General features: G+C 39.6%; 2 protein-coding genes, 1 long non-coding RNA gene, 1 other non-coding gene and 2 pseudogenes across 11 annotated transcripts; 3 read left to right on the forward strand and 3 right to left on the reverse strand.

Annotated features, from left to right (window-relative positions):
* Positions 1–5,215: 5,215 nt before the first annotated feature.
* Trnaa-ggc (transfer RNA alanine (anticodon GGC)) lies at positions 5,216–5,287 on the reverse strand. Its single transcript has one exon. It is a non-coding gene; the product is annotated as a tRNA-Ala (tRNA).
* A 28,957-nt stretch (positions 5,288–34,244) lies between these two features.
* Positions 34,245–59,605, forward strand: LOC106010071 (aldo-keto reductase family 1 member B10 pseudogene; annotated as a pseudogene). The gene is made up of 4 exons (XR_002397856.2): positions 34,245–34,374; positions 51,260–51,323; positions 52,742–53,935; positions 57,078–59,605. The product of XR_002397856.2 is annotated as an aldo-keto reductase family 1 member B10 pseudogene (transcript).
* On the reverse strand, positions 34,907–95,953 carry LOC110350913 (uncharacterized). The gene is made up of 4 exons (XR_002397858.2): positions 95,854–95,953; positions 60,542–60,597; positions 59,366–59,401; positions 34,907–38,546 (listed from the first exon to the last, which is right to left on the reverse strand). It is a non-coding gene; the product is annotated as an uncharacterized LOC110350913 (long non-coding RNA).
* Positions 63,190–67,907, reverse strand: LOC101701737 (DNA excision repair protein ERCC-6-like pseudogene; annotated as a pseudogene).
* LOC101710958 (testis-specific serine/threonine-protein kinase 1) lies at positions 83,378–84,786 on the forward strand. The gene has a single exon (XM_004853455.3). The coding sequence runs from the start codon at positions 83,489–83,491 to the stop codon at positions 84,641–84,643; it is 1,155 nt and encodes a 384-aa protein (XP_004853512.1). The 5' UTR covers positions 83,378–83,488; the 3' UTR covers positions 84,644–84,786.
* On the forward strand, positions 86,692–112,394 carry LOC101711325 (flavin-containing monooxygenase 3). Of its 7 annotated transcripts, XM_087194310.1 has the most exons (10): positions 93,442–93,513; positions 93,767–93,833; positions 97,317–97,456; positions 101,071–101,259; positions 103,994–104,156; positions 104,501–104,643; positions 104,944–105,143; positions 108,112–108,467; positions 110,550–110,622; positions 111,925–112,394. In XM_087194310.1, exons 3-10 carry the CDS (start codon positions 97,325–97,327, stop codon positions 112,265–112,267), a joined length of 1,599 nt encoding a protein of 532 aa, XP_087050436.1. In that variant the 5' UTR covers positions 93,442–93,513; positions 93,767–93,833; positions 97,317–97,324; the 3' UTR covers positions 112,268–112,394. The 7 variants fall into 7 exon arrangements, with proteins under 7 accessions (XP_004853515.1, XP_004853514.1, XP_021121119.1 ...); XM_004853458.4 differs by lacking the exons at positions 93,442–93,513; positions 93,767–93,833 and adding an exon at positions 86,692–86,869; XM_004853457.4 differs by lacking the exon at positions 93,767–93,833 and having other exon boundaries at positions 93,383–93,513.
* The last annotated feature ends 8,296 nt before the right edge of the window (positions 112,395–120,690 follow it).

Genomic DNA, 120,690 nt, shown 5'->3' on the forward strand with positions numbered 1-120,690 from the left:
CGTTTGCAAATAAATGAAACAGAAGGATTGTTTTTCATGGCCTTAACAAATTAGAAGAGATTGAAGGAATTAGAATAGAAAACTCAACTTTTTTAGAAGAGAAAAAGAATTTTGTTTTGCATTGATAAACAGCAGGACTATGGTCCCATATGGTATATAGCAATTTGGGGTGTTTTTATTTGTCTGGTGCTGGGAAGAAAACCCAAGTCTTCTCATATGAATGCACTTTACCGATTAGCACCAACCTAGCCCTGCCATGCGATGACTTTTCAAAACATAAAATGTATTGATTAAATGAAAACAAATTTATTTCTCATATCAGCACAGTTTTAGATTTTAAAAATACAGCATTACGTGTAGCTCAGTGGCAGAGCATGTGCTTAACATGCATGAGGCCCTGAGTTCCATCCCCAGGGCACCAGTACACACGTATGTACCTATGTAATTATGCACACACAACACACACACACAAGATTATATAGCATGGGAATATTGCGTCTACTTTGGAACCAAAGTAAAAAAGAGCCCACTATGGTTCATTGATGTCCTCCTGTAAGGTATGGCATAGATAAGCATTCTTATATCCTGGACCAGAGGACATGCAGATCATTCATATTCAAAATCTCACATGCAGACACTTGAGTAGATAAGGGGAGAATAAATATTAGCTTCTTCCTTTAATTTATTTACTTATAAGGAACAAGGCTTAAAATATTGAACAAGTTTACATTTTCTACCATGCTTTATGAGTTTAAGAACCTAAGGGATTGAAAAGCAAAAATAAAATGAAACAAAAAACCAAACTACTTCCCTGAGAAATGCATGTATAATTGGTAAATGAAGTATATGGGATTTTTTTAAAGTGTGGTGAAAGTTTACATTCAGCTGATAGTGTTTAGCTGTCATTGTCAAGTGTTCTGGTATGCCAAGGACTTAGGCAAAATTCATTAAGAACAGATCAAATGCGGCAAACTTTAAAAATGCAGCCAGGTTAGTGTGATTTTGCGAATCACATTTTTAGGAGCCAAGGAGCTAAATGTTTCAAATCCCAGTTAGCTCTTCTCACAACAGTTAGCTTAGCAGTTGCTGTCTTCGTCACAGTCACAGACTCAGATGCTGAAGCAAACTCACTGCTGCTGACCTTACTGAAGGTCACTGGGTAAATCAGTTTCCATTCTAGGTCTAGACTCCTAGCCACAAAGTTATTATGTGCAGCCTGTCACCTGAGCTTCTGTTGCCACACACAGGCCATTCATTTCAACTTCGGGTTTTCAAATCCAGTTTAAAAATTTAATGTGATGAAACTTCAAAAATGGAATCACACACACACATGCACACACGCACACACAAGCATGCACACTGTATTTAGTTTGCAGTACTGACTGCTGGGTAAAATTCTGGAAGCCTTCAGCTTGAGAAAAATCCAGCTTGTTGAAAGACATTGTTTGGCCAACAGTGTTGGAGGGTTGAAAACTTTGGTTTTAAATCAGTTGTCAACATTTAGAGATTAGGAGTTTCATGTAGTTCACTTTCTGGCTTCTTTTTCAAATAGTAAAGCTATGAGGAAACTGGCCTATTTTCTCAAATAGTAAAAGTCCCTTGGAGTGTGGGCTGGGGTGTAGCTCACTGGTAGAGAGATTGCTGAGCCCATGATAGACCCTGGTTCCATCCCAGCACCGAAACTAACATAAATAAAATAAAATCTCTTGAAGCTGGGTAGCAAAGTCCCCCTTCTCTCTCTCCCCCATCAAGTAGGCACAGCTCCTTCACTATCTCCATTTGGCTCCTTTATCATCTATAGTAAGTGCCTGGTCTCTGTCGGCAAGTGAGTTAGAGAACAGTCCTGTGGGGGGATTTAACATGTCACCAGATTAGAAATCCTCCATCATTTCTAGGCTATTTTCCAGAGCACACCATTCAAAGCTTCCACAGTGGATCTTCAAGTCATCTGTTTTATCTTTCTCTATGCCCACCCATCATCTTCCAGTTTCCATTCCAAAATGGGAAACTTTCCATGAATATAAACTACCCTATTTCCTCTCTGAAGTCCTCATCGTGTCCCTGGTTTTCATGATTTCATATGTACTCTTGTACTTGCTTGAAGGCAATGTATACTTCCTTTTTTACCATTAGAGATTGATCCTAGGGGCTCCCACGTATCAGGCAAGTGCTCTACCACTTAGATACACCCTAACCTCTACAAACATCTTGATTTATGATTTTCTTTTTTTGGTAATGGGGATCAAACTCGGAACCTTGCACTCCCAAGGCAAGTGGTGGCTCCACTGAGCTAAATCCCCAGCTCTGATTTATGATTTTCTATATTGCAGCCACATAGAATTAAAAGGGTGTAGTAGGGTTGCTTGGTATAAGACTCTGTCACTTTACAGAAGGCCAAGACCACCAGGCAGCACAACTCTGTCACCTTAATTTCAAAAGGGACACAGATTTCTGGTTCAAGAGTCAACAAAACAACTTCTGGGAAATGTCACAATGGTATTGATCACAGGGAGTTTGGGGCCCTGCTTCTAGTGTTAGCTGAACCAAAAACTAATCAAAATGATTTTGATTTCCTGCCAAGGCCTGCCTTTAAATCTTTCCTGAAGTGGATTATAGGAAATTAAAATGTTGTATACACGAGGTCCTGGTCACTGCACCCAGATTTAACTCAACCTCAAGCACTACTGACAAAAGCCCGGTGTATAACACAAGGTGTGGCTGGGTATGTAGCTCAGTGGTAGAGCATCTACCTAGTATGTGTGAAGCCCAGCACTACACACACACACACACACACACACACACACTCCACCTCTTTCCTTATACCCACTCCTCAACTTAAAGGAACCAATACATTGCATGATACCCTTCCCCTTTTGGGCACTGTATCTTGGTATTTCTAAGATTTGACAGTTTCTGAGAAGTGCTGCACACCAAGTGAAACTGCAAGTACTGCCCTCTGTTCTTAGTGTCTCCTATTCCACCACACCATCCTCAGATCTTCAGATATTTATCAAATATGGACCCATCGGGAGGATTTTCCTGACCAGAAATCCAAGGAGTTAACATTACACTGGACATACAGCTGCATACTTGTTCTTTCATAACAAAGGTTCCTGTGAAAGTAGTATGCTAGTTCTAGCATATAATTGAGAATACCTCCTATAAAAAGTGTCAGAATACCCAGTTAAAAGTAGTTAAAGCTCACGTTTAAAAAGCATAGAAAGTACTAAGATTATAGCTCGGTGACTAAATGCTTGCCTAGCATGCATGAGGCCCTGAATTTGACCCCCAGAACCACATTTAAAATTTTTTCTAAAGAAGGAACTCTAGGTTTGGTTAAATCAGAAATGTGACATTGATATCAAGGACTTGGATGTATTTTACATTCCCATTTTATTATGCCTTGTCTTATTCCTTCACAATTTCAGAATAGTTGTTACACCCCCAAGGATCAAGTGAAGACAATGTCTTGCCAAAGCAAATGTTAAATTTTTTCCCAGACTTTTTTTTAATTATGGAGGAAATCTATTCCAATAAGTCTCCCAGTAGTTTCGCACCAGGCTACAGAGGCTGTGATTAGATCTCGCATTTAGCCTCACCTAGAAAAAGGAACCAGAATATATAATATTTTGGATTTTCAGACCTATACTTACCCCAAGTAAAGGAGGGGGTATGGGTGTATTGTAGTGAGGTGAGCCAGAAATGGTTAGTTTGAAGGCAACCAACAATGTGTACCCATCCCCCAAGAACACAAATTCAATACCCCAAGAACACTTAACTCAACAGCAGAGAATTATTGGTCCTTCAGTTTTTCCCAATAGGCCACCTGTGTTCTTGATTAAGAACATTAAGGTGGAACTAAGCATGGTGAAGATCATGATTTCAGGGCAAAGTCAGCCTGGGCAACATAGTGAGACCTCATCACACACACACACACACACACACACGAATATTAGACACCATAGGGGGATTCAGGCAGGGCCCTGGGTTCAATCTCCAACACTGTAAAAAGACAAAAATAAAATAAAGAACAATAAAGGCCTTCCCCTAAAGTTGTATACATGAATTACTTGTTTATTACCTACTCTTATTCTGATCTGATTTCTGTCCAGTTTTAAGCACCAAGGGCCACACCTTGACTCCCTCCTGCTTTTGTATACTTGTACTTGATGTCTGAGCTACGGTCATGCATTGCCTCATGATGGGGAAATATTCTGAGAAAAGCAAGGTTAGGTGACTTAATGATTATATGAATATCACAGAGGACACTTAAATTAAGACAGCTGCACTTCACTAAACAGCATGATCTTATGGGCCTCCTCAGGTGTGTGCTCTGTCATTGACAGAAGACTGATGCCTGGCACGTGACTGCAAATACTCTGATGTTTGACTCTCAGCTCTTTCTCACAGACTCCCATGTGGACTTTCATATCTGGCTTCCCATTACCTTAACAGGGTTTTGAGGTACTGGGGACCACACAGGCTCTCTGACAAGATGAGTTTGGGTGCTCCACAGTGTCAGCGCAGAGAAGGCATTTTTCTTTGCTGCTGCTGGGGATTGAACCAGAACCTCACACATGCTAGCAAGTGCTCTACCAACTTAGCTACACTCCCAACCTGGAGCAAGAGCTTGGTCTAGCAAGACACCAGCTGGGAAGCACCATAGAGAACAAGCAAAGAAACCATCCTCCTTCTGCTATCACCTATGATGGGAATTAGGAAAATGCTATTTACATACAGGAAGATTCCAAGTGTTAAGAGAAGGAAATCATAGTAGAAAAGCAGAACATTGCTCTTTCTCTACATTTTCCCCAAAATAAGATGATCCCACATATTGTATGATTCCATTTATATAATATATGAAGAATAGAAAAATCCATAGGGCAGAAGATAGATTAGTGGTTGGGGAGACAGCGATAGGTCGGGGGTAAATAGAGAGTGACTTCTAATGTCTACAAATATCTTTTTGGGGTGATGGGTATATTCTAAAATTGATGGTGATGATTGTGCAACTCACTGAACATATGAAAAGCCAGTGAATTGTATGCATTTTTTTGGTCACATAGTGGGGATTGAACCCAGGACCTTGTGCACGATAAGCACACATTGCACCACTGAGCTATAGTCCAGCCCTGAATTACATACTTACATGGGTGAATTATATAGCATATTAATTATAACTCAATAAGCGTTGGTTTTTTAAAAAGAATATTTTTGGTGATACTGGGGATTGAACCTAGGGCCTCATGCATGCCAGGCAAGTGCTCTACCATTGAGCTACATTCCCAGCCCAAGATTTTTTTAAAATGATTATTTAGTGGATTTTAATTGTGTATTTGCAGCCTCATGACCCACTTCAGCAGCTTGCCAATTTCTGACAAGTAATGATCAAAAAACGAATAAGAATTTGACAATACTCTGGTGTCATACTGGTTTTTCTTTCTGTTCCTCAATGTTCAAACCAAGAACTCCTATCATTTTCCTGAGTAAGAAAAGGAGAAAACATAAAATTCTTTAATTAGATGCTTTGTTGAGCAGAACTGCACACACTATCATCCCACTGACCTTTGCTCATTATTGATGTGATTGTTAGGATAAAACATCATTCTTTCAATTAACCCTCTGTTCACGGACTTAATCAGAGGTTTTATATCATTATCACTGAAACACAATCCATTAAGTGCTTAATGCATGTCATATTAACAAGCTCTGTACACAAGGAGTTCCAGTTCATGATAGGTCAGGGAAATGTCATACTGGTAAAAGCCTGGGAAACATTATTCCTCGTACAGAAATGACTGCTACAGTTGAGATTTTGTTTGTGAACATCATGGTAACCAAACTTCTGGCAAAGTTTCCACCTGTATTTTCTAGCAGGCACTGCTATCTTCAGTATATAAAGGGAGCATGTTATTGCTGCGAATACTTTATAATATTCCCCGAGGCTTCCCAGAGTCTTTTCTACACTTGCATTTGGTGAGGACCATTGAACATTCACCCTGAAACCTTCAAGCATTGGAGCCTGAATGCTTCTAATAGTTGTAACACCCTCTGCAATACAACAATGACACAATTTCACTGCATATAGCAGCTCTTTAACTTTTTATGTTCTCTATTGAAAAATAATAATTCCAAATCAAATACTTATTTCATGTATTGACCCTACATTTGAGGAGGGTAGACTATGAAGAACAGCACTGAATATTTTGCTTCATTTTATCTTCCATAGAAACTCTTTTTTTGTTGTTGTTTTTGGTACCAGGGATCAAACTCAGGACCTTGCGCTTTCAAGGCAGGTGCTGGAACTACTGAGCTAAATCCCCAACCCTAGAAACTCTTCAAAACACTAAAAAAGTAGAAACCAAGTGCAGTGGCACCCACCTGTATTCCCAGCACTTGAGAGGCTGAGGGAGGAGGATTGCTTGAGCCCAGGAGTTTGAGGGCTCAAAAAAGTCTTTATATATTTAGCACTGTCTATAAATCTTGAGAGGAAGATCACATTTTAAAAAGTGGCCATTCTCAAATAATTGTAGCAATATCTATGATATTGTCTCAGTCGCAACTGGGGCTGCTATAGCAGGACACACTGAGTGGTGTATAACAGCAGACATTACTTTCTCATGGTTCTGGAGGATGGAAAGTCCAAGATCAAGGCACTGGGAAATTCAGTGTCTGATGTGGACTCATTTCCTGGTTTAGAGATGTCACCCTCTTGCTATGTTCTCAAGTGGCAGAGAGATCAAGAGAGCTCTTTGGGGTCTCCTTCATAGGGCCACTAATCCCATTCATGAGGTCTCTACCCTCATGTCTGTACTTTTGAAGGGGGGTGGCACGAATACAAACATTCACAGCCTAGCAAATATTGACATTGTTTATTTTCCCTGCATTCTAGATAATCAAATCTAATGTGTGAGTGACAGAAGTTATTTAGATCTTTTCAGCCAAGCTCTCCATATTCATCCTTAATTTTCTTTATTTTTAAAATAATGCCTTGCACTGGAGCTCCAGCCCACACACAAATCAAATCTCCATCTCTCAATCGAGGGACACTTGGAGGATGATGGAAAAATCAGAACTAGTGGACCTTCTTCTAGTGGCCTACAGATCTGAGAAGACTTACAGGAAAAGGTGTAGGTAGATATCTTCAGCAAATGGGTTCTGTATCTCCAGCAAATTTAGGTGAAATGGGCCTTGATGAATCTGTAATTTCTAAAGCTTTGCAAGTCCTTGGTGACATTCTGTCATCACCCTCTGGAGTAACAGAGCAGGATTTTAACAGCTAAAGGTCTATCGCACCTGTGTCAGTGATGCAATGCTGAGTCAGTCTGTTTCCTAGAACAGTTGCTTCAGCTCTAGAGCAGCTGTGGAAGATCTAAGGACTTAGAATGGCGCTCTCTCTCTCGCTCTCTCTCTCTCTCTCTCTCTCTCTCTCTCTCTCTCTCTCTCTCTGTCTCTCTGTCTCTCTCTCTCTCTCTCTCTGCCCCCCCCCCTTTCCCTCTTTCCCTCACTTGCCCTGTACTTTCCTCTACTGCTAAGATTAGGGATCAGAAGAGTTTTCCCTCAAAGGGTGAGATAGTAAATTAGGCTTTGTGGCCACGTCTTTTCTGTCTGAACTGCTCAGCTCTGCCATTGTAGTGCAATCGCAGCCACAGACAGTATGCAAATGAATGGCAGCGCTGTGGGGATGAAGACACTTTATTTACAGAAGCACCAGAGCTTGGGGACCCCTGGCTTAGAAGAACTAGAAAGTCTGGGCTGGGTTGCCTGTTTTTTCCAATAATGTTCATGTATTTTATGCACGTAAAGATCAGGATGGGGTCATTTGAGGTGCAGGGTACATTCTGTTTCTTGCTCTGGGTGTTGCTTATACATGGATTTTAACTTTGTTACAATGCAAAAGACTACAGGGATAATTTGTACATTTTTCTATATGTGTGCTATATTTTATGTTATTTACTTTTAGTGTTGCAAGTGCTGGGGATTTAACCTCTGGCCTCCTGCACCCTAGGCAAGCACTCCACTCCTGAGCCACATTCCCAGGCTGTGTACACTAGATTTTAACACAGTTTGTACACTCTTAATAACGCTCTACCTCTCTGCTTCTAAAATCTTTTATATGGCTGTAACCACACACCCAAGGTCATTTTCTTGATATAGTGTGTGTGTGTGTGTGTGTGTGTGCCTGTGCACACTGCAGATGGAACCAGTGTCTTTTGCTTGTACTCTGCCATTGAGCTGCACCTCTGGCCTTAGGCATGGGTCTTAAGCCTGTTTTATTTCTTAGCTCATTTGCTTTGGGGGTGAATTTGAAACCCCACAAAATTCTCACCGTTATCCATTGAAGGAGATGAACAGCTGCCTTCATTCTGGCTATTTTACCAGAAGTTTTATAACCAGTCACCTTCCCACCTTTCTCTCCTAGGATTTATGCAACAATGTTTCCACCAAGCCAAATTCTCACTTGTATGTATTCTGTATTGTATTTTGTTTAGTTTTAGTTTTTGCAGTGCTGGGGATTTAATGCCCTCCAACCCCTTCAAGCATAAATTATGTGCCATGAAAACCCATGTTGTAGCTTTTGAGGAATTTCAAAGTGGCCAGTGGGATATAGTATGGAATTTTGGAAGAAAATGATTCATCAGACTTTTATTTTGAGAGGAAGAAAGAAGCTTTTTAATGCCATGCCTTGGGCAAAGTCCTAAGATTGTTTGCAATTTTTAACCTTCTTAGATTTGGACCTGAGAGCTTTTATATCTACTAATTAGATATAAGAGCAATGTTTGTGTGCATTACTTTTCAAACAAAGCTGTAAATGTTTTTATAACTTGGAACAGATTTTAGTGCTTTTGCCTTAGTCGCCTTTAAGAAAACACAAAACAACATGTATCAAAATTCTAAAGTATGTATATTGCTTGTTTCCAAACTTCATTTCTAGGAGTTTATTCTAAGAGAACCAAAGAATTGTTCAAAGATGTATATGAAATGATATCCATCAATAATTGTTACAGTATAGGTGGTTACAAATAACATAAATATCCAAATTTATTTATTTGAGGATGGGGCCTTCCTATATTGTCTAGGCTGGACCCACACTCCTGGGATCAAGCAATCTTCCTGCCTCTGCCTCCTGAGTGTCTGGAACTTTAGGCTTGTACCACTGTGCCTGGCTAAATTATGGCTTATTTAAATAAATTTGGGCTCATTTCTAAGTGACTATAGAAGCTACTCAAAAGGGTGGTGTGGCTCTGTGTCTATTGATGGAAAAATACACTGGTGTTATATCTTCTCATCAGTCAAGACTCTAGATTTCCAGTCACTGGAACCCAAATCAAATGGGTTTCATCTAAACAGATTCTCTCAGGCTTGGAGTACAGATCAGTGATAGAGGTTGTGCTTAGGATATGGGAGGCACTGGGTTCAATTCCAGCATCAAAAATAATCTTCTTTTTTTCTTTTAGTAGCTGAAAAGTGTTGGAGTAAATCTGGCCCCAGAGATGGAGCTCGTGCTCTGGATTTGATTTTGCTGCTTATCGCTCCATCTTGGTGAAATATGTCGTCTGCTTTAGGGCCATCTCACTACACAAGGATGTGCTTCCCTTCTGGGTATTCATCCCCCTCAGAAGGCCAGAGGGAGAGAGCATCTTTTCAACTGTGCTGCCAAAAGCACCGAGCCTCACCTCACAGCTTGCAACTTGGATTGTGTTCCCCTTGCTGAAATCACTGCTCATTGCTGTGGCTGGAGGGTGAGCTAGGCAAGGCTTCCATGCCCAGTGTGACTGGGGCCAGGGTCTGGACTCGCAGGCACAGGAACTGAGTCTGGAGGCATAGCTCCCAGTGGGAAAATTGGGGTGCTGTTAGCAAAAGAGGGGGTGATGTTTGGACAGGCAAAAACAGGCAGACAGGATGACGATACTCACCTGGAGCAGTTTATCGGTCTAGGATTCACCCTTTCCCCTGTGGAGGCATAACCTTTCGGAGTTCTCTGCCCAATGACTCATGAATTATGTTTCTCACTTTGGCTGTGGCACCAGGCACTGTTTGTGAGCCCTCCATAAACCCTAACCCTTGTTTCTCCTCATTCTTTTTGGTTATTGTTTCTATAGCCTCGGGCTGTTTTTTCACTTTCACTTTCACATATTCAATGCTCAACTGAAGATGTGAGACAGCTCTTTTCAGATTTCTGGGTTCTCTGTCGATCCTCTCCTCACTAGTGGGACACTGTTTTAGGAATATGGTGCCTGGTCCTCTGATCATCATCCCCAGGCGCAGCTTCCCAACTTGGCAAGATTGCTGGGCCCTGCCTGGGTGCCCCCTCCATCTGCATTGCAGTCTGAAAATTTTCTCTAGGCAGGAACTTGGAAAAACCACAGGGTTTAATGTGATTGTTTCTTATCTCTGAGGGATCACTGTTCCTTGTTGCTCTACATTCAATGTCTTATAAACTATTGTTTCGTATATTCTGTTTTTAATTGGTTAGAAAGGAGAACAGATCTGATTCTTTTTAGTCCAGCTTGTCTCTACGAAGAAGCGCATCCTAACGAACTCTTGCCCCTAGAAATGAAAATACAAGAAAATCCCCAGCGGGATCACCTGGGTTTGTTCCATACTCCTCTCATCTCCTGCTAGGTAGCATCTCTATTTTCCTTGGTACTCAACACCAACCCCTTCAATAGAACCATAACCCTCTACCTTATTTCCCTATCATAGGGTAGGTAGCATGAAATTCAAATCAATGGGATTACTTTGTCTTTGGTTTTAAAGATTCCCTCACTAGTATCTAAATCACTCGTGTAAGTAGTGCTTGGAGTTAGAAGAATGAGAAGTACAACCCTTGAATAAAAGTTCACTATATGTGGTTTTTAGAGGTATCTCTTGGTTTTTAGACTCATGTATCCTCTTACTTCTAGACCATGTGACATATCATCTAATAATCATTTATTTAATATATATGTGGCATCATGGAGGATAATACCTCAACCTTGCTAGGCATTATTTTTTGTTTTATTTTGCTTTGTTTTTGCAGTGCTGGGGACCAAACCCAAGGTTTCATGCATGCTAGGCTAGAACTCTACCACTGAGCTATATCTTCAGCCCAGCCACAGTGTTTGTTGGTTGACCTATAAGTGAGTGTTAGGGTTTGAGTATGCTAGAAGCTTGGTCTCTCCGTGTGGCGATATTAAGAGCTTGTGAAACCTTTAAGAAATGGACCTAGTGGAAGGTAATCCGAGGGCATGACTCTCAGCAGGGATGGATGTAGGTGTTTTGGTTTATTTTTTTGTACCTGGAATTGAACTCGGGACCTTGTGCTTTCGAGGCAGGCACGGGAACCACTGAGCTTAATCCCCAGCCTGGGATGGACGTAGTTTTCATGGAGTGATTTGGGTCTTGCGGGAGTGATCTCATGAGAGTAGGTTATTATAATGTGAGGCATCTCTACACATCTGGTCCTTCTACATGTGACTCAGCCATACTGAGACACAGCCAGAGAGCCCTCACCAGGATGCTGGAGTCATTTGGATTGGACTCTACACCCACTGGAATCATGAGCCAAATAAACTTTTTTTTCTTTTTTGCAGTACTGGGAATCAAATTCAGGACCTTGAGCTTGCAAAGCAGGCACGGTGCCAGTGAGCTAAATCCCTGGCACCAAACAAACTTTTAAACAGAGTTCAGCCTCAAGTGTTTTGTTATAAACTAATATATTGAGTCTTCTTTCATAAAGATCTTTGTTCAGGATGACAATGTACATAATGACTCCAGTGAATCTTTTGAGTCCCCATTTACTACTCTGTTTTTGTCAATAGCAGCAGCAGTGTTTCTGGAAAAACATAGATTATCTAAGATACTAGTAATCTGTTGATGGTAAGTAACATGGGGAGAGAGGTAAATAAAGATAATCCCATGATAAAGATACTCCATAAAAATAGATTTTTCTTTCTTTTATGAAAATAGTCATCATTCCACCAGATAGCTAATATGCCCTGAAGACTTGATAGTATATTAATATTCAGGATTGATTAATTTAATAGTCCATGAATAGCAGCTTTCAGGTTAGCTTTAAAGTTTGTAAGTTGTTGCTGTAGTTATAGTGTATATTTGATATATCCTTGTTTATGAGCCTATTAACTAAGCAAGCACTAGTTTGACAGATTAGTCATAAAGTCATATTATATATCTTATTATAATAATTATTATTATGGGGATGCTGAGGATCAAAACAAGGTCTTTGTGCATGCTAGACAACTGCTTTACCACTGAGCCATATCCTCCATTCACATAGCTAATTACTGTAGCCACTTCTGCATGATAGTTCTTTGGTGAGTATTCATGTGCAACACAGATTTTTTTATAGTCTGTTCTCATTCTGAGAGTCCTTTCAAATATCTCTTCTCCAAAACTTATTATTACCAATCCTTTAAATTTCTTCCTTACATTCAAACCATTAATTACTCCCCACACCAATTTAGAGTCTTCTCTGAGGCTGTTTGAATGAGGGGTATTGTTTAAATTCCACCATCTGCATAGGTATGAACTTTCAGAACTCCAATTGCACAAGTAATAACACAAAGTCTCAATGAATGGGATTATGTCAAATTAAAAACCTTCTGCACAACAAAGGAAACAATCAACAGAGTGAAGAGACAACCTACAGAAAGGGGAAAAAAGTTTGCAAACTATTCCTAGAAAATACAAAGAACTCAAAAAAATTAGGTCCCCCACGTTGAATGTGAAAAAGCAGCAATTGAAAAAGGTAGAGGCTTCCCAAAAGAAGAAGTACAAATAGCATCATAAGCATATGAAAAATGTTCAGTATTTTTGGCCATTAGAGAAATGCAAATCAAGCAACACTGAGATTCTGTGTCACTCCAGAATGAATGGCTATCATCAAGAACTCAAAAAATAACAAATGCTGGTGAGACTGTGGGGGAAAAGGAGCCCTACTACATCAGGGTAGGAATGTAAACTAGCACAAACACTAGTTGTATGGAGATCCTAAAAACTAAAAATAGAAATTTCATTTGACCCAGCCATACCTCTTGTGAGAATCTTCCCAACATTCCCAAAAGAATAAAATCTCATATGACATATCTATGTTTATAGCAGTACAACTCACAATAGTTAAATCTTGAAAGCAGCCTATATATCCTTCAACAGATGAATAGATTAAAAAAAAAAGTAGGCCTTATTTACACTTTCAGTTTCTCACACTAGAGAAACTACTAGGTATTTAAACATGTGTGTTCTATTTATTTCATTTAAGAGTATGGGCTCAATATGCATCCATATGGAAGTTCCCCCACCGTCATTCCACGCTCCTAGGGCAGAGAAGCTGAGCCAGTCCCAGCACCCAGAAGGAAGCTCCCCTGCTTCCATTCCATGCTCCTAGGGCAGAGAAGTGAGCCACATGGGCACCAGAAGCATCCCCCTGCCCCATGGAAATGAGAAGACACATAAACAAGCCTCAAAAACAGAGTTCCAGATCACCTAAAGAAACCCCAAAGGGAAACGAGATGGAACACTCTGATACTCAATCACTTGAACTCTCTGAACTGGGAACAAAAGAGGATCTGGGAAAAATGAAATCAGAAATAATTACTCAGATAACAGCAAAGATTGTGCTTATAGTGCAAGACATGATTAATAAATCTAGAGAGGACACAGATAAAAAATAGAGGATTTGAGGAACATGATGGAATCCCAACATAGGAAACAAATGGAATCCATAAAACAGATGCAAACAGATTTCCAGGAGATTAAAAACTCCTTCAAAAGTCTGCATAGCAGAATGAACCAATGTGAGGATAGAATTTCACATATAGAAGTTAAGATTACAATTAGGGACCAGGAAAAGAAAAATTGCTTTAAAATTGTAAGGGAACATGAGAGATCAATCCAGCAGCTGCTAGACGATGCAAAGAAGAATAACATAAGATGGACTGGAGTCCAGGAAGAAACAGGAGAGAGTGCAAGTGACACAAAAAAAACTGTTCACAGAAGTGATGGCAGAAAACTTCCCAAGGAGGGGAAAAGAACTTGACATACAGATAAGTGAGGCATATAGGACTCCAGCTAGCCTTGATCAAAAAAAATATACACATAGGCATATAATAATTAAGATTCCAGAAATCCAACAGAAGAACAAAGTTCTACAAGCAGTTAGAGAAAAAAAACAAATCACATACAAAGGAAAGCCCATCAGAATCACAGCAGACTTCTCAACACAAACCCTCAAGACAAGAAGAGTTTGGAGTGATGTATTTCCAGCCCTAAGGGAAAACAGCCTCCAACCCAGATTGATGCACCCTGCAAAACTATCTTTCAAAATTGATGGAGAAATAAGATACTTTCATGATAAAGAGCACCTCAGGAACTTCATGAATACCAAACCAGCACTCCAAAAAATTTTAGACAATACCCTAGGAAAAGACAATGAGGATCACAACCCCAGGAAGCCCAGCAGAATGAATCCATTGGATGTGACAAATTAAATGAAAAGGGAGAGAATACAACAAAAAGAAAAAGTCATGACAAGGCTTTTAAAACTTTTAACTTCATCTCCCTAATGAGTGTAAAAATCAATCTTGTTATTGTACTGATTAGTATTTTTCTGATTCTAGGGTTGCACATCTTTCCTTGTGCTGTACTAGCTATTTATCATCTTCTTGTGTCTACTTTTTAATTGGGTTGTCTATTAATGAGCTGTAAGAGTTCTTTATATATTCTGGTCAAGGTTATATGCATTGTAAATATGGTCTGTTTAAGGACTACTTTTCATTTTAATGATGTCATTTAAAGTTCTAAATTTTGATGGAATCTCATTTATCAATTTTTTGTTTTATACATCATGTATTTTGTATCCCAGGAAGTTCTTGCCTACCCTAAATTCATAAATATTTTCCCTTATAATTTCTTCTTAAAATTTTATAGTTTTAGTCTTTCATATTTAGGTTCATAGATCCTTTCAAGTTATTTTTATGTATGGAAGTAAAAGGTTGAAGTTAATTTTTTATATATGGATGCCAGGTGTTCTAGGGCCATTTGCTGAAAACACTATCTTTCCCTCGGCTCTTGAAATGAGTTTATATTCGATAAAATGCTAATGTTAAATAATCTTTCAAAACTCAGTGGACCATATATGTGTGGTTCTATTTCTAGAGTCTCTGTTTTATTCCAATGATCTATATGTCTTTCCTTACACCAACACTGCCTTGATTACTGTAGCTTTAGAAGAAGTCTTAAAATTAGGTACTAAACATCTTCCAACACTGTTTGTTTTTTGTTTTTTTGTTTTTAACTTTTCTAGGTCCCTTGTACTCCTACATAACATTTAAATTTCAATATCAAATTCTTCATTTATTGCAAGTATACATGGACCTGAATTTTTATATATACCTTGTGTTTTCTAATCCTGCTAAATTCAAATACAAGTTCTAGGGGCTCCTAGAGATTTCTTAGTATTTTCTCTGGAGATGATCATTTCATCTACATATAAAGATTTTGCTTCTACCTTGCCAATTCTATCCTAATTGTGTCATTTTATTGCCAGACTATTTTGGTTGGGTCTAGGTTTCAAAGTTTAATGGACAGATAAAGAGTAAGCATATCTGCCCTTGTTCCCCACCTTAGGGAGAAAGCATTGTATCTTCTCCATTCATACAAGGCATTCTCACTGGAAGTATGAAGTACATGTCTTTAATCTGTTGAGAAAGTTCCGTTCTACTTCTAGCCTCCTGATAGCTTTTACCATGATCAGCTGTGGAATTTAGTCCAATACTTTTTCTGCAACTAGTGACAGGATCATATGGCTTTTTCCTTTCCTCTGTTAAAATGATGACTCTTGGGGACGGATTTTTCCAATGCTGAACCAACACTGCCATCCCTATAACAAAACCACTTTCTACATCCTGCCAGATCTGACTTCTAATAGTTTGTTTTGTTAAACAAATTTCTATCTATGTTCATACTTTTTTCTTCTATTATCTTTATCCACTTTTAGGATTGGCACAATGTTGATTTCTTAAAATGAGGGGAGAAGTGTTCCCTTTTTTTGCTGCTTTAAATGTTTGATATAATGTATCAGTTAAAATGTGTATGAGACTATTGTTGTCATACAGGTAGGTTTTCGAGCTAGGAATATACTTTCTTTAATAGGTGCTATTCAAATTTTATATTTCCTCCAGAGTTAGTTTCATTAATTTGTCTTCCAAGGTACTTCTTAGAAATTGTCAAATTTATTTCAAAAAAGATTTCTGTAATATGTTTTATATATCCTTTTAAATTCTGTAAAATCTGTGGTAATGTCTCCTAGATCTTGATATTGTAATTTTAAAAATGTATAATTGATATTGTGTAATAGGAAGAAAAGGTCTAAAGGAGTAGGGGAAGTGGGAGGGGTAGGGGAAAGGAAAGAAGGGAAAAGAAAAAATATGAGAAAAGGAAAAAAATGGAAACAAAGTCTTTGCAAATAGGGTGGGGTGGAGGGGGTGAAGGGAGGGCAGGGGAAGGGGAAAAAAATAAGAACCAAGATACTCCTGTAATGGTACAAGATCCCAATGACGAATGTAACTGTATTTTGTACCTAAAATGTACCAATAAACTTAATGGGAAAAAATTTTTTAAAAATAGAAATGTAATCCCCAACTATCAGTAAACTCTGTTGTTCTGGGTGTTGCTTAAATATGGAAGCCTTGGGTTGAGGTGTAGCTCAGTGGAACAGCATTTTCCCAGTATGCATAAGGTCCTGGATTTGACTCCTAGCACTGCAAAAAACAAAAAAAACCCCCCAAAAACAGCCTTTCAGAAACATGGGTGAATGATTTATAGCTGCATACTCAAATATGCTATCTATTGCTTCCAAAAATTGAAGGGACTCAGCATCAGAACTTGCTGTATGGTGGGGGAAAAAAATGGAAGGGCTATTCTAACATGTACCAGACCACCAAACTCCCAGAAATTTTCCTGAAGTGCTGTTTCCAGTGTTTTCGATGTATTTATCTTCCTCTAGCAAACATGATCCTACAGTGGTAACAAGAATATTTATTTATTCTTGCTTTTCAAGTCTTGGTTGTACGTCATCAGCAATGAAGTAAAACTGCTAATATAACTCTTGTATGAACGTTAGTTTGCTCGTGTAAGAAAGGGAGAGTGGCTTCAATTAAAACATAAATTATCTCATTATGCATGGATAGGAGACTGATTTGATTGAAGAGGGGAGTTTAGGAAGATGAGACATCGAGGTCCTGAGAGTCCCTCACATCTCCCAATAAATCCATATATTTGAAATTATTCTTTTTTTTTCCAGGTCATAACTTACACAGGAGTTACCAGGAGGACACGAAAATTCAATTAATGTAATTAAGGACCATGAGGATCTATATTGGACTTTTGTTTTTACCTAACCCTCACTTTTCCTTACTGTGACAAAACTCCTGAGATAATAGGAGAAAAGGTTTATTTTGGATCATGGTGTCAGAGGTTTCAGTCCATGGTTGCTTGGCCTTGCTCTGTGCCTGTGGTGGCTCAGTACACCACATGGTGGACAAGGCCAGTTCATCCCATGGTCACCGGGAAGCAAAAGACAGAACAGGAAGGGGCCAGGGGCCCAACATCCACTTCAAGGCCACAGCCCCAGTGAGGTCACTTCCTTCTAGCGGCTCCCACCTCGGAAAGGTTGCATCACCTCCCAACAGTGCCAAGGTCAAGGACCAAGCCTTTAACACACAGGCCTTTCAGGGACACTTCATAGCTAAACAATAGCAGCAGGGGTATCAGAAATAAATACTACAAGGGCAATGATAGAAAATTGCTACCTTTTGTCTGTCTTGAGAGAGAATTTAAGGGTTCGAGTTTGCTGCTCTTTTTGTTTAAGCCTCCCAATTCTGTTACATTTGCACAGTCCCCAACCTTCCACTTCGCACCCTTCCTCCTTGTTGTATGTGGAGTTCAGCATGGTCCCCCGAAGCACTGTCATTAGAGAGCATATTATTGCAGGAGACAGGAAGATATGATTTAATTAGTTGCTTTGCCACTTCATACACCGTGAACCATCAGAATCTCATGCTTGGTGTTTACTGCCTTCAGCCTCTAACAATCAGCAAGACACAGATTCCCCATAATTTTCCTGAGGGCTATTGCCTACTGCTTAGGCCACAGGCACAATTTTTTTTTAAAAGGGGAAATGACTCTAGATAATTTAAATACTTTTTTTTTAAATTAGAAGGCTACGAGGAACCCACATAATTGCCACGGGGCTTACTCTATGGCCCAGGCTGTCCTGGGATTCCTTGGCTCAAACAATCCTCTTGCTTCAGCCTTCTGAGAAGTTGCAACTGCCACTGACGCAGCCACACTCCTAGCCCTTTACAATTTTTATTTTGTGTGTGCTTCTTATATACTATAAATATATTATATGAAGAAAGCATATATAGTATGCAAATATACAAATAAAGAAAATATTTTGGGCCATGGTGTCTTTGGAGGCTGCCATTTCCTAAAGTTATAAGAATAAAATATTCAAGTTTGTTTCTGATGTCTAATAGTTTCAGCAATTGAAACTGATGTAGTCATAATAAACAAATCTATAAGCAACTGTATAATGAATCATACATTCTACTATATGGTGTTATCCAATATTTAAGCTTCACACTGCAGAATATGGTAGCAGTACCCTTCAGAATATTCTTCACTGAACATGGAAAAAGACACAAGCGGAGAGTATTTATCCAATTTTCAAGTTGGCTGGAAAAGAACCTGGAAGAATCTAAGAAAGGAATGTAGAATTTATCTTAATGAGTTTTACAGGTAATATTGTTGCATAATGATGAGGAGAGCTTTATCACTTTAGAAATTCTAAAATATATATATCTAACTCTGATTTTTTAGTGGGTCACACAGTTGTACGGTGGTGACTACTGCCACCTAGGGACCAGATATGTGAAGTGGCTCGGCTCTTCCATCTCCAGTCCCTTGGAAGACTGTCTGCACTGTATGAAAAGAAATTCTCTGAGCGGAAGTTGAAAGAATTTCAGATGAAATAGTAAAGGTCTTAGAAGACTATAAAAGTGACTACATTTTCCCCAGACATCAGTCTTTAATGGAATATAGTATATGCATTTGAAGATCAATGCCTAATTTGCATTTCAAATTGGACACATGCTGCATTGACCAGCCCAGCCAAGTTTTGCTTTACTCACAACTTCACTGCAAACTACTTCCTGTACCTACAGCAGAGATGTGAGGAGAGGGCTATATTCTGAAACAGAAATTTGCACGCACATTGAAATTTAGACTACACACACGTATATGTGTGAGGGGATAAGGAGATAGACTCTTAGATGGACGTGTGATAGGTAGAGACATGTACATATGCAAGAGGTGGTGTATGGATAGAGCCCAAAATATTTATATTTGTTATATTTGGGTTTTAGGATCATGGATTGTTTATAGTACTTTGATTCCTTTTGATTTTATTTTTTAAAATTCTACCATGAATATATACTTCTGGTATAGAAATTTCTTCGAGCTTGAAAACAAAAGTTTGAGTATCAATATCCCCATAATGTAAAGATTTTCAAGTCTTGCTTTGTTAAAGAAAATCATGAATACATCACACACTTCCAGAATAAATTCACTATTTCAATTTAGTACATTTTAAAGACAGTGAATTATACTTTTTCAAAAAGTTTTGTAAAAGTATACACAATGCTGTTGTACTCCATTAGCAATAAAAATTTCATTCCTGATAGTAATAATACTGAAACATAATCTAGTATATCATGGCATTAAAATGTTGTATTTGTAGAGGTCAATAATCAGCTTATCAACTTTGACTGATCTTTATTCATTCCCTTAACAAATATTCACTGAGCACCCACCATGGCAATGCAATTCACTTAGTGGACACTCAAAATGCAAAGGTGAGCTGGGTGGATCTCTGCCATGAGGAGCTCTGGAGGGCAGCTAGCTGGTCAATGACTGAAGCAGAGTAATACTGCATCCTTACCGCTGTTGATGCTGTAGGCTGGGGTAAAGATAGAGGGTGGGAAAGACCTAGACATCAACTAACTATGCTGAATTATATCTTTTAGGACATCAGCCTTCAGCGGTTGAATGGCTCATTCAACTATTGATCAAGATATGTAACAGAAGTTGCTTAAGACATTTCTGTACCTAGGAACTCATTGTTATTCAATAATAAATTCTCAGAATAAAGCCAAGACTAAAGAGTAAATTTATGATGGTGTATTATTCACTTTCTTGTTGCTGAGACAAAAATACTTGACATGTGCAATTTAAAAAGGAGAGGTTTAATTTGGCTCACAGTTTCAGAGGATTCAGTCCACGGTTGCCTGGCTGGCTCTGAGGCAGAAAAGGTATAGTGGAAGGGCCTGGCATAGGAATTCTGCTCATCCCATAGCTAAAAACAGAGAGAGGAACAAGGGATGAGCCAGGGACAAGAACACACCATTCCAGGTCATGTCCTCAGTAGCACCTCTTCCATCCAGACCCTACTTTCTAATAACACATTCAGCTATGAACTCATTAGTGGCTTAATCCACTGATGAACATAGTGCTTCATGATCTGACCACCTTCCAAAAGCCTCACTTCTGAGCACATGAAACCTCAGGAGGATATTTTAGATTTAAACCACAATAGATGGTAATTGCTATTTGTTGTATAGAATAAAATTTTATTAACAGTGAAGAATTTTATTAGGCACCTACAGAAATGTTACTTAAGGAATTATTTTAAATCGCCTAGAATTTGAGCTATATTTCTGCAAATATATATTATATATAGGCACTTTATATATTCTGGGCAATTTATATTCTAGGCAATTTGTGTATGTATGTGTGTCAGGTGCTTAAGTATCAACTAAGGTGCTACCTTGGGGACACAGCAAGCAGCATCTTTAGAGTTCTCCCATTCTGGCTACAAATGCTCACATCCCAATCCTTGTCAGCTGATATTAAGGAGGAGACATTTAATGATACCAAATGGACTTGGTTCTTACATGGGTTGGAATTGTTAACAATCACTCATTTGAAGGGTCTTACCCCCTTTAAAACTTCTTATCCATGATGATTTTTCTGGGCTACTTTTTTTTCTGGGTGATCAGATCTCTCTCAGCTTGGATTCAGAGCCCTACTAATGAGGGATAATATTTAAAATATTCCCAATAATATTAAAAATATTCAGTTGGGTCCTGACAGTGTATCAGGCTCAGGCACTGATTGATCGGTCCCGGGGCACTGATCCATCAGATTGGACCAGGTGGCCACCAGCCAAGTCACTAGTCCTGTTAGTGATCTATCACCTCCAGTCCTGAGGCTTCCACCCCAATCTGTTAATTCCGCTCACTGATCTATGCAGATGTCAGATTCTTGGGCCTTCACGTCTTCCTTGGCTCTCCTCGATGTTGCTGAGACCCAGAATTCTTTCTCCAGCCTCCTATGCTTGATATTATGCTGCTGCACACTTTTTGTGGCCTGCTGTGCCAGACTCAGATTCTAGAATCTTTCTACCAGTCTTGTACTCTGATATCTGATTTTCCATCATAAATCCTTGCCACCTTGAAAATCATGTGCCACAAATCACTCTGGTTTATCCAGAATTGGAGAAAAATGACCGTCTTAGGCAAGGTCAGAATCTGAAATGGACGAATCATAATTCTAATGTAGGTGAGTGTGAATCCAATGTTCTTGTTTTTAAGGAATCAAGCCTACTACTATCTCACAGCCCTGGCCTGCTATCTCTTCCACAGTTCATTTCTTCTATTTCAACTAAAATGTCCTAATCATCCTCAAACACATTAGCTGTTGCTATACCAAGTCAGAGCAAAGTACAAATTTCTGACAATTGTTTAATCTGGAAAGGTGATTATTCACTAGATGGCAGACTTTATTGCTCCTAATTCTAACACAGTTACTAGTTTTATGAACCATATGAATTTAACATCTAAGTCTGAGTTTTCTCATCTGTAAAATGGAGATACATATCTATTCAAAAAAATGCCTTTCTGTGCCTAGATTACTTCATTTCAAACAATACTACTCATTCTCACTCACTTGTGGGAGCTAAAACGGCTGATCACATAACAATAGAGACTAGAATAGAGGTCTCTAGAGGACAGCAAGGGTGGTGGGGAGGGGTGATGTGAGAAGGCAGACAATGGATAGAGTTGGGGGTTACTTCCAATGGTCTCTAGCATGACAGGATAACCATAGTCTACAATGGTTACATATACATTTCAAAATAATTACAGGAGAAAAGCTAATATTTGAGGGATAATGCTAATTGCCCTGATTTGATCGCTATACATTATATACATGCATTGAATTATAATACTGCACCCCACAAATAAGTGCCAATATTCAATTTGTTAAATGTCTCACATGTAGAAGGTGCTCGAAAGAATAGTAGTAATTTTATTAAGTTACTCAGAAGTATTTTTATTTAAACAAAGCTTCTGGGAAACATAATGCATTAACACAAAAAAATGAATCTTTGATGGGGCAGCAGACCTGGATATTTGAACTACGTTTTGTGTCCTAATTGTAGAGCTCTTCTACGTTGACCTGGGGACCTTTCCATTCAAATCCTTGTGCGCAAACAAAAATCTGCCCATGAATTAGCACAATAAATGCAAAATCCAGTAAGAAGAACAGATTAAAAAAGCAAAAGAAAATCGACTGAAACGTATCTGAGATTACCTGATCATTGTTTTTCTTTTCCCTCCCTCCCTCCCTTTCTACCTAACTCCCTCCCTTCTTTTTTCTCTCCTCTCGCTCCCTTCCCTTCCTCTCATATTCTCTCTCTCTCTCTCTCTCTCTCTCTCTCTCTCTCTCTCTCTCTCTCTCTCTCTCTCGATGGAACCCAGGGCAAGATCCACAGGACTAAAGTCAATACACAGTGAATCTGGGATTTGACATGTCTCTGAAAACCTGAGGGATTCTTTCTGGGCCACAGAATAAAAAGTAACATAAGGGCCAGCGGAACCTGGGGCTTCCTTTGGCCTCTGCCTGTTCCACTGCCCAACTCTAGCTGCAGGTTCCTCTATAAACCTGTGATCTGTGTCCAGATGGTTGCACTATCCCCTGATAACTGCTTTATCTTTTCACCTTCATAGACATCCCAGCTCCGTGGTTATTTGATGGTGATCTTAGCTCCAAAGCTGCCTTCTGCTCCTCTCCAGCAGGCTGGTCCCTTCTCCCTCTTCTTTGGTCTACGCCTCCTGCAACATGAACTTTCTTGGAATCTAAAGAAACCCATCCATCATACATGGCCAGTGTCAGGGATTGCTCCCTCAGACCTTAAAGCTCCAACCACCTCTGAAAACGATGCTTTTGCTGGCCTGCCCTATGTTCTGTACCCCCAGGGCTTTGGCATTAGGATTACTGCTCCTTACTGGGGAGCAGATTGACCATCAGATTAATCACCTCATTTCCAACCCTACTATAAGCTTAACCTGTGTTCCTTAACCAGGAGATGCCTACAGAGTTTCCCTTGTGCTCCCATTCTCCTTTGGAACAAGGACTATTTTTTCCCTATTTATGTTCTTATTCCCTTGGCCTCATCTTTTATTAAAACTTTCATCCAGTTGGTGTGATGTATAAAGCTCCATCATGCCACTCATAAGAAAACCTGAGCCCCGCCCCCCTTTTGAGATGGTGGTCTCACTATGTTGCCTATGTTGGCCTCTAACTCCTGGACTTAAGCAAACCTCTGGAGTAGCTGGACTACAGGTGCACAGCACTACGACTGGCATCTTGAGGCTCTCTTGATGCTTCACATTGCAAAACCACTTCAGCACATCACAGGAATTATGATGAGGACAAGAGAAAATGGAAATAATAATAACAGTGGGTTGAGAGCAGATATTAGGCATCTGGCTAGGTTTTTTAACTAAGGCAATCCCTACACACCAATTTGAGTCTTCAGACTCCAAAACTGTGCAAACAAAAATTTATCATAGGATTTTCTGAAACCTTCAGACTATCAGAAAATTCTGAAATCAAAAATTGTCCACTTTGACTGTTTCATATGCAACATGAGGAAACTGAGCTCATTTTCACAAGTTGCTTACTGTTATGACTTGAACACTGAGCAATGAAGTGTCAGAGGCATTGACGTACAATTATTGTGTTCTAAGCTTGCTCAGAGTTTCCCCAGAGCAAATAACATTTTTATGTTTTAGAAAGGTCTCATGGGTATTGATAATTTGCATTCTTTACACATGAAATTATCATGGAACTACTGAGCTAAATCCCCAGCTATCATTGAAGAACCAAAGTGAGCCACATCTGATATCGTAAAGATACAGTAGTTTTATCAAGCTGACAAAGGAGGCCACTGCAGAATCAACAAGGCTGACTAGTAATTATTCTTATTCTGAATTCCAGGGTGCCCAGGGCTTATCATCATCCCAGGGGCTTTTTCTCATTTTCCATGTCCTGAATTCTCATTTTATCTTTAAGTGTATATTCTTTACAATTCATAAGTAATTTTGAATTTCATTTAGAAGATGATAATCTTTCTGTCTTATTAAATGTTTTAATGTTGGAAATAATTATATCTTTTTTTATATTCTCACTTAGTTTTTTGGGGGGTACCAGCGATTGAACTCGGAACCTTGCACTTGCGAGGCAGGAGCCGGAACCACTGAGTTAAATCCCTGGCCCTTTATCTTTTTTTTCTTTTGCATTGGAGATTGAACTGAGGGATACTGCTAGGCTATACCTTTAGGTCCAGAAAATCTATTTTTTAAAATCCAGTTTTTCTGGTGTGTGTTATAATAACTTATTAAATATAGAAATAAGTCTAGATGATTTTCTTTCTCCAAATGACATACAGTTTCTAGATAGGCCTGAGGGTATAGCTTATTGGTAAAGCACTTGCCTGGCATGGCTGAAGCCCTGGGTTCAATCCCCTGCACCAGAAAAAATTTTTTCTATGTAAAAATCGTCTGTAGGTGGTTTCTGAGTCTGAACACAAAATGATTAACTTTGGTCAGAGACATACAAATAAATTAGACTGAACTTAACACAAAATATCTTTTATTCTGTTAGTATGCCTATGGTAGTATAGAAGGTGGCTTGGGATAAAAATATAAGCCTTGATTTACTCACTCAATGTGTTCGTCGATTCCCTACATACCAGGCACACTATTGTCTGCTCCTAAACACAATGAATGCCTACTTCTTAGAGGATGTGGTCAAATGAATTTTTAAAATCCTAGGGCTGACTAGGGATGTAACCTAGTAGCTCAGTGTTAGAGCACTTGCCTAGTATGTGCAAGGCCCTAGGCTCAATCCCCAGAACCTAAAAAACCCCACAAAATAACAAAAACACCGAAATTACTATTTACTATGTATGCACACTATGATTAGAACTTTTTGTGGCTTATTATTTAATCCCCAAGCCATTATTATCCCTATCTTATATGGAACCTGCAAGGAGAGGTTGGTAGCCCATGAGTTACACAGCAAGTGATGAAGATGATGGAACTCCAGTGCTGTTTGGTAAAGAAGGCAAGACCATTCTTCCCTTCCCCTAGCCAAACAATAGATAAAATAAGGCACGTACAGGTCAATATTGAAGGTGTCCCCTGAGGTACCAAGAGATTCCCGTGGATTTGTGTGTGATAACAAGGACACTGCAGGTAAGGAGAGCAGGAAGTAGCAGAAGCAGAGATTTTTGGAACCAGTACAGGACCACTTGGCTCCTTTATGCTGCATGCACTCACACAAACTGTTCTCAGCATGAGTTTCAACCCATTTCCACACCCCAGCATATTGCATTCCAGCATTCAGATATGCTTGGGGAGTAAAATTTCTGTGGACCCCCTAAAGATAATAAGAGAATCCAGCTGCGGACACTTAGGTTGACCACTGGAGAACTTTATAAAACTGTGAATTCAAGCAAGGAGGGGCCATTTCTTTTTATGATTATGATTACAATTATGATTATTTGAAATTCTGAGGCTAAAAACCAAATTGATGTATGGAGGAACTTACTGTGGTTCATTTTGAGAGACACTCTCACAGAGCAGGAGAAACCCTCCCTTTTACTTCGATAATCCCTCAGATGTGAAAAAGGACTCGGGAGGAGACTTCATTTAAGTGTCTTACATGGAGACATCCCCTCATCCTACATTCCAGCTACCAGGATTCCTCAGAAGATAGCACTGTCTTGCCCTACAGGGCAGTTGGCCTTTCCATTATTTCTTGTAATGGGAGCAGAAGTTTCTCTTTTAAATCAAAGTGTTCCTAGCACTTGACTTTTGTAGTGGCCTATGAACTTCAGAGCATAAGCCACTTGACACTAAAAGGAAACTACATATTCTACATGGTTCAATTAACCAGATGGTAAATAAACTAAATTCAGAGCTTTCTGTTATTACTTAATAATTCATAAAAATAAGCAGAGTAAAACAAGAGGCAAACATGAATAAACAAAATCGGGATTAAGATGCAATTTAGGTTGATTATTTCAGATAAACAGATAAATTGAGAAATTTCTTTCTGATATTTTTATTGTCCTGCCTGGTAGCCTACTGTCTATATAAGTGACTTCTAAGCCTTTGTGAAATAATTAAGCAGCTCCAGGAGAGAATTAATGGTTAAAAGCATCCATGGTCCACAATAGTTCTAGAAATGTACCATCCTAGGAGACAAGAATCTTCTGTATTTGATGATTTAAGTAACTTTTGTTTGAAAGATATTCACTACTTTTGAGATATTCTATGAATACTAATTTTTCTAAAACAGCTGGTATTTCTGTTATGCAATATAACAATACCTGTATAAGACATAGAATTAAGATCAGAACAGTCTTCTCTCTCAATTTTAAATCTAAGCACTAGAAACTGTGAAAGGCCAACATTAAATTCACTTTTTAAGTAACTCTAGAAAATAATCAAATAATAGCAATTTTTGGAATTGTCATGCAATCCCTTTTTTCTTCCTATGCTGATGTGATTTATTCCTGCCCTTCATCTAGAAGATTTTTTTCAAGAACATAATCAGAGAAAGGGTAAAATTCACCAAGCATGTTCTTTTCTTATAAAAATGTATTTGTTTTAGGCCACCTTACTTAAAAATTAATTATTCAACACCTTTAAGGTATAGCCACATTAAGCCTCATTTGTCCATATGGTTACTGTTTTGTAAATAGAATCCTGCCATTAAGCTTTAGTTCTATAGAATCCAATATTCTGGAATACTTACCTTCTAACAGCGACGTGTAGCTCTTTAATATTCATAAAGCTCATGCTTGGAATTGACCAGGAGGAAACTGAGCCTCAGACACTGTCTGGGTTCAGCCACCCTGGCAGTAGACAAAGCTCTCTGAAGTCTCTACTTATGTATGAGTGCAGCAGAAAGTTGGCTTCCTGCCTTCAATTAATGGGCAAATAGTATTACAGTCTGGGCAGCTCCAAGCTTAGCCAAGATGATTTTAGAGAGCTGCTTCTCAGAGAGGAAACAGAAATCTGATCAAAACTGTCAGCATAATTCCTCTCTGCTCAGTGTCAGAAAGGGAAACTTGTTTATTTCAAATTACTCTGCTCAAGAAATTTTACAATGACATGGTTCACCAGAAGCAAAGGTGAACCTACAATCAGAAGTAAGGAAATCTCAAAACATTATTTTAAATGCTAAATAGAGTTCGTTTCTTCTTCATGAGGTTAATAAAGCTCTTTATATTTAAAAAGAACTAGTCTGGCATCTGGTGATTGAGTAGAAAAAGATACCTTTCATACTCTTAGAGCAGGGCAAGAACTGATGACTGTGAAAATAAAACTGGGGAGTGACACCCTTTTGCTGAGACTTAGCTGTCTCACCTGTAAATGGGTAGATTTTCCTAGGTTAAAAAGCAGTTTATTGCTGTTGCTGCTGTGCTAGGGATTGAAACAAGGGTGTCACACGTGTGAGGCAAGTGATTTACCTCTTAGTAATATCTCCAGTCCCAGTGTCAATTCTTCATTGCAGAATCCTAGAGTTTCTCTTCATTTCCTATCATTTGGGTAACCACCTAGTCGATCTGTGACTTATGTATGCCAAGTGAAACGCCATCCAACTCTCAGATCTTGGTCTTTTTGTCCCTGCACTTGACTGTGTCTCAGACTTCCCATCGAAAGAAATAGTCTCGCTGTTCACCTAAGGGCTCTGAAAAAGTCCTTTCCACTGGGAAAGGGTGGAGTCAAAATGATGCCTGCATGTTTTCTAGGAAGCCTTACATGTTTTCTGTTTTGAAAGCCAAGCCTGCTCAACACCCTGCAGTGGTATTCTAGTCTGCCAAGGAGACAAGGAATGGTTTGTGTCCCTGTGAGAAACTTGTTCATGGTGATATGGCCTATGGGCATCTCAAGTTGGTTTTTCTAAATCCCCTCTGGAGCTGGGAATCAGGGATCTACCTGGATGTCACTTTGATGTATTGGTCTTGTTCAATGGGAGCAGGCAAGGGAAGGGATTTGAGTTAGGGTTCAATGCAGGGTTCAGGAGATCAATGCAGGGGCTGAGCAGGAGCATCGTGGTGGTGCTGGGGGATGGGGTGGCATTTGTTTAAGAGAAATTAGACCTCTGGGCAGGTATGTTGGGGGTCTGTCACTGCTTTCCAGGACTTGGGTTTCTTGGCCAGCCACTGGGTAAGTCAACTAGCCCACTCGTTGGCCCTGTGGGCCTTTGGCCATGGCCACACACTGGGGTTGGTTGCAGGTTAAAAGTAAGAGGGTCCAGCATGGCTTTTCCTACTTATGATCCTGCATGCTGCTGTGGTGGTATGGCCATCCTGGAACACATAAGGAGGCCATGGAGGTGCCAGTTGGCACTTTCTCAATGTGCCTGTGAGGTAGGAGGCACCAGCCTGAGCCATCCCGGCAGGGAGGGAGGGGCCATATCTGTCTATACCATCCTCTTCAGGGCTGGTCTGGATTTCTTAGTAACCCTGTGAAAATATTGGGTGGGTTCCTAAGCATAAGGATCTCAGCAATTTCCTCCCAGTCCACTCTGGCTCCCATGCGGCCATGACTCTCCTGCCAACCTGCTGCTAGGGTGGAGGATGGTCTGGGAGTTTGAGGTCTGTCAACTGTGGGGTCACAGGAAAGCAGTAGTGGGCAGAGCTCGGTGTGGTCTGGTAGACCGTTCCTGCCAACAAGCGCGGTATGATTTTATGCCTGCAGTGGGTGATTTGGGCCATCAGGAGGGTGTAGATGCAGTGTCTACATTTTCACAGATGTAGTCAAATAGGTTGAGCCCCTGGATGGGTGCATAAACGCTGCCTTGCTGATCATTCAGCTCCTGCTCCAGCTCCTGCTTTTGCTTGGCCGCCTGTGCTGAGAAATGGCTCTCTGGACCTGTGTCCCAACCAGGCTAGGGTGTCACCTCCAGTCTGCAGACTCTGAGGACAGTGGGGGAGAACATGGCATGGGGTTCTTGGAGTTTTCTCCCTGCTATGTAGGGGCACAAGCAGGGATAATCTGAACAAAATCCAGCCTGTTGTCTCTTCTGCGTGCGGAAGGGGTCCTCCTCCTGGACTGGTCACTACTCTCACTCAAAGTGGGTCCACTGAGACAAAGCAGGCTCCTTCGATGACTGTCCTTGCCCAGGCCCCAGTTACCCATTTCTTTCTCAGGTGACTATTGTGTGGACTTTGTGTTCTCACAAGACCTGAGCTGCTGCTGCAGGAGAGGCCAACATTCCAGTGAACCTGACTGCTCTTTTCCACCTCTGGACCCTCGCTTCTCCTTCAAACCTGTAGGGAGAACATGGAGGGTAACTGTGCAGGGTCCAGCAGACCTGGCTGCCCCGCCCTCTGCTTGGGGTTGGGGTCTCTGATGCAGCAGGCTGCGCCTGGTCTTTCACTCTCTGTGAGTGGAAGTCCCTGTGGTGGAGCCTCATCTAGCGATGGAAGAGGGGTGTGTTTTTCTCTGGGCACCTTTTTCTCAGCTGCTGCCCCTGCTCTACATGGGACAATGCTGATGTCCTGAGATTATGTAGGTGCAGAGCAGTGGACAGCAGTCTGTTAGTCCCCTCGGTGGCTGCAGCTCCCTGCCCTGAGTCATGGAAAGTGGATGCCCCCGTATGCCTGTGGCCCATGAGGTGTGTGCCCTGAGGCCTGGCCTATCCTCCCACTCATGGCAGGTCCCCAGTGCCTCCAGTCTGGAGCCAGAACTGGGAGTTCTGGGCATGGGTTGGGCTGCCTCACTCTGGGAGCATTCCCCAGGGACCCATTCCCTGGAGCAAGTAGGTGAAGTGGCAGGGGGCCCCAGCTAGGTGTTGGGGCTTTTGGGAGGTTCTAGGTGCCAAAGGCCAGCTTGGTGTCCCAAAGTCCCTGGGTTCAATCTCTACTGCCCAAAACCAGAATGTAACCAATGGTCCTGTACAAAGTCCACTCTTCCACATATCAGTTCTTCAGTCTCTCCCTTTATAATTAGGATGGCATTCCATTTCTATTATCTCCTGAACCTATACATATTTAAACATTAAACCCATGACTTATAAGTGTAGGATAAAAATATCCTCTTTACTCTTGGCCCCAAATCTGCCATATTTTAACAATTTGGTAAACAGTTGTTTATAGGACTATGAAATTGAACTCTGCTGTATACTATATCATTTTATTGTGACTAATATAAAGTAATTGATACATACTTTTGAAAGTAGAGTTAGAGGCTAGAGAGAATTCTATTTCTGATCCATGTCAGTGGGTTAAAAATTAGAATAACTATTGTATTCTTCTCCAGTCCTGTTTGACAAAGACAATAAAAACATATATGGGAGTGTGCCGTGGGCCTGACTGTGGCAGTCTTCTTCACAGGATTGGGAAATAAAGATGTCATCCTTAGCAAACTTTCAGTTGTGACCAATGTTTTCTTGTTTAGACAACTCAATTCCTAAGATATGTGTCTAAATGTCAAACTTTATTATTGATTTATTTATTTTTGGTAGTACTGGGGCTTGAACCCTGGGGCCTAATATGTGCTAAATGCATGTTCTACCACTGAGCTATACCCCCAGACCTTAAATGTCAGATTTTAGAGTTAAATGGAAGAAATGTCAACCAAATTCATTTGTAGTCACTTGAAACATAGCATGCATTTTGCCATGGAGAGAAACAATGTTATACATGATAAGTGGTTGGTGACCTATGCGTGTATGTGTACCAAAACACATTGTGCTATAACAAATGATTTTAGTTGTGGATGTCTGAAACAAGTCCTTTGCTGCAGTTAGAACAGGGTCCCTCCCAAACCCTAACTTGGTGATTCCAGACAGTCTATTTCTATTTCAAATTGGGGTCCAGGATGAACTGTGGTGTAGGTAGCAGTGAGGGAACTGGTAAGCAGATAGAATGTAGGCTGGGAACACTGCATGGCCCCAAAGAGAAGAGTGAGGAGTTCCCATGGGTTTATAAACTATTCCCCTCCCCTTTGTTCTGAACAGAGCTGATATGAGATATGAAAGAGGGATTAGGTGTAAACTTGGGGTCCCATCTTAGGAAGCAGTTGCTCCAGTCAAATGGAAAGTACCAAGGTAATGTTACCAATTGGGCCAGAGTTCTTCTGCTCAATTCAAGGCAGAAATCACAAGATGCAGATAAAAACCAAAATGAGGCTTTATTGGGGCTTCTGATGGAAAATAAGACAGACAGGACATAGAGCAGAGTTCCTGGTATGGCTGGCTCCTTCAGGCAGGGAGGAAGAAAGCTTATAGCCTGAAGTGCTCCCTGTCACCACCCTAGGAGTGGTCAGAGATGGGCATTCTGTGCTGCGAGCTTCAAAGGAAGCAGCTATGCTGCAATATTGTAAGTAATCCAGTCACCTGAAAGCCAGATACTGCCTGTCCAGTGTTGCCACTGGCTCTAGTGTCTCACTGCTCACCTTGGGTCTTCACTATTCAGAGAATGACACAGTATTGCTCCCACAAAGCCTCTCCATCTTCGTTTGCCCTTCCCTTCCTGAACTAACTGTGGGTATCATTTTATTTCAGTTCACAAGGTCACTTCAGTGCTATGTAGTGGAGGAAGATGTAGAAAGAGTAAACAGAGCCAAAGGATACAGGCATATCAAGACATTTTAGGTTGCTTAAAAAGTAGAGCTGATCATTGAGCATGCTCCCTGAATTTTGAACAGTTTAAATTCCTGAAGAGATGTGTGGAAGCAATGTATGTGCAGTGGCACAGGAGTTGAATTAGTGAGATGAAAGAGAAAAGGCAAGAAAGTTAGAAATAAACTTTAAGCTCAGAAGCAGTCCAGACAATAGAAATCAACCCAAATGGCTTATGAGAGGATTAGTTTTAACCAGTATGATGTAAAGATGTATGTTGCTGAGAGAGGTGCATGTGTGATTTCCACAAATAACATAGCATGTCACTGTTTCCAACGCATTATTTACTTTATGTCATACAATAAGTCCCCAACTTACAAAAGAGTTCCATTCTTGGAGAATATTCATAAATTGGATTCGTTTGTAATCCGACAAAGTGAGTTGTATACAGTACACCTGTGAATCTCATACAGTACACCTGAAAAATTTCTCAGCTCTAATGTTCACAAGTCGGGGACTTAATGTACTGATGATTGAACCGAGGTCTTTGCACAGAGTTAGACTCCCAACTTTTTTTTTTTTTTTTGGTACCAGGGATTGAACACAGGACCTTGCGCTTACAAGGCAGACATGGCCCACTCAACTTTTTTGTTTTTTATTCTAAGACAGCATCTTGCTAAATTGCCAAGGCTAGGCTTGAACTTGCAATCCTCCTCCCTCAGCCTCCCAGGTGGTTGGGATTACGGTGGGCACCACCACCCCTGGCTATTTTTCCAGTGCATTTATAATCCCTGCATTCCTCTCTACTCCATTGAGTAGGAATGGAAGAACATTTCCGGCGGACTCTACCAGCAGGTGAAATGAATGGTCAATGAGGCAAAGCAAGGAAGAGGTGGTGTGTTGAGTTGATGGTGCTTTCCATTTATGGCTAGAAAACTTCATTTTAATCACTGATGTGCCTAATTTCAGCAAGATGCAGCATTAGTTGTTTTGTTAGGGGGCAGTGAAGAGCAACAAATCACTGTTTTAGCTGTGTCTCTGCAGGGTTTTCTAAGCACTCATTTGAATGTTCACCCGCACACTGGCACTTCGTCCCCTCACCAGGAGCGCCTACTTAAAGGCTGGCAGCCTCTTAAAGCCAGGTTCTAGACTTGAAACAAAAGAATCCTGCAGAGTATGAAATTAACCTTTGCACCGTGTTCTTAAACCTCCCGAAGCAGTCACATTTTCACCAGGAAGTGAATGCCAGGAAGCGATGACAGATGCTTCGAGTTCCTCTGGAATGTGTTACACAAATATCGGGGGTAATTACTGTAGGGTGAGGTGGCCAATCACTTGATAAAACATATAACCCTCCCAAACTAAGCAAGGGGCTAATTGCTTACATTTCGGTGTTTAGAAGGAAAACCTCAAGTGACAGCTTGCAGATGGGGAACAGGTGCGTCTGCCCTTTAGCATGGAACGATCTGAAATGGCCTCTGGAAAAATACACAGCTAAATTTCTTGCTGCCTAAAATGCTGTTCTAATGACACCGCTCCTCTGCTGAAAAACCCTCATTGGAATTCCGTGGGAACTCTTCAATACTCAAAGCCCCATCCTGCTTTTCCATCCTCCTCCAAGCCCCCTTAGATCTATTTTGCCAGCCTGGATTTCTTGCTCTTTCAAGAATCTTGAATCACCTGAATGCGAGCAGTCGCCCCAGTGAGGCGGGAGGTAAAATTCGTCTACCGCACCCTTTCCCACGCCTGCCGCCACTGCTCCCCTCACCCCAGCTGGGCCTCGCCCCACTGTAGAAGCAGCACCTGGTTTTCATTACAGCAGATTTCCTTCTCTATGGTTTCTGAGCTCAATTCGACCCCATCCTGTCAGGTTAATGGAGGTTTCGAGCCAGGTCCACGGTGCTAAATGCAAAGTGCTAAATCCTAAGGCCCAAACAAGAAAGGTACGTCCCCAAAGTTTCAATCTCTCAGATCCAGCACACTCCAACAGAGGGGAAAGGGTCAAACTGGTGGGGAGAAAGTAAACTCTCCAGGCTTTACCTCCCTTTGGCTTTGTGACTCGCAATGACCAGCGGCTCCAGCAGGGAGAGTTTCCAGCAGCTTGCTAGAGCCGAGAGAGGGGCGGGGCTAGGCGGAGTTGGCCCAATGACAGGCGCGGGGCGGGGGCTGTGGACCAATGGGAGCCCAGCTGGGTGCAGGGCCCGCGGCTCCACCAGGATATAAAAGCCCCCGCGCGCCCTCTGACTCCTGGATTTGTGGGGGCAGCTGGAGACTTCTCCTTCTGCAGCCAGCCCTTCTGAGGCACCCTCACCTGACGGCGCAACCATGGTGAGGGGGAGCTGGGAGCGCTGAGGAGTCCAGGAGGAGGGGAGCTGCTTGGGGAAGGAAGCCGGGGGTCCGGAAAGGGCGGGCTGAGCTGGAAGAGGGGCGCCCAGGCAGTCCAGGGTGTGGGTGGTTTGCGCTGTGATACCAGGGGTGTTTGGGGATCCCGGTGAGGGTGGGGTGCAGGAGAAGGCCAAGGACCCCCGGGAAGTCCAAGCACAGCGTTTCTAGCGCCTTCCCTATGCGAAGCAGATGACGCTAGAAACGTCCTGCTCGCTCCAGAGCCCTGAGGGCCTCTTGGTCCTCTACTTAGGTGCCGAGCTCTCTTGAAGGCTCTGAGGCTGTCTTGGAAGATGGTTCCCATCAGGGATGGCGAACCTTTTAGAGCTTTCAATGATACAAACAGCCTGCTGTGGCACACGTGCCACAGGTTCCCCACCTCTGGATCGTAAGATGATACATGGCTGCTCCTGTCCTGGTACCCAGTCCTTCCTGCATGGGAGGTGCTCCGTCCTCTGGACTGCAAATTGAGGCTGAAGGATGAGAAGATGGGAAGGCCTGTCCACCAAGGGATCGACCTCAGTTAGGAGGACCGAAGGGTGGGTGGGTTTTGAGTGATATTTGTTGGGATTAAACTGTCTCTGCCTCAGTCAACAGTGACAAGGGTCTAGGGTAGGTAAATGTCTCCCCAAAAAAGGGAGTGTGGTTGATCTTTGAAAAGAACTGGCAGTAACTTCCGCAGGTAATCCACCAGCCTGAACATGGTCTCCTGCCTGTCACAGTGTGAAGGAAACAGAGCCACTGCCAAGGGCAACCTGTGCACCGAGGCCCCCATGCCTGAGCCTGGAAGCTCCAGGGCGCCTTGTCTTGGAATACAGGACCCTGAGCCTTCCCAAGCCACCACAGCCGGCAGGAAGGGCACTGCGGTGGGATCCGGCTGCTTAGTGTCAGCTTTCGCTAGTTCCTACCCTAGAAGACACAGGCACTTTCTTCTTTGGGGTTTTTTAAAAATTAAGTTTATTGGTACATCGTAGATAAACATAATGATCACAGTCATCATAGGGAATTTGTACCTGTACATGATATACCTTGATTCTTCTTTTTTCCCATTCCCCTACCCTCCTTTCAACCCCTCTTCCCCTCCTTATTTACAAAAACTTTGTTTCCATTTTTTCCTTCTTTTCTCATTTTTTTCCTTTCCCTTTCTTCCTTTCTCCCACCCCCCTCACAGGTTCCCCCACCCATTTGAACATTTTCTTCCTATTTCACAATATCTGTTATACATTTTGGTTCTTATTTACACTTTTCCTTTCTCCCACCAGGAATCAATGTAGTATTTATATGTGTGTGTCCAATTTATTTTACATAAGAGTATTATCTCTAGGTGCATCCATTTAGCTAGAAATGTCTTGTTTCTCTTTCTTCATGGATGAGTAGTACTCCATTGTATTAAAAAAAAACACATCTTCTTTATCCATTTCATTGGTTGATGGTCATTTGGGATATATCCAGGATTTATCTATTACAAACTCTGCCATGATAAACATGGGTGTGCATATATCCCTGCGGTATCATGCTCTTAATTCCTTTGGGAAGATACTGAGAATGGGAATAGCTGGGTCAAGTGGAACTTCTAGTTTTAGTTGTTTGAGGAATCTCCACACTGATTTCCACAGTGGTTGCACCAGTCTACACTCCCACCAGCAGTGGAGCAGGGTTCCTCTTTCCCCACAGCCCCACCAGCATTTGTTATTGGTTGATTTCTTGATAATAGCCATCCTTTCTGGAGTGAGATGGAATCTCAGTGTTGTTGTTGTTTTTTTCATTGTTAGAGATTCTGCTTTATTCTTTTTTTATCCTTAAATTCTTTTATTGGTACATTTTAGGTATACAATACGTTTACATTTATCATTGGGTGTTTGTACCTGTATATGATGTATCTCAGTTCTTATTTTTTTCCCCATTACCTGTGCACCGTTCACCCCCTCCGCCCTTCTCTATTTACATAGACTGTTTCCATCTTTTTTCTTTTCTCATAATTTTTCCTTTCCCTTCTTTTTTCCTTTCCTCTTCCCCTCCCACCACCCCTACCCCTTTGGACCTTTTCCTACTTCAAATTATCAATTATTCATTTTAATCCTTATTTACACTTTCAGTTTCTCACACTAGAGAAACTATTTGGTATTTATACATGTGTGTCCTGTTTTTTTCACTTAAGAGTATGGCCTCAATATGTATCCATTTAGCTATAAATGTCTCTAGTTTCTCATTCTTTATGGCTGAGTAGTACTCCATTTTATTTAAAAAAAAAAAAAAACACACACACACATCTTCTTTATCCAGTTTCCAATTGATGGATACTTGGGCTGTTTCCAAGCTTTAGCTATTACAAACTGTGCCACTATAAACATGGCTACACATATATCCCTGTGGTATGATTCTTTTAATTATTTGGGGAAGATATCCAGCAGGGGAGTGGGTTGATCAAATGGGACCTCTAGCCCTAGTTCTTTGAGGTACCTCCATACTGATTTCCACAGTGGTTGCACCAGTCTGCACTCCCACCAACAATGGAGAAGGGTTCCTTTCTCCCCACAGCCCCGCCAGCATTTGTTATTGGTTGATTTCTTGACAGCAGCCATTCTTTCTAGGGTTGTTTTAATTTGCATCTTTGGAATGATCAGTGATTTGAACACTTTTTATATATTTATTTGCCATTTATATTTCTTCCTCTGAGAAGTGTCTATTCATTTCAGATCCCCATTTTTTAATTAGGTCTTTAAATTTGAGGGGGGTTGATCTTTTTTTAGTTCTTTATATAGTCTAGGAAGTAGTCTTTTCTCTGAGGAACAGTTGACAAAAAAATTTTTCCCACACTTTGGATTGTCTCTTCACTCTTGGTGGTTTCTCTTGCTGTGAAAAATCTTTTTAATAAGATGAGATCCCAGTTGTTGATTCTTTGTGATAGTTCCTGTGTGATTGGGGTTTTGTCTATAAAGTCTTTGCCTATACCAGTGCCTTCAAAAGTTCTACCTAATCTATCTTCCAGCAGATTAAGTGTTTCTGTTTTAATATTTAGATCTTTAATATTTAATATTTAGATCTTTGATGAATTTTAATTTTAGTTTAGTGCATGGTGAAAGATATGGGTCTAGTTTTAATCTTCAGTAAGTGGAAACCCAGTTTTTCCAGCACCATTTATTAAAGAGGCTATCTATCCCTCCTGTGAGGGTGTTTGGCTCCTTTGTCAAAGATGAGGTGGCTGAGTATGTCTGAAGTTCTTTCTGCATCTTCTAATCTGTTTCATTGATCCTCAGGTCTGTTTTTGTATCAGTACCATGCTGTTTTTATCACAGTAGCTTTGTAGTATAATTTCAAGTAGGATTGTGATGCCCCTTGCCTTGCCTTTGTTGCTTAGGTCTTTTTGTTTTTTTGTTGTTGTTGCTATTCTAGGTCTTTTCTGGTTTCAAGTGAATTTTAGGATTCATTTTTCTACTTCTATGAGATATGCTGTTGGAATTTTGATTGGGATTGTATTAACAGCCACTTTCTTCTTAAATCCTGAGCAACTGAAAGGAAATGAAGCCCTGGGGTGGCTTGGCTTCAGGTGTAAGGAGACTTGGCCAGTCTTTTGGGTTTCAGACCAGATAATACAGCAACTTCAGGCTTCTGGAAGGAAAGATAGGCTGCTCCAAGGCAAGGCTTTTCAGGCCTCGCCCCCCTCCCCCTCCCCCCATTGCTCACTGCCACCACCATCATGAGTGCACTTCCATTCACGTAAGCCAGGCTGGGGTGCAGATGGGCAACACCTTCAGGAAGCTCTTCTGCCTGGGGCACCACATCCAGCCTGATGGCACCATGCACAGCAGTGAGACCCTGGGGAACAATGATGACTCTTTCAACACCACCTCTAATGAAGCAGGGGCTGGCAAGCACGTGTCCTGGGTTATCTTTGTGGACCTGGAGCCTGCAGCCATGGGTGAGTGGGCAGCCCATATTTCTTGCCAACCCCAAAGTCGGCAGGAAGCTCTGCTAAGGGGGAAAGCACTGGGGGTGCATGCAGTCCTTTGCCAAGCACAATGCGAGTCCGAAGTGTGTTGCTTTTGTCGAGATGCTGTCTTCAGAAGGGGTCCTGGGGGCTTCCTATGCTAGAAGGGAAATCAGTGGCACAGTTTTGCCTGGAAAATAAAAGATGTTTGAGTCCAGGGTCAGACCTAGAGTGGAATGGACACAAGCAGAAACTTCAAAATTTCTTGTCCCTACCCTCAGGCTCTTGAGGATAGCTTTGCCTAAGGAACTGGAAGCTCCTCACCTAACAGAAATAGGCCACCTGAGAGGATTGGGCCTGGGTGAACTTGGCTGTTGCTTGCTCCCATGAGCTTTTCTGCTTCCTCCCTTCTGCACCTGGAGCTCCTCAGTTCCTGTTTGTGAAGATTCTACCCTCCCCCATCTTTCCAAAAATATTATTTACAAGGTTAAACTGTGGACTTGGTTTTCTGCTTTAATCTATATTCTTAGTCTAAACAAAAGTGAGATTCCTTTACATAGTGATTCCTCCTCGCTAAGCAAAATGAAGTGGCTGTAATCAGTGAAAAAGACCTGTTCAAGGAACACTCATTTCCTCCTCAGGACCAGGTGGCCTCTGGAGCTCCGAGTGTCCATTACTCTGTTGTGCAGTTACACCTAGGGGAGCTCAACAACAAAGGTCCTAGGACCTTGTGTCCCTTGGGGAATGAGACCAGACTCTCTTACCTTTGTCCTCTCTCTTCCCCCTCAAGATGGGGTAAGAACTGGCACTTATAGGCAGTTCTTCCACCCTGAGCAGCTGCTATCTACTGTGGCCACTACATCACGGGGAAGGAAATCATCGTTTTGTCGATACAGCAAATCTGAAAAGGGCTGAGCAGGACCAGGTATGCCTGGCACCTGCAGGAAGGCACTGCATCCTTAGCCTCCCTCTCTGGCCTACGATGCCAGAGAACCACAGCCTCAGGCACCTGACATCATTCCTCTGTCCACTTAGCTTCCCCTAGGGGGCGCTCTGTGTCACATCCTGGGTGGGATCTAGAAGTGAAAGCCTGAAGAACCTGCTCTGCCCTGAATTTGTGAGCTCAGACTTTTTGTCCTGCTGCTTACTTACCAGGTCTGTCTGGTCCAAGACTTCTTTGAACTTTAATCCATCTCTAACAGCTGCTCAGTTTTTCTTTCTTAGACTCCTACACAGATCTTTCCAGCCAAGAGAGACTCTGCTTAGCTCTCAACCACTCTTGGCTCTGCCTATTCCCTGTCCAAGGCACTGAGAGTCACACTAGGTGGGAGCTAGTACTTTGGCTCTGTTGCTCTACAGGGATTGTCTAGACATTCTGTCTGCTGCTCAGTAGAGACTGGGGACTGTATACATTGAGGGGGTAACCTGGGACATGGAATTCTGTGTTTCCCCCAAGAATGCAAATAAAACTAAGCACCTTCTAGCGTTAGACCTTTCTTAGACTGTCATTTCTTGTATATCTGGTAGAAGTTAATGCTTTTCTAGTTTAAGAAACAGCTGCATCAGAATTATCTAGTGTAGTTGGCAATCCTTCCCTGACTTCCAGTCTATGGTAGGACCAGGGAATTTGTGTATATACAACCACTATCCCCACCCTCCTGCACATACGTGTCAAAGCAACACATCTGAGCAAGCCCAGTTTCAGGAATCTTGGGGTCCACAACTTAAGGTGCCATACTCCTTAGTGACAGAACTTGAAAAAAATTATAACCTTTAGTGTAAAACATTTGATGGCTCACCTGGTCACTAACAGGAAAATGCCACCTTCAGAAAGTGGACTTAACAGAATCAAGAACAGGTCACTTCTGCCATCTACAAAGTAATCCATGCTCAGAGCAAGTTAGTGTCACTGGTAGAAATGAAGGTGCGTCCCAGAAATCCATCCAGGTGACCTGTGCTTGTGAAGCTAAAAAAGATTGCAGGTTGTACCTGAGGAAGATGTAGCCTTAGATAAAGCTGTTAACCTGGGAGGCCTCCCCAGAGAAAAATGGAATGGTGGCTAAATGGTGTTTTCAAATTTGGGCTCAGTAGTTTTTGATGCATGTTGAATTAATCTCTAGCATTAAAAAAATTGGGACGTCTAATCTAAAAAATGAGATTTCCAGCTTCTCTCAAAATTTGACCATTCTAATCATCCTGGACCCACCTTCCCATGGGGAACCTATCCATTAAAGTTGGGCAGCTTCTGTGCCTTTAGGTAGGGTGTCCAGATTTAAGACTATTACAGGCTCCCATTGCACTATCTTCCAGACAAGGAGGCTCAGCGTCACTTGTCAGTTATGATAACACTTGACTAGTTCTCATACCAGACTTGCTTTTCCCACCTATGTAGCCTCACAGCTCTGACTCACATGTAAACAGGGCCTTAGCCACCATCCTGATACCACCTCAATCCCTGAAGAAAGAAAAGGGAAGTGGGTTAATCAGCTTTTTGTTGCTATAACAAAATATCTGAGAGAATCAGCTTAGAGGAGGAAAAATTTATTTTGGCTCACTGATTCGGAGGTTCAGTCTATGGTCAGCTGGCCCCATTTTTTTGGTACCAGGGATCAAACTCCAGACCTTGTGCTTTCAAGGCAGGCAGCGGAACAACTGAGCTAAATCCCCAGCTGTCCCCATTATTTAGGACGGTGGCAAGGCACAAATGTGACGAAAGGGCATGTTACCTCCTAATGGTCAAGAAGCAGAGTGAAAGACCCCATACCAGAAAGAAACTGAGGACAAGAAATGCCCTCCAAAGTCACACTCCCAGTGACCTGCTTACTCCCAACAGTGCATTTAACCCATGAAATCATGAATGGTATAACCCAATGGTGTAAGCACCCTCATGATCCAGTCACCTCTCCAGGGCCACCTCTGGACAGTGTTGTATAGGAATTGAGCTCTCAGCACTGAGATATATCCACAGCCCTTATTTTATTTTAATTTTTATTTTGAGATAGCATCTCACTAATTTGCTAGGTTCCCTAGGCAAGGATTGAACTTATTATTCTCCTGTCTCAGCCTCCCAGAATGCTGACATTACAGGTGTGGGACATGATAACTCGTTAGCATAAGGTTCTGGGCCCAGTTTTGTTACAGACTGTGTAATATTGAGGAAGTCCCTTAACTTCTGGGTTTAGTTCTAAATATATAAAATCAAGGGACTTGGACTATGTGACTGTAAGATCCTTCTCTTCCAAAGGTTCTCTAATATGGGGTGGCATTTGTGATATGGCAGGTAGCACAGCTGGCTTCTGAGTGTGTTCTAATCCAGTGCTCTACCTTACAACAATTTTCCCCTCCAGTGATTTTACTATTTTCATAGTTATTCATTTTATTTACTTAATCTTTGAATTCCTCTGCGTAAACATACATGTAGACAACCTTAACCTTGACTCTTTCTTTTTATTACTTATTTTCTTTTTCCTTTCCATTCAAATGCCACAAAGCTACATAGTTCTCCATTCCTAGGGTGTCAATCCCAATGGCAGATCCAAATATAAAGTTACATAAAGGAGAGTATGTTCCTTTTTTTAACCCCATATGAATATGTACAATTTTTGCAAATGAGAAAGGGAAGTAGAGATGGAGGGAGAGGGAGAGGGAGAGGGAATATGAAAAAGAATTAAGGTATGTTATAATGTTATATACATGTACGAACTCCTCTCAATGAATATAATCACTATATACTGCAAACATATACTTAAAAAGAGGCAAAAAGTCTTGCAGTTGAAAATAAATACAATGGTTCAATAATCTTTTATAATATGTAATGAACATATTGATTCCACCTTCTTATAACAACTTCATCTTAGAAACAAATCACATACAAAAAGCCCATCAGAGTCACAATACAAACCCTCAAGGCAAGAAGAGCTTGGAGTGATGTACTTCAAGCCCTAAAGGAAAACAACTTCCAACCCAGATTGATGTACCCCGCAAAACTATCTTTCAAAATTGATGGAGAAATAAGATATTTTCATAACAATGAGCACTTGAGGAACTTCATTAATACCAAACCAGCACTCCAAAAAATTTTAAACAAGATCCTAGGAACAGACAATGAGGATCACAACCCCAGGAAGCCCAGCAGAATGAATCCATCAGGCCCAACAAGAAATTAAATGCAAAGGGGGAGACTCCAACAAAAAGAAAAAGTCATGACAAGGATAAACCAATACATATCAGTTATAATTATCAAAAAAGAGAACTACAGGCCAATTTCCTAATGGATATAGATGCAAAAATCCTCAAAATACTGGCAAACAGAATACAGAGGGTCATCAAGAAGATCATACACCCTGACCAAGTCAGATTTATCCCAGGAATGCGAGGATGCTTCAACATATGTAAATCAGTAAATGTAATACACTATATTAACGGAGTCAAGGAAAAAAAACCATATGATCATTTCAATAGATGCAGAAAAAGCATTCAACAAAATTCAACACCCATTCATGATAAAAAAAAAACAAACCTGCAGAAAATTGGAATAGATGGCCTTTATCTCAACTTGATAAAGGCTATCTATGAAAAACCAACAGCCAACATACTATATGGTCAAAAACTGAAAACCTTCATGCTAAAATCAGGAACAAGACAAGGATGTCCACTGTCACCACTCCTGTTCAATACTGTTCTGGAAACATTAGCCACAGCAATTAGACAAGAGAAAGAAATAAAAGCAATAGGGGCAACCCACTTTCTAATCCCCTTTCTGTCTCTCTTAGACAGAAGCTATCTTTCACTCAATAATTTTTTTTCTTCTCGTAACCTCTGCTGTTCCTAGAATTCATTCTTTGCTTTTAAAGAACACAAACTCATGCTTTGGATATCAAGAAAGTTTCAGAGTTGCATCTATACCTCCTATATCATTTTAGAGGTCTTCCATCAAGATTACTAGATGGTGGAATACCTTTTTGGATGCTGGCCTGAGGCTAATAACCCCTAGCCATTTGACATCTATAGAAGGCTTCTGACAAGAGATCAAATGTGTTTCCTCTGAGCATGTCAATCAAGAGAGATCAGGAACTAAGGAGGGAGCTTACAAATCAGCAACTTCGGTTGTTATAGTGTACTCTCAGAAGTGACCTACTGTGACCACTGGTATGCATTGTTTGCATACTTAATCACACCAGCCAATCCTGACAGCACATGGAGTGGTGGGAATACCATGAGGTAATGATTGGAGCCACTTTGGAAGAAGCTGAAAGTCACAAAGATGTGAAGAAAAGGACTGAATTTGCCATTGTTTTCTGGATACCTGTAAGCCTTGGAGCTTCAAAGAATGATCACCCAGTTGATTCCTTTGGGATCACACCACTGCAAGGTTCAAATGATGTCAGCAACTCATCCACAAACAGGAGCTTTTGACAATAGCCCCTGATTGCCAACCAGTAGTGATGGTGGACATTATGAGAAAACTAATTTCTACATATCATTGTCATATGATGTCTCTAACTTTGGGGGGAAGATACCTAGAAGAAGCATAGCTGGATTTAATGGAATTTCTAGTTTTAGTTTCTCAGGTAATTTCCAAACTGATTTCCATAATGGCTTCACTAGTTTATATTCCTACCAACAATGTAGAAGTGGTCCTCTTCCTCTATAGCCTCACAGTATTTGATATTATTTGATTTCTCAATGATAATCATTTTTTCTGGAGCAAGATGAAATCTCAGAATTGTTTTAATTTACATTTCTGAAAGGGCCAGCAATGTTGAATATTTCTTCATAAATACACATGTTTATAGTAGCACAAGTCATAATAGCTAAATCTTAGAAGCAGTCTCTATGTCCATCAACAGATAAATAAAGAAAACATTGTAATTACAGTGCAGTACCACTCTGCCATAAGGAGTAAGATACTTGAGTCATCTTTAGGAAAATAGCATCTGTTTAGGATCATCTTGCAATCAGTATTAAATGAAATAAATCAAACCCATGAGCTTAAATATTACATGATTTCTCTTATACAAGAAACCCAGAATATAAATAAACAGCAAAATAAAAAACAGATAAATAGGAATTAATGAGTTAGGTTTTTTTCAAATGGGAAGGTGGTTAAGTGAATGGAGGAAGGGGGAAGGGAGAGGAGAGGTAGAGGATGAAAAAATAATTAAGTTGTGTTATGTACATGTACCCACTCTCCACAAGGAATGTGATCATATATTTCACACATGTACTAATCAAAAAAGAACAAACATTTAACATTAAAAAAAGAAATAAAAGCAATAAAGATAGGAAAGAAAGAAGTTAAACTGTCATTATTTGCTGATGATATGATACTCTACATAGAAGACCCCAAAAAATTCTGCCAAAAGACTTCTAGACTTAATTGGCAGATTCAGTAGAGTAGCTGGATACAAGGTAAACCACACAAAAACCAATAGCCTTCTTGTACACAAATAGACTCACTGAGAGAGAAATTAGGAAAACAATCACTTTCACAATAGCATCCAAAAAAATGAAATATCTAGGAATCAATCTAATGAAGGAAGAAAAAGCCCTCTACATTGAGAACTACAACACTCTGAAAAAAAGAGATGGAAGAGGATATAAGAAAATAGAAAGACATCCCTTGCTCCTTGGGTAGGAAAAAATCAATATAGTGAAAATGGCCATACTTCCAAAACTGCTATACAGATTCAATGCAATCCTGATTGAAATCCCAGCAGTATATTTCACAGAACTAGAGAAAACTATCCAAACATTCATTCAGAGCCAGAAGAGACCTAGAATAGCACAAGCAATTCTAGACAACTGAGACATGGCAAAGGATATCACAATCCCCAACTTGAAACTATACTACAAAGCTACTGTGAGAAAAGCAGCATGGCACTGGCAGAGAAACAGACCTGAGGATCAGTGGAATAGATTAGAAGATGAAGAAACAACTCCAGACATACTCAGGTACCTCATCTTTGACAAAGGAGCCAACCATCCTCACTGGAGGAAAGATAGCCTATTTAATAAATGGTGTTGGAAAAATTGGATTTTAACTTGCTAAAGATTAAAACTAGACACCTATCTTTCACCATGCACTAAACTAAAATCCAACTGGATTGAAGATCTAAATATTAAAACAGAAACACTAAACTGGCTGGAAGATAAGTTAGGTAGAACTCTTTAAGACAATGCCAAAGGAAAAGGCTTTATGAACAAATTCTCAGTAGCATGGGAACTAGCACAAAGAATCAACAACTAGGATCTCATCTTTTAAAAAAGCTTCTGCACTGCAAGAGAAACCACCAACAGAGATAAGAGACAACCTACAATGTGGGAAAAAATTTTTGCCACCTGTTCCTCAGACAAAGGTCTACTATCTAGAATATATAAAGAACTCAAAAAAATCAGACACCCCCAAATATAAAAACCCAATTCAAAAATGGACATCTGAAATGAACAGACATTTCTCAGACAAAGAAGTAAAAGCAGCAAATAACATATGAAAAAAATGTTCAACATAACTGGTTATTCGATAGATGCAGATGAAAAAAAAATGAGATTCCACCTCACCCCAGAAAGAATTGCTGCTATCAAGAGATCAACCAATAGCAAATGCTGCTGGGATTGTGAGGACAAAGGAATCCTTCTTCATTGTTGGTGGAAGTGTAGACTGGTGCAACCACTGTGGAAATCAATATGGAGATACCTCAAACTACTAGGATTAGAAGTCCCATTTGACCCAGCTAGTCCTTTGCTGAGTATCTTCCCAAAAGAATTAAAAGACTCATATCACAATAATATATGCTCACCCATGTTTATAACAGCACAGGTTTTAATAGCTAAAATTTGGAAACAGCCCAAGTACCCATCAACTGGAAACTGGATAAAGAAGATGTGTTTTTTTTAATATAATATGGAATACTACTCAGCCATAAAGAACAAGAAACTAGAAACATTTATAGCTAAGTGGATGCACATTGAGGACATACTCTTAAGAGAAATAAATAGGACACACATGTGTAAATACCAAATAGTTTCTCTGGTGTGAAAAACTAAAAGTTTAAATCAGGATCAAAATGTATAATTGATATTGTGAAATAGGAAGAAAAGGTCTAAAGGAGTAGGGCAAGTTGGAGGGGTAGGGGAAAGGAAAGAACGGAAAAGAAAAAATATGAGAAAAGGAAAAAAATGGAAGCAAAGTCTTTGTAAATAGGGAAGGGTGGAGGTGTTGAAGGGACAGCAGGGGAATGGGGAAAAAATAAGAACCAAGATATGTCAAGTAAAGGTACAAGATCCCAATGATGAATGTAACTGTATTATATACCTAAAACTTAATGGAAAAGAAAACAATGTTAATGGTCTCAATTCACCAATCAAAAGAAATAGACTGGCAGAATGAGTCAAGAAGCAAGATCCAACAATATGCTGCATATAAGAAACATACTTAATTCAAAAAGAAACTCATAGACTGAAAGTTAAAGGGTGGAAAACAATACTCCTTGTGACAGGAACCAAAAAAAAGCCAGGAGTAGCTATCTTCTTTGCAGATCAAATGGATTTCAAACCAATACTGATTAAGAGAGACAAAGAAGGACACTGCATCCTTGTAAAGGGAACAATCCAAGAGGAAGAGGTGACAATCATAAATATATATGCACCAAACACTAGTGCCCCAACTATATAAAACAAATACTAAGGGACATGAAAAATCAAATAAGCACTAATGCAATAGTAGTGGCAGACCTTAATACCCCACTGTCACAAATAGATCAGCTAGACAAAAAATAATGACATAACTAGAACTCAATCAAATTCTTGAAGAAACGAATTTAACAGATTTTTACAGAGTGTTCCACCCCACAAAATCAGAATACACATTATTCTCAGCTGCACGAGTCATTCTCCAAAACAGACCACATGCTCACTCATACAACATGTTTAAGTGCAAAGGAATTGAAGTTATCCCTTGTATATTATTAGACCATAGTGTGATGAAATTGGAGATCAATAGCAAAAGAAACCTCAAGAATTTCACAAACACATGGAAATTGAACAACATACTTCTGAATAACCAGTGGATCACAGAGGAAATTAAAGACAAAATCACACCATTTCTACAATTAAATGACAATGCCAGTACAATGAATCGCAATCTATGGGACACAATGAAAGCAGTCTTATGAGGGAAATTCATAGCAGTAAATACTCATATTAGGAAAACAGAGTGAGCTCAATTAAACAACCTGATGCTGAACCTCAAGCTTCTAAAAAAAGAAGAGGGCTGGGGATTTAGCTCAGTGGTTCTGCCGCCTGCCTTGCAAGCACAAGGAACCGAGTTCAATCCCCGATACCGATACCAAAAAAAAAAAAAAAAAAATTAGGGCTGGGGATTTAGCTCAGTGGTGCCACCGCCTACCTCAAAAGCACAAGGTCCTGAGTTTGATCCCCAGTACCAAAAAATAAATAAATGAAATAAAAATTAAAAAATAAAAAAAGAAGAACAGGACAAACCCAAAGCTCATACAAGGGAGGAAATTATAAAGATCAGAACAGCAATCAATGCAATGGAGCCTAAAAGAATGATATAAAAAAACAATGAATCTCCTGAGACCACGTTGGAGATGGGTTTTTCTCTTGGCATTATGCCCAGGCCATGTGTTAGTACCCATACCACCATTTTATCTTCGCAGCACTATGTTAGCAATAAAATCTTGAGTTCTCAAAACAAAAAAATCAATGAAACAAAGAGTTGATTCTTCAAAAGAATAAACAAAATTGACAAACCCTTAGCCAACCTTATCAAAAAAAAGTAAAGAAAAGGCCCAAATCCATGCAATTAAGAATGAAAAGGGTGAAATTGCAATGGACCCAGCAGAAATCCAGAGGATCGTCAATACCTACTTTGAGAAGCTATACACCAATAAGATGGAAAACAAAGAAGAAATGGACAGATTCCTAGATACGTATGAATTACCAAAGGTGAATGAAGAAGACCTAAAAATTCTAAACAACCCAATATCCATCAATGAAATTGAAAATGTAATTAAAAACTTATCAACTAAGAAAAGCCTGGGTCCCAGAGCTTCACTGCTGAATTCTACAAGACATTTAGAGAGGAATTATTCCCACTACTGTTTAAACTCTTCAATGAAATTGAAAGGGAAGCAATACTTCTGAATTCATTCCTGGAAGCAAGCATCACCTTGATCCCCAAAGCAGAGAAAGACCCAACCGAAAAAGAGAAATATAGGCCAATCTCACTAATGAACACAGGTGCAAAAATCCTTAATAAGATACCAGCAAATAGAATGCAGAAGATCATGAAGAAGATCATATACCCTGACCAAGTGGGATTTATGCCAGGGATGCAGGAATGGTTCAACATATGCAAATCAATCAGTGTAATGCACTATATCAATAGAGCCAAGAACAAAAACCATACGATCATCTCAATAGATGCAGAAAAAGCATTTGACAAAATCCAACATGCATTCGTGATAAAAACCTTACAAAAAATTGGAATAGATGGTCTCTACCTCAATCTGATAAAAGCCACCTATGAAAAACCAACAGCCAATATCATACTAAATGATTGAAACCTGAAATCCTTCACACTAAAATCAGGAACAAAACAAGGATGTCCACTATCAACACTCCTGTTGGAATGGAAACAACCACAGCAATTAGGCGAGAGAAAGAAAAGGAATAAGGTTAGGAAATGAAGAAGTCAATTTGTCATTATTTGCACATGACATGATACTCTATTTAGAAGACCCCGAGAATGCCACCAAAACTCTTCTAGACTTAATATCCAAGTTCAGTAAAGTAGCTGGATACAAGGTCAACACACAAAAATCAACAGCTTTCCTCTACAGGAACAACAGACTCACTGAGAGAGAAATGGGGCAAATAATTCCTTTCACAGTAGCATCCAAGAAATTGAAATACTTGGGAATCAACCTAATAAAAGAAAGCAAAGACCTCTACTCTGAAAACTACAGCACTCTTTAAAAAGAGATCAAAGATGATATCAGAAAATGGAAAGACATCCCTTGCTCCTGGGTAGGAAGAACCAACATAGTGAAAATGGCCATACTTCCAAAACTGCTATATAGATTCAATGCAATTCCAATTGAAATTCCAGCAGCATACTTCACAGACCTTGAGAAAACAATCCAAAAATTAATTTCGAACAAGAAGAGACCTAGAATAGCAAAAGCAATTCTAGGCAATAAAGACAAGGTGGGGGGTTTCACAATCCAACTTGAAACTTTAGTACAAAGCTACTGTGAAAAAAAAAAACCTCCACGGTACTGGCAAAGAAACAGACCTGAGGACCAGTGGAACAGATTAGAAGATGCAGAAACAACTGCAGACATCCTCAGCCACCTCATCTTCAACAAAGGACCCAATACCCTCACTGGAGGAAAGATAGCCTCTTTAATAAATAGTGCTGAAAAAACTGGGTTTCAACTTGCCAAAGATTAAACTGGACCTATATCTCTCACCATGCACTAAACTAAAATTGAAATGGATTAAAGATCTAAATATTAAAAGAGAAACACTAAACCAGCTAGAAGAGAAGTTAGGTAGAATTCTTGACATTGGCATAGGAAAAGATTTTATGAACAAAACCTCAGTTGCACGTGAACTAGCACAAACAACAAGTAGCATCTGTTCTTATTAAAAAGCTTCTGCACAGCAAGAGAAAACAACAGTGTGAAGAGACAACTCACAATCTGGGAAAAAATCTTCACCTGCTCTTTCTCAGACAAAGGCCTACTATCTAGAATATATAGAGAACTTTAAAAAATCAGACCTACCTAATTTAAAGACCCAATTCAAAAATGGGCACCTGAAATGAACAGACATTTCTCAGACAAAAAAGTAGAAGTAGCAAATAAACATATGAAAAAATGTTCAACTTCATTGATCATTTGAAAGATGCAAACGAAAAGAACAGTGAGATTCCACCTTACCCCAGAAAGAATGGCTGCTATCATGAAATCAACCAATAAAAAATGCTGGTGGGGCTTTGGGGAAAAAGGAACTCTGCTCCACTGCTGGTGGGAGTGTAGACTGGTGCAACCACTGTGGAAATCAGTATGGAGATGCCTCAAAGAACTAGGATTGGAAGTCCCATTTGACCCAGCTATTCCCCTGCTGGGTTTCTTCGCAAAAGAATTAAAAGGATCAGCACAGAGATATATGTGCACCCATGTTCATAGCAGCACAGTTTGTAATAGCTAAAACTTGGAAGCAGCCCAAATGCCCATCAACTGGAGACTGGATAAAGAAGATGTGTGTGTGTTTTTTTAATGGAGTACTACTCAGCCATGAAGAATGAGAAATTAGAGACATTTATAGCTAAATGGATGCATATTGAGGCATTACTCTTAAGTGAAATAAATAGGACACACATGTGTAAATACTGAATAGTTTCTCTGGTGTGAGAGACTGAAAGTGCACATAAGGACTAAAAGGTATAACAGATAATGTGAAATAGGAAGAAAAGGTGCAAAGGGGAAGGGGAAGTTGGAGGGATAGGGGAAAGGAAAGAAAGAAATGGAATTAATACGAAAAAATTGACACATAGTCTTTGTAAATAGGGATAGATGGAGGGGTTAAAGGTAGGTCACAGGAAAGGGGAAAAAATAAGAACCAAGAGAGATCATGTAAAGGCACAAATTTCCAATGATGAATGTCATTATATTGTATTCCTAAAATGTACCAATAAAATTAACAATAAAAAAACTTCATCCTTTCCCTCCTTTTTCCTCATACCCCAATATGTAAATATCTTGGAGAGGGGGTGGTTGTCAAAATTGAAATGATCCTGGGTGACGTTCTGCCCTTTCCTTTAATTTTTGTTTTAAATTTTTTTTCTTTGGTCTCTTGGCTGGTTTGAGATAGGGTCTTGCTATGTAGCCTAGGCTACTTGATGCTCACCACCCTCCTGCCTCAGCTGGGATTACAGGTATGTGCCACCAAGCTCCGTTCATTTCTGCCTTTTCTCCTCCCCCTAACTACCTTACTCCCAACCCCCATCTCCCCCCTTTCTTCCAGTACTGAAGATGGAACCCAGGGCTTCTCTACCATTCAGCCACATTACCACCCCTTTTTATTTTATTTTGAGACAAGGTCTCACTAAATTTCCCAGCCTGGCCTTGAACTTGCTATCTTTCTGCCTCAGCCTCCCATGTACTTGGGACTACAGGTGTGCACCTCTACCTGTGGCTACTTTACCTCTCTTGATGTCCTGATTTCTCCTGGGATACCTCATCCTTCCCTCTCCTTGGAACTCACTGTTTCTTCTTTTCTGGATTTTCCATATATTTAAAATGATGATTATCTGCCAGTCTTCTAGTGGTCTCAGGTCCTTCTTACTGTCACAACTGGCCTCCTGAGATGTATACGAATTGTGAATATTATTTAACTGAAGGGAACAGGAGGAACAAGCCTAAAAAAGTCTTACCTAATTCTCAGCTGTGTGCTGGGACCCCCTCTCTATCCCAGCTCCCCAGGTCCCCCAGTCCTTCTACCTCATCTCCAACAGTGACTCTAAGCCAGTGATGTTGAATCTATGGCACTAGGGCTGCAGTGGGCTCTTAGAGCCCTGTCTGTTGGCATGTGAGCCAAGTTGCCCCAGCATCGCCCCACCAGCTGACCATCTGATAATGGCACACACAGGGGCCATGCGCGTGCTTGGAAAGAAGTAGCAGTGCCAGGGGATGACATCAGGAGCTGCAAGTCATTAGCTCTGACTCCTCTAAAGTTTTACATGGCTGGTCAGTGCACTGCCAAGGAGAGATAGATAGATAGAAAGATAGATGATAGATAGATAGATAGATAGATAGATAGATAGATAGATTGATTGATTTTTTTTGGTGTGGATTACCTGTGAGATCTAATCCATTTTTATTAACACAAGATTTTAGCTTTGAGTTTTCTTATAAAAAAAGTTGAAATTGAATATCTAAGGTTTAGCAAAGATATGTTCTAATTAAGAGACTGAGATTCTTTTAATGTTGTGCTGTCCTCCTGGCATATTGAAATCTGCAGCATCCTATTTAGTTGTTAGTGAAGAATTTATGAAAACAAGAGGAAAGATATATACCTGCTTAGACTGGCTGTGATTTTAGCAGAAGTCCCCACAAATTAGGAAATGCACGCCAATGCCTTTTTCAGAGCAGGCCAAAAGCTGATCAGTGGAACATTGCCCCCTTGGACTGGTGATCAGCAAATTGAATAGGATCCCTAGCTGAGAATCATGGCCATAGATTGTTGATTAAGGGAATATCCAATCATTAATGTTAACTAACAATATTAGCTATTTTTGGTACAGGGATAGATTTGTATTGGGTGCTTCATTTTTTTAAAATTTTGTTTTTGTAGACCCCGAGTCTTAAACACCAAGAAGTGACTACAGGAAAAGAAGCAAAACAAACAGATAATGGAAGATCATTTCAAGAGGCCTGGACAGAGTCATTTGGAGTGACTGAATGCAGTGGGAAAGGATTATGTATTCTATGTAGTAAAAGTGTTGTATGTCCCACTTCAAGGATCAGATGACACGTTTTTGGGTTTTTTTGTTTTATTTTGTTTGGGGTTTTTTGGTACCAGGGATCGAACTTGGGACCTTGCACTTGGGAGACAGGTGCTGGAACCACTGAGCTAAATCCCTGGCCATTCAAGGATCAGATGACACTTTGACACAAACCACAAGAGTGTTGTTGAACTTCATGAAACTGAGTTTCTTGAAGGGAAATTGAGGAAATATCATTCCCAGTATCTTAGTTTTTGCAACTCTCTTTCTAAAACAAATCATCTGACAGCTGACAGCTTTCAAATTTCATTGTGCATAACAAAACATGGTAAGCTCCTCTCTGATGGGGATTTTATCAAAATGTTAATGTTGTCTGAAAGTAATTCCCTTTTTCATGATTTCCCAAACAAGGGTAAGATTAACCCAATGCATCTCTGAGATGCCACTTAGCAGAAACACTTAAAGATTGAGTCCTGTGCATGGCAAGTGATGTTAGTCAGCAGCTAACCACTGATCTACAAAAGGCAGCCTGTTGCTCAAGTGCTTGGATGAAAGCACAGATATAATCCTGCAAGGCTAGTAGGAATTGTGTTATGCTCTCAGCGACATCATGAGAGAATTGCTGGTGAAACTGGTGTTTTGCCTAGAAGAGCACCAGGGATAGATTATCTGCAGTGCTGTGATGGAGGCTTTTTTTGTCACAAGACATAAGACCAGAAAAAGTGGTTTCAATTACTTGTGACAGGGCACCTTGCAAGGTAGTGGCAACATCTGGTTTCATACTGTTCTTTGTTAAAGAAGCAAAACATACCACCATTCAGTTTCATTGTATTATTAGAAGCTCTTTGTGCCAGGAAAAGCAGCAAAAAATTACACAACAGAAATGGTGAATTACATCATGGCTCATGCTCTTAATTTTTGACAGTTTCAAGCACTTCTTACTGACGTTCAGGCACTGATGTCCAGTGCCTGAGCCAAGGACAAGTCCTGGAGAGATCTGTAGCCTGCTTGGATGAAACTGGACTCTTTATGAATGAAAAAAGGTAGGAACATCCATAGCCCACTGATTGGCCTGGCTTAACAACCCTGTTTTGTTGTTGTTGTTGTTGTTGTTTGGGGGTTTTTTGTACAAATTTTTACACTACACTTCAATGTACTGAATAAAACAAAAAACTACTGTACAAGAGGTAGGGAAAACAGCAGAAAGGATATTTTGTGATATAAAAAAATTTGAGAGAAAACTGCAGGTGTTTGAAAGAAACCTTGAAAGTGAGCAGCTGAAATATTTTCCAAATCTAAAACTGCATTTAGATAATTCTACATTTGCAGACAAGCCATCAGGAAATGTACCAAGACTTTTATAGCATTGTAGCAGCTGCAAAAGGAATTTTAGTAACAGATTTTTACAATTCTGTAAGATGGAGAAACTTGTTTTCTCTTACTTCTCCGGATAAAGTCAAATTTTGAAGAACTTGATCTTTCCTGCTTACACTGGTTAGATTTTGGAAATCTGGAAATAGAGCTATCGAAATGTCAAGAAAGCTCTATCTGGAAAAATTCTGTTACCTGCATGTCACACTTGAGAAGAAAGAGTGAAGGGATGACAAAGGACCATACAGTTGGTAGTTCTGAAAATGAAATCCTTAAAATGTGGAATTCTCTGCCAAATAATTTTAAGTCAATGAAATCACTTGCTGTTGAGTACAACAGCAAAGATCACATTAATTGTGCAAAAGCACGACAAATGCAAACTTTTACCTCTAAGTAAAAAGCTGTATCATTGAAAGCTGTTACTGCGTTTTTCTTTTTAAGATAAAAGACAGTAATGTATGAGTTTTTTCTAAACCAAAACCTCAGTATTCGGGTTGAATTGCAGATTTGGCACTTTGGGATAAATAAGTGGGTTTGGGATTGCAGATTGGGCACTCGGTCTCTAAAAGGTTCACCATCACTACAAGCCGTTGAGCTACTATTGCTCCAAGATCAGGCAGCTGCTGTTGGGCACCACAGAGATGGGTGTGCCGTCTAGAGAGTGGTTGCCAGATCAGTGAGGAGAACCTAGGGACCTAGCTGCCTCCCCGGGAAGGCGACAGCTCCTTCCTCTTGCCCTTTTTGAAGTGCATCTATATAGGTGAATGGCTCTCTTCACCTGACAGACTCGCCACAGCCTGCCCTTTTTCTTTTAAAGAGCCACGCCCCAGGCGGTGATTGGCCAAGGCCCGGACCAGACCCACGCCTCATTGGCTGTGAGGGCCCTGGTGGTACCTAATTGGCTCCCGGAGAGCAAGGGGCGAGGCCTGGGCGGAGCCCCCAGGGCTCTGAGGGAAATTCAGGGGTAATTCAACCCCCCAGGGCTCTCCAGGAATTCCTCCTTTTTCCTGAACTACACTCCCCACCCCCACCCCCAACCTGGGCCCTGGTCACACAAGCAACTCTCATTCCAGCTCCAGACTCTTTGAACACATTTCTAGGGCTCAGCATCCTCATCGGGCCCTCTCAGACCTCAAGTTCCCATCCCACCCTGTGCCCAAAGATCTGCACCCTCTGCCCCTAGATCCTCCCGCCCGCAGAGCAGGCGCCCCGGTGGGAAAGACCACAGTCCTGGCCGAGAACTGGGGAACCCAGGACGGGGCCACAGGATGAGGGGAGCATCTTCCTCCAGCGGTGTAAAAAAGCACTCATTTCTCTGAACCCTTACTAACACTATTTTTAATCATGAAAAACTATTTTGCTACTTCAATGAAAAAAAAGTATCTCGTCTTTATTTGCATTTATTTTATTTCTCTTTTTTTGCATTTATTTTATTTCTAATGAAATTTTTTGTATACTGATTTGTGTTTCTTTTTGAGAGTCATCAAACATTGTCCCAGTAAACCAAAATATCGTATTACTAATCTGCCTTTTCAGTTTTATTTGAAAGAAATAACGGCATTTAAACACTGGAAATTAGAGTCCTACATATCTTTGGGAAGAGTAAATTGAAAAAGCAGAGGAGAGCTGAAATTTGAATCTTGAGGTTTAGCTTGAGGTCAACTGATCCACTAATCACTTAGTATCTACTGTAAAATGTGAATGCCATCTCCATTCCTATCATATATAACAGGTTTTGTAATAAATGCTCGTGAATTGCTTTTCCCATGGTTAGACATCAGGACTACAACTTTGGAATATGGCTTCTAAAAGACAACCTCAACAGTAAGATGGTAGGCCACCACCTACAGCACAGATAAATTATGAACTGACTTTGAGTCCTAATGCTATTTTCAAAATTTCTTCTCTAAGGATCAGAACATTTCTTGGTGGTAAATTTGAAGAGTTCTAGGATAGAATGACATTTAAGAATCACATAAGATTTCAACTCTTTTAAAGGTGAAAATGAAGATTCTATGATCTTTTTAAAAAGAGAATATATACTTGGGAAAAGAGAAGATAAAGCAGCTGATTATCACATCATATTCTCATTAAGATTTTTTTCTGATACTCAACAAAGTACCATATTAGTAAGATGTTGAATAGAATAAAATAGTGAGTGCAGATGTAGTTTCTATCATAATAAGTAGTATACTAGTTGCTTCTTCTCTGTATTTTTGAGATAAAATTAGATAAGTGTGGATTAATCAAGAAATCATAGAGACCCTTGAATTGGTGTAGTGGGAGGCCAGGAGGGGACCTTGGAAAATGAAAATACCATGGTCCAACAGGACTCTGCTGTTTCCAACAGGAAATGAGTATATGGATGAGTGAAGGTAGTTTGTACCTGCAAGAGACAGTAATGGTGATCATCAGCCAGGTGTTAAGTACTGCAACCAGGACATTCAGGGAATGTGCATGTCACAGAATTCAGTGATGCCACCTGATTTTGAAGACTGCAATTCTAGAGTCCCTCTTGCCATGTCATAGACCTTAAGAGTGCTAGATGCCTGCTCTTATTGGCCTGGTAGTTTGGGACATCTGGAAATGAGTCAATGCCCTGCGCTACTTTGAGTCAAACAGCAGAGCTTTTTAAACAGCTGATTAAGATCCCTTGTACTTAATAGAAACAGCAGGAATACATCAAAGCTAGGTTTTTGCTGACTCTTCTGGACCCTCCTCAATGGGCCCCAATCAATGTTATTTGTAACCTTATAAATTTTTCCATCCTTCTTTTTCCCAAAATATTTTAAACTTGATTTACATTTATACAAGTAATTCTAAAGATCTTGGCCACAGCCAGCCTCTCAACTAGGACACAAGACATCTCTCTTGTGCTGCCTCACAATCGTTCCAGCACCAACTATGGCCACCTTCGTGGAGCTCAGCACCAAAGCCCAGATGCCCATTGTGGCCCTGAGCACTTGGAAGACTCCTCCAGGTAAAGTCAAAGAAGCTGTGATGGCAGCCATCGATGCAGGATATTGCCACATTGACTGTGCCTACACCTATCAGAATGAGAATGAGGTGGGAGAACCATCCATGAGAAGATCCGAGAGAAGACTGTGAGGGGGGAGGATTTCTCCATTGTTAGCAAGTTGTGGTGCACATTCTTTGAGAGAAGCCTAGTGAAGGAGGTCTGCTGGAAGACCCTGGAGGACCTGAAACTGGACTACCTGAACATCTACCTCATTCACTTTCCACAGGGGCTTCAGGATAGAAAGGAACTCATCCCCAGATATGATAAAGGCAATATCCTCCCCAGTAAAGCAACATTCTTGGATGCCTGGGAGGTCATGGGCAAGCTGGTGGACGAGGGGTTGGTGAAAGCCCTTGGTGTCTCCAACTTCAACCACTTACAGAATGAAAAGCTCTTGAACAAGCCTGGACTGAAATATAAACCAGTGACTAACCAGGTGGAGTGTCACCCATACCTCACCCAGGACAAACTGATCCAGTACTGCCACTCCAAGGGCAGTCACTGCCTACAGCCCTCTGGGCACTCCAGATAGACCTTGGCCCAAGCCAGAGAACCTTTCACTGCTGGAAGATCCTAAGATTCAGGAGACTGCTGCGAAGCACAAAAAAACCACAGCCCAGGTTCTGATCCAGTCCCATACCCAGGAATGTGGCAGTGATTCCCAAGTCTGCAACCCCTACGCACATTATTGAGAGCTTTCAGGTCTTTGACTTCAAGTTGAGTGATGAGGAGATGGCGGCCATCCTCAGCTTCAACAGAAACTGGAGGTCCTGCATCATACCTGGCATGTCTCATTTGGAGGAGTATCCTTTCAACACTGAATATTGAAGCTGAATCACATGATGAGATCACCAGAAGGATGCTACTTTCTGACTGATGTGGAACTCACTTCCTGTGAGCCCTGTTTCAGCTAAGCTTTTCTGAACCCATGCTTTACCTGGCCTCGTTGCAGGCAGGCAATATTGTATTTAGAGCCTTATTCAATCAGGAGCAGACATCACTGCAAAGTGTGATTCAAATGCCAACTTTTTTTCCACTTATTTGATCCGTCCAGATGTTTGTTAAATGTCACAAACTCTGCTAACATTGAGGATACAATGATTAAAAAATAATAAAAAACAATAATAGTAAAAAAAAGATCTTTCCTTGTAAAACATGTTACAGACAGAGGATAAATCTTTTCCTTTCCTCTCTACTCCACCCATCCCTAGCTACATCAGTGTGGTGTGTGTCCAGCCAAGCCACCGTCTATATACACACCCCTATGTACATGTGCACTTTGAGATGCATAGCTTTGTTACTTTGTGTTTATTTACTAAAATTGTATCATATTTACATATGGTTCTGCAACTTGCTTTTTTTCACTGAACAGTATATGTCTACTGGTAGTTTCAAAAACATATGTACATATTTTTTATTTCAGTCTTTTAAACACAGTATATAGCTCATAATTTTGATGTATTATGATTTATTTAAGTACTTTTCAGGTGATAAATATTGAGTTATACCTTATTTTTTTCTACTTCAAACAGTACAGAATGGTCATCTTTATGCAAGCATGTGAGTATGTTCTTGGAAATTCGTAGAAAAATAATCACCAAAAAGCCAGGGATCAAAATGGTCATAAAATGTGGGCCATAAACATTTAGTTGTCCTCCAGTTTGTATTCTTGTGACTATCGGAGTGTCCATTTTCCCACAGCTTCACAAATACTAGAATATTATATTTTAAATTGTTGATTTTTATATGGAAAACTAACAGGTGTGTACTGAAGGCTTCTGTACTTTGATGACCTTATCACCTGCCTTCTCAGAAACTTCAAAAAATGAGAATTTCTCTCTTATGATTACTAAATATTTAGCCTCTATTTCCCAACTCATCTTTCATGTGATATTAAAACATACTCTATTGAAATTGCTTATCTGGTTACTTGAGTCACTTCAGAAGTAGTTAATGACAAAGAAGACTGGAAATAAGCATTTCTGATGTTATCTTCATGTATCCATTTACCACCACTACTACAGATTCCAAACATTTTGACTCCAAAAATAAATCTAGATCAGAGGGCTAAGAGTGTACTTACCTAGCACATGTGAGGCCCTGAGTTCAATTCCTAGCACTGCAAAAACAAAATCCAGATAAGCCTTTAAAACACTTACATTTTGGACCAGGGATGTAGCTCAGTGGCACAGCGCCTGCCTGACAAGCACAAGGTCCTGAGTTTGATCCCTGGTCCTCCCCTCACCCCCATCTAAATTTTAACTATCATATCTAAAATCAGGTTGGAACATACCATAGCTTACTAACATAGGGGAACAGAGTTTATGATGTTCTTCGGATGGTGCTGATTCCCTAGTTCAGTACCTAAAAGAGAGACTGAGTGGCTTGTTTAAACCTTCTGAGTCTTACATTCTATATACATCTAGAAGGTTCACCAGAAAACTTCCCAAGTGAGGCTTGGAATTAAGCGTTGTTCACCGCTGAAGTCTGTTTTCTGTAGAGTTTCTAACACATGTTATGTACGCAGCAATTATTTGATCCCAATGGTGTATATATTCGCACATGGCCCACCCTTCAAGAGTGAAAGAATAAATATGTAAATGTAAGGGTGGCCAAGGGCCTCCGTACATTGTCCTAACAGGTTGGAGAAACCAAGGGGAGAACCTACGACTGTTCTGCAATGTTCACCAAGTGCCCCCAGGTGGCAGTGCATCTGCATTTTTGAAAACATTGACACCGAAAGCTACAAGCACAAGTTTCACTAGGTTAAACTTATTTTTTAATGATGTCTTCCAAAAATGATTAAATAAGTTAAATTAGTGGGAGTAAGTATAAAATAAAACAATCAAAAATTGTTAATAAACCGAAAGCTGAGCTTCTCACGGGCCTAGTTTGTGTATTGGATGTGAAGGAGGTAATCCTTGAGTATTTGTTCCTCCTCTAATGAAGTGTAACTACCTAGTCTGCCCTCCCATTCTGTCACTACACTGGGGAAAGACTGTTTTCTTCACAAATCATTCTAGCCTAGGTCTTTCAGAGCCGCAGCGGCTGTCGTCCTATGGAAGAATCCTATCATTTACATTGTATCAGGAATACTTTTGAATGCCCATCATGTGACCCATGTGTCTATTAGGGTAGAGAAATGGTCTGCAGAGAATATTTGTTCCTTCAGTTACACTATCTAATTTTCAACAAGTGAGGAAGTGTAAGTTAAACATGCCATTTTATAACATTAATAAAAAGAGAAATTTTTTCTTACCTTTGTTCCTGTGGCACATCCACATCTAAAGATGGATGGAGGATTTCAAGCTAAAGCTAAAGCAAACAGATCATCCATAAGTATTTATCACTTCTCCCTCTGAGGCTCACAACATGAGAATAATAAAGTTTAAGGTATAAATACACAGGAACAGAGAACTAGTGAAGGGGATTCAATGATTTAGAGATACTGAAAAACTTCGGGAAGACAAAATAGAAGAAAGAAGGTAACTGATAAAGGCTGGCAGAGCAACCGAATGGCAGGACCCGTGACCCCTAGGATGGGGCACAGCTGTGAAAAGGAGATGGAGGAGACTGCAGCTCTGAAAACCCACGTGATGATGATGCCTGGGAGCCCAAGAAAGGCTGAAACCGTGTGCACTGACTGAAAGGATTAACTGAAAGTATGCACAGAAGACTCCATGTTGCCTGGCCATTGACACAAGCTGAGCCATTGGCAGATGAAGTGTGAAGACTTCCTTCTGTTTTTTCCTCCTAACCTCCTAAACACTATAGCACAGGACAACAGGTAACAAGTCCTACTTATGTAGGGAACCCCATCAAGGGGTATCACATTCTTAAATACAAATTTACAACACAGACTTGCCAAACATTTGAGGAAACCCCCCAATGAAAAGAGGCAAAATTTGGGCCAGGATTTAGCTCAGTGGTTCCACTGCCTGCCTCTCAAGCACAAGGTTGATCCCCAGTGCCAAAAGAAAGAAAGAAAGAAAGAAAGAAAGAAAGAAAGAAAGAAAGAAAGAAAGAAAGAAAGAAAGAAAGAAAGAAAAAGAAAGAAGAGGCAAAAGTAAATACTGGAAAAAAATGACTGTCAAAAAAGATAATTCAAGATAGAGATGAGAATTTCTCTCAATAGGAGTAGAGAAGGCAAAGTAATAAAGTGAGCATGGTCCATGCATTGAACAATTCAACTTAGTTGCAATGAGACCCACCTTATTGGTTTTCAACTTTTTTTTTTTTTTTTGGTAGCAGGGATCGAACTTGGGACCTTGCATTTTCGAGGCAGGCAGCAGAACCACTGAGCTAAATCCCTGGCCCTGGTTTTCAACTTTTAAAATCAATCTATAAACCAACACTAAAAACTCTTAAATGGTTACTGAATATGATGTAAATGCTGTAAACTAAAAAATGCAAAAATAATTGCACAGAATAGTTTGGTGGTTCCTCGAGTTTAAGACTGTTACCATATGACCAAATGATCTGAGGTATACATCTCCCCAAAATTTAAACGTGTGTGCAAACAAAAACTTGTACACAAGTGTGTTTGTTGCACCAAAATTCACCATAGCCAAGTGGAAACAATTCAAATGTCCATCAACATATGAATGGACAGACAAGATGTGACAGTCATACAATGACTTATGACTCAGCCAACAAAAGGAATGAAGACTGATGCATGCTACAACATGAATGAACCTTAAAAGCAGTACAGTCAGTAAAAGAAGCCAAACCCAAAGCTACATATTATATGATTTCCTGTATGTGAAATAACACAATAAGAAAATCCTCAGAGTCTGAGAACAGATGTGTGGTTGGCAGGACCTGGAAAGGGGGGAAAATGAGCGACTCCTTTATAAGCAAATGGAAGTGAATTTAAAAATACAAATACAGTGCAGATAACAAAAGCAAGAAAGTAGATGTGTAAGAAGGAAGTTGAGGAGAAAGCAGAGCGCTCCAGACTGCTTATCGTATACAGTGCACAAGAAGTATCTCTATTTTATGAATCAAGAAATGAGATCTGATAGAAAAATACAGTGGATGTTTACATTTTTTAACTATTACAGTGAAAGATACACTGTCATTAACCCTTCTTAAAATATGTCCCCTGGCTTGGAACAGACTTATCCCATCATTCTTTCTACTTTCTAAAGTAGTTGTGGAGGTCTACTTTTCATGTCTTTAGCTGTGCTATCTTGGCTGCCTCGATGTTCTGAATCCCTTCAAAATGTCTGCCTATCATGACCATTTGGACTTTAGGGAAGAGCCAGAAGCTGCATGGAGCCATATCCGGTGAATCGGGTGGATCAGAACATACTGTAATGGTTTTATAAGCCGGCCTTTCCACTGGGTGGCACTCAGAAGTGGCATTCACTTAGTTTTTATCACATTTTATAAAGACACAAGAGGGCTTCCAGGACTGCTTCAGAAAATGGCAAGGATGATGTTCAACTGATCCACCAATTGCCTATTCCTCTCTTAGCCTATCGTAGACCATGTCCCATGAGCCATCTAGACGTGGCCACTCCTACACTGCTGAAGATGTGCACCTATCAGATCCTGTCCACTGAACAGAAGGAAACCACTAACAGCTGTGGCTACAAATCCAACTGCTTAGACTTATAAATCCAAAAAGTCATGAGAAGGTATAATCATCATCGAGAGGACATTCAAGGCAGTAACCATTGAGTCCTCAGGACCAGTTCCCTGCAAATGGTCCCCAGCCTCAGTAAGCTAATCTGTGAGAAGTACTTTTCTTTCATTGTGCCTAACAGAATTCCTCACCTTTATTTTCTTCTGCCTATAACTCAGAAGTGGTCCTTAAAATCTTTTTTTCTTTCACACTTGAGAAAAGTAATTTCAATTTTCTTATCCGAATTGATATTCAAAGGAAATACCTTTGTAAATACCCAGAATAATTTTAAAACAAACTTCAGGCGAGGTATGGTAGGGTAGTAGACACATAATCCTAGCACTCAGGGAGGATGAGGGAGAAGGTTAAGGCAGGTACATTGCAAGTTTGAGCCCAACCAGGACAACATAGGGACTTAGTGAGACCCTACTTCAACATAAAAACTACGTTCAAGCCCTAGTACCACAAAAACCCCCAAAACTGTCATAAAAAAACAACACCCACACACACACACAGTTTCTTAAATTTATAGAATATGTCTAAATGAAAAAATTAAGAACATTCAAGGGAAGAAAAACTAACCTAACATTCAGAAAACAATATGTTGGGAAGGGAAGACTAGGAGCTAGGAGGTAGAGGCAGAAATTGCTTTATGAGATCTTTCTTACCTTAAGCACAAACCCTCCATGCTGCCAAAGACCACAATTATGGAAACAAAAATCACCTTATAATCAGCTGCATTTTAAAAATGCAATAAACAGATGGGCACGGTGGTGCACACTTGTAATCCCGGCACTCAGGAGACTAAATCTGGTTTGTGAATTTGTGGCCAGTCTGGGTTACACAGCGGGACTTATCTCTAAAAACAAAAAATATTACCCCCCTCCAAAAAAAACCCATAATACATAAGTTATAACATTTTCAAGTGTTCCTAAATTGCTTATACAAACTCAAAGTCATGAGCATGACTTCAGGATCAGAACTTTTTATGTCAAGGGCTTTAACTAAGCAGTTTAAGGCCTCCTGTATTTTTCCACACTCTTTCAGTTCTTTTCCATGAGTTATAAGAATTTCATAGTCATTTGCAGCCTCCTCTGCCTCACTCTGGGGAGACTCAACCAAGGGCTCAGCAGACAGAGGCTCAGGGGCTCCAAGTGGGGTCTGTAGATTACAGCCTAGTGGCTTAGCCATGGTTAGCCTGCCAGACTTATTTCCTGCAGACAGCCTTTCTCCAGAAGGACCTTCTGCACCCTCGGAGGCTTTGTCACTCTCTTCTTTGGCTCCTTCCTCCATATCATCCTCAGTGGGCTCTGCTTTACTGCTGTTGTCAACCCTTTCCTCCATATCCTCCACACAGTCTAAAGCCACATCAATCAGAGAACTTCTAGAAGCCAGAGATCTCCTAGAGTTCATAGATTTATTTACACTACTAGGCATTGTAGGTGAAGAGAATCGTCCAGGTACACTGTTATCTTTGGGAGTAGAAGCAACAAATTGTTTCACAGATGAGAAATGAAAGAGAGATGTGCTGAATGGACTTGGGTTTGAAGTACCCTTTAAAGAATCATCCTCATCTTCATCATCTGAAATGATCCTTCTAGCTTTGCTTCTGGTTTTAACATTAACTACCACTTCTTCTGGTTCACTGTCTTTCTTGGGAAAATCCGAATGGAGACATAGATTGCTGTGCACAGACTCTGCACTAGAATTAGCAGCAGAGACACACAGGCTGTTTTTTTTCTCAACATGCTCGAAAGACTGAGTGGAAAGATTTTGAATATTGTCTGCAGAGTCTTCCAGGAAAAGATTGAAATCATACGCATACTGTGGTGAAGATGCTAAAGGTTCCCCTTCTGACTTGGCCTCACTTGCTTGGACATCCTGCAGTGCATCATGGGATGCTGATGATTCATCAGATATTTCAATAATAGACACACTCCACTTTGTGTTTTGATTTTCATTTGTAATAGGATTTCTGGGCCAGGGATTGCAATGATGTAAAATCTCATCATCCTGTAGATCCAGAGTTGGTGCAGTATCAGCTTTGATTGCTTGGAGAGCTAAATAATTAAAACCTCCCAGGGTATTCTCTTGCAGTGCCTCTTGCTCAGGCTCTTCTTGTAATGCCTTTTTTTTTGCAGAGATTCATTTTCAACTACAAAGCTTTTTGAGGTTCCCAGTAGTGAGGCAGTCCAAATTTCTTCTACACTTCCAAACTCCTTGGGTAAAGTGGCTACAAAGTCAGTATTGAATGTATTTTCACACGGGTGCTTACCATCCTGTAACATGGTCATATTCATGTTTACATTGGAGAGGTCTTGATCATCAATGCTTACATTTGCCATTTGAAAACTGATATCTCCTACCTGGGTAGGATGAATAGTTATAAGAAGTGAAGGCCCAAGCTGTGGTTTCTTCAATTCAGGGCATTTCTTCTTTCTTTGAGAAGGAAACAGAGGTGCTATTGGGCAGGCCCCCTCATTTCCAGTTCTTTGTTTTCCCATTATATTTTGAGACTCTAATTCAACAAGGAATCGACATTTCTGAATTCTCTGTTGAATTCACTGAGACTCTTCTATCACATCAAGCTCTTCTTTAACAGGCTGATCGTGTGTATATCAAGTCATGGTCTGAGATTCCAGCTATTCCCAGAGACTGTAGGTAGGTAATGTGTTCATCTAGGTTCTTACCAGATTTCCTCTGAGATGCATGCAGAGACTAAAGCTGCAGCTGGGTTGCAGAGTTCTGGAGATCCTCAACTGTAAAAAGCTCTCTTAAATCTTGTTTACTGAAGTAGCGGTTCCGGGGTTCCAGCTAGGGTCAAAAATTACCACTCTGGTTGCTGCAGTTAATGTTAACCCAACACCACCTACTTGAGTGGTAAGCAGAAAAACAGAGTAATCTTTATTTTGCTGGAATAAGTTAATCCTTCTTTCTCGTTCCAAAAGATGAGTAACTGTGCCATCAATTCGCAATATCTTAAAGTGTCTATTCTTTAAGAGGCGTTCAGTGATGTTTAGAATTTCTCTTGACTGAGAAAACACGAGGGTTTGATGCCCCTCATCTCGCAGTCTCTTCAGCAGGTCAATTAAAAATGTCATTTTTCCAGATTCTTCCATCAGTGTATCATCAGTTACATGAGCAATGTTGTCCACATCTGAAGAATCTTCCTCCTTTCCATCTTGAGTGGAGATTCTGACAGTCTCTAGATGCAGCAAACGATAAGCCTGTGCAGACAGCAGCCTAGGATGATCACACAGCTTCTTTAAGACTCCTAGCTCAGCCAAAGGTGAGCGTGTCTCCATTAACAACTCCTTGATGTGATCTAAAGACACAAACTTCCTGTATATTTCTTTCTGTAAAGGTGTGAGACGTATCCAAATGACTAAATCGTTTTTCCGGGAAAGAGAAGGCATTTCACAGATGGCATCAACACCTGGATTCTTTTCAGTGGGTCTGACCTCTGGGATGTTCGACCTTTTCTTCTGAACTTCTTTTGTCCTCCTGAGAAAATAGGGTTTTATGATTTCCATCAAGTTTTCAGATATCTTAAGTCCCAAGGCTTTTTCCCCTGGAGTAGCATCCTTCTCTCTCGCTCTAATAATAGGAATTTCATACTCCATTTTAAAAGTTTTTAATGTTCCTAGCAGGGAACCTTGGCAAGCAAAATCGAATAGGGACCATAGTTCTTGTAAATTATTCTGGACTGGGGTCCCTGTGAGGAGGAGGCGATGACTTGCAGGGACAGCACGACCACATATTGCTGACTTAGTAGATGAGCTCTTTATTTTATGTGCTTCATCAAGAATAATATAGTCCCACACAAATGCTTGGCCATTACAGCTTGAAAGCTGCTGCCAATTGTTGATTAACATTTGGTATGTAGTGAGAAGGACGCCAGTCCTTTGCTGAACCCGGTAGAGGTTTCTGGTACGTTCGTCCTTGCTAGGGCCGTGAAAGGTTTTGGCTCTCATTCCTGGAGTCCACTTGGAAAATTCTTTTACCCATATGCTGATGAGATTGGTAGGCATTATCAACAGCACATGATTCACAAGTGAAGCATCAAACATACCAGAGAGGAAAGCAATGATCTGAACAGTCTTTCCCAAACCCATATCATCGGCCAAGATACCCCCGTTTCTGCCATCCCTGTAGAGACTGTAGAGGAAAGCCACACCTTCCTTCTGGTGCTCAAATAGTACTTGTACAGTTCTCGATAAAGTAGCAGGCCAGAGTTGCACACATCTGCAAATTCATCATCTTCATCTTCTTCCAACACCTCCAAGGCTTCCTGTAGTTTTTGGATTCTGCTCATCAGATTTTTATTGGGAAAAATATTCTTTGCCAAACTGAAAAGTTTAAGCGCTTCCTCCAGATCTCCACTCTTTGTTGCTTCTTTGGCCTCTTTCACATATCTTATATAACAGACAGTCTGCTCTGAGCTCAACCTCTCAGCTTCTGCCAAACCTTGGTAATTCTCCATGACCCTCGATTTTAATTCCAGATATCTGGCGGAAGCTTGAACTTTGCTCTGCTCTGCCCAGCACAGGATCATGCGCAAAAAAGGCCAACCGTCCACCTCAAGACTGGCCAATCCGCAGCCCCATAGCGTCACCGCCTGAGCCCCTCTCATGAAGGTCGTGCAGCTGCGCCTAAGCGCTGGCGCTGATAGGCAAATGCGTCTAGCCTGCGGGCGCGGAGTGTACTTCTGGTCCTTAAAATCTTGACATCTGATGGATAAAAGAAACTTAGAGGGCAAACCCAAAGAATAGGACGGGGGTGGGGTGTGGATTTCTCTCTAGGGCTAGGATTAGAGGTACCGCCTACTGTCTGCTTGTAGATTCCTTTATGTTAGAAACCCTGGAATAGGAGGAATCACAGGTTAATCATAAGCAGAAGTATGAATAAAAAGAATCCAAGGAGAACATGCAAGAAAGAAAGAGGTTATAGCTAAAGAATCTCTCCTTCCCCTCTCTCTCCCTCTCTCTCTCTCCCTCCCTTATTCCTTCCCTTCCTCTTTCCTGTTTTCCCTTCCCCTCCCCCTCCCTCCCTTTCTCTTTCTCTCTCCCTCCTTCCCTTCAAGGAAATAGTCAATATACTAGTTTTCCTAGAAGGAGACAGAAAGAAGGAAGCTGCATTTACAGAAGGACACAGGAGAGATTTCAAAGGCACGAGTATTTTCTTTTTCTGAATCCCATTCAGGAAGGGATGTTCACCTTATTATAATTTTTAAGATGCACATCTATTGTATGTATTAATTGTATATATAGTCTTAATTAAAAAATTTCAAATCACTTGAATTTTCTTTTATAAGAGACTAACCCATTTGGAAATATACAAGAAGAAAAGATTTTATTTACAGTAGGTAAAAATAATGAAAGATACTGAGAAAGAAACGGAGGGAAAAGGGAAAGACCTAAGAAAAAGAGGAAGGAGGAACATAAGGAGAGAAGAAGGAAGAAAGGCAGAGAAATAGGGCTTCTGAAAAGATGGTGGAATAAAGATGAGACAAAGGGAAAGAGATAGGAAGAGGGAAGGAAAGAAGGATGGATGGGCAGAAGAGAGGAAGGGAGATGGAAATGTATGCAATGCATCTCTGAAAAAAACTTGCCTGCACTACTGAAGGGCACAAAATCTGAGTAAAGACAAAAGTATAAACCTGGGGGGGAAGAAAGACTCAAAACAAAAAATCAGTTAATCATTTCCTAAATCCATCTATGGAGTTAGGTGCTATTCAAAATACTAACAGGATTTTTAAAAATTGGAAATATATTCTTTTCTTTCAGTGACCAAGAAGAGAACAACAATATTGCATTGGCAGCTAGGAGGGTGTTGAAACTGTCAGCATTTAAAATTCGATGGTTTTTATCTAAGTATCTGGGATCTTAATTATTTATTCTTGGGAGGGAAAGGAAGATTGTGCTACACTAAAACTATGCTTGTACATTATGGGAGCTGAATGGTGCTGACCCCAGATCCACTTATGGGAGAAGCCTGATCTTCCTGCCCAACACACCCTTCCCACACACTCTGCATTCTTCCACATGAAGATCACTTGGTCACCCTACTGGGCCCCATTGACCTTTGGGTTAATCTGCCATTATCTCCAAGGCATCAAATTCTGTCTCAAAGTTCATTTCTGACTTTCAAAAACACAATTTCAGTGGAGGCACTGAATTTGGGGTACTTTTGCCTAATTTTTCTATCTATTTTGTTCCTATGGTGGCAATATTGAATTTATAAAATAAGTTCCTACAATCATAAGAATGATCCAGATATAGTTATGGTTTAAACAAGAGACCCATTTGTCTCTCTCATGTAAGCGTCTAAGTATAAGAAGCCAAAGGCCAGCTCTCTTGTTGCTCTTTCATTCTCATCACAGTTTTGCACATCAGCTCTAAAATACCTGCTGTGTCTCCCGAACCCACGTCTGTGTGTCAGTGGGTTGCGAAGGGAAAAAAGTGTCAAGGAGTCACAGCCATTCCTTTAAAGAGCATCACTTAGGCTAAACGATCATAAGCTCATCTAGAACATAAACATCTGCGTGCTAAGAAGTCTTAAAAATCCAGTCAACTCCTGAGTGACTTTTACAGTTTGGGTCTAGACATCCCTCCAAAGCCTCATGCAGTCATAGGTGGGGCTTTTTCAGAGGTGGCTGAATCTAGAGTGTGTGACACCAGGATTAAGGGTGTGTGATTACTAAATCAGTCCACTGATTGGTTTGGCACCACCCTAATCCTGGTAGCCTGGATACAATATAAGGGACAGAAAAAGGCTTGCCTTGTCTTCTGTTTACTTTGCTATCTTCTACCCACCATAAACTGTTCTTTGCAATGCCCCTCTGTCATGCCACCCTGCCTTGGAGCCAGCTACTGATAGACTGAAACCTCTACAAACTGTGAGTTAAATAAACCTTTCCACCCTTAACTCATGGATGTTCAGCATTTTGTCTCAGCAAAGAGACAAAGTAAGACTTCTAGTGCCCATGTGTCCAAGTAAAACTCAGCAATTAAAGTAAAAGAACTAAAGGAAAAGAAAGAATTTGACACTGGGGGGAACTGATACTCTCTGACATAAGAAATTTTCATCTATATATTTGCATCCACATCTAGTTCTAGAAGGAATTATAAAACATCCATACAACACAGTGTTTTGTTGTTGTTATTTTTGGGTGTGTGTGTGTGTGTGTGTGTGTGTGTGTGTGTGTGTGTTTAGTATTGAGGATTGAACCTGGGGCCTTCACACTGAGCTATATTCCCAGCCCTTTATTTGTCTTTCACTGTGAGATAGGGCTTCACTAAGTTGCCTAGACTGGGATTGAGCTTGCAACCTTTCTACTCTAGCCTCCCAGAGTGCTGGGATTACAGACATGCACTCCCATTGCAGGCTAGTAGAGTTCTTTTATTAAGGCAGTGATACAGAACAGAAGAATAGAGAGGCCAAAAGAAGTAGATTTGTCTTGTGGTGTAGATCTAACCCAAAATGTCATGTATGTGGAAGGTGATTAGGATCATAAGGGTCTACATTCATCAGCTCATCCACTGATGAGTTCAGCAGCTCTTGGGAGGTGGGGCCTGGTCAGAGGAACTAGGATACTGTGGTGTGACCTGAAGGGTAGATTCTTGTTTCTGCCTCCTCCCACCTCTCTCCTTCCTGAGGTGAACAGCTTTTCCCACTAAGATCTTACACCATGTAGCTTCTGCTTTGGAGCCACTAAAGTATGGACTGAACCCATGGAAGTCAAAATAAACCTCTTCTCCTTTAAGATGTAGGTGTTAGAATTTTTGTGTTGGTGGCAGGAATGCTGACTAATACACTCTGATAATGAGGGATGATGTTCCTTTATGTTTGTTTGTTCAATTCTAAAAACAACAATTAAAGTTGAGAGGCTGAGAAATTGTGCACAAACTTTTGCTGTCTCACCGAGCTGGAGGAGCAAAACTGAGCATGAACTCACAATGAGGAGGAACACAGGGGACATTCCCAAGCTCTCAGGTGGGATCTGTGATGACTCCACCAGGAGGTAGAGGAATGGAAAATGGCCAGTGCTTCCAGTGACTGAGCCTTGGAGATCAGGTTCCAGGTCAAAGGCAAGAGATAGACCTCTAGCCTAATGGCCCACAAGAAGCAAACTAAGTCCACTGTGAAAGAAAATAAATTTTTTGTGTTGTAGCAAACTGAATCCGGGAAAGGAAGACACCCAGGGAGGCAGGAGGCAGTGTACAACTCTTTTATTACATCAATGGACCTGACTGGGATCATTCCCAAAGAAGTCAGGCCCAGAATATCGGTGGGCTGGCAGTTTTATAGGGTTGCAGGCAGGAGGTACAGAAGCAGAAGCAGAGTGTACACAAAGCAGAGCAGTGGAGGAGGGCAGAGCGAAGAGTTTCAGAGGGAGTTTCTGAGTTTGTGATGCTCCTGTGGTGACAAATTACAGAAGTTGTCATGACTACTCAGGTACATTCTACAAAGAGCATAGTTACCTAGTTAACCCATAGTTGCTTAATAACACAGTAAACTCATAGTTGCCCAATTTAGTTATTTTTTGTTAGAAATATATCCGTCTGCCTAGAAATTCCCTCTGGATTTTTTTTTTTTTGGCATTTTGGATTTTTTAAGATGTTTGCCTGTAACTCAAGTTGGCTTATAGATAAATATAATTAAAGACATGCTTCCCCCAGGTTGCCAGATTATCCAAATAATGTTAACTGGTTTTACAAATATAGTACATATTGTTGTCTATATATAATATCTCAGGGATCTTTCATTGCTCAAAATGAATAATGTGTTAATTGTTATGATCTGGCTCTCACAGGTCATCTAAAGATTTGTTAAGATAATTAAATAAAGACTCTTGGGATTAGGGAAACTACAGGACAGGACTCCCCTTGGTAAATAAAGGAGCGGCTGTCTGGAAAAAAATTTATTCCAGCCTTTGTTCACAAAGGGGACCCCAATAATTTCCACAGCCTCATGGGAAATACATTGCTAAACATATTATTGTGATATGTATACATTGGTCATGGTCTAAGTTTTCTGTGGGAAAACAAGGTTTTATTTAAAATGTTCTTGGTACAAAACAAAATTAAGGGACAAAGGATTTCACATAACTGATACTCATTGTTATTTCATGCTATATATATTCGTGCCTTCCAGGTATACAAGTTTTCTAGTATATTGTTTATGATAATGATCTTTTTTGACTCAGGTATCTCCCTCTCTTGCACTGAAGCTACTTCTGATATGAGGCACATGTCAAGCTAGCATGAAAAGAACAGTCAAATAATAGTTATCTTAAAAACTTATGTGATGTATATGTGTCGCCACACTTAGGGATGCTCAGTTGCCAGACAGTTGAAACAATGTCACACACTAAAATTAGAGGCTAGACATTATGAACACCTAAGATACATTTATAGGCCAATATGTATGTTCTCTTTAGATAGCATCCTACTAAATGATAATAAATAAGAGTTTTCTTTATGTTATTTAATGTCTTGTGATCAGATGAAGGTGTTTGACTGAAAGACTATTCCATACTAAGATGGACATGTGTTACAAAGAAAATGTCATCATGATTGTCATGCTAAATACTATATGTGGCTCTTGATCTTAAGATTTTCTATATAATGCATAACTGTTGTCTGTTAATGTTCTGTAGGGATTCAGCTACTAGAATGACTATGGTTGATAAAATATATTTCAAAAGTGCTTGATGTTTTAACTATTATAATAGTTAAGTTCACTGCTCCTACTGAAATGCTTATGTCACTGATCTTCTCTTCTGGGTGTTCAACAACTAAAGTTTGGAGACCAAAACTAGAAAGGTAACTGGATTATGAGGACAGCCAGTATTCTGGTCCTGGCCCCTCAAGGTCAACAAAGAATCCAGGACATGAGGGAGCCTTTTCTACAGGATCCTACATCTTTGGTAAGTCACTCAACCTCCTGAGCAGGGAGAATGCTGGGCACCAGAGGACAAATGTATGGTGTGCCAAAGGAGGGTCACAAAGAGGGAAAAATCTCCCATGCTTTCAATGAAAGCAACATGATCAAGCAAGGCCGTGACCCATCCTGACAGCTGACACTGACAAAGGAGCTGAGAGGCTCTATGCATGGTTCCAAAGTAATGCCTGAGGAGACTTAACTGACATTGATAAGTAGCAAGAGGTTCATACTGACTGACACAGGTCTCACTTTAACTTGGTCTAAAACACCCAGCAGAAAAGAATAACTAAAAGGGGTATAAAATAATGCCATAGTCAAAGAAACAGACCTGAGGACCAGTGGAACAGATTAGAAGATGCAGAAACAACGTCAGACACACTCAGCCACCTCATCTTTGACAAAGGAGCCAAACACCCTCACTGGAGGAAAGATAGCCTCTTTAATAAATGGTGCTGGAAAAATTGGGTTTCAACTTGTCAAAGATTAAATCTAGACCTATATCTCTCACCATGTACTCAACTAAAATCAAAATGGATTAAAGATCTAAATATTAAAATAGAAACTCTGAACCAGTTGGAACACAGGTTAGGTAGAACCCTTGAAGACATCGGTGTAGGAAAAGATTTTATGAACAGAACCTCAATTGCTGGTGAACTAGCACAACAATCAACAGTGGGATCTCTTCTTATTAAAAAGCTTCTGCACAGCAAGAGAAACCACCAGCAGTGTGAAGAGACAACCTACAATGTGGGAAAAAATCTTCACCTGCTCTTCCTCAGACAAAGGTCTACTATCTTGAATCTATAAAGAACTTAAAAAGATCAGACCTCCTAAATTTAAAGACCCAATCCGAAAATCAGCATCTGAAATGCACAGACATTTCTCAGACAAAGAACTAAAAATAGCAAATAAATATATGAAAAAATGTTCAACATCACTGGTCATTTGAGAGATGCAAATGAAAACAACGCTGAGATTCCACCTCACTCCAGAAAGAATGGCTGCTATCATGAAATCAACCAATAAAAAATGCTGGCGGAACTGTGGGGAAAGAGGAACCCTGCTTCATTGCTGGTGGGAGTGTAGACTGGTACAATCACTATGGAAATCAGTATGGAGATACGTCAAAGAACTAGGACTGGAAGTCCCATTTGATCCAGCTATTCCCCTGCTGGGTATCTTCCCCAAAGAATTAAAAGAATCATACCACAGTGATATATGTGCACCCATGTTCATAGCAGCACAATTTGTAATAGCTAAAACTTGGAAGCAGTCCAAATGCCCAGCAACTGGAGACTGAATAAAGAAAATGTGGTTTTTTAATAAAAAAGAGTACTACTCATCCATAAAAAATGAGAAATTAGAGACATTTATAGCTAAATGGACGCACATTGAGGCAATTCTCTTAAGTGAAATAAATAGGACACAAATGTGTAAATACAGAATAGTTTCTCTAGTGTGAGAAGCTGAAAGTGTAAATAAGGACTAAAGGGTATAATAGATAATGTGAAATAGGAAGAAAAGGGGCAAAGGGGAAGGGGAAGTGGGAGAGGAAGGGGAAAGGAAAGAAGGGAATGGAATTAATATGAGAAAACGGAAACAAAGTCTTTGTAAATAGGGAGGAATGGAGGGGTTGAAGGGAGGGCAGGGGAAGGGGGAAAAATACGAACCAAGAGAGACTATGTAAAGGTGCAAATTTCCAATGATGAATGTCACTATACTGTTTACCTAAAATGTACCAATGATTAAAATGAATAATTGATAATGCGAATAGGAAGAAAAGGTCCAAAGGGGTAGGGGAAATGGAAGGGGCAGGGGACAGGAAAGAAGGGAAAGGAAAAATTATGAGAAATGGAAAAAATGGAAACAAAGTCTTTGTAAATAGGGAAGGGTGGAGGGGGTGAAGGGAGTGCAGGGAATGGAGAAAAAATAAGAACCAAGACACATCATGTAAAGGTACAATTTCCCAATGAGAAATGTAAATGTACTGTATACCTAAAATGTACCAATAAAAGAATTTAAGGAAAAAAATAATAATGCCATAGTAACAAAGCTAGATATAAAAAGGGGCTCCAGTCACTGACCCCTTCTGGCAGTTTCTAGCTACACCAGTAGCTGACCACAGTTATGGATCATTAGGAAAAAACTATGGTAGAATCTGTAAGAGCCAGCAGGCTACAACCATTATTTCAATTTCTAAGTGTGACTTTCTTCTCAACTTGCCCTATCCATTCTAGTGTGCTCATGCTTGGATTATACATGCTCTATTTTCTTAAAAGTTTTGTTTATTCTTGCCTAGAGGCTTCCAAACTCCAAGCAGTCATACAAATGCAACCAATGACAAATGTGCTAGACTTCTTTTACCAGGATTCACCAGATCGACCTTGTAAACAACTCATAACTGCTAAACTATACAATACGACTTCTACATTGCATTCTGAAGTCCCCTGGACCTTCTTATCCTCTTTGTGGGAGGCTATTACTAGTTCCTCCCAATGGAAACACTTGTTGGCTATATTCATAGCAGTCCTGCTGACCTTATAATTTGGCCCATGTATTAACTGTTTCTTTGGCTTTGTCTCCTCCAGACCCAAAGCTATATGGCTACCAAGATGACAGTGCCTGGCACCTATGGAGGGCCTTTAGATAGACCCTCTGTAGAGTAACTCTAACTGCTGATTACAACTATGACCCTCTTCAGCTGGAAGTAGCCAGAACAGAATTCGCCCTTTGCCCCCTCACAGCAGTTAGGGGTACTTCTTCAGAGGGGGGAATATTGCAGATAAGTAACTTAATTAGATATCTTGTGTGCAGTTAGGCAGGGCCAGCCCAGGAGGAGCCAACATGGAGGACAGTCAAGACACAGTCACTGAAGGCCAGAATTATAAAAGGAGAGAAATCACACACCCTTGTGCTTCCACTGGGGATAAATAGCAGTGATTGATATTCTAAATAGGTATCAATCACCTGTGTGGGGGGTCAAGGTCTTAACTCAGCCTTTCCAGGAAATATCCCTGACCCCCACCCTTACTGAAAATCCTTGTAAGCTTGCTATGTGACTTGCTCCCCTATTTGATCCCCATTTAATCAATATTACCTGGGCGACTCTACTTATAATCTTATTGGTTGGTCATGGTTTTGTCCCACATCATGCCCACCTAGTAAATTTCCATTGGGTCTTATAGTTTTGTCCCACTTTGTACCCGCCTCACCACATGGCTTTGCTGTATAAAATATCTTTGAAACGTGGGGTGGGTAGGCAACCCACTTTCCAGTTCCCCTTCTGTCTCTGTTAGAAGCTTTCTTTCTCTCAATAAATTTTTCCTACTCTTAAAAAAAGAAAAAGAACAATAGAGTTAAGAATCTATACCTGTGTGGAACCTCTACAGTCATTTTTTGTCATTATTTCCTATATAGCACAACAGCTGTTTATTGACATTATACTAGGTATTTGTACTAGTCAGCTTTTAGTTGATGGGGAAAAAAATACCTGACACGTACAACTTAAAAGATGAGAACTTTGCTTTTGCTCATAATTCCCAAGTTTTTAGGTCCTGGTTGTCTAGATCAAAGGCTAAAATACCATGGTTGAAGGGTAGGGTAGAGAAAAGTTGGTCAACTCATTGCATCTAGTAAGCAGAGAGTAGTGGAAGAGCCCCAGAGGAAGGGACCAGGGGTTGGATATAGTCCCCAAGGTCATGCAGATAGTACCCAAACACACACATTAAAACTATGCTTTATTAATCTTCTAGGAATCTCTCAAACCAATCAAGTGGACAATCAAGATTACTCATCACAGCATTATAAGCAGTCTAGAGATTATTTAAAATATATGGGAGGATATATGTAGCTTGTATTCAAATACTGTGCCATCTTATGTAAAGAGACTATCCACAGGTTTTGGTATCTGTGGAGGGACTAAAATCTTTTAGTTCTTAAGAGTAACTATTATTTAATAAAACTATTTTTTGAAATACAGGTACCATATGTGTCAAGGAATGACCACAAAGTGAACACACCTTAGCTATAATCTAGCTCACTAAATAGAAGATTAGTAACATCCCAGAAACCTTCCTCAAGCTCCTTGCAATTTCCCCCTCTACCTTTCAGAATGCATTCTTTGAGTCTGCCTTCTTTGCTTAATATTATGTTGCAAGATTCATCTATGTTCGTGTAGCAATAGTTTATCCATTTCCATTGCTACATGGCAAAGTTTTCTTGATATACAGCCCCTGAACATAATATGCCCCATATGTCAGCTTATTTGTTTATATAATATCTCTAATTGCTTTCACCCTAAACTAAGAGAGTTCTTATGACATAGAATACATCACACACATTACTGGGTACTGGATATCCTTATGTTCAATTTAATGGTTACTGCCAGTTTTTCACTCCCACCAACAGTGTTTGAATATTTCTCTTTCCCACACTACTTTAATTAATATATAGAGTATATTGATATCCAGTAGAATAAGTCCTTCAACTTTGTGGTTCTTCCTCAGATTATCTTGGCTGTTCAAAATGTTTAAATTTCCATAAAAAGTTTGGCATCAACTTGTTTAATTTCTCACACACACTTAAAACTGCAAGTAAAAATTTGGGGTTGCACTCAATCTGTATACATTTAGGGAGAAATATTTAGGGAGAAAGATATTTAATCTTTCAATCCATGAACATGATATATAAGTTTGATTAAATCTTTTTAGTTTTCTCATTTTCTGTGAATCCATTTTGAACATGTTTCCTTACTAATGAATATTCAATGATTTGGGGGAGCTACTTGGTATTTTTAAACATTTAATTTTCTAGTTGTTTATTGCTGTATAGAAACTCAATGGATTTCCAGTGGTGGTGTATCTAAAAATTTTCCTAAACTCATTTGAGTAATTTTTCTTCATTCTTGTCACTGTTTTAAATATGTGATTAATTGGGTACAAACTTTCAAAATTTTCTTTTCTGTGATCCAAATTGAGACATTTCATTTCTTGTTATTGCCTTATTTCAGTTTTGGAAATTTCTTGGTCACTATCTATTCAAATAGCTCTGTCATCTATCTGATTCCTTCTTCTGTAATGCATATATTAGAACTTTTATCCATGGTTCACATTAGCACATGCTTTTTTCATGTTTTCTATTCTTTCCACTCCTTTGCTCTTGAGGCTGACCACTTTATTGTGGCATATTTAATCCTTTAATCTCAAGTAGGCAGATTAATCCTTTAATTAGCAGTACACCCTCAGACAGTAGAGTGCAAGCTTCTCAGGAGAACAAGTGCCTGCACCAAGTCTTGAGATGTATACATATGAAATGTCGCATCGCAAAATGCAATTGATCTTGGCTTCGATATAAAGTATTGGCATGTGAAAGTACTATTATCTGACCCAATCACAAAGTTATGGTTTACAAGACATGCATCAAAATTTAGGAAGATTACAGGTGCTAACTCTTAAACATTAATATGAAAAGACTCAGCTCTTAAAGATTAATATAAAAGGGACTTGATGTCATTTCTTAGGAAACAGGTGGAGTGGAAAGTTTACCAGAAGCATGACCATAATGTCCATCTGAACAGGGGCAAGGTCTGTTGCATCTTTGGATAGTTAGATGTTTCTCACATGAGGAAAACAAGCCACATTTAATAATTTTCAAAGGGTCATTCAATGCTTACTAGAGTCTCTGAGAAACTCAATGTTCCCATTCCTGACTAGCTAGGCTGCCTCAGCTTTACTGCCACACAAAACTGAAAATGTTCCAGAAGATGATGAAATGGCCTAATGGACTGTGATAGGGCAGGCATAAGGAAGCCCAGATCCTAGCAACTAGAGTAGGTGTCCACCTCTGGAGAAAGGATCCATCTACCCACTGGCAGAGGAGAGGAAGCCACATTTGCATGGAGGAAAACACTGGGCAGAGATGAAACTAAGCTCCCTGGGAACAAAGCTTCAAGTGCTGGCTTCCCACTGTTCATTGTGATCAGGGGAGACAGGGAGGAGAGACAGCAGACTGGAGGAAGAAGCAGCTGTCCAAGGGAAGGACTGCTGGCCATGTACACAGGCCTGGGACTGGGTGGTTAAGACTGTGGAAGAGAGTGAAGAAGAGGAGCAGAGAAAAGGGGGAAGGGCCAGCTCTGGTGGGGACCCAGCCCAGTCTGACTCACATATATTTCCACTAATTCAGTCCTGAGTGTCCTCCTGAGGATCCCAGCATTCCAGGCTATGACACATGGGGTCCTAAGGAGGGCAGTCTCAAGTGGGAAGGAGGGCAGTCCACTTCTATAGATCAGACCAAGGTCAAATTCATGTTAAGTAAGATCTTCAGGAGCTCCTACTCCCCTAGGATGTGGCCCAGAGGATAAGAGAGACCTCACTACAGACACACTGCAAAGCTCTCTGTCCAGTGCTGCCCTGGTTGCTTCTGCTGTCCTCAAGGAGTATTCCAAGAAGCAGCTTCCAGTCTCAGCATAGGATCTGGGCCCAGCCTTCTGCCCTAGCCCCAGGTCTGCTCTGAGAGTCCAGCCAGGGTCTAACTAGGTCCCTACAAGAAAACTCACAGCCAAGAACAGAGTTGCTACCAGTTGTCTCCTGCAGAGCCACTCTAAGAGAATTGGGCCAGCAAAGGTTCTAGGGAAAGAGAAGTACAGGGAGGTGAAAAAGCACGGGAAAACCATGCAGCAAGAGGGCCAAGTCCTGGTTTCCCAAGCCACAACAATGGCTGGACCAGGAATGTCTGCCCCTCCTGACCCACCTGCTCCTTTCTCATTCCTGTTATGTCCCTTCAAGCTGCCTGGGTGCATACTGTCAGGAGCTGAAGGAGCAGAACTATGTCAGATACATCATCCTTGACACCAGCCTGTGGGGTCACTGTGGCCTAGGTCTTTCATACTACCCAAGGTCACTGCCTCTGTCAGGGTGGCCCTCTTTATACTACTCTTCCCATTACCTTCCTCTTCTGTGTGGGCCTGGGGTGTGTACTGACAGCACCTGCACAATTTCTGGGATTCCTTACAACTCTCCTCCCACCTTTGTAAAATGCCCCATATTAAGCCCTCTTGAGAGTGTCCTCAAACAAATTTAATTTCTGGTTAAACTGTCATTATTTGCTGATGATATGATACTTCACATAGAAGATCAAAAAAATTTACCAAAGGACTTCTAGGCTTAATTGACAGATTCAGTAGAGTAGCTGGATATAAGGTCAACACTCAAAAAACAATAGCCTTCTTATACACAAATAGACTCACTGAGAGAGAAATTAGGGAAACAATTCCTTTTACAATAGCGTCCAAAAAAATGAAATATCTAGGAATCAATCTAACAAAGGAAGCAAAAGACCTCTACACTGAAAACTACAGCACCCTGAAAAAAGAGATTGAGGAGGATATAAGAAAATGGAAAGACATCCTTTGTTCCTGGGTAGGAAGAACCAATATAGTGAAAATGGCCATACTTCCAAAACTACTATATAGATTTAATGCAATGTCAATTGAAATTCCAACAATATATTTCACAGAACTAGAGAAAACAATCCAAAAATTCATTTGGAACCAGAAGAGACCTAGAATAGCAAAAGCAATTCTGGGCAACAGAGACATGGCTGGGGCTATCACAATCCCCAACTTGAAGCTATATTACAAAGCTACTGTGATAAAAACAGCATGGTACTGGCAAAGAAACAGACCCCAGGATCAGTGGAATAGATTAGAACATGCAGAAACAACTTCAGACATACTCAGCCACCTCTTTGATAAAGGAGCCAACCTCCCTCATTGGAGGAAAGATGGCCTATTTAAAAAATGGTGTTGGAAAAACTGGATTTCAACCTGTCAGAGATTAAAACTAGACCCATATCTATCACTATGCACTAAACTAAGATCAAAGTGGATTAAAGATCTAAATATTAAGACAGAAACACTAAACTTGCTGGAAGATAACTTACATAGAACTCTTGAAGATATTGGCATAGGAAAAGACTTCATGAACAAAACCTCAATAGCACGGGAACTAGCAGAAAGAATCAACAACTGGGATCTCATCTTATTAAGAAGCTTCTGCACTGCAAAAGAAACCACCAACAGAGCTAACAGACAACCTACAATGAGGGAAAAAATTTTTAGCAGCTGTAACTCAGACAAAGGACTACTATCTAGAATATAAAAAGAACTGAAAAAAATCAGACCCCTCAAATTCAAAGACCCAATTCAAAAATGGTCATCTGCAATGAACAGACATTTCTCAGACAAAGAAGTAAAAGCAGCAAACAAATACATGAAAAAATGTTCAACGTCACTGGTCATTTGAGAGATGCAGATGAAAACAACACTGAGATTCCACCTCACCCCAGAAAGTGTGGCTGCTATCAAGAAATCAACCAATAAGAAATGCTGGTGGGGGTGTGGAGAGAAAGGAACCCTTCTCCATTGTTGGTGGGAGTGCAGACTGGTGCAACCACTATAGAAATCAGTGTGGAGATACCTCAAAGAACTAGGACTAGAGGTCCCAATTGACCCAGCTATTCCCTTGCTGGGTATTTTCCCAAAAGAATTTAAAGACTCATACCACAGAGATATATGTGCACCCATGTTTATAGTGGCATAGTTTGTAATAGCTAAAGCTTGAAAACAGCCCAAGTGCCCATCAACTGGAAACTGGATAAAGAAGATGTGTGTGTTTTTTTATAAAATGGAGTACTACTCAGCCATAAAGAATGAGAAACTAGAGTCATTTATAGCTAAATGGATGCATATTGAGGCCATACTCTTAAGTGAAATAAATAGGACACATGTGTAAATACTGAACAGTTTCTCTAGTGTGAGAAACTGAAAGTGTAAATAAGGATTAGAATGTTTAATAACTAATAATTGATACTTTGAAATAGAAAAAGGTCCAAAGGGGTAGGGGCGGTGGGAGGAGATGGGGAAAGGAAAGAATGGAAAGGAAAAATTATGAGAAAAGAAAAAAAAAAGGAAATGAAGTCATGTAAATAGGGAAGGGTGGAGGGGTGAAGGATGTACAGATAATGGGGAAAAAATAAGAACTAAGATACACCATGTATAGGTACAAGGACCCAATGATAAATGTAAACATATTGTATACCTAAAATGTATCAATAAAAGAATTTAAGAAGAAAAAAAAAGCTTAACTTCTGTTTCTTTCTGGCACACACACACTGTTGTAGTCAGTGTTTTGACAAAGGAATACATTTAATTTAGGACAAATAATTTATAGGATTATTTCATGATATTTATCCAAAAAGTCAAATACAGAAGAGTGCAAGAGATTAGCCACCCACTAGATGCCTAAAGAATCCAGCTAAGGGCCTGGATCCCACAGCAATATCCCGCAGAAGTCCCACTAAAGGCCTAGAGTCCAAGGCCATGTCTTTCATGAGTCTTGCCAGTGGCCTAGAGCCCACAGCAATGTCACATGCTTGTCTGTATTAAGGATCTGTATCTGGAAGGCCCAAGGGCCAGTGGTGGAAGCCAGAAAACCTGCACTGGTGGGATGAAGGATTTATGCCACCAGGATAAGGGATGAAGCCAGGAAGTCATGCTCACAGTGAAGATGAAATCTCTCCTGATGAGAAAAGCAGCCATTCCCAGTGAGAGCAAGGCCCCAAGCTCCTCCTCCAAGAACAGCCAACTTTGCATCAGAAAAACCATCCAAGCCAAGCTTCTCCTAGAAAATCAACAGCCCACATCTCTGGATCTTTCCTAACTCTTCCCCTTCCCACAAGCCAGTTCCAAAGGCTCTTGAGCCACAAAGCCAGGTAATGTCAATAATCCCACTCCTGGTACCAAATTTCTGTGTTACTTACTTTTCTCTCATTGCTGAGACAAAATACCCGACACCCAAAATTAGACGGAAAGGGGTTTATTTGGCTTACAGTTCATAGAGGTTTCAGTCCATAATTGGCTGGCTCCAAGGCTGGGATGGCCAACAGACATCACAGAGGAGAAACAACATGGCTCACACAAGGTAGCAAAGGCAACAAGAGGAGTTTACCAGCATCTTTCTGCCCCTTTTCTCTTATTCACACTACCAGGATTAGGGCAGTGCCAAACCAATCATGTGTGGTGGTTTAATAATCACATGCCCTTAACCCCAGGATCACACATTTCAGATTCAACTACCTCTGAAAATGAAAATCCCACCTCACCTGCATGAGGCTTCGGGGAGACATCTAAACACAAACCGTAACACACACTAACTAATATGTAGGACCACCTGCTCTGTGTTTCCTGTAATAACTTGTTTATAACTATCACCCCTACCCCTTCACATGCAGTGCTAGCTCTGGGTTTGGATGCATGGGAAGGCCTTTATGTACCTCACAGTCCCCAACTCCCTTAGGTCCCAAGTAAGTACAGGCCCACTCTGCTGGCCTTCAGTCTTCTCCAGCTTACTGGTGGACCTTCCATGGTTTCAGATTCAAGTGACTTGTGTTGGAGCCTCATTCCCATGAGAGTTCCTCCTTTGTGACTTCACGCACTGAAGTCACTTGGGAGGCAGTGCAGAAAGTTCCACCCTAGAGTCTTGGTCTCTTAGTAGCAGGGACAGCAGCCCTAGGTAGCCCAGAAGACTATGTGTCTTCACTGTAATTGAGATCACTGTTGACCCAGGCCTTGCAATGACAGAGAGTACAGCCTCAGGGACACAGGGTCCTTCTGGGACCATGGATGATACTATTGTCCTCAAACGTCGAGGATACATAATGGGCATAAATTTGGGAGAAGGTTCCTATGCAAAAGTCAAATCTGCTTACTGCGGCCGCCTAAAGATCAATGTGGCAGTTAAGATCATTGATAGGAGGAAAGCCCCAGCAGACTTCCTGGAGAAATTCCTTCCTCGGGAAATTGAGGTTATGGCCATTCTAAACCATGGCTCCATCATCAAGACCTATGAGATCTTTGAGACATCACAGGGCAAGGTCTACATTGTCATGGAGCTTGGGGTCCAAGGTGACCTCCTCGAGTTCATCAAAACCCAAGGGGCCCTGCAAGAGGATGATGCTAGAAAGAAGTTCTACCAGCTCTCCTCAGCCATCAAGTACTGCCATGACCTGGACATAGTCCACAGAGACCTAAAATGTGAGAATCTTCTTCTTGACAAGGACTATAACATCAAGGTGTCAGACTTTGGCTTCTCTAAACGCTGCCTACGGGATGACAGTGGTCAGCTGACACTTAGTAAGACCTTTTGTGGGTCAGCAGCATATGCAGCCCCTGAGGTGCTGCAGGGCATCCCCTACCAGCCCAAGGTGTATGACATCTGGAGCCTAGGTGTGATCCTCTACATCATGGTCTGTGGCTCCATGCCCTATGATGATTCTAATATCAAGAAAATGCTGCGCCTCCAGAAGGAACACCGCATCAACTTCCCACACTCCAAACACCTAACCAGCGATTGCAAAGACCTCGTCTATCACATGCTGCATCCTGATGTCCACCGGCGGTTGCGCATAGATGACATCCTCGGCCACAGCTGGGTGCAGCCCAAAGTACAGAGTCTAGTCTCTGCAGCCCCCAACTTGGGGGAGAGCTCCCAGAGCACTGAGTCCTCTAGGACTCCTGAACCTACCCCTGGCAAGAAGCCTCCCACAAAGCCTGAGCCTCGGGAAGAGGCACAGACTGAGGCAGGACCTGAGGTACAGCCTGAGACAATACCAGAGAGTAAGGTGCCAGTGGCCAGGCAGCTGGAGACTGTTGGCTTCTCCAGCCTGCTGCAAGTCCAGGAATTAGAGGAGGGTCAGGCCCAGATGCTTGCAGAGCAGCCTACCCAGTGAACCCACTGCCGTCCAAGCAGAGCTGGTAGACTAAACTCTGAGCCTGAAAGAGGTGAAGAATGAGCTCCTACTTTGTCAGTTCTTCTCCCTCCCCCTGAATTTGATAACTCACACGGCTACAGACACAATAAACCATTGTAATAGTGCAGGCTCCGAGGGAATGTCTTTGCCCAGATGATTGCAGTCCTGGGCTCTCTGCTGCTTCTCACTTGGATCAGGACTTCTCACTCCTGGGAAAATGTATCCCAATGTGCCCAGGTCAGACTGGGACCTCAGGCCTGGGCAGGGGCAGCTGCACCAGTTGAAGGTTGGGATGGGAGCTGAGGGAGAGCTGAAGGGACAAGGCCACAGCAGTTGCTGAGTGAAGAAACAGCGAGCAGAGTGAGGCAGATGTAGTGTTGAGAGAGGGTTCCTCAGAGACATGCTGAGAAGGAAGGTGGCTGCTTGCAGAGGCGGGCTGGGAGGCCAGGGCCCCCGGCACTGGGAGAATTGGGCTTGGCTGCATTTGGGGCTGAGAGTGTAGCCAGCCATACCACCATTCCCCCAGGGCATCTATGGGTGCAAGGCTGAGAGTGGAAGTTGGAGGGAGACAGCAGAAGGCAGATTAGCCAGCTTGTCTGTCTCTCTTGAGCTTTACCACCATCAGGGTCACAATTTTTTCCTGCTCTGCCCACCATGGGTTCCCCTCATGTGAAGTAGGCACCTAGTTCACAGTAGTACTCTGATTCACAGCGTCCTGTGTTCAGAACTCTCCAGCCTAGAAGCAAGGGGCCCCATGGGATGCCCTAGTATATTCCACAGTCCGGTGTGGCTTTGACCACACCCCACTCCCCTCCAGCCCCACCCTGTCCCCAGGAGTGACATCCCTTGCCTGCTGGAGATGAGAAGCTGGCACTGGCAGGTAGGATAAGCATCTTCACAGAGCATGCTCTCACCCTGCAGGCAGGAAAGGCAGCCACCAGCGTCCTGTGGCAGGTGGGGCCTGCCTTTGTCACCACTGGCTGCCACATGCCACCTGCAATGCCTGTACCATGTCCCGGTCACTTCTCTCCTAGCCATAGTGGCCACTTCCTCTTCCCCTCTCTCTGGATGACCTTGCAAGGCCAGAGCAGCAACAGCTCACCTGTCCAGCTCTAGCAGAGCACAGAGCGCTGCTCTCCTCCATCAGGCTTGGATCCACTGCTGGCTTGTCTGTATCCAGGCAGGCACCACTGGCTCCAAGGACACCAGCTTTGCAGGGAGTTTTCTTCACACACTAAAGAAGCTGCTGGAAAACTGACCACTCAGTTTAAGTAGGTGAATCTGGATGTGACGGCACATACTTGTAATCCCTGCCACTTGGAAGGCTGAGGCAGGAGGATCACAATTTCACATGCAGGCTATGCAACTTAGCAAGGCCCTGAACAGTAGGCTTGGTCGCTGTCATCCTCACGAATTGCCAAGTCTTCATGCTGCCAGGGGACAGGAGTACACAGGATGGCACTCCTTGGACAAGCATCCTGCTCAGGATTGCACCCCAACTCTGGGCACAGTGGCTGGGTGAAAGTGAGCATCAATGTCCCTTAGACTCTGTTTATTCTCTGTACATTGTCCTTGGAGTCACTATGTGACCCTGTGGAGAGACTGGACCAGGCTGAGAGGGCCAGGGCCAGGCACAGGGAGGGAGCAGGCATGGGCTCCCCATGGCCTCAGTGCATCCGGGCCACGGAGGAACAGGGTCGTGGGCTTGTGGGCTCATGTGCACGTGAGGATGCAGCCTTGGGCCTTGACTCTCTCTCCTCTAGTTCTCTTTTAAAAAATTCTAATCTGTTCATTTCACCCATTGAATTTTGTGTTATTTAATCTTTTGAAATGTATTCATCAAATTCATTTTACAGTTCATATCTTATGATTTCAATCATTAGATAGCTTGGATTCCCCTTTTATTGTTTATTTTCTTCTTGTAACAAAAAAACTGTGTGTCTGGTTGGTTTTAATTAAACATTAGCTAGAGTATAGAAAAATCTGTTTATTCTGAGTCTGGAAAATTTCTCTTCTCCCAGCAGGGATCTAGTTTGCCTTCTAAGAGCAGTTAGGCTAGTGGTCTATGTCCTGCCTCTGGCCTGGAAGCTGATTCTCAAGGCTCAATCTCTGGAAGCGCTGGCCTCATTCCATTCCTCTCCCTCCTGGTGAAGTCATTAGATCCCAATTGAGAGCCTGGGAATGTCCACGAGGTTCCTCCTCACTGTGAGTCCATGCTCAGTTTTGTTCCTCTAGCTCAGTGAGACAGTGAAATTTTCTGCAGTTTCTTACCTTTTCACCTGTCATTGTTGTGGTTACAACTGGTAAAAATCAAAAAAGGAATGGAAGCTCCAAATATCAAGTCTACTTCTTTTGGCTTGTCTAGTCTTTTGTTCTGCATCACTACCTGCTGTCTTCATGAAGGTTTCAAACTGCCCCTTCTAGTTTTGTTTTGAGTAAGCTAAGCTTGGGAGATGTAAATGTTAAAAAAGATTGTAAATATCAAAACTGGATGAATGAATGGCCACAAAGGATTAACATCTCCTAAGTGTCATGCACTCCCCTAGGTACTGTATTTCAATTAATCTCCACTTTCCTCTTATAAAGCTCTTCTTATTATTCACATGATAAAATAAAAATCCACAGAGTTTAAGTAATTTTGTAAAGTTCACATGGCTAGTGCGTGTTCATTCTGAAGTTTGAACACAAGCTTACCTGACTTATTTTACTCATATAATCAAAGGATAAAGTTTATTTTTCTTTTATATATTTAAGGTGTAAAACATGATGTTCTTGTGGACATATACTTAATCAAAAGATTAAATGGACATATATTTAATCTGCAGTCAAAAAATTGCCACATCCATTATCTGACATAGTTAGATTTTGTATGTGTGGTACTATGTATAGTTCTCATGCTGAACATTAGATCTCTAGACTAATTCATCTTTAAAATACGCAGTGCTGTCCCTGTATCTGTGCATTCTTTCTCTTCTGCCCGGTAAACAGCATTCGACCTCTGTTTCTATGTATTCATTTTTTTATATCCCACATATAAATGAGACCACACAGTATTTTCCTTTTCTTGTTTCACTTATTTCAATAATGTTCTCTAGGTTCAGCTATGTTCTCAAATTGGCACAATATCTGCTTCTCTTCTCTTTTATGTGAAGAAATGTGAAGTTGTGAAAATTTTATGTTTGAGAGCCAAATAATTTTTTATGTTTTCTGTCTACTTTTCTACTAGGTTAATTTGTTATTTTTTATAGGTTTGGAATGATTCTTTAGACAGTGAGAATTCACCCTGTACCTTTATTACTTATAAATATATAATCTCAATTTGGCTTTCCTTTGTCTATAATGGCTTTACCTTGAAATAATGTTTTGTTTTCACATAATTATTAATCTTTATGGCACTCAATTTTTACTTATAAAGCTCTTCCCTACTTCATGATTATAAAGCAAAATTTCCATGTAATTTTATCTGATTTTATCAATAATTATGGCTTTATTTTTAGCATTTGAGTCTTTGACCATCTGAAATTTACTTAATATAAGAGGTAAAAAAGGAACAAAATCATTTTTTAAATTGCAGATGGCTTACCATATATCTCTACTCTATTTTGGGAATATTCCATATTTTCATTAGTGTTAGTTTAAGCCTGGAATTCATTTTCTAAAATATTGCAAAATCTGGCTGTTATTTCTGGATGTTATATTACTCCATTTACCTATCCATGCATTCCAGATGATTTTAATTACTGTAGCTGTATTAATATCTAATACAACTATTTCTCCATCCTTAGTTTTTTGGTTAGAACATCCATTATTCTTGCATGATAACTTTTATACATTAAATTTTTTATACATTAAACTGCTAATTTTTAAAAATCTTACTAATTTTTCATTAGCATCTAATTCCAAGTATAGATTTAGGAGATAATTGACATTTCTTTGTTTTCAGGTTTTGTTTTCCAAAAGCAGATTTACATCTTTGTATTCAGACTTTCTGCCCTTCAGTTTTGCAAGTTTTCTTCAGAGATACATTGCACATATTTCAAAGTTTAGTTTTACATCTCTTCTTCTCCCTCTGTCCATCTTTCTTTCCTTCCTTTCCTCTTCCGATCTCTTTCTGTGCTATCATCATTCCTCCCTCTTCTCAGAAGCCCCTTCTTTCTTCCTTCTTATCTTTCTTTTTTGCTTTCATTTCTTCCTCATTCTCTTTCCTTCTTTTATGTTTTACCTATTGTAAAAGGAATCCTTTCCTCTTGTATGTTCTCTAAAGGTTTAGTTTTTAAAAAGGAAAGTTACTTATTTGTGATATTTGAAATATGTATTTTAAATTTAAACTATATATACAGAAGAGTACACATAATAGAGGTACATTTTAAAAACTATAGTAAGGTGAACATTCACATTCCCTGTATGGGATTCAGAAATATAAAATATTTGTGCTTTTGATGCCTGTTGCATGCCCCTCTATAACACATTTCTCTTCTTTTTGCCTCCTTCCAGATAACTTGTAATGCTGAATTTGTATTGACCATTTCCTTGATTTTTCAAGTGATTTTCAGGCAAATTAATATACGTTCCTCATGCTAATGTACTTTTAATTGTGTTGGCTTTGATGTATGTAGTCATGTAATATATGTTCCTTTTTTACTCAACATTAGCTTTGAGCTATTTTTCTATTATGGTGAGTGGAGCTATAGTGTTTTTTTAAATAAACTGCCCACCTGACATCAAAGCAAAAGTAGTGACCCAGCCCACTACAAAACTCACAACAAACTCTGCCTGCCTAGGTCACAACCCAACTTTTCCAGAATGACAGGCTAAAATAAATCTTGCATTAGTATCCTTCCCAAAGGACACTTTAAAAGGTGGAAGTCGAGCCCATTTTCTCAAATGCATAGACAATAATGTAAGGACACAGGATTAGAAAGTATCATGGAATCATGACACCTTGAAGAGAAACCAATAAAATTTCAATAATGGACTCCCAAAAAAATGGAGATCTATCAAATGACAGAGTATTCAGAATAATAGTCATAAAGAAATTCAGTGAGTTACAAGATGATACAAGCTGAAAACTGACAAAACAAAAAGCAAGAAGACTGATAAAGAAAAACAATATAAAAGAATCAGACAAAAATCTTAGAGAAGAATATAATGACTGAACTGAAAAGTTTAGCAGAAAGCTTCAACTACCTAGTTGACCAGTAAGAAGAAAGCATCAATAGGCTGGAAGGCAGAACCATCCAGAGAAGCAAAACAAAACAGAAAGACAAGCCAGGCATGGTGGTGCATGCCTGTAATCCCAGCACTTGGGAGGCTGAGGTAGGAGGAGTGCTACAAGTTTGAGACTGGCCTAGGATACATAGTGAGTTCAAGGTTCACATGAACTACATAGCAAGACCCTGTCTCAAAAAAAAAAAAAAAAAAGACAAAAGAATTTTAAAAGAATACATAAAGTGCATGGAAATTACAGGGCACCATCAAGAGACCAAATATTTGCATAATATGACTTGTAGAAGGAGAAAAGAGAAAAAGAACCAGAAAGCATACTTAGAGGAAAAACAGTTGAAAACATCTCTCATGTGGGGATAGATCCCTATACCCACATATAGGAAACAGAAAGGTATCCATACAAACTCAAAGAATACACCAAGATACATAATAATTAAGTTATCAAAATTAAAGACAAAGGAAAAAATTCTTAAAGCAGCAAAAAGGTAAGAAATATATCACACATAAAGGAATCCCAATACAACTATCAGAAGATTGCTTAGCATTTCTGTGAGCCAGGAGAGAGTGGCATTATATATTTGATGTGCTGAAGGGAAAAAAAATGTTAACCAAGCATAGTTCATCCAGCAAAGCTGTACATCAGAAATGAATATTCAGAATATATAAAGAACCTAAATAACTCAATAGTAAAATAAAACAAAACAAAATCCAACTAAAACTTATAGGTAATGGGGAAGGAGATGTTGACAGAATCTCTGCAGTGGGTTCTGGCCTCCTGTGAGCCACCACAGCACAAGGCAAAAGAATAAAGACAGAAACTAGACTTAGAGTGAAGAAGCTGGGTCTTGGGACCTGATCAGTGCTGCTGACTGCAGCGAAGACAAAGGCCCCATAAGTGTATCCAATATTTATTGAATACAATCATGGGAAGGAATAGGAAGCCAGCTATGCTTTGAAGGCACCTAGTGAAATACTGCTGAACACCTGGCATGATGGCACCAGGCAGGGCTGTTAGGGAGTAAGCACTGTTTATCTTGCTTAGACAGAAAAACTGGTACTGGGACTGGGTGCAATTAGCAAACAACTCATCAGGTCAGTGAGAAGCCATAATTCAGGGGAAAGGGTTTTAATTGGGGTCACACTGGCCTCAGCTGCACACAACTCAGCAGGGCCCTGCCATTTCACAGACCAGGGCCTAGGTTTCCATGGCAGCCACTGGGGGAGGGGCTATACTCAAATAGCCAACAGGTATATGAAAAAATACTCAACATTATTAGCCATCAGAGAAATGGAAATCAAAACCACAGCAATATATCACTGTACCCCAATTAAAATGGTGATTATCAAAAAGACAAAAATTATTTGCATGGATGTAGAGAAGAGGAACTTTTATTGGTGGAAATGTAAGTGAATACAGTCATTGTTAGTCCATTTTTATGACTATATCAAGTTACCTGAAGTTGGGTAATGTTTAAAAAAAAGAGGTTTAGTTAGCTCACTGTGTCTATTAATCTTTGTATGTCATTGTATTAAGAAATGCATAGCAGTTTAGTTTAGTAAAGCACATTTCTGAATGTGTTTGCATTGATTGTGGAAGTGTGGCCTAGGGGGTCTTTGTCTGGTCACTAGCCCCCTTCCTACCTGGCTCTGATCCCTTGCTTTGCTTCCTATCTCCCATGAATTAAGTTGCTTTACTCTGCCATGTCCTTCCACCATGATATTTCACCTTGGGACCCACTGACCATATACTGAATCTGAAATTGTGAGCTAAATTAAACCTTTTCTTTTTTAAGTTGTGGGTGTTGGAGCTCAGACAAGAAAACTGACTAACACACTCACCATTTTGGAGGTATAAGAACATGGTTCTTTCATGTGCTTGGCAGTGTCATATGCTGGGCAGCATCATGGATTGAGTACGGGTGAAAAGGAGAGATTACATCTCAAAACAAGAAGTCAGAGAGTAGGGAGGAATCAGTATTTCTCTTAGTATAACAAATTTCTGTTGAGAACTGACCAGGGTCTCATAAAAATTATACTATCCACTTATAAGGGCCAGCACCCCAGGGAATTATACACCTCATGCTAGGCTCCACCTCCTAAAAGATCTACCACCTCTCAACATTACCACATTGAGGACCAAGTTTCCAACTTAAATCAAGGGTCAAACTCAAACTATATCCAAACTGTAGCAAGTATTCCATATTAAACTTCAAAAAAATAGAATTTTATATGATCTATACCCCACCCAGCAGTCTCATTACTGGATATATATTCAAAGCAAAGGAAATCAGCATGCCAAAGGAATATCTGCATTTACATGTTTAATGCAGCAGTATTCACAGTAGTCAAGACATAGAATCAACCTAAATGCTGATCAACAGATGAGTAGGTAAAGGAAATGTGATCGATATGTACAATGGAATCATACTGTGCCATTAAAAAAGAATGAAAGTCTATTACTTGTGACAACATGGATGAACCTGGAGGACACTGTGTTAATTGAAATAAGCCAGCCTTGGAAGGACAAAAACACATGAACTCATTGTGAAACCTAAAGCAGTTGATCTTACAAAAGTACAGAGTAGAGTAGTGGTTGTCAGAGGCCAAGAAGGACAGTGAGAAAATGAGAGAGATTGGTCAACAGGCACAAAGTTAGAGTAAGAAAGAAGAAATAAGTTTTGATGTTCTCCTGTACAGTATGTTCACTATAGTTATCAATATTGTATTTTCACTTCAAAATTAGCTAGAATATTTTGGGGGGGAATACCAGGGATCAAACTCAGGACCTTGCTCTTACGAAACAGGTGTCAGAACCACTGAGCTAAATTTCTGGCCCCTAAAAATAGCTAGAATAGAGGATTTTAAATGTTTTCATCACAAATAAATAATAAAATGTATGGGGAAAAGGATACTACATATCCTGATTTGATTATCATTGTGAAACAATGTATATGCATCTAAACATTACACTGGACCCCATAAATATGTACAGTTATGATTTGCCAGTTAAAAAAAAACTTTAGAGAAAGAAATTTTTAAATGGTGAGTGGAGGGGACTAACAAGACTCCCCCCTTTTCTTTGCCTACCCTCTTCCCTCTTCTCACCTATTTGGTGCCATCTCTGAGGAGACAGCCCCCACCAGACACTGAATCTTGGACTTTCCGATCTCCAAAACTGTGAGAAATAAGTTTCTACTGTTTATAAACTATGCAAGCTCAGATATTATATTATTGTAATAGAAACTAAGAAGGTGACTATGATTGATAATACTAGTTATATTTTGCTGTACTTTTAAAACCTACCTTACTCTTAGCACTACTGCAGGAATTGATCTTCATGTCTGTAAGTAAGCAGATAAGTCAATAGACGGAACTGATGGTTTAGAGATAGCCCAAAAGAATGGGCACAATCTCCTGCCAGGCCTCCGGTTGACTGGAAGGGAATTCTCTGCAAACAGCAGTGTAGTGCATACCATTAACCACTAGAGGGAGATTCATAAAGAGGGCCAGAGTATTTATAAAAACAGTGCTCTTGCTTTGAAGCTTGTAAGATCACATCACAAAAGGCTAGCAACAACCTGAGCAAGAGTTCACTTGAATTGTGTGGTTTCTCTAAAACAGAGGTAAGCCTGAGGACAAGTTGGGCTTATCTTATTTTTGCATGACTTACAAGCTGAGAATGGTTTTTACAGAGCAGGGAAAAGTCATCTGTAGTGCTTAAGCTCAACTGTGTCAGCGTGATCAGCTTGAGATATGCCTATGGCATTAGCAAAGCAGATTTCTGGGGGTATCTGGGCGGGCCATGGGGGCATAACCCTACTGTATGTGGTCACTGGTCCCTTCTTCGCTGGCACTGTACCCCTCTCTGCTTTCCAGGTGCCATGGACGAAGCAGATTTTCTTCTGCTGTTGCCTTCCACCGTCACCGTTCAGGGTCCAAGAAGGTTCCTATTATTTTTTCATTAGTACATGTTTGCAGTTCATGCAGTTTACAGTCATCTTGAGGAGTGGTTATATGTACATATTACAGCTTTTTCTTTTTAATCCCTTTCTCCTTCCCTCCTCCTCTAGTTTCCCTGTCCTATTTTTCATTCTTGTTGACATTAATCTCAGCTCATATTATACCCTGTTCAGGAACCTAATAATCTCAATTAATGTAAACATTATATGCCAAGGACGTTCTTAAACCTACCCTATCCATAAATTAAGTTATAGGTTCACTGACTCCCATCATGGAAAAAGAATTTTCAGGACACATCTGTAATAGGCATGAAGGGGTTTATTAAGGAGAAATTTTAAAGTATACACTCAAGGAAAATAGAGGGCAACCCTGAAGAGAGAGGGACATTATGACCTGAATCTGGGTGTATTTATGGGGCTTAGAAGTGTCTTCAAGATGCCTGACCTAGGTCACATTCTCCTATTGTCCTATATACCTGGTAGGCTGCGTTAGAATGGAAACCATTTACATGTAGTTGAAGTGGAGATGTGTGTGGGAGGAAAAGCAATTTACAGGTGAAAAAGGCCAATTTACAGGTAAAAGTGAATTTCCCAGATTGATACTGTCTTAGAACAGTGTTTAAACTAGGCATAAATAACTTTTTTGTCCTGAAGCTGTAATTTTTCTTAAAAGTGCAGTTTTAAAATTCCAATTTTCCTTGTCTCCTTTCCATGTATTTATTTCTTCTATCCTACCTCACTGCCATGTTTATGCCTTGGAGTCAGCCAACCATGGGCTGAATCCCCTTAAAATATGAGCCAAATTAAACCATTGTGTCCAATAACAGAAAAGCTAACTAATATATCACTTTTACTGAGGGGCTATCTCAAAGAAGAGCTATTTTTGGAAACATTATTTAGAGGGCTATCCTGAGCAATACACAGAGTAAGTAAGAATAAAAAAACTAAGATGACCCCACCTTAGGGAGAAAGCATTGTATCTTCTCCATTCATACAAGGCATTCTCCCTGGAAGTATGGAGTACATGTCTTTGATCTGTTGAGATGGTTCTGTTGTACTTCTAGTCTCCTGATAGCTTTTACCATGAACAGCTGTAGAATTTAGTCCAATACTTTTTCTCCAACTAGTGGCAGGATCATATGGCTTTTTCCTTTCCTCTGTTAAAATGATGACTTTTGGGGGTGGATCTTCCAATGCTGAACCAACACTGCCATTCCTATAATAAAACCACTTTCCACATACTGCCAGATCTGACTTCTAATAGTTTGTTTTGTTAAACACATTTTTATTCATGTTCATTACTTTTTTCTTCTATTATCTTTACCTAGTTTTAATATTGGCACAATGTTGATTTCCTAAAATGAGGGGAGAAGTGTTCCTTTTTTCTGCTTTAGTTGTTTGATATAATTTATCAGTTGAAATGTATATGAGCCTGTTGTTGTCATGTAGGTAGGTTTTCAAGCTAGGAATATACTTTCTTTAATAGGTGCTCTTCAAATTTTATATTTCCTCCAGAGTTAGTTTCATTAATTTGTCTTCCACTGTACTTCTTAGAAGTTGTCAAATTTATTTCAAAAAAGATTTTTGTAATATGATTTCTATATTCTTTTAAATTCTGTAAAATCTGTGCTAATGTCCTCTAAATTTTGATATTGTAATTTAAAATGTATAATTGATATTGTGTAATAGGAAGAAAAGGTCTAAAGGAGTAGGGGAAGTGGGAGGGGTAGGGGAAAGGAAAGAAGGGAAAAGAAAAAATATGAGAAAAGGATAAAAGTGGAAACAAAGTCTTTGCAAATAGGGAAGGGTGGAGGGGGTGAAGGGAGGGCAGGGGAAGGGGAAAAAAATAAGAACCAAGATACTCATGTAATGGTACAAGATCCCAATGATGAAGGTAACTGTATTTTATACCTAAAATGTACCAATAAGCTTAATGGAAATAAAAGAATGAAAATAAGGTGAAATAACACATAACGAAATGGAGTAGAGAACCAAAAAAGTCACCTGGGAGAAATTGTTGACTCCAAGGACAAGGACGCAGGTGTGCGGCCATAGATTGGGTTCAGTGTGACTAACAGGAAGGCAGGTCTGTGAAACCACAGAGATTGGTCCTGCTTCCCACACATTCCTGGGGGGGTGACCGAGGAGTGAATATCTTTTTAAGAGAAGCTCCTCCCTTCTTCTAACACCACCCCTCGAATGTAGACTTGCTGGAGAATTTTCTCTTTAAAGCAGCCCAGGAGACTCAGGCAGGACTTAGATACACAGAAGAAAGAAGACAAAGAAAAGGTATAAAAAGAGGAAAGAATGATATTGTAAAGAGCTGAGTGGGGAGAAGGGTCAGATTGGTACATGAGGAAGGAGCATGCTGTAGGTTTATACCACATGTGGCTGAAATGAGATTGACATAAAATTCAGGCAAGGTTTTTGGAGCTGGTTTTGTGCACCCATGTGAATTTATCCAAAATGAAAAAGTGAAGGAGTAGAACTTACAGACAATGTCGGGAACAGAAAAAGGCTAGCAAATGTAATTTTCTTGAAGAGAACAGAGATTGGGGGTGGCAGCTACTGGGAAGAATTTGCTTAAAGGAAGTGACTTTTTTAGTTGAAAAGAAAAAAACATTATTAAGAATAAAAGAAGGTTATTACCTGGCACATTGAAATACAGACATTCTGCTTACGTCAGGTAAAATGAGGTTCAGATACATGTGCATATATGGGTGTATGTATACAGAGTTGACCTTCAATATCTGTAGGTTCCACATATGATCATCCAACCATCCGTGGATTGAAAATGTAGTTAGGGCTAGGATGGTTGGATCTGTACTGAATATACACAGCCTTATTTTCTTGTTGCTATTTCTTAAACAATACACAATGACTACTCTTTATATAGCATTTACATCGTAGCAGGTATTATAAGAAATCTTGAATTGATTTAAAGTATACAGGAGGATTGCACAGATGAGATGCAGATAATAGGGCACTTTCTATAAAAGAATCAAGCATACGTAGATTTTGGAACCAACCCACCACAAATAGATGACTACATGTATATACACATATGTATACTATCTGTTTCTTAGCTCCTGTATTACAGATTTGTGAACATGAGTGGTGGATATGTCATTTAGTTGTGAATCTCCTTTTCTTTCTCTTGCACATTCTCCTCAGTAGAGAGAAAATGACAAAACACCAAAGCATAAGAGATAAATATATATTCTAGATCCTCAATCTCTTAATTTTGGAAAACTGACTAAAAACAAAGTATTTCATTTTGTGGGGAAAAAAGCATTCTCTTTCCAAATTAGAGGCAGGTAAAATGTAGTTTTATTCCTCACTGGAGTCCTGAGTTTTTAAGAATGTTTTCTTGCACGCAAATGTAAGCTTTCTTTTTTCACCAAAAAGTGATACCAAAATAAACTTCCTCAGTACCATTCCTGGGGATGTTCTCTGGGCCTTTGCAGAGGCAGCCATGGTGAGGAGAGTGGCCATTATTGGAGCCGGTGTCAGTGGTTTGGCCTCCATCCGGAGTTGTCTGGAAGAGGGGCTGGAGCCCACCTGTTTTGAGAGGAGCAATGACATCGGCGGCCTCTGGAAGTTCTCGGTGAGTAGGGAAATGAAGTAGTAAATAATGCACTGCGTGAGTACAGATCTCCAAACATGCTGCTCTGACAATTACGACCCCTGTTGGGTTTGGAGTCCACAAAGTACAACACCAGGAGCAGGTTGGAAAATAACCTACTTGTAAGTTAGAAATAAATTGCACAGCAAGTTAGCTTTGAAAGTCTCTGTTTCTGTACAGAATTCACCTATGATAAATCATTAAGAAGAGCCAGTTGGGGAAAAAATATGTGATTAGTTTGGTTTAGTTTTTTTTAAATTTCAATGTAATACAAGTAGATATTAATAAAGAAAATATTTTTTTAAAACAGTCTTCCTACTTCTATGAAAAAATAAAGCAAAATTTCATAATAAATTAATTAAAGAATAACATTAGTTAATATACTATGTACCACTATCTTAAAAGAATGGCCAAAATGTTAGAATATGAGTCATAGACAAAAAAGACACTTACAAAAAAGAAACATAGCAGCACAAAACTTTCTTTTCAATGAACTAAGAGGACTTAGCAGTATAAATGAAAGAAATCAGGATATATGTTGAAATATTTTCAAAACTACGGAATATATAATTTGGGGAACTATTAGAACTTCTCCCTACTTCCTATTTCTCTGTCTTCTTTTTTTCATGTTTTCTTTAACATTTAATAGAAACTATGTACAATAAATTTTTACTGTATTTGATTAGCCTTCCTTTACATTGTTAGATGATCCACTCATTTTAAAAATGAGGTTACCAAAGGTCCTCTTATGATTCAAACCATGATCTTAAAGTTTCAGGTGGGTTTTTGGCAACTTTGTCAAGAATCAGTTGGCTATAAATGCATGGGGTAATTTTGAGGCACTCTATTCTGTTCCACTGGTCTGTGCATCTGTCTATGCCAATACCATGCTGTTTTGATTACCATGGTTTTCTAGTATATTTGGACATCAAGTAATATAATGATTCTAGCTTTTGTTGTTTTGGTTTTTTGTTTTTGCTCAAAATTGGTATGACTAGTTGAAGTCTTTTATGTTTGCTTAGAAATTTTGGGATTATTTCCTCTAGTTTTGTAAAGAATACTACTGGTATTTTGCTGGGTATTGCATTGAATCTGTACATCACTTTGGATAGCATGGTATTATGGTTTTGATCTAAAATGTCCTCCAAAAGTCTCATATGTTCAGATGTGGAGCTTTGAGAAAATGTTCAGATCTTGGGAGCCCTATACAAATCAGTGGATTGATCCATTGATGTATTCATAGCTGACTGTGCTATTAGAAGATAGTACCTGGTAGAAAAAGGAGGCCATCGAGGGCACAACCTAGAAGGGTGTGTAATCACTCCTTCAGTCCCTCTCTGCTTCATGGCCACCATGGGCTAAGCAGCTCTCCTCACCAGGCCCTTCTACTATGCTGGTTCTACCTTGGAGCCAGCCAGCCATGGACAGAACACTCTGAAACTGTGATCCAAAGTAAGCCTTTCTTCCTTTATATTGTCAGTGCTGGGTATTCTGTTGCAGTAATGGAAAAGTTACACACACACACATATATATATATATATATATATATATATATATATATATATATACACACATACATATGTACATATACACTGTATATATGCATATTTTATTTTATTTTTTTAGTACATATTTGCAGTACATAATGTTTACATTCCTTGTAGAGAATTGGTACGTGTACCAATGAATGACTCAAGTTTATCTTCCTTTATATGAGTAGCACCCATTATGTGAAAATACCATATTTTCTTTATCCACTCATCTATTGATGAACATATAAGCTGCTTCCAAGGTTTACCTAGTATGAATTGTGCTGCTGTAAACATGAGTATGCAAGTATCACTATAATATGTCTTTAACTCTTTAAGGAAGATACTTAAAAGTGAATTTAACTGGGTCAAATGAAATTTCTAGTTTTAGATTTTTGAGGACTCTCCATACTGATTTCCATAGTGGTTCTATTAGTTTACATACCCACCAACAATGTAGAAGGGTTCTTTTTCCCCTTGCAGCCTTTCCAGCATTTGTTATTATTTGATTTTTTGATGAAGGCTATTCTTTCTGAGGTAAGGTGGAATCTCAGTGTTGATTTAATTTGTGTTTCTTTAATGTTCAGTGATGTTGAGCATTTCTTCATGTATTTATTGACCATTTGTACTTCTTCTGTACATTTCATTTTACTTCCCTATTTTTTATTGTCTTTTATTTTGAGGGGTGTCTAATTTTTTGGATTCTTTATATATTCTAGATATTAATCCTCAGTCTGAAGAATAGCAAGTAAGGTTGTCTTTTCACTCGGTTGGTTGTTCTTTTGCTGTACAGAACATTTTAATTTGATGTGATTCCATTTATTGATTCTTGGTACCATTCCCTGGGCAAACGGGGTTCTGTTGAGGGAATTTTTGCCTACACCTGTGACTTCAGGAGTATTACCTATTTTATTTTCCAGAAGGTTAAGTGTTTCTGTTTTAAGAAAAAAAGACATTTCATCTAGACTAGCAGCCTAGTCAAAAAGTACCTTTGTGGTTCAGGAAAGCTAAATTAAGATTTACCTCCTAAGTACGCTCCTAGTTGTATTTTCTAAAATCCAATGCCTTTTACTCACTCTAACATATTGCATTACGGAGACCCCAGCTGTAACAAACGTGTCAGAAGATGTGCTCTCTCGAGTTTGTTGGTCATTAACTACTGTTTGTTTCACTACACATCGTGACTACAAACCTTGGCTGAACATTGGAACTGAGGAGTATTTAAGACTCCTGACCAACCAAATAAAATTGTTTGAGAGTGAAACCTAACTCTGTAATTTTTTTAAAGCACCTCAGTTTATTCCAGTTTACAGCTAAAGCTGAGAACCACAACAGTGTCCTGATCTTCTCATTGCTGATCATTCTTTCTTCAATGGTCCCTTTCTTTCTTCATTATCACTTAATAGCATGGTTCTGTGGCTTCTCTGTGTTCATATAATCAATTCAGATATTTTTACATTTCTGAAAGTTAAAATTTTTTTTTTGAAAGTTAAAATTTTATTGCCAGCATAAATGCTCCAAAGGCATGAAATGCCTCTATAAATTCAATGTGATTGGTTCAAAATGGCTACATTATTTTATATATAGCAGAAATTCCAAGTTTGGTTTTTAAAAGATTCCATTTTAAAATGTTCATGTTTACAAATCATATACATATTTGGAAACATACCTGTTATTGTTTGCTTTTATAGATTGACCACTAGAAGCTCATATTCATGAGCTGAAACAATTAAATCTTACAAGGTTAAAATTTAGAAAACACCTGTCATCATATTTAATGCTTCAAGGGAATAAAATTCTGGTTACATATTTCTCAAAGGATACAATAAAATTGTTTTCCTTAGAAAAGAAAACATAAAGATATATTCCTCTCTATTCTCTGATTGTCTTGATAAGTTTCTGTGATTATCATCAACTATTTAAGTGAATTTATTTATGTGTCTTCTTACTGAACTTACTTTTGTGTAAAAGCCAACTCAAATCAATGCAGTTACATAGGCCTGGCTCTGAACATGATAGACATATTTATTTAGCTGTTTTCTTCCATCTGAACCCATTCATTCACAGGACCATGTAGAGGAGGGCAGGGCTAGTATTTACAAATCAGTCTTTACCAACTCCTCCAAAGAGATGATGTGTTTTCCTGATGTCCCATTTCCTGATGACTTCCCCAACTTTATGTACCATGGCAAGCTTCAGGAATATATCATTGCATTTGCCAGAGAAAAGGACCTTCTGAAATACATACAATTTGAGGTAAGATCTTATCATCAAGCTGGCATTAGACATAATGGTAAAGTTCACATATGTTGCTCTATTCCCCCCCCCCCTTTTTTCCTTTCAGTATCACTTTCTTATTTGCCAATATTTTTTTAACAGTCTGGCTTCTCTAATCCTAGACATGGCAAATATACCTTCTTCTCAAAAATACATGAGGAAGTTACAAAACTTGACCACATGGGTTTGAGACCAAAATGGCACTAGAGTAGAAATCAGTAACAAAGAAATAATTGCAAAAAGGCATATAAATTTGGAAATTAAACATTTTTTCTAAATAACATACAGAGCATTAATTTAAAAAACATTAATTTAGATTCTACATATTAGTACTTGTGGGAAGAAAAGAGAGCTATATTTTCATGAAATTATAAATTTAAATACTTGTGATTGAAAACAAGAAAGGTTTAAAAGTAACAAGGTAAGGTTTCAGAAATTTGCTAAAATCAGGATTAATCTAAAAAACAGAAAGAAAGGTATAATGAAAGAAATTAGCTAAATAGAAAACAATATTAAGTGTTCATTTTTTGGAAAAGTTTAGGAAAATAAACAAAAGAGCTGACAGTTAAAAAAATGAGCAAAGCCGCAAATAAATAACATGGTTAAAGAAAAAGAATATAGATATAGATAAAAATTTTAAAATATAATAATACTATAAAATTATTTACTAGATAATATTTTTAAATGGTTAAATTTTAAAATCTTTTTTCTTAAAAAAATTAACAAAATTCAAGAAAAAATAGAAAGCCTGAATAAATTTTTGATTATTTATAATTCTTTTGACATAGAAATTAAAATTTTTCCTGTAAGAAAAATAAACAGTTCTATAGGTGAGATCAAAATTTTCAATAAACAGATTATTTCAATATTTTATAAACTCTTTCAGAAGCTAGGAAATGAAGTAAAATTTACAAACTCATTTGATGACATTATAACCTTACTATCAAATGCAGGAAGGATAATATGAAATAGTGAAATTACAGACCCATCTCCCTCATTAAAATCAACTCAAAAGCCTTCAAAAATGAAGCCATCAGAGTATTAAAAATAATTAATAGTCTTTATCAGCCTTTATTAAATTGAATTTGGCCCAAAGATGGAAGAGTATTTTGCTGTATTATAAATACAAGAATTTAATTCACTACAAAAAAACCTTTACAGGAAGAAAACTATATGCTTATTAACAAACTCATTAAATTTAACACTCATTTATGTTTGAAAGGAAAAAAACTGTCACCAAACTAAGATCAGAAAGGAAGTTTCTTGACCCACGAAGAGAGGCACATTGTCTTAAATCTACACTGCTCAATATGGTAGCCACTAGCCATAGCGTTGAGATGTGATATAAGTGTGAAGTACATGCGGGATTTCAAAGTCTTACCATGAAAAAATGTAAGGTGTTTCACTAATAACTTTATTTTGATTACATGGAATCTACTACAATAGATGGGACTGGTTGAATCATATATCTTTTTACTTTTGATTAAGACTGCTAGGAAAATTTTATTATGTTTCTACTGAGCAGTGATGTACTAAACAGTAGAAAGTTGGAAGGATTTCCTTTAAAATCCAGAAAAAGGTGAGGATTCTTAATTATTATTACTCCTTCCAATAGACTTAAATTTAAGAAATGATACAGTAAGCAAAGGAAAGAGAATGATAACTTGAAAGAACATAATTACTACAGAGAATATGGCTGTATTTTTGATAAATCCCAAAGAGTCTACATTATTATTACAGTAATAATACAAAAAGTTAAGCAAGGAAGTATGCTATAAAATCAGTATATATAAGTTGATTACACTTCTGAAGTTAGTAACAAATGGAAAGTATAATTCCAAAAAGTGTCAGTTATAATAGCATAAATTAATAATGCCAGAGTTATTCTAAACAAATTATGTGGAAGGTCATAAGGGCCTGTTTTATTATTATATTTCATAATTAAAGACATCTTACATGTATGCATGTGCCTTATCTAATCTGTATAAAATACTACATAATATGGTTTTAAAAAACAATTACTGTCAAATAACAATTCTTCCAATATAACCAGAAGAATTAAAAGATACCAACAAGTAGTTGCTTAGCTGTGAATAAATATTTATTGATAATCTTAAACAATAAGGGTAGCATCACTATCACCTGGGAAGGGCTAGAAACTTAAATTCTGTGCCTTATACTCAACTTACAAAACCAAAACATCTGGAAATGTGGCCCAACAGTGTGTACTCCAACAAGCTTCCTAGGTGACACACACAATAAACTTTGAGGTAAAACCTGTGTCCTGAATAAAGATGTCTTTTATTTTAATACAGTAATAATAATGGAAAGGGAAATAGCTAGGGAGATAAGTAAGGAGGTGGCAGCTATTACAAAAATTATTGGCCACCAGATTACTTATATTTGTTTTGTACTCTTTATAAACCATGATTGAATACACTGTCACATCATATTTCAAAGGGTGTTGTCCTGCAGAAAATACTGATTATGCATAGGAAATCATGCAAGAATAAAATATGTGTGTGTGCGAGTGTGTGCACCATGCAATGTTTTAATTTATTCTGAGGCAATTTTCAATTTGTAATTTACTTCTATCTCACTAATGAATTAAGCATTTTCTAAGCTACTATTTATTAAGGATTTTTTTATACTCCTTTTGCCAAAGCTACCTATTAGCATAGACAAGAAGGCTCTTTTTGTGTATTTCTCATAGACACTCATAACCAGTATAATTAAACGTCCTGATTTCTCAATTACTGGCCAATGGGATGTTACCACTGAAAAGGATGGTAAAAAAGCGTCGGCTGTCTTTGATGCTGTAATGATTTGTTCTGGACACCATGTGTACCCCAACATACCAAAAGAGTCCTTCCCGGGTAAGCCTGACATTTAGTCTGCCATGTACATACCTGACAAGAATGAATATATTGATGATGGCTCTACTGGTTGCCTCAACTCCACTACACTGGTGACCAAGCTTCCAGCACATGAGTGACATAATACAACTATATCCAAACCAGGACAATCTCTTTTGGAAAAAAAAAAAAACTACAAAGGAGTTAAATTAAAATATATTTTGGTTATATCTAATATATTTGAAGCACTAAAATTCCATATTTTGAGGTCTGAATTTAGCCACAAGTTGACCTCTGTTGAAGCACTTTGTTTTATTTCTTAATGGAAATCAAATTGATTCATATGTTTCCCACTTTTCACTCAGGACTAAAGGATTTTAAAGGCCAGTGCTTTCACAGCAGGGACTATAAGGAGCCGGGAACATGGAAGGGGAAGCGTGTACTGGTGATTGGCCTGGGGAACTCTGGCTGCGACATTGCTGCAGAACTCAGCCACACAGCTGAGCAGGTACTGCATCCCGTGTACATAGCGGGCCATGTTACTGGGACAGAAACCCTCATTTTCACTTGAAAGATGTGATGTGATATGGGGTGGAAGAAAGGACAGGGTACCTGATGGGAAAACTAAGTGGCAGAAAGTGTGTAAGAACCTGAGTGAGCCAAAATAGCTCCCAAAAAGACTGATAGCTAAGGGATTGCATTCCAAGAGCTAGCATATTAAATCCATGCAAAAGGGGCATCTGGGGAGCATATTACAATGTCCACTGCAAATCTCACCACTTTCATGATTGATTTGGTTTATTTGAAGGTGATGGTCAGCTCCAGAAGTGGATCCTGGGTAATGAGCCGGGTCTGGGATGATGGTTATCCTTGGGATATGGTATTTGTCACTCGATTTCAAACCTTCCTGAAGAACAGCTTACCAACAGCAGTCTCTGATTGGTGGTATGTGAAGCAGATGAATGCAAGATTCAAGCATGAGAACTATGGATTGATGCCTTTAAATGGGTAATGTAGAGTTCGATCCAATGTACCAACTGACTTTCACTTCAGGGTCAACAACTCTTAATGTATGTTGTAACTTCAAAGCAAATCAAGAACTGCAAATATTAGGAGGGATTCGCAACATCCTCCTTACTACAAGTGCACAGCCAGAAAGTTTTGTAATATTTAAGCAATTCCTATAGTAATGATAATAATAGTAAGCATGTGTCATATGTGCTAATACATGTCAGAGTTTTATCAAGTCTCTACAAAGGCTCTGTCTAATGTGCATTAACTCATTGTATTCTCACAACTATAAAGGGGGGTCTAAAGTATCCCCATTTTATAGTTGAGCAAATTGAGTTTCAATGTAGTTAATAACTCTACCAAAGTCTCACAGCCAGCAAGTAGAAACAGCATCCAAAACCAACCGAGATCTATTGATTCTTGAGCCCCTCATTCTTAGCTCCTTGCTCTGGTGCCTCACATTTAATGTCAAACTCAAGTTCAGCAAGGCCAGAGAACTTTCCCCACACTACACTCTCATCACACACCTTTAGTAGATTCCACTGAACTTCTACCATGAGTCTTTCATCTTTGGTTTTCTCCTCATTTTCTTCTGTAACTTCTCCAAGCTTAACACATGGTATGAAATGACTTTGATATAAGGGGAAAAACCCAAACAGTTTCCATCAAAGTGTGAATTCATTAATTCAGGGAATATAAATTAAGCATTTGTTATGTGCCAGGTCCAGTGTTAAGCTTTGTGGATACAGCAGTGAATAAGAAGCCAGTATAAATTCTACCCTCATGGAACCTACCTTCTAAGGACAGTATCAGGAAACAGACAGTAAAAATAGCAGGAGAGCATATGGTGATGTGTGTATAGAGAAGAAAACAAAGTGGTTAAGGGCAATGCAAAGTGCCATCAAGATAATTTTCAAGAGTCCTCAGTGTAGGTTTCAGGGAGAAGACTCCTAGGCAAAGCTCCAAAGGAGAGAAGGAATTGTGCCTTGAGGATACCCAGGGTGGGTGGTCCACCCTGGGTGTCACCTTTTCAAGGGCGTGGCTGGCATGATCAGCAGCAGGGTTGAGCTACTCCTGGAGAAAAAGGAGAACACCAGGAGTGTAACCAGAAATATAACTATAGCCAGACAAGGTGTAAGGAGTCTGGCTTTTCCTCTGAAAGTGGCAGGGAGTGGTAGGCATCTGAGCCTTAGTTACGAGATCTAAATTAACATTGGACACTCTAACTGCATGGTCCTCATCCAATGTAGGGAAGTAGTGCACAGGCAGAAGTAAAAGGATCACTAAGACGCTATTGTAAAAAAAAATCTCTGGTGACAGAGGACAGTCAGTGGCTTAGACTAGGACTATTGGCAGTGAGTGGTCAGAAGTGGGCAGATTCTGAACACAGCCCAAATAGGAATGTTTGTGAATCTGGATAAAGGATGCGAAAGCAAACAAGGTATCAAGGATATCTTCAAGTCTTTTGATCTGAGCAAGGATGGAGTTGACATTTACTGAGATACAGAAGACTGTGGGGAGAAGAGAGGTTTAGTTTTAAACATATCAAAATTGGAATGCTTATTAGCTATTCAGGTAGAAAAAATATTGAGTGGCAGTGGGACCCACAAAACAGAAAAAAAGGTTAAATTTGATGAGATCTTATGAGGAATGAATGTAGACGGAGAAGGCAAAAGGTCTGAGGGCTGAGCCCTCGGGCATACCATGGTTTAGAAGTAAGGCGGGGATGAAAATCCAGCAGGGGATACTGAGAAAGAACAGCCAGGCAGGTAGAAAAGAGACTGAGAGAGTGGCAACCTGCAAGCAAGATGAAGACAGTACTTCAAAGGGCAGGAAACCATCAACTGTGTGAAGTGCTCCTAGTGAGCTGACACAAACAATAAGTGCAATGGACCATTTAATCTGGCAGTGTGATTCTCAGTGTGATTCTGATGGCATCCACAAGGGCAGTTTCAAGCTGGGGTGGGGGTGCAGAGACCCATGGCAGTGAATTTAAAATAAGTGGCAGGTAACACATGCAGTCGGTTATACCAATTCTTCAACCAAGATTCCAACCCATCTTATTGTCTGGCTTAGTTTCCTCCCCAGTGGACTCTCCCTGTGGCTTTCTTTCACAGCTGCCACAGCTATATGCATAATAATAACATAATAAACCCTCTCCTTCAACATTATTCACATTCATTCCTAAGTTCACACTGATACAGATATACTATGGAATAAAAAATAGTCAGAAGCTCTCTTTTCAGACTTCCAGTGGCCAAAGCTACAAACGGCCCCCTCCTAATTCTGGCATTATTTAAATGTCTGTGTGACCCGTCCCTCACCTGAGTCACGGTGTTGTCTGCCTGGGGAAACTCCATCTGCTTGCCAGCCTTTCGCTCTCCTCATCTTATTTGATTTTCCTTATGTTACAACGACCAGTTTGGAGCAAACTGGAATAAGAATAAGAATAGCAGCTGATATTTTTAGCACTATGTATGTGCTAGAGACTGCAACACTTTTCATATTATTTTGATCTCCCCTGGCCCTGAGGTATGTATAAATGTCATTACTATATCAAATAAGAGAAACAAGACACAGGTGACTTAAGAAACCTTAATCTTATCAGTGTTCACAAGTAATAAGTAGCAAAGAAAAAAAATTCAAATACCAAGTACTTTTATATTGGTGTTTTTCCTAAGAAAGGCTTTATTAGGGGAATGGACATATGTGTTTATTTTGAGATTTATGAAGATTTCTCTGTAGAAGAAAAGAGAAAGACTATATAGAAACTAGACAAAAGGCCAGCAAAGAGCAAGTTTTTCACATTATTTCAATTCAGTTTTGTTCAACTATATTAATAACAATCCATGGCTCAGGAAAAAAAGTCTTGGGTAATTGTTTCCTTCCTTATCAATTTACATATGAGCTCATAAGACAAAGGGGAAATTTACTGTCCTGATGACTGTATCTACTGCCCGTACAGAACCCTGAGGAAAGAGCCCGTGTTCAATGATGAGCTCCCAGCTCGCATCCTGTGCGGCACTGTGTCCATCAAGCCTAATGTGAAGAAGTTCACAGAGACCACAGCCATTTTTGAGGATGGGACCATGTTTGAGAAGATTGATTGTGTCATCTTTGCCACAGGCTATGGCTATGCCTACCCCTTCCTTGATGAATCCATCATCAGGAGCAGAAACAATGAGGTGACCTTGTTTAAAGGCATCTTCCCTCCTCAACTAGAGAAGTCAACCTTGGCTGTGATTGGCCTTGTCCAGTCTCTCGGGGCTGCCATCCCCACAACTGACCTCCAGGCCCGCTATGCAGCACAGGTGGTAAAGGGTAGGTAGACAAAGAAGTTCACTGCTGGATGCTAATGAGAATGCCTTTGAGTCTTTCTAAGAACAATAATGCTATTATAAGGATCCCATCCAATTTTCATACTTATATTCTTGGGTACTTAGGGTTAAGCTATTTAAAATATATCCCTTTGGATTATACTATGCAATAGTATTATTAGGAGAATTTTTTGTCATTTTTTTTTAGAGCTTATAATTACTCAAGACCATTCATTAGACTTTAGAATTCTTGGTCTTGCCAGAGTTCTTGGTCTTAAGTGTATGACAACTTTACAAAATTATGATATCAAAACTCAATAGAATTACATTGTTTGAAAGGTTAAGAAAAGATGTTTCCAAGCCACTATCCAGCCAATTTCAGATTCTTACAGTCATGGAAAATATTTCTTCTGAGATGGCAGTGGCTTTTCTGCTACTATCTTCTTCCCTGCCATGGGTTGTTAAGAACAAGCAGTGGATGAATAGAGGTGAGAAATACTAGATGTGGGAGATGATCAGTTTCTAAGATGTGCTGCTAGAAGAACTGGCTTCCTATATTTTAAAAAGAAAAGGGACACAAGAACTAAATGCCACAGAGGTGGTGGCATGAGATTCCACTCAGAGATCCACTCAGGGTTCAGGTCCAGAGAGACTGGAATTTAAAAAGTGTGACACAGTCACTCTCTGTGAAAATAAGAGTTATAATTTGGGCTCTGAAAAAAAGAAACAAGGCAATTGATAGGAAATTTATATGCAAAGCAAGGGCTCAGGCTCAGGAAAAATGGGATATAAAGCAAACAACCTTATTTTGGAGAACTAGAGTTACCAGACAGAAGGGCCAGTTAGTTATAAGCAACCCAGGGGCAGCAGCTGAACATGCAGTTTTTCATCCTAGTGTTTTTCTCTTGCTCAAAGACAACACAGGTTCCAAAGTCCAGAACTAGGCCATATTTACAAAAATAGTTCAATAATCCTTTTTGTAATGATTGCAGGAATGGAGAATTAAGCAAGTTATTGTAGAGTTTAAGCAATCATATCTACACTAGGATTTCTAATCTCATTCAAAGTAGTTCCAAGACTGCCAAAAAAATCAACCTAAATTTGACATATCTTCAAGTACATAAACATATTTTGGTCTGTGTTTTGAGGACCCTGTAAACCTGGGTGAATCTGAAATTCTAGGGATGATCCCAAATAAGACTTGCTCCAGGGCTCTCTTCTGTCCTTTGTGATTGGTGGACAGTCTGTATTCGCAATCATATTCCAGAACTGTTGGATTTCTAGAGACATAGCGTTCACTGAATTCTTTATCTCATCTGCTGTAAATTCTCTTTTCTAGCAAAAAATAATTATATCCTATGAAGTTTTTTCTAGCTTAAAATTTTAAAAAATTCTTACGGATTCACCTCTATTTGGCTATACTTTATTAGATAACTTTTTACAAATATAATGGAGAAATTGGGATGTAACCTTGGAAACTGGTTAAACATTAGACAATCAAAATTTTGAAGTTATTCAGGTAATGGTTTTTAATTTTTGTGACACATACCAGTTCATAGAAGACGAGGGTGATCACTAATCATGATATGTCAACCTGTCTGGATTAGTGAAACACTTCTGAGTGTGTCTGACTGAACCAGGGAGGTGAGACTTTGGGCACCATATGTGGTCCTCGACACTGTACTGTGTATAGCCTCTGTCACTTCTGCTCTGCTTCTCAGGACTGCCATGAACTAAGCATGTTTGCATTGCCAAGCCCTTCTGCCATGATGTTCCTGCCTTGGAGCCAGCAAACCATAGACTGAACTTCCTGAAACCATGAGCCAAATTAAATTTCTCTTCCTTTAAGTGTTGGGTGTTGGGTATTGTGTTCTAGTGATGGGAAGGCTCAGTAGTACAAATAGGAATGAGTTTTATGTGTGTCTCAAAATAATACCTATTTATTTCCCCAAGATTTTATTTTGCGGGACAGTGACAAAAAAAATGTAAACACTAATGTGTTTCATAACTCATTAAAAAGGAAAAATGGCAGGCTATTTCTGTGCTAGATTCTTTTAACTGTTATCATGTCTTTCTTCTTTTTAAGGAACTTGTGTTTTGCCTCCTGTGAAAGACATGATGGATGATATTGATGAGAAAATGGGGAAAAAACGTAAATTGTAAGAGCATCCAATGCAATGGTCTAATATTTGGATAGAATAATCAGAACTTGTGAATACTTGAGATTGTTTTTGTCATAAATGATTCTTAGTGAAGTCATCAGAATGACAGCTATGAGCTGCATTCATTCACTCAAGAAATATAAGTGAAGATGTCGTTTGCACCTGACATTGTATTGTCCTCTTAACTGCAAGATGCAGAGAAAATAATAGGACTATGGTTCTGTATTATACTGTCAGTTTTATCTTTCCATGTCTCATGAAGTATATGGATAATCAAAATATATGATGAATATTTAAACCTTTCAGAGAAATTATTACAGTGAAAGACACATTGTAATTAATTTCCCCCAGAATAGTCCCCCTTTATTCGGACACACATATCCCACTGTTCTTGCCACTTTTTGAAGCAGTTAAGGAAGTCCTCTTTCATGAATGTCTTTACAAAATATAAAAATACCATAAATGCTGCTGCTGAGTACCATCCAAGAGAAGGGCAAGCTCATAAAAAATGGTGTCTCCTTATCCACCATATTCAAGGGGCCTGGCACTGTGTGACTTTTGGCTCTTCCTCAAAATCAAAAAGACCATGAAAGTAAATGTTTTGAATCAATTCAGGAAATCAAAGCAATCACAACACCACAACAAAGACACTCATTGAAGAAGACTCCAAGAACTTCTTCAGAAAATGGCAAGAACAATGGGATAAATGTGTTCAAAGCGAGGGGGAGCATTCTCAGGGGAATTAATGGCAATGAGTCTTTTACTGTAATACATTTTTTAAAATTTATTGTATTTTTATCACACCTCTTATCACAGCAAGGGGACCAATAAATTATTACAAATAAAAAGAATTTGAGAACACATAAATGAAGAATTATATTCTCTAGCCCATGACCCCTTTAAAATGGTACTTCAAACAGATGCCTGTACTAAAAAAAACTTGAGAACATTAGGATGAAACTGGAGCACTCGGCTCCGTTCCTAGCTCTGTCACTTATTAGCTCAGAGGCCATGAACAAATAACTTCTGAACAAATAACCTCACTTGAGCAAGGGACAATGATCTATTTGTTAGTGAGGATAAAAAGTTATTCTCAACTGATCTGCAGCATCAGATTTTCCAAATGAGATCAGTATGAAGGTTCTTTGAAAAAACTACAGAGTTCAGGATACACAAGGAATATTTTTATAACACAAAAGACTGATGCTGATTCCCACTAATAAAAAGATATGTGATGCTTTCCTTCTTTTACTTCACAAAATTTCCTTATCTGCTGTGGTGCTTCCTCCCCACCTCTAGGTTTGGCAAAAGTGAGACCATACAGACGGATTACATAGATTATATGGATGAACTGGCCTCTTTCATTGGTGCAAAGCCCAACATCCTGTGGCTGTTTCTCACAGACCCCAAGTTGGCTGTGGAAGTTTTCTTTGGCCCTTGCAGCCCCTACCAGTTCAGGCTGGTGGGCCCAGGGAAGTGGCCAGGAGCCAGAAATGCCATCCTGACCCAGTGGGACCGGACCTTGAAACCTACGAGCACACGAATTGTTGGGGATCTTCTGAAGCCTTCCGTATTTTTCCATCTGTTCAAGCTCCTTGCCATCCCTATTCTGTTCATTGCTCTTTTCCTTATGTTGATCTAATTATCATTCTATAATTTTCAAAAGCTGCTATTACCAACACCCTAATAATTACCTTTGAATGTAAAATTCATGATTTTAATAATTCATTTTTGCATGTTACTCTCATAAAAATAATTGTATACATTTATATCTCAAGTATTTATTCAGTTCAAACAAATGAAGCACAAGAGGTTTTTTTTCGCTCTCTCACTTTCATCTACCAATTCTTAAATACTTAAAAGTATGTAGTCAGGGCCTGGGGATTTAGCTCAGTGGTTCCACCGCCTGCCTCACAAGTGCAAGGTCCTGAGTTCAATCCTCGGTTCCAAAAACAAAAAACTTTTTTCTTTGTGATTTTTCACACAGCTAGGTGGAGTAAATGGGAAGCTGACCTTCAGGGCCACAGAATCATTGACCATACGCATTCCCAGGATGGAAAGAATGACTTTGAAGCAAACATTTGGCTTCTCAAACTTTCAGAGGTTTCACATTTCTGAAGTCAAAAAGTACCTTTTAACCCGAATACTGAGGCTAAAGCCAAAATTCCCTGTGTACACCAGCTGCTCCTCCTCCTCTCCTCCTCCTCTTCTCTGCTAGTTCTTCTTCCTATTCTTTCTCATTTATTCTATTATTATTTCTACCTTTTTTCCATTTCTCTTTTAAAACCTACTTTTCTCTTCAGCTTTGGCAGAAGTGATGGGAAAGAATATTCACCCAGGAATCTTGAATCTTTTGCAATCTCCCAAATACTAACCTCAAACCCTTCCCAGAAGTGAGAATATTCTCCCCAAATGCAAGTACTTATTCAAACTCAATTTTACATATGACCAACATCACCATTCATTCCCCTGTCAGTTCCCTCATTATTCTATGTAAAAACACAATCCATTGTAACTCTCTACCCTCCCTCCCTGCTCTGACTTTCTTCATGGTATGGGACACAGGCTATATATATATTTTTGGATTGTCTATGTCTCCTTGTTAGAATGTAATCTCTGCAAAAGCAGAAGTGTTTTGTCCATTGCTGAATCTTCAGTGCTTGGAACAGTACCCAGCAACTAAGTCCAAACCAGTAAGTGCTGTTCTTCTTGAAATTAAAGGCTACTCAGCTCTGCTCAAATGTCTCAGACACAAAGCATCAAGTACAAAGGAATGAAAAACTGCTGTGCTGCAGAAGACTTTTTGAAATGTAGGTTTTATATTGCCGAAGTTTTGGTCCCCAAGGTGATGCTATCAGAAGGTGATGAAACCTTTGAGAAGTGGATCCTTGGCCCACTAAGCCATGGCCATGCTCTTGGAGGGGACTGTGGGGCACTCATTGCTTTCTCTCTGCTCCTGGTTTGGGATATAATCACTTGGTTGTTTCCTCATGTACTTCTACCATCACTCTCCACTGCGATGCAGCCAAGAGCTGAACTGATGCCAGTTCCTTGAGGCTCCAAAAGTAGAACTGCCTTGGGTATTATGTTATAGTAACAAGAGGCTGACAAATAGAATTATTATTCAGGCATGGTGAGATCAATGGGTCAGGAGTCAGCTGCCACTGAAAAGTCAATTGTTATTCTCACAGATTCTCAAGAGGAGGAGCATGTCATGACACGGAAGCCCATATGCAGAAGTGCTAGGGTCAGTCAGTCAGGAGACAGAAGGAAAAATGTGAGCAAAAGCTTTTATTGTGGTTTATGAGGAAAGAAACAGGATAGGGTGGGTGGGCAGAAGGTAGGCTAGAGTGGCTCTCTCTAGTTGTTTCATACCTGATTGTCAAGTGATTAGGGCAGAAAAATAATTGCTGAAAATATAAGAACACAATGAAAGAAATGGTTGTGGGTATGGGCTGTGTCATTGCTATCTCTTGGAATTAGTCTTGCAAGGAACTAGTATTTTAATTGATTCATGCAATACACATTTATGAAGCTGTTTCTCTATGAAGAGCTCTGTACTAGGAGATAGACATTTACTCTGACTGCACAATTTTCAGCTTTGGAGGTAAAGGTAGATCCCTTCAGCAAGGTCTCAACATATCAAAGCCTCAAAAATGCATATATATAAATGTGTGTGTGTGTATATATATATATATATATATATATATATATATAAATAATATATGCTGGTGTGGCTGCAGTGAAAAAAAAAGGAACCCTTCTCCATTGTTGGGGGGAATGTAAACTAGTACACCCATCATGGCTATCAGTATGGAGATTTCTTAAAGGACTAAAAGTAAAACTCCATTTGACCCAGCTGTTCCCTTTCTAGGTATCTTCCCCTGAAGAGCTAAAGACATCATATTACAGTGATACATGCAAACCAATGTTTATGGCAGCATGATTCATAATAGTTATATCTTGGAAGAAGTGTGTATGTCTATCAATAGACAAATGGATAAGGAAAAATCTGCTATCTATACATAATGAAATACTGGTTGGCTATAAAGAAGGATAAATTTGAGGCATTGTAGCAAAATGGATACACTTGGATAACAATGTTAAGTGACATAAACAAGACACACAAGCTTAAATACTGTACATTTTCTCTCATTTAAAAATGTAAAGTACAAATAAAGACTAAAATAAAAGACTGATGAAAGGAATTATGGAGATAAATCTTTTTCAAACAGAAAGGGCTCCAAAAGACAAAAGGGGAGGGGAGAATGGGGGAATAAAAAGATTTGAGATGTGGCATGTACATGCACCAAATACCCACAATGCATGTAAACATTACATGCTGTGACACAAACTAAAAATAATAATAACAACACTATTAATGAAAATGGAGAAAGGGATCTAGAGATGGAGGAAAGGAAGTGGGTAAGAGGGGAAGGGGAATAAAAAAGAATCAAGATAGGTTATTTACATGTACCTGCTCCCTAAGATGAATGTGAACTTTATGTACTGAAAACATGTACTAATAAAATAAAATCTGAAAAGAAAATACACAAAAATATAGAAATTAAGCAATATGTTTCTAAATAACAATGGATTCCAGAAAAAAATTAAAAGGCAATAAATAATACCTTGAAAATAATCTAGAAGAAACTGACAAATTCCTACACACATACTATTATAGACAGATGAGTTAGGTAAAAATATTATAGACAGTCAGATAGGGCCAGGTCCTTGAGAAAGTCAGGACAAAGGTGAATCACATCACAGCTGTGGCCAGAGACACATCTGTTAGAAACCAGGACTCAAAGACAAGATGACCATACCTACATGCTTCCTCAGAGAACAAACACTGGGCCTAATGAAGTCTAGACAGACATTAACCCCCACAGTGGATGACCAGAGACCTCTGGACCCACCACTTCCTAGGCGAATCCTTGTTCTTTCCATCCACACTGGTTATGTGACTTGTTTCCCAATTGGACTGCTATTACCTAAGTGACTACACTTGTAACCTTATTGGATGTTCATGCTGTGGCCCATATTACACCCATGTGAGTTTCACCTTCTAAAACTCCTCTGTAAAATGAGATCCCCGGGCTACCCACTCGGGCCCCCTTCTGCCCCTAACGAGCTTTCCTTTCGATAAGTATCTTTCTACTCTTAACCTCCATTGTTCCTAGAACTCATTCTTCAATTTTTAGAGAACAAAAGCTTGGCGTATCATACAGCTAACAGCTTGGGAGATATAATATTTCACATTTCATCTCTGGTATTATTTCCTGTAACAATATCTTCCAAGACTAATCATGAAGAAATGGAAAATCTGAACAGATCAGTAACAACTAAGGAGAAGGACTTAAACTTCCACTGATGAATTCTACCAAACATTTAAAGGACAAATACAAATTATTCTCAAACTCTTCCAAAAAACAAAAGTATAAGGAATATTTTCAAACTTTTTTTTAAAAGGCTAATAATACCCTGACAACAAAGTCAAAGATGTTACAAGAAAATTATAGACATATTGTTGATTAACCCAGAGATAAAAATCTGCAACAAAATATTAGCAAATTAAATTCAAGCACATATTCAATAACCATTCACCATGATCAAGAGGGATTTATTCCTAGGGTACAAGAAATGTTCAACATATGCCGATGAAAAAATGTGATATATTATTGTAGAATGAAGGACAAAAACCATATAGTCATCTCAAAAGATCAGAAAAAGCATTTGACAAAATTTGATACCTCTTCTTAATAAAAGTCTCCGCATACTAGGTACAGAAGGAATGTATCTCAAAACAGTAAAGGTCATACAACAAGCCTACAGTTAACATCATATAAAAATGAGGAAAAGCTATAAGCTTTTAAGATCAGAGGTAAAGATAGTTACTCAACACTTCTTTTCAATATAGTTGTGAAAGTCATAGCCAGAACAATTAGGCAAGAGAAAAGAAAAAGAAAAAAAAGAAAAGTCATCCTACTAGGAAAAAAAGAAATAAGATTGTCTCTATTTTGGGGTCAACATGATCTTGTAGGATGGGGGGAGGGGGGTCATAGGCAGGAAAAAGGATAAAATTGGATCTCATTAAGCTTTATTAAAGAAATTAATAGGAAATCTAAAGGCAGCTTTTTCCTCTTCAGTTAGACTCCAGCAATTAGAAAGATAGAGAAAAAAAAACTAGACTTAGGAAGGTGCCAGGTAACACAATTAATGTAAGAATTTCGCAAGAAGAGTTGATAGGCAAAACAGGGATGTAGCCAGGAGCATGAAAGGCCACCTGATAAAATGCAAAAGAGATAAGGAACAGCCACCTAAGGACTCTTATTTAATATATATAAAACACACGTGTCCCCTTTACTTAATCATTAACTCTAAGTTGCCTTCCTATAAGCACCCTCCCCATTTATCCATCACAAAGGGACAGGAAGAAATCAAATGACCAGAAAGAACATAGATAGAGGTGCTCAGGTTAGGATCAAAGACAGCCAGAGAGCCAGCCAGAGGGTGACAACTTCCAGGTGCCCATATCCGGGGTGGGAGAAATCACTAGTCCTAAATAAAAAGAAGCTCAGGACAAAAATCCACAGGCATTCACTTCTGATGCACTCTAACCGCCCCCCCCCAACAAGGTAGCTGTCATCTTCTTTCTTTCCCATATTTTTTCCAGATAAATCATCTTCTTTTATTTTAAACTCCACCTCTTTAATTCATTACTGAAGTTGAGAGTTTACAATTCCAGCAAAATTCCTGTAGCTGCTTGTTCTAGCAAAGCAGTGGCATAGCTTGATGTGGTGTACACTCTTCCCCGAGACGTAACAATCTTATACGCAGACAACCCTGAATATTTCCACCAAAAAACTATTAGGACTGTTAAACAAATTCAATAAATTTGCAATGATACAAAACCAACATAAAAATCAGTAGAATTTCTATATTCTAATAATACACTATCTATAAAAGAAATTTTAAAAATCTCATTTGCAAAGCAACAGAAATTCCATATTTTAGTGTAGATTTAAGCAGAGAGATAGAAGACCTGCATACTGAAACCTCTAAAACACAGATGAAAGAAGTCAAACAAAGAAATGGAAAGATATCTCATGGTCATGAACTGGAAGAAATAACGTTATGGAAATGTTCATAGTATTCAAAGCTTAAAATCTTATCAAAATTTCACTCATTTTAACAGGAATGGAAAAAATTCTTTAAATTTGAATGGAAACACAAAAGATCTTGAGTAGCCAAAAGAGCCTTGAGCGAAATGAACAAAACTAGACATCACACTCCATATTTTGAAAATATATGACAGCAATTGTAATCAAAACAATGTGGTTCTAAAATAGATACAGATAACAGTGACTGATGAAATAGGACAGAAAACTCAAAAATAAACACATGCATTTATGGCCAACTAATTTTTGACAAACCCATTAATCATTAGCATATAAGAGGGAAAGAACACAAGAACACACGGCAGAAAAAGGACATTCTCCTTAATAAACGGTGTTGGAAAACTAGATATCCACAAGGCAAAGAGTGAAATTAGGGATTTATCTTACACTATATACAAAAATCAACTCAAAGGGAGTTAAAGATTTAAACATAAGCCCTGAAACTATAAAGCTATTAGAAGAAAACAGAGGAAATTCTCCACAACATTGGTCTATGACCCTGAAAGCACAGGCAATTAAAGTAAAAATACATGAATGGGATAATATCAAAGTTAGAATCTATTAAATGAAACAATAAAATGAAGAGAAGCTCACAGAATGCAAGAAAATAATTTCATACCATACAACTGATAAAGGGTTGATATCCAAAATACATTAGGAACTCAACAACTCAATAACAAGAAAGCAAATAATTCCACTGAAATACAGGAAAAGGACGTGAAGAGACATTTCTCAATAGGAGACATATAAATGTCCAATTGGTACATGAAAAAATTATCATCACTAATCATTAAGGAAGTGCAAATTAAAACCCCTAGGTATCACCTCACACTTGCTACAATGGAATTTACCAAAGGAATGAAAAAATAACTATTGTTGAAGAACACATGGTTAAAAAGGGAATTGTTAAACAGTGATGGCAGGAATGTAATTTAGTGCGGCCATTATGGAAAACAGCCTAGAGGTCTCTCAAAACACTGAAAATAGACCAAGAAATCCCACTTCTGGGTATCTATTCAAATGAATTGAAATCAACATGTCCCACTCTTATTGCAATATATGTATTGTACTATGATTCAGAAACAACTAAAGTCTCCATTGATGGATGAATGAAAAAAGAAAATGTAGTAAATAATATACAGTGAAATAGATTCCTTCTTTAAAAAGGATGAAATCGTCCAAGATAGTCTGATAATTGAAATAAGCCAGGCATAGGAAGACAAATAAATAGTTCCCCTCATATGTGGAATCTAACAGAGTGGAGCTTATAGAAGTGGAGAGTAGAATGAAGGTTACCTGAGTCTGGGGATGAGATAGAGGTAGAAAGGGGAGTCATTAATCGAAGGGCAGGAAGTTTCAGAAAGACAAGAGGAAAAGGTTTGGGGATCTACTGCACAGCAAGGTGACTGTAGTCTATAAAATACATTATACAGTGTATTTCAAAAAAGAGATTAAAATTTGTGGCACCATAAAAATGATATGTAAGTGAGGTGATGGATATGTTAATTAGCTTGATTTAATCACAGCACATTTTATTCATATATCAAAGCATCACAATTGTACCCTACAAATGTATGTAAGTATGATTTCTCAATCATAGATTAAATCAATAATAATACAAAGACATGATTCATGGGGGGAGCAACCAGGTATCAGGCTGCAAGGAGGGTGGGAAAGTCAGAAGTCAGGCTCAAACTGAGACAGCAAACTCAGTGGAGCCTGCAGTGGCTGCAGAGGTCAGCAGGGGGCTGGCTGGAGCAGCTGTCATGACCACAGTCTGGAAGCCCCTCAGTCATGAAGCCAGGAGTTTCAACAGAAAATCATCTGCTCAAACACCAGTAGTTAAAAGGAGAACGTTCTTGCCACTGACCTTTCACATATGGGTAATGTTTGCACTCCAAGAAGTTTTGTAAATCTGTAGGGATTTAAGCACTATTGTCTATACAACTAATCTATGTGAATAAAAATACATGAAGTCCTTCTTGGGGATTTTTTTTAAATGCATAATTCATTTTCCATGAATTTAACCTGTTCTATAGTGCATGTAATAACAAAATGTTGGAAACAGCCCAAATATTTATTTTAAAAAATTAAGTAATGTCCCCTCTGTTTCCCACAGCCCTGAAATTTTGCACTCTGCCCTTTAAGTGAATTTGTTTTTACTATTGTCATTGCCAAGGACAGAAAGTATCCCTTAGGGGCCAAGATTTATACTTTTAAAAAATTCATGCATGTAACACATCTGTGAAGCTGTTTTTATGCCCTGGGCCCTGGGCCATGGGACAGACGCTTTCTCTGCCTCCAGGGTTCTCAGCCTGGGAGGTGAAGGCAGACTATAGACAAATATGGTAGTTAAGTTTAATTGTCAATTTCATTGGCTTGGGAGTCACCTAGGGGATTAATAAGCACATGTGGGATGCATCTGGGTGGCCATGGAAGTGTTACCTTGGAGTCTATCTGGTCCCGGGCGCCTTTCTCTGGCACCATTCTCTTGTTCTGCTTCCAGCCATGATATTTGTGCCTTGGAGACAGACAGTCGTGGATCAAAACCTCTGAAACTGAGCCCAATGAATCCCTCATCCTTTAGGTTATGAATGCTGGTACTGATCCTGCAAGCATGGACTTACATTTTCCTTTTCAGGTGGCCTACACCTTCCAGTGACATAGAGTTGTTTCTGTCTAATTCTCCATGCCTGTGTATTACTATGAAATCCTATTTATTTTCATTATTATACTATAACCTAGGCATAGTTCTGATGAGATGTAGAATTGTTATCATCTAGCTGTTGTTCTCAGCATCAATTTAACATGAGATTGATGTTTTATTAACCAATATATCAGTTGTATCAGTTTCCCAAACATTTGGTTTTGTTTGTTTGTTTGT

The sequence above is a fragment of the Heterocephalus glaber genome, unplaced genomic scaffold (assembly GCF_053883595.1).
Source record: "Heterocephalus glaber isolate CG9 unplaced genomic scaffold, H.glaber_assembly_v1.0 deba00001600, whole genome shotgun sequence".
NCBI classification, from domain to species: domain Eukaryota; kingdom Metazoa; phylum Chordata; class Mammalia; order Rodentia; family Bathyergidae; genus Heterocephalus; species Heterocephalus glaber.

What these genes read in the sequence shown, in the direction of transcription:
- LOC101710958 (XM_004853455.3), top strand. Translation starts at nt 83,489, where the DNA reads ATGACAGAGAGTACAGCCTCAGGGACACAGGGTCCTTCTGGGACCATG.
- LOC101711325 (XM_004853458.4), top strand. Translation starts at nt 97,325, where the DNA reads ATGGTGAGGAGAGTGGCCATTATTGGAGCCGGTGTCAGTGGTTTGGCC. An exon ending in TGAAATACATACAATTTGAG is followed by an intron (nt 101,260 to 103,993) that starts GTAAGATCTTAT and finishes TATTTCTCATAG; the next exon opens with ACACTCATAACCAGTATAAT. An exon ending in ACCAAAAGAGTCCTTCCCGG is followed by an intron (nt 104,157 to 104,500) that starts GTAAGCCTGACA and finishes CTTTTCACTCAG; the next exon opens with GACTAAAGGATTTTAAAGGC.